The sequence below is a fragment of the Cydia pomonella genome, chromosome 1, assembly GCF_033807575.1.
Source record: "Cydia pomonella isolate Wapato2018A chromosome 1, ilCydPomo1, whole genome shotgun sequence".
Taxonomy (NCBI): domain Eukaryota; kingdom Metazoa; phylum Arthropoda; class Insecta; order Lepidoptera; family Tortricidae; genus Cydia; species Cydia pomonella.
In genome coordinates this window covers 31,041,141-31,156,243 of record NC_084703.1, presented here as the reverse complement: position 1 = coordinate 31,156,243, position 115,103 = coordinate 31,041,141, and the positions used below count along the sequence as shown (strand labels likewise).

General features: G+C 37.7%; 1 protein-coding gene across 1 annotated transcript; it reads right to left on the bottom strand.

Annotated features, from left to right (window-relative positions):
- Window positions 1–16,200: 16,200 nt before the first annotated feature.
- LOC133519371 (division abnormally delayed protein) lies at window positions 16,201–114,879 on the bottom strand. The gene is made up of 9 exons (XM_061853428.1): window positions 114,564–114,879; window positions 62,091–62,234; window positions 50,061–50,401; window positions 49,517–49,728; window positions 48,468–48,636; window positions 28,934–29,184; window positions 27,798–27,924; window positions 18,098–18,272; window positions 16,201–18,018 (listed from the first exon to the last, which is right to left on the bottom strand). The coding sequence occupies exons 1-9, from the start codon at window positions 114,694–114,696 to the stop codon at window positions 17,852–17,854; spliced, it is 1,719 nt and encodes a 572-aa protein (XP_061709412.1). The 5' UTR covers window positions 114,697–114,879; the 3' UTR covers window positions 16,201–17,851.
- Window positions 114,880–115,103: the final 224 nt, after the last annotated feature.

Sequence of the window (115,103 nt, the reverse complement as noted above, 5' to 3'; positions counted from 1 at the left end):
CAATGGCGGATTGGGTATACGGGGCTCACGAGACGTGAGCCTTCCTGCCTTCCTTGCGTCGGCGGCTGGGGTTGTAGATCTTGTCACTTAAAATTTTACCGTTAGATGGTGCCAAGGTCATAATAGGTACCCTATGCCGCCGATGCTTTGTCGGCTTAGAAGGCTTTTAACTCTGATGCACCTGTACCCGAAAAACCTTGCCGCCAGCGTTTATGGGACGATGTCTTGGTAAGGAGGCTATTCGATAGTCTTATAAATGCCGCTTCTGGTGGTGACAGAGCCAGGCTAATCACTGCCTCCAAGCCTGAATCTGGGGCCTGGCTACACGCTCTTCCCTCGCCAAACTTAGGCACCTTACTACACAACGACTCGATGCGGGTGGCCGCTGCTCTCCGCCTGGGTTCTGATGTATGCCAACCAATGCATCTGCGGTTCCAATGTGGAGAGCAACGGCCACCATGCCTTGAGCTGCTGCCGCTGCGCGGGAAGGTTCCCACGGCACCATGCTCTTAATGACATCATTAGGAGGGCCTTAATATCAGCAAATGTCCCTTGTATGCTGGAGCCGCCGGGCCTCCGCCGATCGGGCGGCAAAAGGCCTGACGGCTTGACCCTGGTGCCGTTGGAAAAGGGTAAGTGCTTACTATGGGACGCCACATGCGTCAGTACTTTTGCCGCCTCGCATCTTAGCCGCACTATGCGGTCGGCAGGAGCGGCTGCTGAGCACGCGGCGTCCCTTAAAAAAGATAAATACTCGGCGCTGAGCGGTTATTTATTCGTTCCTCTCGCTGTGGAGATTTAGGGGTGCTGGTGCGCTGAGGGTAAGCCCTTCCCCCGGGATCTGGGTCGTCGCCTGCAAGAATGGGGCTTTGACCCCGCTCTGGGTTTTTCCTGATGCAAATCGCGATCCAACGCGGCAATGCAGCGAGCGTGATGGGCACCTTTGCATCGGGGGCGGGCCCGGTAGCCAATAGGTAGGTAGTTATTTTAAACATATTTAGTTTATATTTATATTTAAGTTCTGATATATTTAGGTTTAGTTTTTAATTAGTTTTATGTTTAGATATATTTTAGTATGTATTTTCATTAATTAATAGGCATGTTTTTATGATTTCATTACAAATTTGAAAATTTCAGATGTTTATAGTTACCAAATTTCATAGTTCTAGGTTAACGAAAAGTAGCGTCAACTTAGTTCCAAAGAAAAATTGCCCGCCGCCCTAATTATCATTTGGAACTAAAGCAACTTAGTTCGACGCACATTACAGAAGGTAGTGTTTGGACTCGTGTAACTTGTGAAATGTTTTAACTAGGGCTATTATTTTGATGTCAAGTTTTAATTGATATCCTGTACTATCATGTAATAATAAAAAATGTCAACGACCTCGTTTTCGAAAAACAGATAAAATGTAAAAAAAAAGTAAATTTTTGAAGACAATTTTTATCTTTGTTATCAATTCTCGAGTAATTTTGGAAAATTCTCTGTGGCATTTATGCTTCAAATTTATGCCCCCCTAATTCATAAGCTATCGAATGATTATTATTTTGTTAATGTGCGATAGGTAGATGGACAGATAATGGTACATTAATCGAGTGCAGTAGTGTTTGGTACCATAAAACTTTGAAAGGATGCATATTTAAAATGGTTGAGAAAAAACATAGGTATGGGGGGTGATTTGTCGATAAAATCCATCGTACTATACGTGGTTAACGGCTCGCCTATAGGGTAAAGGCACCAGTGCTCAGCCATGCACCAGTGGTCAGCCTTTCTTGTTTATTTTTGTAAATATCAAAGTTGTTCAGATTTTCATGCCAAAAGTAGGTGATATTATAGACTGATAAAGTATGAATTGAAATGTAACTTAAAAATTATTTTAAAAGAATTATCTAGCATAAACTACAACACTATTACTTCAAAGAAGTGCTGTCTTCTGACATGAAGGGATATGTGATATGCGCCATTTCTTTTGGAGCGTCACAACGTAATTTGATCAGACGTTAGCAGCCGAATTGTGATATTTTTTTTAAAGAATGTTCACTGCTTTACATAATTAATACTTAATTTATCTGGAAAAATTAAAAACGAGTACAAATCCAAATTAAAGTAACATTTTTAAGCCTCCCCTGGCCGACTACTGGGTTTGAGGCAGTAATTTTAAAAAGGTCGTAAACCCAGAAGTCAGCCGAGGGAGGCTGAGCATAGGTTTTAAATTTTTTTTATATTTTCAAATGCAATGTAAGTCCTTAAATCAAGCACCTTTAAATTTATACATTATTATGACTTTATTTGATTGAAATAAATCAAATACTCAGTAGTCATCCTGTGGCTGACCACTGGACACTGATATCACGGAACTCAGAACCCAATAGTCAGCCGTTAAAATGGGATGGCTGGACACTGGGTACTTAAAGGCTGTGTATTGGTAGACAGGGGGCTGATTACTGGCAAAAAGGCCCTTGCATTATATTTAATGAAATATTTCCAAAAGCTAAATTAAATTACGTTTTATTATTTATAAAAATTAAACTTTATTAAATTATTGAAGAGTAAAAACATTCATATTTTTATTGGTCAATTAGTGGGCAAATGGGACGTTCTTGAACATAGAAATTTCGTAAAAAGGCTGACTACTGGTACCTTTACTCTACGTGGACAAACACACTATTATAAATATATAGAAAACACCTATGACTCAGGAACAAATATCTGTACTTACATATGACACGAATAAATGCCCTTACCAGGATTTGAACCCCGCACCATCGGCTTCATAGGCAGGGTCACTACCAACTAGGCCAGACCGGTCGTCATATGGTTTTAATTTACACTCGATACCTCCACGCGTTTGCGAGATAAAGGATCTTGACAGACAAATGGACGAACGGACGCGGACGGACAGACAAACGAAGCTGGACACATCACGTGTTACGAGTACACACGTGTTTTTATTTTACTTATCGCAAGAGGTTTTTTAATTCTCGAGGCGTCTAGTTTTTTTCTGTTTGACAAAGGGCAATTTTCTCGAGATTTCTCGCCTCGAGAATTCTCGAGCAGAAACCCTATATGTTCTATGTTAACTTAAGAAAAAAATCTATCGCCTAGCAAAAACTAGTTTTCAATAAAAAAAATATCTAAACAATTATCCAAAACTAGTTTTCACTGAGGCGTTGCGGAAAACTAGTTTTCACTAGGTAAAGCGCGTTTTCAGGTTAAATGGGTATTTAGGGTGAAATAGATATTTACATGATTTGATATATTTAAAATTAACCATATCTATGCCCTTCGTTTCTTTTTTCGATTTTTTAATGACTTAGTATAAAAATTTGGAGCAAAATACATTTTTCATACAAAATTTTGAATGATCTCCATACTTAATTCAACAAAAATTTTAACAATTTTCAAACGTAGTTTTAATTAGAAGATAGTTTTTTATCTCTTTTGCTTAGTTTTGTGCGTGGGACGGCAAAAAGTACATGTGAGAAGTACATTGAACGATTTGCGGAAATGACTGTGTAATTGAGATTATCGGCGCGGCGCGGCGAGAACCGGTCCGCGTCGGCGTCGGCGCAGCGTCTCTTCTCTTGCGCATTCATTTAAGACTAGCTATTATATGACCAGGGCTACGACGGTCGGCTCTTTATCATTTTGTCACTATGCCTGTCACGTTCTAACAAGTATGTAAGTGCGAAAGTGACGGGCATAGTGACAGGTGATAATACATGGAAACATGCTGCCACCGACACCACCACATATCATATCCCTATCATGATCCTTATTCATAAGTATAGTAGGTACATATAACTACACAAATTCACAATAAAATATTGAATCCGAACTAACCTCTTAATTTTTCATCTCATAAGAACCCAGTTCGTCCAAGATTGTTTGATCCTGAGGCCCCCACTAAGAAACGGTTTAATAATTGCTCTAGTTAACAATATACAATTATTTTCCCCTATGACTTCGTTGATAGGTTTAGGGTTTCATATCCGAAGCGCGACAAACAAAACCCTTTTTAATAAATAAGCCTCCGTTTTTGTCTAATAGTAGGATGTATTAAATGATGAACAGAACATGTTGTAACAGCAAATTAATAAAAATGATGACAGCTCGGTCCCCTACAGGTCCCCTGTATGTCGACGGGTTGGTAGGTACCTATCTCGTGAACCATAATATAATATTTTCATTTTCTGAAAGTGGGTCAAAAATGTTGCAAGGTAATATTTTTAAGTATAGGTTAAAGAAATGGCTGATTGAGAAAGTGTACTACAATCTTAAAGAATTTTTTGACGATGCAATGTGGCGACAAAATGTAAATAATTAGTTAATGTAGTGTATATTTACTTTATAAGTAGTTTTAAGAATTATATTGTATGTTCGCAAAGGGCAGCTGTTGATACCATTTTTTGTACAGATCATCTATATGTATACCTACACAGTGGACAATAAAAACTTTCTTATTCTTATTCTTATTCTTATTCTTGTTCTACAAGGTGTGCAGAAAGTGATACGTTTCTACATTAGGGCATTTTCCATTCCAAGTACTAAGTAATTTTTATACGTTAAGCAATTCAAATTTGATTTTAAATAGATTTGCTGGACAGTTTCAATTCTGATATTTCACTCACCATTCAGTAAATAACGATACTTTTACCTAAATTGTTAATTGAAAGTACCCTTAAAAAGTACTAAAGTACTGTATAAGTTTAATCTTAGTCATGTTTTTTTAATATATATGTATTATACTTTTCTCGTATTCTAAATGAAAAGTAGAGTGTTTAGCTCTCGGTCTGTGTCTCGTACTCAGTGGTGGCGGCGGGGCAAGACGAAAATTTGGTGTGGGCATGGTACATTTAGCGAGGCCCTCTAGTGGCGCAAAAAATAATTTTGAAATGTTTGCGTTGCGTCCAAGTTATACATATTTGCCGCGCAGGACCGAGCACTTGATCAGAGGCTCTACAGCTAACAGTAAAATTCACAATTTGCGGGCATCTTTCTCAGTCACTCTAATTACGCCTTAATTGGAGTAAAAGAGAAAGATGTCCGCAATTTGCGAACTTCGGAATTTCGCGGTAGGCCCTCAGGGTAGAGCGAGAACGTGATTTGGCGCCCTTGGTTGAAGTTTTTTTACCCAAAATCCATCCACATCCAGAATATGAGAGCATCAACATCATGCACAACAATCCAAAAGGAGTACCTGTACGTCGTCGTTTTACGAAGAAAAGACGATTTTTTTGTATAATTTCAAAAACGGATTAATTGATCATGTTCCTTCCCTAATGTTGAAATTTTTTTGTTTAGTTTTCATACCCATGGTTCTGAGAGAAGAGGTAGGGAAACAGTTTATTTTGAGGCATGAAGACAGAGGTAGAAATAGAACCTAAGGCCAAGTGTAGGAATGTGGCTGAAGGCTGATCTCCTCATAGGGTTGAATGCTTAAAGCTTTCCTGCAGGTCGCGTACATACGAGGCCTTAAGACAAGTTTTGGTAGAGCTGAGATCAGACAAGAACCAATCGCTGTTTTAAAAAACTATATAGCAGGTGGCCCGGAACGCCAGATCGGAGCTTCCGTTTGAGACCCAAGGCTGGGCTTGCGAGAGAAAAACTAATTGCACAAATGCCATGTTGAAGTGAGACCGAAGGCCGAGCTTCGCATAAGGCCGAAGGTTCAAGGCATCCGATTCCATGTAAGCTTTACATGGAATCGGACGCCTTGAGCCTTGCTTGCTTGAAAACAGAGTTGCAGGAGTGCTCTCCTGAGCTCTGCTAAGCTTGGAATTTTATAGGGTCAATCTTGTGCGCACTTGCTAGTATACTTCGGTCTTCAAGGGGCCTCGAACTCGACCTTCAGGCCTTTTTCTTTTTATAACTCTTATGAAAAAGGTCGTTATGATCGCAAATTTGCAGTAACTCGGCTTTCGGCCTTGGTATGTGTATTTCGTGATTATGGTCCTACGTGGAACGCGCCCTTCGCTTCTTAGGGCCTCGAAGCTCCTTCATCACGATTGCGCTCTTTTTGCTCACACAAGGCGCACCTCGTTTAGACATGCCGCGCCTTCGGCTTTACGAGTATAAGGATCTCATCTTTTATCTTTTGCGTAGACAAAAATCTTGCCTTCAGGTCTTTGCCTCGTCAGATCCTTGACACTTAGCTTGCGTCGCGTTCGAATTTAATCTTCGTGCAGCTCGGCCTTCGGCTTCGCAACAATATGAAAGAATCCCCATCATCGCGCCCCAGCAACAGCACACAATTTTTGCATTTTATACATCGTGGCGTTGTGGTGAAACGTTTCATTTCACCTTTTAGACAAATAAGCATTATTCTGTTGTCTATAGCTCTTACAGGTCGGTTCTTCTCAGATCGTAGTCTATATGGATTTATAAGAGCTGAAATCACCCCAGCTACGCCATTGCCCACGTATTTGCGAGCCAGCACCCCACGCGCTCTTTTTTATAAATCTCTTTCACATTTACCATTTTTGCGCCCACTCGCTCGCTCTATCCTAGGACCGGCCGCCCTGTGAATTTGAGGCGCGTGGCCCCGCGGACCGCGAAGCCGTAGGCGGTGGCCCACGTCGCCCACGCCTAGCACCGCCTCTGCTCGGACTATTAGTGCTCTCACTGCGTTCGAGCGCCAGACCCCGCCAAACTAACTCGACAGAAATAGGTGCCTTTCATCCCTTGGTTAACAATCTACTATAGACAAACAGTTGGAATTTTAACTGAGCTGAGTTTATACCTAAATTATTGTATTTTTTGTTTGTCTAAGTTTATTCACTGATAATTCTAAAGACAAATACTACCTACATAACAAGAAATAATTTACATATAACGTTTAAGTGTGAGTCAGTGAAAAGGAAAAACTAAAATGTAGAAAAAAAATGACAGTACGTAACCCTAGAAGCCGATTCGTACTTTGCTAGATTTTTTCTGATTAAATAAGCTAATTAATTAAATAAAGCTTTTGACGAAACACTTCAATGCTGTACAACGTACCGTAAGTACCTACATAAGGAAGGTGCAGCCGTGCATGCCTGCATGGTCAGTTTAAAATACTTAATGGCTAAACTCTTCTGGATTAATTAATAGGTATAATTATATTTTTACAATATTGTTCCACTGTAGAATTTTAATTCTGGTAAGTACTTGCTAATTTGCTATCCTATCACTCATAAATATATAAGAAGTAAGATCAATCAACCGTTGACTAATAATGATCGTGTTATTAAAGTTCTAAAATGTCAGTAAAGATCATAAATATTAAAGGGACGTAGTAATACATCATAGATATAGTAGTCGTTAATGTTCCTGGATTAACTCGTGTTAAAAAATTATGCAAGAAAAATCCGTAGCCATAGCGTAGGTAAGTAAGAATCCAGTGGACCGATCAGTGCTATGTCATTTTAGGAGGCATCTCGAACATTAGTAGATCACTGGTCCGAGCGAGTTGGAAATCGAAATCTGAGACTGCAGAAGGCCTTATAAGTTTAATTCGTGGGTCAATAATTTCTTTATTACTGGTTTGATCATGAAAATATTGTTGACTGAGAATAAGAATGGCCTCTTAATATACATAGATGCATAGTCAAAATAAATAAAAACGGTCAAGTGCAAGCTCGTTTTACTCGCGCTCCGAGAGTTCCATACAAACTTTTAATTGTCTTGTGTTACTGATAAAATAAATAAATTATATTTATAAAGGCGAAATTTTTTTGATCAGATGTACCTATACTAAGTATAATTGACTACAGCGCCTACTATAGGCAAATTGTCTAACTAATTTGCACGATGTAATGCACGTATGTTGGTTTTTCGAGAATAATTCTCTATCATGTGAACCGATTTCAAAAATTATCCTTTTATTTAAAAAAGCGGCCAAGTGCGAGTCGGACTCGCGCATGAAGGGATCCGTACCATTTATGATGTATTAAAAAAAAACTTCTTACTAGATCTCGTTCAACATTTTACCACTTTGGACACACATTTTACCACTTTGGAAGTGTCTCTCGCGCAAACTATTCAGTTTAGAAAAAAATGGTATTAGAAACCTCAATATCATTTTTGAAGACCTATCCGTAGATACCCCATACGTATGGGTTTAATGAAAAAAAAAATTATTTTAATTTTATGACTTATTAAAAAAACTACTTACTAGATCTCCTTCAAACCAATTTTCGGTGGAAGTTTGCATGGTAATGTATATCATATATTTTTTTACATTTTTCATTGTTATTTTAGAAGTTACAGGGGGGGGGGGGACACACATTTTTTACTTTGGAAGTGTCTCTCGCGCAAACTATTCAGTTTAGAAAAAAATGATATTAGGAACCTAAATATCATTTTTGAAGACCTACGTATGAGTTTGATGAAAAAAAAATTTTTTTTTAATTTTATGACGTATTAAAAAAAACTACTCACTAGATCTCGTTCAAACCAATTTTCGGTGGAAGTTTGCATGACAATGCATATCATATTTTTTTTTAGTTTTTTCATTCTGTTATTTTAGAAGTTAGGGGGGGGGGGGGGGGGACACATTTTAGCATTTTGGAAGTGTCTCTCGCGAAAGTATTCATTTTAGAAAAAAATGATATTAGAAACCTCAATATTATTTTTGAAGACCTATCCATAGATACCCCACACGTATGGGTTTGATGAAAAAAGATTTTTTGAGTTTCAGTTCTAAGTATGGGGAACCCCCAAAATTTATTGTTTTTTTTTCTATCTTTGTGTGAAAATCTTAATGCGGTTCATAGAATACATCCACTTACTAAGTTTGAACAGTAGAGCTCTTATAGTTTCGGAAAAAAGTGGCTGTGACATAATCGGACAGACAGACGGACATGACGAATCTATAAGGGTTCCGTTTTTTGCCATTTGGCCACGGAACCCTAAAAAGGTGTCTTTAATGTAATTTCATAGCATTTGCACTGTAATAAACACATGTATAGTTAGTTAAATTTGTAAACTGAATCTGAATCATTTCCGATGTTTTTACTTAATTAAAAAAAAGTTACCAAGATAGAGGTCTGGTTATATTTTTCCTGTAAAATGTATAGTAATGTTAATATTATGTAAAAATTTCTTATTTTTTTTCGGTAAACTTCGGAGATAACGGTATTTTGTTTACATTTTCCTCTATAAATCAATTTTTTCACTATTAAAAATTAATAGAAAATTGTTTTGGAATAAGCAATTTGAGTTCTTTGAAATGATACCCCACTTGACCTAGTCGCTAGACTATGAAATTTTGCCCCCTCTTCATATTGGACATTTCCCATAGTTATACAAAATAAAATAACAAAATAATACTTTCAATGTGTCTGGGTTAACGTTGTTCATAACTATTCCAAATTTCAAATCGATAACTTAGTGGTTCTTTAGATATTTAGCGTTGTGACAGACGGACGGACAGAGTCACACCGTCGTCAAATGGTCGCCATCTACAATTTCTTAATTTTTATATCTGAGGCTCTGAAAGTAGTCATAATTGCAAATGAAACCGCCGAAAAAAACGGAACATTGTTCATAATCAAGTTTAACTTATAATATCGAAAGGTCCGTGCTTTTAGTATATGTCCCTTTATTTAGCTTGCCCTTACGAGGTTAAGTAGCAGTACCTATACGATGAATAAGTAGGATATACCTACTCCGAAAGATCAAATAATTTTGGAACTCTGAGCCGATACTTACTCGACTGTTTTTTGCGTTCTCGATTCGAATCATCTCGCTGCCTGGACGGACTCTTCCACTGGTGACTGGCGATAACACCCAAAAGAAATAAAATGTCATACTAGATGTAAGCGGGCATTATCCTGAAGCATTTATATAGAAGTAAAATAGCGTAAGAAACGCAATTTAATTTTACTTTTGAATAATAATAATGAATGACCCACTTTATTTTAACCATAGTGTTCATTTATTTAGAAATAGATTCTGCATCCAAGTTTTGTTCCATAGTCCATAGATATCTTTTCTTTACCCTAACACATGAATATATTATACCATTGTGGCCGGGAAGGTTAATACTTGAGTAAATTAATATTTGTGCTGATTTGCAATATTCAACAATATTGAACTTGTTATAGCTGACAAAGTTAAATTAATATACTTACCTAACAAAGTATAGGCAAGCGAAGCTTCCCCTCTGTGGTCGTGATTTCACTTGAAAACTTTCGAAGTTGGAGTCTGATTGCGAAACTTGCTTACTGACATAGATTGTATTTCATTTAAGTAAGGTTTGTGCTGTACAATAAATTACCTAGTTGCCAGAGGTCCAATAATAAATATTTACCAAGCAGTGCTAAAGTTGATGTTAGAGCCGAGTGTTTAAGTACAGTAAGCGGAGGATTTCATAAAATATGTAAAAAAATCTAGCTACGCCTTCGGCTCCGGCTCACATTGTAACTCACGCCACTCGCCTTTTTTGACCCTTCTTATACAACTGTTGCATAAAATACTATTATAAGGTTTCATATCCTAGGACGAACGATCATTTAACAATTCTTACATCGATAAACAGTTGCGTATGGCACCCATAATTTATTCTGACAGACTCACGAAGGCTTATGTACCAAGTGACTTAGAAATTAAAATGAACAAAAAAAACATATTCACTTTTACGCATAAATAATTACGATTTGACTACTACTCGTATTGACTACGGAGACCTATCAGCTATCACCTAATTGCATACATAATAAAGGAAACGGAAACGACAGGACTCGTAGGTAGTAGAACCTACTTACATACCTACGTTAGGCCGCAATTAGACTATCATAGAAATACCTATGATCATATAAATAAGTAGGAGGCATTGAAATGTGAACAATGTATTATGGTGTAACAATGATCATGATCATGATAATAAGGAACATTACTGCAATGTTCTGCCGCCAGAGTGCAGCACTAGCACAAACCGTGAACCATAGAGTAATTTATACATACTATGCATTGTGTCGTAAACAGTTTTTTAACATGTTTTCACATATTATTTGTTACGAATAAATCAAGGATGTTTACTGTTTGTGCTCTTTTCGTTATATTCCCTATTGTAGGATTATATATGATTATTTCTATGATAGACTAATTGCGACCTTAGATTCAAAAATCGCCTTAACTGATACCTAACTGACCGAGCGAGCGTGAAGCTCCATTATCAGCTTGGGCAAAAATGCTTGGTATTTCACACCGGTTTTTCTTTTCCACAGCTGGCTTAGCCGACGTGCCAATCGTTAACGCTCCGTAGCGAACGAAAGGCAACTGTCACTGTCGCACTAATATGGAAGAGTTTCAGATTCAGATTCAGATCATTTATTGGTAAAAAATACAATGTTTTTACACGTCATACAATTTGGCTGGTACATAGCAGATTCCATGATTAATAATGGTGATTTTATATGAAATAATTCTACAGTAGGTGTAGGTAGGTATATAACATAATTCCTGTCATTAATTTTTTTAAATTTATAAATTAAGTATATTAATTTTTAAGTCAATATATACTATTTATAACTACATTTTATTTTCTCAATAGGTTTTTTATGTAACTAAAATTCCGAACTTTCTCGTAGTATAAATTCATTAACATTATATTTAACATGCTTGTTCAGTGAGCAAGCTCTTTAATTTTTTTGTGATAATTGCGTCGCTGGTGGAATTTTTAATATTGATTGGAATATTGTTATACAATTTGGGCCCGAGGACACCGAGAGAAGCGCGAGCCTTGGCCAGTCGTCGTGGCGGGGGCGCAGGAGATTTTTTGCGCGACACTTTTCGCTTCTGAAGCCTTACACCGAGTGCAGATTAGCTCTCACATATTTGCAAGCCATTAAAATGTATACACTGGGCAGAGTCAAGATTTTATAACGTCTGAAAAGATCCCTTGCGGGGTGATCAGCTGGTTCACGTGCGATGATTCGCAATACTCGTTCACGAACTTTACGGCTATCAAAGTCACAAGCCAGAAATCGATCGGGAATATTGAAATCGTCAAGTAGAGGCGTATAGTGTAGCGCGCACCGTGCGGTGGGTGCCTATGCCTACAAATAACAATCTTGCCGCTAATGACGGGCAATTAACGCGTTCGTGCTCCACGCGATACGTTTCACGAAGCATTTCAATGTGTTTCATGGATACCATTCGGTATCAGACTAAAGTTCAACATAAGTTCCGATATCAATCAATTTCCAACGAGTGATGATATCACTTTGTAATATTCTTACTGCACTGTAAAGTACCTACTTTTTATGTTAAATTTCTTAATTTACTATGTCAGTGGATGTTAATGGAATAAAAAAATACAATAATTTGCCTAAAAGTATTAACTCGTTGGATGGAGTTCAATTTAAACGTAGGTTAAAAGATTGGCTGCTGTATAAATGTTATTACGATTTAAATTAGTTTATTTTTGTAATTTAGACCAGCTAGTTTTAGTAAAATGCGTATTTTAAAATAACACGGTGATGGGCGCCGAATTTGACACCCACGGCAATAGGCGCCTTTACCTTAACGTGTTTTGGCATCATTTTCCAAGGCACGGTTTACGTAGGTGTTAGTGCCTCGAATGCAGTACCGTAGTCATTATAAATAATGAACATAAAAGTGAGGCGAAACAATAGATCGCATCAGCGGTGGGTGGCGCCGCGCGGCGCTCCGGGCCGCGCTGTGCGGCTCCGGCGCCCGCGCCCCCGCCCGGCCTGGTACTTGCAATGCGACCTCTGCGCCAGCCTGGGGTCACATTCCCAAACAACTTATACCGACTTTGTGATGTCTACAATATACAATACTTCCGTTTTCTGGGCTCTGTTTGGCAACTCCCTTCCCAAGAATTGGCGTAGGCAAGGCACTAGTTTTTACGAAAAATATACAATAAGTTTTATCACAAATGTGACCGTTGATAATCGTTGTCCCTCTCAGTGTGACATTGCTGTTCTCTAACAAGAAACAAACAACATTTTAACAGATATTTGTAGGAGTTTTTAGTATTTAGTATTTATTTCTTGCAAACCATGGTACATATTTAGTTCTTATACATATCATATGGTATCACATGGGACCCTGAATAAGGTATAGCAAATATCAGATATTCTAACTCTCTTAAATATCTGAAAATACTTAATATTATTATTAAATAGTACAATCTTTAAACAGCTTAAACTAATAACATTAGATTATACTTAACGAGATAGTAGGTATGAGTATTATATATGTATGTGCATTACGTGACAGTGTGCCATATGGGTCTGAAAGTTACGATTTTTTCTCTTCTATCAATTCTGCTATTGAATAGTATGCTTTTTTTATTAAATGATGCTTCAACTTTGTTTCAAATAAATGGTAATTTTCCTCTAATTTAATGAAACTAGGGATATTGTTGTAAATTTGTATGGAAGTGTAGTATGGGCCTTTTTTGAAAATATCAACTTTTGGTTCCGGTAGAATTAAATCAAATTTACGGCGGGGTTTTTTATTGAATTTGAACAAGTCGATATTTTTACGAACAAAAGTAGCGGATTCTAAAATGCAAATGGACGTAAACGTTAAAACTCCTAATCTAATAAAATGTGGTTTGCAGCTACTTGTCTGTTTAATATTGACTATTATTCGGATGCACTTTTTCTGCATGACAAAGGCATCATGTGCATCAGTACTATGTCCCCACAATAAAACACCATAGCGTAATAATGAATGCGCATAACCGTAGTACGCTGTAAGCGCACATGTTTCGTTTGTGTTAGATTTCAGTACGCTTAAGGCAAAAACAAATGATGAAAGTTTGTTTTTGAGTACTTACTGCTACGTGCCTTTTCCAATCTAGGTGAGTGTCCATGGTGATGCCTAAAAGCGAGAAATTCGATACTTCTTCAATATTTAATTGTTTTGCTATATTACTTGTCTATGGCGCGTTTTTGGTGCGGTCTGAACTGCATAATTTTAGTTTTTTTGCTATTAATTTCAAGGTTGTGATCTTTTAACCAGCTGACCATTTTGATGTGTTTCTGTTATATGTTTGAAGGCGTCGTTACTCGTGGGGCTTTTGAAAAGGAGTGAAACATCATCGGCAAACATTAAACACTTGTGCTCTGTAATTCGTGGTAGATCGTTGATGTATATTACGAAAAGAACACAACCGAGCACACTGCCCTGAGGAATTGAATTGTTAATAGATATGACATTCGATTTGTATGTTTGTAACTGACGCATTTCATCACTGTAATATTCTATTTGGACATACTGTTTTCTGTTATTTAAATATGATTTTAACCAATTAAGGGCCGGACCGCGAATACCAATGTTGTAGAGTTTTTGAAGTAAGATGGGATGTGATACCCTATCATATGCCTTAGACATATCTAGTAACAATCCAACCCCACAGGTTTTATCTCGTAAATGCTCCAATACTGTTTGAATGTAGTTATAAACTGCAAGTATGGTTGAACTGTGTTTTCGAAAGCCAAACTGGTTTTTATGTATGAGTTGAAATTTTTCTATGTAGTTATATATACGGTTCGCAACACATTTTTCAAATATTTTTGATACAGTGGGAAGTACTGCGATGGGTCGGTATTGGCTGGTATTGTTTTTTTCTCCCGTTTTTTTATATATAGGTCTTATTTTAGCGATTTTAAGTCTGTTAGTTTGTTAAGTATTGTTTAGTTAAGGGGATAATACTTATAATTATAACACTAGCTTTTGCACGCGACTTTGTACGCGTGGATTTGTATGTTGGTTGTTATATATTCTACATGAGCAATTCATGAAACCGATGCTGCCAAAAATACAGGGGTACGGGGGACTCGGTGAGCGAGCCCCGTGGTCTGATAGGTTCGTTCAAAGCCAGTGGGCCTCAGAGAAGAATATCTACGTCGCTATTGATGTGACGCGATAATTAAAGATATTGTCAATCACGGTAAATAATGTAATAATATGCAAGCATATTTTGAAAATTAGTTTGCCCCTAGAGAGGCGAAACACGTGTCGAGTTTTATACTTTTGGTGGTGGTTTGTTATATTTCTTTGCGTAGTATTTGCGGTAAAAGGCTGGGAACATTAATTGCATGTAAAAATACGCAAGTAAATATAACTGGTTGACGAGCTCGTTATATTTTCGCGTATTAGCAAAGTAATATTTGTTTTAATGAAAATGGATTTTCGCAAAGTAACGTCTGATTCAATTCATTATTTAAATCAATTATAAATTCTTAAAGCGCGATTACCCTATCACTCGATGTTATACTAATCTAAGTTACAATTAATTATCTTTGACAAGTGATAAGGCACTTTTTTCATATATATATATATATATATATATATATATATATGAAAAAAGTGACACATGTATGTCAGTTATAAGCAACCAAAGATAATCATCTCATAATCCTTGCGTTATCCTGGCTTAATGCCATGACTAAAACTAGCTTAGAGTCCAATGAGCAACCTAATCTCAGAGTAACATTTGCACTGTCTGGGCTGTCAAAATCGCTGCCAACTTATCATGGTCTGGCTCCGGCTCTCAAAATCCAGTAGTTGCCACCAACTCAGTTTAGTTCGGTTTGGTGGTAACTACTGAGAATTATTTTTCCAGTAGTACCACTGGTAACGACTTGGTTGTAACTAGTGGGAATAACCCGGGCTCGAGGGTGACACCGGCTGGCACCGCGCGCCTCCTAACTCTGTGAGCTACTCGTATAGCCTCAGCTAACCACGCCTATTTTCTGCTTTTAACGCTTTTTGTTCTGTGCTTAAATATTATGGTATCTAGACGTGTAGCCTGCCCCTCCGTCCCGATGTCCTTTTAATAGGGATGTTGACTGTCTGCAGTTATTTTTAGACACAATTTAAGATAAGGTACCATAATTATCATTACCACTTTCGGCACTTTCTTTAATAAGGGCTAGCTATAATAAGAAGGGAACGTGTCCAACAAGAGGCTTGAGTAACACTAAAATAAGAAATGATGTAAGTAAATATAAAAAAAGTTGTAGAGGCTTGGAAGTAGGGAGTGCTTCCGGTACTGATTTTCTGTACAAATACAGAATCGGAACCGGGAATTCCTGGTTCTCGCTATAAAAATTAGTACAGGGAGCACTCCTTACTTGGAAGTGTCTAGTTCAATTTCCATTTATTTGTTCACATTTCTCGGAGCCAGCCTGTAAAAAAGCTGCAATGGTGGGTTGGTTGTATTAAATAAAATTAAACCATGCGTGGTACAATATTTATTTTAATATTTATTCAGATTTAACAGCAAGATGTCTTCTTTTTTGATCACTATCATCATTCCAACAATACATATATTTACAATTTGTTTGAGTTAATTTCCGACAGAGTCCGAAGCCTGAGTCGGGCTGTCGGGGACCGGAAATAATAAGTTTAGTATGGTACGAACTGCACCGCTCGCTGAATATAGGCATAACATGAATATTCCTGTCGCCTCAAACGACACTTTAACAATATATATTTCACGTGCCAATTCTGGTCCTCTCATTCTACGCCTCCATATAATCTACAACACATTTACAAAAACTCCAGCGCACCATTACATGGTGTCTGAATGTATATAATACCTACATAGGTACATACATACGTTTTATTATGAATAATATGATGTTATATAAATATTTTTACTTTTAGACATGTAGAATATTTAGTAGGTACGATGACGACCTTACGAGTCACAACTCACAACAGAGGGCAAGTGCAAGCGCTAGTGTCGGAGTACCGGCGTATATTGCGGTTTGTATTTTTATTGACTTCTAATAAGAGAAGGATAGCTCTTAAATTGTATTCTCATTTAAGTTAAAATTCGTCTTCGACTTAGACAACTGCAGCTCTACCTTAATATGAATCAAAGGGTATTTGTAAACATTACACATTGCTGCACCGGCAGCCGTTTTCGGCTTTGACAAACTAGCACCTTGATCTCTGATACCATTAGTGGTGCGCATAGGCGTCGCCAAGTGGGGGCAGCCCGCGGGCCCGCCGGCTCCTGCCCCCCGCCCTGTCTCCTGCTGTGCAAGTGTACTCATACACTACTGTAGGTACACCGCTATAACATTTGCCACAGTCAACCTTGGGACCAATTTACAATTTATAAATAACTTAACGCGCATGCATTAAATCTTATCGACTTAACTAAATCAGTATCACATAAAATATTATTACATTAAATTATGACTTAATTAGTGTTATAAATAATAATATCCGTAATTTTAATATGGCAACAAAATATGTTTACTAGCTAAGCACCTAGACCGTCAGAGTTTTAGGTATTTACATCTGTACATTAAACCCTTAATAATTCTATCACTTTTTCTAATCGTTATACGTTCTTCTTTTATATATTTATAAATTTATTGCCAATCAGCTAGTACAATTCAACAGTGAATTAGTGGCTACGACAGCAAATACCACATGACATTTTGAACACGTTAAATGCAAAAAAATGTAAAATGTTTCATTTCATAAATGTACTCGTATCTAATAGGTAGGTATAGATTATATTTACAAAAACGATTATTGATAAAATATTGATATGCATTTGACAATTGCAGGCCATTAAAATCTATCGCGTAGGTAAGTAAATGCATAACTCGTACGATGTAAAATGACAATTCTATCACCAGTTTTTATAAAGAAGAGCAAACACACTGTCAATATTTCTGGAGCTAACTACTGTCAGACAGTATTTCTGTATATAAAGTTCTTAGGAATCCGCTAAAGTATCACCGAATAAACGGTACGAAAAACTTGGAGTCTTAAATTTTTCACACTACGATTATTACGCAAGGCTTTTTACCTAATCGTGATTTCACACTAAATGATATGGGAATTCTGTTAGGTGGTCCAGACTCCTCAGGGGTGGAAGTGTCGCGACGGAATCTCGAGCGGCGAGGCCGTGGCGTAGGAGAGCAGCACTAGCAGCGCCAGCGCCAGCAGCGGCGTCGCGCACGCGCGCCCCGCCCCGCCCGGCGTCGGCGGCGGCTGTGCTCGCGGCTCTTCGCCCCCGTCCGGTCGGCTCCCTGTTCACAAAATATTATATCTCAATTGAAAGAGAACGACAAGAAGGATCACTGGCTCAGTAAAGAAAAGGTAACTAACCGACGGCGACGTGTCCGGAGCCCTCCTCGCCGGAACCTTCGGCGTCGAGCGCAGCGTCGTCGTAGGCGTAGCTGCGGCCCGAGCCTGAGCCCTCCTCGCCCGCCTCGCCCGCTTCGTCGCCCTGCATGAACGCCTCGGCGGCTGGCGCGCTGCTCCACGTGCTGCTCGCCAGCAGCTGCGCACATTAAAAACTTTATCGATTGCTCTCAGAACCGCCGACTGACACATTAAAGCCCCGTGAGTTCAGCTTCTTCTCTCACTCCCACGGAGCGTAAGCGTGAGCGAAATGGCGGTGCGGGCCTGGGGTCGCGGATATCAGTGTTGGCCGAACGTTAATTAGAATTGACCATTAACCATTACAAATTGAACCGTAACTGTAATCGTCCTTTACAGTTTACGGTTCAAATTGTAATGGTTAATGGTCAATTCTAATTAACGTTCGGCCAACACTGACGGATATCATGTTTTTGAATTTACATAATTTGCAACTTTTAACAAAACAAAATAAAGTCTGTTTAAAAGAACCTCACGTGTATTTTTTATGGTGAACGAAACTAAAAAAAAAATATATACCACATACTTTTTCTCGTTTTTGTTAAACGTAAATCTTGACTTGGCATTTCAAAATAGCAAGTCTAAACAAGATTTAGGTACTCTATACAATACTATTTATCTTAAAATAGAGACGAATGAAAAAATAAAAAAAATACACGTGAGGTTATGTGGGGGAAGCGACATGCAGGTTCTGCCATGAGTCAGAGGAGACTGCAATGCACATTCTCTGCTCCTGTGGACCACTAATGTCGTAATGTCAAAAAGAAGTACCCACCTAGGGCGGCACGTATTGCAACCCTATGAGGTACAGAACATTACGGCCCAAAGAATCTGGAATTTCCTGTATTCAACGGGCATCAGTAATGAACTTTAAAGGGCTGTCACAATAGACCAATGCCTGGTCGACGTGGCATTCAAAGGCCCACAAACTACAATAATAATAATAATATGTGGGGGAAGGGGGGTTCGCCAAGAAGGGGGGTCAAAAATAGCCGAAAAAACCTCGCGTGATTTGTGCATAAAGCCCAAATTAGAAAGCAACAAAAGATACGACGCCTCGCGCGAATCTTGCGACGGATGACTTGGCGCTTGCATGGATTTGCACTCTGAAAGTATACTTTTGTTTCAAATTTTGCATATCAAATCCCCCGGCTATATTTTATACTGAAATTATACTGTTTTAGTGTGCATTTTTTTTCTCGTATCAACTTAAACCTTTTACATTTTTGCTTAGAGTCTGCCCTCGCAAATATAGTTCAATGTCCGAGCAAAGCTTTCCAATTCCAAGGCATTTGGCCTGACTCTAAACGGTTAATTTTTTTATATAAAACTCCAATGCTACGTTAACCCCCGCTTAAATAAATACTTATAAAAATATAAATGCAGTCAATACGTATTATTTACATTTTAAACTACAAGTTGTGTTATGAATACCGGTTCTAAGTAATTGCAGCTATTTGTGTGAGTAATAATTGTAGACGTCAAATCATTATAATTGGATATGTGACAATTGGATATAGGAATTTATCATAGCAGCATCCTTAAGAAACGAGTAAGAACGATGTCGAGGTTACGAGTTTGCGGTAGGTAGTTGTTTAACGAAAAGATAAATGTTATGATGATAGTTGCTTTATAAGCTGTATTCTAACTGCTGTATCTATAATATAATATAATGTAAAAACGGTAATATAATGTTACACAAAGTATAAAATAAATAATGTTAAAATCCCCGTTCATAGAAAGATTCTTCTTTCTATGATCTGAGGTTAGAATGCACTCGATCGCAACGACGCCATAAAATGCACTGATTTGTATAGGTATAGTACGACCGCCAAAGTACACTGCGTCGCGGGTGCCGTGCGGCCGCTAGGTGTTCGGTGCACATGAACTCAACTGTTTATGGTTTCTTACTTAACTTTAATTGCCTACTCGCAGTCATCGTACATCGGTCATATCTTACTTATTGTATTTTTTGTATGTTATTTGGAGTTCTTGAAGGAATGTGAAACTATGTTTTGCAAGCAAAAAAAAAGTTGTGCTACCTGCGTAATTTGCATAAAACTGCAAAAATTTCGGACTCTTTTCAGTTTTTGAAGTATTATTATAAAACTGAATTTTTCGTCAAAACTTGCTTTAAAGTGTTTAAAGTACAATAAATTTTGAAAAAATAAGTTCTATACAGCGCCGTATCTCAAATAGTTCTTGATATATGAGGCTTAAAAAAAGGGTATTTCATTCTTTTTAATGGAATTTTTCGTGTTGTATATATCGGCACAACCGCTTATGCTATGAGATATATATTACAATGAATAAAGTCGTAGCAAATTTAATCGCCTTTCATTTAAGTGCAAGAAAGGGTTAGTAAGTCCTGTAGTTCTCTTGTTATCGTAAAAAAATATTGGTATAATGGGGTAGGCAACTAAATTAGTTACAGTACATTAAATGTATTGTCAAAATCCCTACAAAAGCAGTACCTGCCATCGTCGAGAGCGCAATCTACGATTAGCTTTTACCAGCCTTCCCCGATAGCAGCAGAGCGCTGTTAGAGATCAACCATTTTTAAAATTCCACTTCCCTCTTAGCACGTCATTACTTACGTTCATATTTACGTCGGCATTGTCCGAAACGAATTGCATAAATACTTCCTTTTCTATTTTTTGTGTAGATTCTTGTCGAAGAATAACAGAAATGTTGACACGCAATGCCTCACTATAACTGTAGTAAAATCCTATCGCTGCACAAAGGTTTACCAGGTGTTTTGATTATGACACATACACATACACCTATGCTAGTCTTTAATGCTGAGACGAAAGAGGCTGAACTCAATGCATGCGCTATTGCGACACATTTCTTTTTCCACATATCGATAGATTGGCGTTTATGTTTCAGTATGATGGTTTCAAGTAGCAGTTGTATCAGGAACGGCAGAATCAATCTTTCAAGAAATCATCAGATGGAGGATATTCCTCGTTATCATAAGGAGCCGAGTGAATATCTTACAAAATGATCTCGGCTGCTAATTTGACCACCTTTAACCGCTGTTTCGCGGATAAGCAAAGCATTATTATTGATTTAAATGCCTATAGAACAAACGTAAAACTAAAGTGGGCAAGGGGGGTAATTCTGATTTACTAATTAGTAATGGTTTGAATCACTAAAGGGCACCAATAAGCGCGAGCGAGATAGCTAATGAGACGACTTCCAGTGCGTTTCGTTGCCGCCTCACTAATCAGCGTGAGCTATCAGCAAGGTATCAAAAAAAGATCAACATCGTAACGAATTGTTAAATCAGAACCATCTCGGTCTCATGGATTATATATGGCTACGACCCTACGACCAAATAGTGTGTCCGAAAAACAAGCTAACAGATTGTATCTTGATCCAACTGTAGTCGGTTGCCCAACTGTAGTTGGTTGAGTACCGCCGACTTAATCCTGCTCATTTGTTTACTTTTAATCTCCTATCACAACATTATGACACGACATTAACCTTCTCTTTAGCATAAATTACAAATGCCTTCCATGGCATCTCCATCCGTTAATTTTACAGTATTACAGTATTTATGTAATCGTCAAATCGTGCCACCAACATGAAAGAAGAAGAAATCCTCTTCTGTTCCTAGTCATTGTCATAATAAATATATTTTTATCTTACTAAATTTAAACGTTTTCATTCGTTTTTTGTTCTGTTCAACTTCATACCAGGCATCCGTCGCCTGTTCCTCATCTGAAACGCACAGCGCGTGCTGTATTTAGGCGTTTTTTTTTATTTTACCGGATCCGGTGATTTTTACCGGATCCGGTAGCTCCTGAAAAGTGCCGGATCCGGCCGGATTACCGGATCCGCCGGACCGGATTGCAATCCCTAGCTCGGCTGTTATCGAGGAAGGCCGGTAAAAGCTAATCGTAGATTGCGCTCTCGACGATGGTACTGCTTTTGTAGTGATTTTGACAATGCCTTAAAATATATTAGAAAAAATCTTAAATCCGTGTATAATACGTTATAATTTTAGGCAGCTCTCAACTCATTTCTCGGATTGACTTTCCTAACTTACCTTTCTTAGTGTTGGATGGTATTCCCTGTTCCATTATCGAGCCAGGTAAAAAATCTGTGTCATATTAGATCTAATATGACTCTAATTTTTTGGGACCGCACACTGTCTTGGGTACCACAGATAAGTGAGATCGGTACGAAGATGTTTGCTTCTCTGAGGTCACTTCGGCTTCGTAACTTCTTGTCACTCGCTACCAGAATTACGCTTGCTCAATCTCTTCTTCTCCCTATATGTATTGGATTATGCCGATATAAGCTATTACAGGCCGCGTAGCCAACATTACAATCGTAAACGCTCCGTAGCGTATCGTAGTCATCTCTCTCTATCACTCTTCTTTATTAGTGCGACTGTGACAGTTGGATTTCGTTCGCCATGGAGCGCGAACGATAGGCACGTTGGTTACGCGGGCAGGGGACCACCTAAATAAACTTGAGCGCCTTCAAAACGTAACGAACGTTATGTGGTTTATATTCGGCTTAAGCAAATATGACCATTTCTCTAAATTTCGTATGCAGCTCAAACGGCTCCCTATTCGCCATTCTCATACTCTTTTCAGCCCCACTACCCCTCTATATCTTAAAGAGCGTTTCAACTATCTTTCTTCTGACCGGTGTGCGGAGAAACATCTCCTTGCTCCACCATCTTCTTCATCAACATGTTATAACAACTCTTACTTTTGGTGCTGTTTGGTTGTGGAATGCTTTGCCATTAGACATTAGACGTACTAAATCCCTTCCCAATTTCAAAAACCTTTTAGTAACTCATTACTTTTCGCTGCCTTTATTTATGATTGTATAATATGTGTATATATCTTATACCTTTAAACGAGCAATTTTTGTCTATATATATATATATATATATTTCTAAGGACCAATTTTACGTCCAACTCCATGAAACAGTGCGCGGTGTAAAATCTTCCGATCGCCTGTACATCCTAGGCGATTTTAACGCTAGAATCGGTCAAGACCGTGATGCGTGGCTCAACTGTATTGGTGAACATGGTATCGGTAAACAAAACGAAAATGGTCAGCGTCTGCTAGAGTTTTGTTCTAGAAACCTACTGTGCGTCACCAATACATATTTTAAAGGCAAAGTATCTCGTAAAGTTTCATGGAAACACCCTCGCTCGGGTCATTGGCATCAGCTGGATATGATCATCACCAGAAAGAAAGACCTACGCGAAACACTCCACACCAGAACCTTTCACAGTGCAGAATGTGACACCGATCACTCCATGGTGGTTGCGCGCGTTGCTTTCACACAGAAAAAAATCCATTCGTCCAGAGCTCCTGGTAAGTAGAAAGTTAATGTTCTGAATACCAGGAATGACGAGATGGTCAGTGAATTTGGGGAGTTAGTAAAAGGCGCGCAATCAACCTGGACTGAGAATGAAGAAGTAGATGACATGTGAAGGAACGTCAGAACGGTACTAACGGACACTGCCTGCTCAGTTTTCGGTTACCAGGAAACTAAGACCCAGGATTGGTTCGCTGAAAACTCAGAGTATTTAAAACCTCTTCTTAACTCCAAGCGTGAAGCTGCAATGAAACACCGCATGAAGCCCACTCTTAAAACAAGGGAAGACCTTAAACACGCCACGTCAACGCTACAGCGTAACGCACGACACTTTGCAAATGTGTACTGGACGAATATGTGCATAAATATTCAGAAGTGCGCTGACGTCGGTAACTTTAGCGGTGTTTACTCGGGTATCAAGCAGGTTCTGGGTCCTGTGCCTAAAAAAACAGCCCCTCTTAAAGAAGTGGACGGTACTATCATAACTGATAGCTTTCGTCAACTCGGACGATGGGTGGAACATTACACCCAACTCTATTCGAACCCAATTGATATTGACTCAGAGGCCTTAGTACACACGCCAAAACTTGCAACTTGGGTTGAACTAGATGCGCCACCTTCTATAGAGGAATTTCATAAGGCTGTGAAGCAGTTGAAGCGCGGAAAGAGTCCTGGTAGTGATGGTACTCAAGCAGACATCATAAAGCTGGAGTGTGTGGGCCCAATTCTGCACTGTCTGTTGTTGAAATGCTGGGAGAAAGGAATGTTCCCACAGGATATGCGTGATGCTAACATCATTACGCTGTACAAAGGGAAGGGAGACCGCGGCGATTGCAACAATTACCGGGGCATTTCCCTCCTTAGTATTGTGGGCAAGTTATTCGGTCGGGTAGTTCTTTCAAGGCTACAGCAACTTGCCAATCGCGTATATCCCGAAAGTCAGTGTGGATTCCGTGCCCAGCGTTCTACAGCGGATATGATCTTTACACTTCGGCAGATTCAAGAAAAGTGTAGAGAGCAGAGAACACCCCTTGTTGTTGCGTTCGTTGACCTGAATAAGGCCTTCGACACCGTCAGCAGGGAAGGGCTTTACTCCGTACTAGAACACATTGGATGCCCACCAAAACTACTGTGTCTTGTGAAGTCGTTTCACGAGGGTATGCAAGGTGCAGTGGTGTTCGACGGTACCGTGTCTGACCCATTCTTTATGCGTCGAGGTGTTCGGCAAGGCTGCGTACTGGCACCTACCTTGTTTGGTATATTCTTCTCGCTACTGCTAAAAACTGCGTTCGGTGACGACCAACAGGGTATCCATCTTCATACGAGAGCTGACGGAAAACTTTACAATGTATCACTACTTAAGTCTAAGCAAAAACGAGACGATTTATTCGTTGACAGTTTGCTGTTTGCCGACGACGCAGCCTTCATCGCCAGATCGCAGCTTGAGCTTCAGACCATTATGGACAAGTTTTCACGTGCCTGCGCTATATTCTCTATGTCTATAAATCCCCGGAAAACTGTTGTGCTGGCTCAAGGGTGTGCGGAAATACCGACAATCCTATTGGACGGCGCCCCGCTCGAGTCAGTCGACAAGTTTTGCTACCTCGGGTCGACGGTGGCTAACAATCTCTTACCGGATGCAGAAATCGACGTTCGGATCGGTAAAGCGGCGACGATGTTTGGGAAGTTGAGTGCAAGAGTATGGCAAAATAAACATCTCACCAGGAAAACTAAGATGGTTGTTTATCAAACGTGCATCCTGAGCATACTCTTGTACGGGGCTGAGACCTGGACATCGTATGCCAAGCACGAACGTCGTCTTAACGCCTTCCACATGCGCTGCATCCGAAACATTTTGGGCATACACTGGAGGGATAGGGTCACGAACGAGGGGGTGCTTGAGCTTGCTCAGCTGCCCAGCCTCTTTGCGCTGCTAAAACAAAGACGCTTACGTTGGCTGGGGCATGTGCATCGAATGCAACCTTCTCGTTTGCCGCGACGTGTTTTGCTTGGCGCCATTGCTGATGCCAAGAGAAGCGTCGGTCGGCCAATGCTACGACATAAGGATTGCGCCAAGCGAGACATGCACGCCTTTAACATCCCGGTTCACAAATGGGAAGAGCTTGCCGAGGACAGAGTCAAGTGGCGCAAACTGATATTCGACGGACGTAAAATTCACGACGACGCTTGGTTTAAGACACTCGCAAGTAAGCGGGCCAAGCGTCATCAGCCTGACACCTGTTCGGCAGGGGCAAACTACACCTGCCAGGCTTGTGGGCGTGTTTGCCGCTCCCGTATTGGCTTACACAGCCATGAAAAACGTTGTCGCCCTGCCTGACACTGCTTGTATAGTCTGTAATAGACTCGAAGGCCAATGATGATATATATTTCTGTGATCTCGGAAACTGCTCTAACGATTTCGCTGAAATTTGGTATATGGGGGTTTTTGGGGGTATACAATCGATCTAGATTAGTCTTATGTTTGGGAAAACGCGTGTTTTCGAGATTTCATGCGTTTTTCTTTCAACGCAGAATATGGTCGCTAATTTCGTGTTGCCGGCCACTGTCCGTCTGGTCCAGCGGGTTAAGACGCGGACGGCTAGAAACGAGTGTTACGGGTTCGAATCTCGCCCAGTGACTAACTTTTTTTTTATATGTTCAAGTTTATATATAATATTTTTATTTTTATTGTTTTAGACAAGTTTAATTTAGTAAAAAAATGTAGTTAAGATAATCACCTATACACCACCATATTACATTAAATAGTTATAACCGAGCAAAGCTCGGTCGCCCAGGTACTGTATATTTATTAATTATATTAGTATATTATATAATAGATACCTAGCTATTATATTAAGGTATATAATTATATGCGTCTTCAGTTTGTTGAATTATATGTGTGTTCAATGTTGTAAGTTCTTAGTTTCCTGCTACCGAAAGGTTACCCTGGAAGAGATGGCTTTTTAGCGATAAGACCGCCTGTTGTTACCTAGCTTTTAACTGCATTTCATTGTCTGTGTATTTTTAACCGCATAGTGCATAATAAAGAATATTTACTTACTTTACTTACATTAGTTGCCTTTGGCTACAACTTTATTCATTGCAATATAGCTCATATCCTAAGCAGTTGTGCCGATATCTGTCTTTTAAAATATAGGCCAAACGAAAATTTCATTAAAAAGTAAAAAAAAAAAGCCGTTTTGAAAAGCCTCATAATCTCAAAAAATGTTAGACATACGGCGCTGTAAATGGACTTAAATTGGGTACTTGACACATGTTGAATATTATAACAAAATTTAGTTAAATGGATAGAAAATGAGCCATCCATTATAAAAAAGGAATTTGAAAATTATATTGAGATTATAAAAAAATAAAAGGCGCCGAAGTCTAAAAAAAAAAATGTTTTTTTTGTCTTTCAAAAATAAAAAAGAAAATGGTACCATTCGATTCCTTACATTTTATTGAAAAATAAATTTTTTTTGCTCGCAAAACATAGTTTCACATTTCTCCAAGGACTCCAAATAACATATACAAAATACAGCTTTACAACACGCATTGTATTATTATTGTAAAATTTGACCGATGTAGTAACGAACTTTGATTTTTCCCTAGAAACGACATGATGTAAACAGAAGGTAGGTGAGTACGAGTACACCCGCAACAAGCGTTTGCTTGAGCTCGGATGTCATCAATTATTTCCATAATTGGAGAGTAAATTCTTCAATTTAGTTTCTTTCTGTTTTGTTCTCAAACTAGGTTTAGGGAGTTGGTAAGAATAATAAAGGTACCTACCAAAAATATCACGATTTTGGCAAGGTATTTATATATTGTACATGAACTTGTGAAATGTTAGACATTACCAAGAATAGATATGTAAATTAGATACGTTTTTTCACCGATAGGTATTAAATGCAACAGGTTGTCTGGAAGAGTTCGCTCTTTCGCGATAAGACCGCCCGTTGTCTAAGTCTGTTGTCTGTTGTGTAGTTTAAGTTATATGCTTAATTTATATGTCATGTTTCTTTTGATATTGGTGAGCAAAAAGAATATTTGTGTTGTAAGTATTGTATTTAACAGTCAAATTGTTCTATACTCGTAATTATAGATTTATACCTAAATATGCGCATAGAAAGACGAACTAACATAATGAATAACTTAGGGTAAAGTTGAGTTGGGTACGTACTTGATCGTTACAGCAATCTATGACATGCGATAATTTCTTTGGAAAGTACACCAATATGAAGATTGAAAAGGCAAGCGTCCTAAGCGCAATGTACAAAATAAGCGTAAAATTACCTGTCTGGCCTGCCGCAGTTGGTCGCCAATCGCCACCACCTTCGGGTCCTGCGGAACGGCGCCTTCGACTTCAGGGTTGTATTTCTGGTCGCTCAATGAAGAGCTCGCCACAAGGGGTTTTTCGTACCTGGATAAAAGGTGTAAATATTTAACGGTAATGGACCACGTCAATCTCTTTACCGCGTTCTCAATTTAACTAGTAAGAGGTACATTATAGAATACCTACAGTACAGCCTTTGAAAGAAATGTTGCTTTTCCAATGAGTTTCTCGGAAATTAATTACAGTACCAAGTACCTACTTGACATTATTTACATACTAGAAATACATAACCGGCAAAAATTGGCACAAGGAAGAAAGGTCGTATAGATTCAGCCCAATAAAAGCTTATGAGGACTCGGAAATTATTTCATTAATGCGCGGTTTATTGCATTGCAGATAAATAGGAGTCAATTTCGGATGCACTATTGTAATGAAAGGCATATTGTACCTAATCAACGACATATTATTCTTGATATAGTTAATGGTTATATGGTATATTGACACTGTCTAATCTACACTACCATAATTATGACATAATCTTAAACACGTTTGCTCTAACTAATGACATGACAACATTATTTCTAGGCCTGAACAGAAATAAAGGCAACTAGAAAAGTGGGTTAGGTCAGGTTAAAACTGCGAACCCACACAAACGAATATCTAGCAAAAAGTGGGTTAGGTTAGATTAGAACTGCGACCCCGCAAAAAATAAATAAATTTATGATAGTATAAACTATTACGTTTTATTAAAATATATTATAACAAAATCCATTATGCAATGTGTCTTTATACAAATAGAAATAAAAAAGGCATTATATCCATTATGGTTTAGTTTAAATAAAAATATAACAAAAGCAACGTATATTAAAAATGCACTATAAAATGTAATGATATATCCAATGTCATTATGGCAAGTGTATGATAGTTTAATTAAAATAAATAAAAAGTTCAAGTATTGTTTAATCGTAGTTTAATCACTTTATCCACGGTGTTGCAACATGATGTTTTTTCTAGTCTCTACATTTATTAGCCCCAATCTACCTAGTAGCTTTCATAAAAACGAAATGGAAATGAAAACTTAGGCAGGGATACTTACGTTCCAACTGTGTTTCCGTTCCAGCAGTGATCGTTGTCGTCATGGGCGAAGTCGGGTTCGTCGCATAAGTAGTCGGGCAGCGCCGAGAAGATTCTCTTGCTGGCGGCGAGCGAGGCGGCGAACTGAAGCAACTCGGCGTCGGGCGGCGGCGCACGCAACGCCTCGCGTCGCGGCGCGCCCACTGGTGCCACGCCCGCGCCGCCTGCGCCGCCACCCGCCGTCGTGTCAGGGGATCCACACTCCAGCCGCACCTGATCAACATGCTCCCATTAGTACTAACGTAACGAATGCGGCAATATTCAGAAGAGTATAGTTTATGTTTAAATTATACGTGAATTATGTATGTTATGATTATGAACTATAATTAGTCACTAAAGTCGATCAACTTGTTATAGATAGAGGATATACAAGAGGAAATATTTTACCTTATCCTTTTTGAAGGTGGTTTTATTTTTTAAAGTTTAATTTTAGATGTCGTCCGTGTATGTGTATCTAATGTATGTGGGTGGGTATATTTGTAACGTGTGACTGTAGCGTCAAAACTTTATTAGTTACTGAGCTAATTTTCAAGAACTAACAATAAGTAGAAGTTACTCTGTCTTTCAGGCGGAGCTCCTTGCGATCATTCACATGCTTGAATGGTCTTCCATGAATCAAATAAACAGATAATTTATACTTTCTTACAGCAAATCTAGGCTCATGGAATTAAGCAATATAAACCGCCACAACCACTTTGCTTTTCGCATCCACAAAAGGCTCCATCGGGGCAAGCAAAAGGGCTTTTCAGCACAAGCCACTTGACTATTCCCAAACACCTGTCAGTCTAATAAAATTACAAAACAAAGAGCTTTCCAAGCAGGCCTCTCAGTACAGTCATTATATGTTCTTGGATTTTTTTTCGTAGGTCCCTCGGGGGAGGGGGGGGGGGGGGGGTGTGTCACTGGGAGTGTAAATTCAAAAAGTAGACCGAATCAGGCTCCTGTGTATATACGAAACATGATTTTTTTTCCCAAAAACCGGTTTTTCTTGAATAACTCAGCCATTATTGATTTTACAGTAAAACCGTAAAAAAAAAATTTTAGGAAATTTGATTCTCTAAAAGTTTGGTCCTCACAATTTTTCTTCTAAGATTGATATTTTGGAAATTAAACCTGAAAAACGCCACAAATATTATCATTATCTCCTATGTTCCACGTTTTACAGCATGAAATGGGTAATTAATTAAGTTGTAATTAAGTAATGGGTAATTAATTAATTAAGTTTAATTTGCAAAATATCGATTTTGGGGGAAAAGGTGGGAACCAAAATTGTTCAGAATTTGATTCTCTACAACTTTGTTTCTCTTCATTCATGCTGTAAAACGTGGAACATAGGAGATAATGATAATATTTTGAATTTGTCGCGTTTTTCAGGTTTAATTTCCAAAATATCGATCCTAGAAGAAAAATTGTGAGAACCAAACTTGTAGAAAATCAAATTTCCTAAATTTTTGTCCTCACGGTTTTACTGTACTGTAATCAAAAATGACCAAGTTCTTCAAGAAAAACCGTTTTTAGGGTTCCGTAGCCAAATGGCAAAAAACGGAACCCTTATAGATTCGTCATGTCCGTCTGTCTGTCCGATTATGTCACCGCCACTTTTTTCCGAAACTATAAGAGCTATACTGTTCAAACTTGGTAAGTAGATGTATTCTATGAACCGCATTAGGATGTTTACACAAAAAAAAAAAAAATTTTTGGGGGTTCCCCATACTTAGAACTGAAACTCAAAAAATCTTTTTTCATCAAACCCATACGTGGGGTATCTATGGATAGGTCTTCAAAAATGATATTTAGGTTCCTAATATCATTTTTTTCTAAACTGAATAGTTTGCGCGAGAGACACTTCCAAAGTGAAAAAATGTGTCCCCCCCCACCCTGTAACTTCTAAAATAACAGAATGAAAAATCTAAAAAAATATATATGATATACATTACCATGCAAACTTCCACCGAAAATTGGTTTGAACGAGATCTAGTAAGTAGTTTTTTTTAATACGTCATAAATGGTACGGAACCCTTCATGGGCGAGTCCGACTCGCACTTGGCCGCTTCTCGAATATACACAGGAGCCAGATTCAGTCTACTTTAAAAAAAACAAGAACTGGTTATTCACGGGTAAGGTCGGTGTTTGGATATAATGACTGTACTATCTATAAATTTCTACAATAATCCCAACAGCTGTCAAAACATAATCACTAGGATCCCTACATGCTCGTACTCAGACCTCAAGAATTTTCTTAGTAAAATCAAACTCTCCCTTGCTATAGCCTAGTTCCTTACGACTCACAGCTTCCATAAAGAATACTTGCACCGCTCCGTTAAGCCTGTACCTGTAGTAGACTGTCCCTAATTTCAAATTACAAGACTAAATCACACACTATGCCGCTTTAACCTCCGCATCGATCAATTTAATGTTATTGATTATTGATGTTATAAATAGTCTAATACTAAAACTTTTCCATCACACTTGCTCAAAACGATGTTTTTTTTCCACCGATTTTTAGCTCATAATCCTAGATATTAAACACGCGTCCTTTTTAGTATATTATAACACTCGCGCTTTTTCATTATATTATCCTACTGATTTAGGAAGGTAACTGAAAATTAGGAAGGTAAATGCATGGAAACGGAACCTTCTTAATTTGGTCGAGTAATACATTTTTTTTACCAACTATAGGTTTCAAATGTTGGTTCAAAGATTAAATTATCTCGTAAATTACATTAATGAATAAAGTAATAAACTAAACATTTTTTTTTCTTTTTTTATACTACGTTGGTGGCAAACAAGCATACGGCCCGCCTGGTGGTAAGCAGTTTCCGTAGCCTATGTACGCCTGCAACTCCACAGGAGTTACATGCGCGTTGCCGACCCTAAACCCCCCTCCCTCTCGAGCTCTGGCAACCTTACTCACCGGCAGGAACACAACACTATGAGTAGGGTCTAGTGTTATTTGGCTGCGGTTTTCCGTAAGATGGAGGTATTTCCCCAGTTGGGCTCTGCTCTAGATCTGGAATGACATCCGCTGTGCTGTGCCCTACCACACAAAGCGGGATGACATTCACAATGCCCATACCTCTCTTTTGGACGTGTTTAAGGACGTACCCGGGTCCGTAATTTTTATCGATTTGATCTCCATTCGTCGAATAGAAATACGAAAATATTAGCTTTTTTTTTTAATTGTCTGTTTGGCGATTTCGTTCGCGTTTTTTGTCTGAATCAACGACTCTGAGAGTTTTGGTTTCAAAATACAGAGTACCTACTTTAAAAAAAACTCTTAAGGTAATAAATGTTATATGTATTAGGTACCTATGTGATTGACTTAGTTATGATGACCAAATATTCACATTTACCCAAGTACATTAAAGTAGGAATACCTAGTGGATATAAATAAATACGCAAATTACGCAATGATATCTCCGACACCTGAAACATGCGCGGACTAAATTATCAGCTCATTCCGCGTAGGGCACTTGCTATAAGTAGCTGGAGCGGCGAGTGGCGAGTGAGCGCGGCACGCGGCACGTGTGAACGGCCGCTGCGCCGCGCACGCGCACGTAAATAAACCACGCTGCCCGCTGCCCCGCTCCAGCGCCACCGAATAAAACTACTTGTCACGAGCCGGTAATGCACTAATTAAAAAAAAAAGGTTATAATTCGAAATTATTTAGGTAACTACAAGTAGTTTAGTTTGTTAACCAAGGTATGAAAGACCATTTCCGACGAGGCGCCAATATAGTTCGAGTCACTTTTCATTTGGAACAAGGTAAGTAAAATACGAGTACATATATGTGTATTTCACAAAACATACTTAAGTACTCGTATAAATTAATACTATAGTACTACTAGAGTATTTTTTGAGGATATTTTTAATTAAAAATTTAAGTAAAAGGATATATACCGCGTGGAACAGAATCAAGAACTTTTACAAAAACGGGGTATGGTTCACCCTAAGAGCTTTATTTTTTACCAATAAACTATGTTAATATTCTTTACCGTTTACGATATAAATCTTGTTAAACTTTAGTGCAAAAATCCGCCTGTTTCAACCCTAGCAAGTTGAGCGGGCAATGACCTCATGAAAATAAGTTCAATGACCTTTAGTATCAAAAATAAAAAAATGACAATTACATGTCACTGCAAAATAAATGACATATTGCCTATACATGTGTAGGAATTGACAGGACGAGATTGCCGATTATGAATAATAAACAAAAAGGTTAAACCAACCAAATTTTGCAATTATAGTTTGGCAAGGAAGTAACTCATTTCAACTAAAGACAAACAAAATCATACTGTCTCTTTATTTTCTAGTACCATCATTCTAAAAAAAGATATGTTGTTTAGAATGATGGTATTTTTTTAGTTCTTATTAATTACTAACATTTGCCGGTACAGACGGACTGCAACTCACCTGCAACTTGTATGGAAACTGCATGCCGACTGCACTCCAATTGCAACGTCGACGTGCAGTTCCCATACAAGTTGCAGTCGAGTTGCAGTCCGTCTGTACCGGCCCTTATACTTGCTACTTAATTTTTGTTACAATTTTATAATTTATTGACAAGTTAATCTAATGTTTAAATTGTAAAATATCTTCGTCAAGAATATTTAAAAGAGTAACAAAGCTATCATGTAGCGACGAACCTTTTTAAGACTTAATAATACTGGCCAGTTTTTTGCTTGACGATTGATTGAATACAGTTGACGTTGTCATTGGCAAAATATCTGATATGGTATTAAAAATATCTCAAAACGCCTCAATTGAATGCTAGAGGTTATTTAAATTTGCTTTTTTTGTACGCGGAGTGCAATTAGCCTGCGAAGCCTTACGCCAGTACCGAAACAGGTACCCACCACCCCATCCAACAGGGCATATGACAATTTTGCGTACTATTGATCGTGTTACCAACAATAGGAACATCGTACCACGAACAAGGCAGGACGACCAACGTGGACGCGTTGTGCAGCATGCTGTGCGATTTGAAGAGAGGGTACTGCGATACTTCGATCAAAATCCAAGAGCAAGTTCGAGACAGGTGGGCCGACATTTTGAAACGAATCATACAAAAATACTACGAATATAAAAACGTGCCGGCCGTCACCCGTACAAAATTCAAAAGGTTCAGGCTTTGCTTCCTAGAGACTGTCCTGTCCGGGAAGCATATTGTCGGTGGCCTTTGGAAAGGTTGGCGGACGATGGAGAGTTTCTCAAACGCGTAATTTGGACCGACGAAAGTTTGTTCACACGAAGTGGAATCGGCGTAACGAGCATGTCTATGCTGAAGAAAACCCGTTCGAATATCGTTATACAGGACACCAATATCGTTGGTCAGTGAACGTTTGGGCGGCAATTCACGGAAATACCATTATAGGGCCTGTGTTTTTACCACCAACTCTCAATAGAGTGGGATACATGAACCTCTTAGATACGGAGCTTTATGATTATCTCGAAGATTTGCCATTGGCCGAAAGACAACTTATCTGGTACCAACAAGATGGAGCACCAGCTGATTCCACAGATGAAGTGCGACGTAAACTAACTGAACTTTTCGGGCGTCAGTGGATTGGTCCACGCCGTTGGCCACCTAGGTCTCCGGACCTAACGCCGCTCGATTTCTTTCTTTGGGGTACTTTAAAAGACATGATGTACAAAGAAGTGTGTAACACCGCAGAAGAGATGAAGCATAGGCTTACGGTCGCCTTTGAAATTCTCCGCAGGAGAAATATCCGCACCCAAATTTTGTCGCAAGTACACCGACATACGCGAGCACGAGCAGCAGCTTGCATAATCACTAATCAGACATGGCGGTACTTTTGAACATCGCATGTAAATTGTGTAAAATTGTTTTAGGTAAGTGAATGACATGTGTCATGTGCAAATGTAAATAGTAACTTTATAGCGGCAGGGTTGTCACCTATAATAAAACGTTTAATTGTTAATGTCTTTTTGTTTTACTTAACCTACCTTTAAAATGATAATAATTTGAATCAAAATTAATTAGATAACACTATACTTTCAGCAAATACCATAGTTAAATGCCACCCTGTATAAATATGAGAATGGAAATTAATCACCTATTCTAATACGTTTGATCGCGCGTTTTCATGAGTATAATTCGCGCGAACTTGCGTTAATCGCGTAGTTGCGTTGTATAAGGATGACCCCTTAGCCTCCTAGGCTAATCGATTGTATGACTTCCATCTCAGATGGGCTGAATCGCTTCCTAGACAATTTCCTAGAAACAAACACAAAAAATGTCAACACTCTCCAAATAAAACATCCTATGGATTCAATGTCTCATCATGTGTTTTAATCGGAAATCGGAAAAACGTAACCTGATTGAAGAGAATGCTTGAAAAGATCTGGAGGAGCTTATAGAATAGACAAACATATTTAATAAAAAATATTTGTTAAATATCCGGCCCTTAATCGAATAATTCGGTCCAACGGCCGAATAGTTCGGCACGAACATTGGAAAACTTGCCGCATATCGAATAAGTACCTACCGAATATTCGGCCCCCCTTTACTTCTATCTAACCCTGGCTACATGCAACCAAGGGGCCGTTGATATTACTTATGTCTTATGTCGTACATACATGTAAGCTGGACAACGTTCAAAACGGATTTCTGTACTTAATTCTTTTTTTTCATGATAGAGGAGGCAAACGAGCAGACGGATCACCTGATGGTAAGCGATTACCGCCGCCCATGGACACCTGCAACACCAGAGGGGTTGTTAGTCATTCGTACCGAATAATCAACCCTTTACCATTACGTCGCAGAAACGTTTATGTATCAAGTCCTTAGTTTTTTTATACCACGGCGGTGGCAAACAAGCATACGGCTCACCTGATGGTGAGCAGTCACCTTAGCCAATAGACGCCTGCAACACCAGAGGTATTACATGCAGAAAGCTCATTCCACAGCCCAAGCGTTCGCGGGAGCCGTTGGCATCATGACAAACAATTGTTCAGAGCATAGCCCATTGTACAAGTGGTAGAACACACACAAGAAGGCAAAGTCTCTCCTTAGACTTAAAGGTTCAATTCCGCTTGTGAGTTTGGAATCGTCGACGATTCGTACAGCGCGCCTTTGGACTGAGTCGAATGGTCCAAGCTGGCATGCAGGTGCTCCTGCCCAAAGGTGACAGCAATATGTACTCCATATGGGGTCTGACTTGCGATTTATATAGCAGCAGTCTTTGCCCCGGAGTAAAGTATCGCCTCGCTTTATTGAGCATACCGAATTTTTTGGATGCCAGCGCAGCCTTTCCTTCCTTCCTTAGGTGGCTATGGAATTGGACGTCACTGGAAATGTCGACACCGAGGATCCCAATACTCCCTGACATGGTAAGGACTGAGCCTTGGAACTGTGGGAGTTGGAACTTGGAGTTTGTTTGAAATGCACGATTACCGTACTCGAATTATTAAATGAATACATATGCGATGGATGGATAGTATATTTATATTGTCAATAACTAGGCGGTACGATCGGCATCTTTGCACGCCCACGCTGACAGGTCGCGTCGGCGCTAGCAGCCTTGACTCACGATGCCAGATAATTTATACTTTCTTACAGCAAATCTAGGCTCATGGAATTAAGCAATATAAACCGCCACAACCACTTTGCTTTTCGCATCCACAAAAGGCTCCATCGGAGCAAGCAAAAGGGCATTGCCATCAGATTTGATGGAAAGAAGCAGCAGATGCTGCTGTTAAAGCAGCAACGTCAACGCAGCTGGACTGTTTCAATGCTTCATTTCATACACAATAAACCACACCTAATAGCGGTATCTTGACAGAAAATACATAAAAATGTTCCTGGTATTTATGGTATGCAATGCACAAAACAATGGAAATGTAATGACATTCAAGGTCCTTTCGATGTTACTCGGAGACGCCACAGGAGACCAAAGAACTGGCAGTTTCCTCGCTCAATATATCAGCCTAAGAATTCAGCGAAGAAATGTTGCCAGGTCTATCCTCTCTTAGCCGCCTTGTAGGTGAAAGCTAGGCTAGGCGTAGGCGGTGAGGGCGCCGGTCGCTGCGCCGGCGCCGCGCTCGCTGCTCGACCAGATCACATTCACCTTTCAGTTCGGATCGAGTTCAACGCGTGATTTGTGTCACTGACCTTTCCTCTTCTACGCGCTGGTTCTGAGTATTTACTCTGACACTCTGCACTTTGGCAAGGTTTACACGGTGAGAAAATATGGAAAAATTGCGAGGGAAATAATAAAAACACCGATATCCTTTTCCCATACAAACTGTTCCTACCCGTCAAACATTTGATTCGTCCCGCCGGTGCCGTAGACTCGAGTACCCTCAAATTAAATAACGTATTTAAATAAAGATTACGAATGGACAACTTATATCTATAATATTCGGATTATCGCGTAGGTATTTGGATTTTAAATACAAATAATAATGACAATAAAACGTTTCACTTTGACAAAGGATTGTCATTGTTGGTTGTCGAACTTTATGGGTGCGTTCAGTAATGGAATATGGTAATAATTTATTAGAGACCATAACTATAAATAGAGTCTGTGCGGAAAGGGAAGAGTCGTGGAATGTATGGACCCCAATACATTCTACGACTTATCTTTCCGAACAGACTATAGAACGAAATCTTATACCTTTAAACGAGCAATTCTTGTATATATATTTATATATATATATTTCTGTGATCTCGGAAACGGCTCTAACGATTTCGGTGAAATTTGGTATATGGGGGTTTTTGGGGGTATACAATCTATCTAGATTATTCTTATGTTTGGGAAAACGCGTGTTTTCGAGTTTTCATGCGTTTTTCTTTCGACGCAGAATATGGTCGCTAATTTCGTGTTACCGGCCACTGTCCGTCTGGTCCAGCGGGTTAAGACGCGGACTGCTAAACGAGTGTTACGGGTTCGAATCTCGCCCGGTGACTAACTTTTGTTTTTTTTTATATGTTCAAGTTTATATATAATTTTTTATTTTTTTTTTGTTTTAGACAAGTTTAATTTAGTAAAAATATGTAGTTAAGATTATCACCTATACACCACCATATTACAATAAATAGTTATAACCGAGCAAAGCTCGGTCGCCCAGGTACTTAGAGTAAAACCTAGCTATGTTAGTAGCGATTTTGATAGCCCAGACGGGGCACGTGTTATTTGAAACGTCAAACTTCTATGAAATTATGACGTGTAAGTACTAAACACTTGCACCGTCTGGGCTATCGAAATCACTGCCGACTTACATATCTTGGTCTGACTCTAAAAACTTAATGAAATATTAAAAAATTTAATGATTTTGTGACTCCATATCATTATCCAAATGTATATGTTCTGATGAAGATGAAAGTCGATACCTGAGGACCTGAGAGGCCCTTCATTAGGAATGGGAGGTTAAATTGGAATAAACGGCCGCCACCTTAAATTTTTGCATTTCTGCTATCAAGATGAAAATCGATATCTTAAGATCCGACAGGCCTTTTATAACGAATATGAGGCCAACACAAAAAAAAAACAGCCGCGATCTTGAATTTTTGCAATTTTACTCAAAATAAGAAGAAAATCGATATCTGAATTTCCGAGAATATTAAGAACCGTAAAACCACCCAACTCTAGTCCAAAGCTCCCAACTATGGTCCACAAATAAACTCAATTTTTCTCGTTCAGGTGTGTATTCTACTATATTTTTGTAGTTCTTCTAGCGACGACCGGTTTGGCCTAGTGGGTAGTGACCCTGCCTACGAAGCTGATGGTCCCGGGTTCAAATCCTGGTAAGGGCATTTATTCGTGTGATGAGCATGGATATTTGTTCCTGAGTCATGGGTGTTTTCTATGTATTTAAGTATTTATAAATATTTATATATTATATATATCGTTGTCTAAGTACCCTCAACACAAGCCTTATTGAGCTTACTGTGGGACTTAGTCAATTTGTGTAATATTGTCCTATAATATTTATTTATTTATTTATTATTTATTATTATTTATTTAGTTCTAAGGCAAGGATGTTTATAAATGGAAGGTAAAACTAGGAGTAAACCAAAAGGAAACATTGGTATAGATACTTAATTTCCTTTCGAACTTGTGGACTATAGTTGCAGTATTGGACTATAGTTGTGTAGGTTTACGGAATCTGAGGCCAAAATGAAAGAAAACACGAAAGCCATCTTGAATTTCCGTATTTTTGCTCTGATAAAGATAAAAATCGATATCTGAGTCAGCCTTTTTCTATACATAAGTATAGAAGTTTTTTTTAAAGGTAGGTAGGTAGGTTTAAAAACAAATGTTAAAACTTTACTTTTAACCCGATAACAGTAAGTAATTTTGACTAAGTACCAGATGCTAGCTTTGGTCTGAAAATGCTGATGTGTGACCAGGATTACATTGAAGATATTAGCAATTACCTTGTTAGGTACCTACCTACTGGCAGATACATGAGTACATAACATTGAATTTACGCTTATGCATAGAATTTATGCTTCGATAACATACCTAACACATTATGAAAATAAAATGAAGTCCAATTATCTACCGACTGAGCTATCCGGGCTTATATATAATACCTACATATATAGGCAAGTCATTTATTTCTAGCCATCTCCATAATTAAGAGATATCACGGTTCGAGCTGACATACCTAGAATGGTTTAGGAGTTCAAATAACAATAACCCTTTTAACCGAACTCTTCTTGTACAGTCAAGGTATTATCCTTAATTACACTTGCCATCATACTTGAAACAAAAACACATCTGTATACTAAAAATTACGGTTAGAAATCGAATAAATAAGAAAGGAAAGGTTAAAGTCAAACGGTTTAAGGGTTAAATATCGACACGGAAAAAGTGCCAAATATGTGTAGGTACACATTTTTCTGGAACTTTGGTCGTATCGATATTTAATACTTCGACTGTACAGACAGGTACTTGAGCTTCCTTCCTTTGCTTCTAGCTAACATTTAATCAATATTCATCGACCTAGGAATCATGCTGATAATAATAATGTACGTAAGTAGGTAAATTACTTTTCACGTCAGCAGCTAGAACAAGGGTAATTTGCTGCTTAAAAACAGTGAGCAAAATCGCATTTTGCTCACCGAGTGAGACAAAATAACATTCAAGTGACCTTTAGATTCGAATGTCATTTCAACGTGCGGGGCCTAATACAAGTTCGAAATATTTGGATTCTATTATCTTTATCCCTTTCACGTCATTAGCAAAAAGAAAGAGACAAAAAAGTGCATACGTAATTCAACGGTATATTGACGGTTTGTAATAGACCCCCGAAATAAGTCAGACCGCATCGTGCCAAAACACCCTACGAGTCTTCATTCGTAATAATTAATTAATGAAATAAAAGTTTAAAATTTAATAAAAAAACCATATTTTACGTATTTTATTATACAATCAAAACAATGAACTTATACAAATTTACGCAATTGTTACGCAGTAAATAATTCTACTTAACTACTTTTAACGATCTCTACTATAGTTGACAAATAGTAGTATCCGCAATTCGGACCGGATCTTACAGTGTTTTTTTTTTACAAAAAAAAGTTGTCGATTGAACTGTCAATTGATGTTCGTTAATTCATTATTTTCGTATCATTATTTTCGTATCTTATTGAAATTTCTTTCGTTTTGTTTTATTACGATAATTAAAGTTAATTGTTAGAATACCTTCAGAAATCATGAGTGAAATAGTGATCCGTCCGTCTGGATTACATTTTTTCAGGTTGTATTTTTTGATGGCTGACTGACGTGAAAAATTTTGTGTACTACACGAGATCAAAGTTATTTACATCTCGTGCGCTTTTGAGTCCCTTACTACGCTCAAGATTCTAAATATTATAGAATCTTTCGCTTGCACGGGACTCAAAACAAGCACTCGAAGAAATATCAAACTTTGCTCTCTTGTTGTACAAATAACTATTGTTTTATATTATTATAGTCTCAACGTTGCTATTGCTACCTCCTTGATGTTCATGTTTTACGACGGTTGTACCTACGCCATAATACGACGACGACGACAGCAATACGAATAAGCTGGAGGGTTTACGAGCATTTCTATTGGTATAAACTGAGAAGCTGATTTCCATACAAAACGGCTGAACAAACATCAATGAAATTTGGTGCACAAATAATTTATAACTAGGAAAAGGATATAGCTAGGACACATAACTTGGGTGCGATGAGGGTTACAATAGAGATAAGGACACATGTTGAATTTCATAAAAATAAAAAATTAAACTGGTTAAGTAGATACTTAATGAGTAATGTTTCACAATAAATTGGGCACTTAAAAAAATAATATCTAGGAAACCGAGTTTTGCTCGGAAAACATATAAAAACTCAGAAATGCGAGTTTTTCCAGAGATAATACCTAGCTAGATCGATTTTTCGGCCCCGAAAACCTCCATATAGAAAATTTCATCGAAATCGTTAGAGCCATTTCCGAGATCCCCGAAATATATATATATATATATATATATATATATATATATATATATATATATATAAATATACAAGAATTGCGCGTTTAAAGGTATAAGATATGGAAATGATAAAAAAGTACAAGACCTCAAAGTTACAAAATTTAAGTATTGTATGACTCAAATAGAAAAAAATGGTATCGTTCGATTGCTTACACTTTATGCAAAAAAAATGATTTTACAGCAACTACATTATTACACTTCCTACATAAATGCAATATTTCACCGACAAAATCGCAAATTCTTGTTTTCCATACTTCAAGAAGGCTTCAACGTCACGATCAAGTACCCTTTAGTAAGGGGCGTTTAATACATAGAGTACGTCTTTGACTGCCATTTGTGACTTTAGTATTGCTTTAATGCAGTGGGTCCTATACAGACATTTGATCCTCAGAACAAACCTGATCGACTGATACTATTAATAAAAACTTGTCATCTAGTCCATTCAGTGTAATAAAGGGGACCAGTTGACATTTAACGACTTAACTACATTTATACGCATAAAATGTCGCGTGCATCTGCCTCTGCTTATAAATAATAGGTAGGTACATAGTGGTAAACGAATAAAACTATTGTGAAACACTACATATTTTTTATCTGCACTTAGTTTTAAGCGTAGCATTATAGAAGCACCTAGTGGTGTATAGCCCCCTGTAACTTCCCCTACCTACACCCCAATCTACCCCATTTATTAAACCCCGGACCTAATAAAATAAGGAACCTAATCGTTATCAATCCCACCTTTAAAATTACCCCTAAAATTTACCCCAACAATAATTTTACCTTAACAATTATTTGGCCAAGTGATCGTCTAGTTAAAGGTTAGGACCCCTCGAAGTGAACCGCGGCACCCCAGATTCTTTAATGAGTAACAACTAAATCTTGGACTCTGATTCTACCTGATTAAGTATTACCTAGACGTTAAGACTCGGAAATTTACTATACTAAATAATTTATTATGTTGAGAAGAAATAATCGATAGAATGTTATGTTAAGATTTAACCTTCAGCAAAATACCGTAAGACTAAGTTATTCCAAACCCATTTCTATATTAAATATAACACCTTATAAGTGGAATGGAAAAATAAAACAATCGACAAGGTATGAGTAGTGTCGTGGTAAAAGATATAGGCTCCGCCCACATGCACAAGGTCGTAGACGACGGACGTAGCCTTAAGTTACAGAAACTAAATGATTTTGATGTAATGTAAGATTTATTTTTATTAATTCATTAGAAAGATATTTAGTTATTGCAGCATATATGATTATATAAATATAAAAATATTTTTGGTAAAATCCTGCTACTCCTATTAAGTCTTCGGGGTAACATTGAAGCAGCACTCCTGGGTTAAGCCCATTTACACACTTATAATAAGATAAAATATTATTACCTATCAATCCTATTATCTTCTAAACGAGGTGTGAATGGATCACACGTGCTGCCTCTAATGTTAGATGCAGGTCTGAAGACTCTTACTCCGATCAGCAATATCAATCGGGCCACCTAATCCTATCTTATTAGCCAGACGGGCTATGACCAACGCTTCGCAACCCTATGCAAACCTAGGGGCTGACGAAGAGAAGCGATAAGTATTCGTCAGGCACCATTTACTTATCTTTTTATGTCCAAAAGCTAAGGCTACTAAGCCATTATCCCAGTCCCCATAGCTAAAAGTAGGCTGAATTCCTAGGCCTTTTAAATGTATAAACGAAGTACAAGATTAACTCATTACTGTACTTTATGAGATCGAATTATCAAGGTGAGTATTATTCCACTCAAAGATTCCAATGGACTGCGCTCGCCTGCCAAAGGGTCTCTAAAACAAACCATTCTTTTATCCCAGAATAGTCTGTGTTCCTAAACCCAACTTGATATTTAAGGATTGAATATATAAATACCTTAGGACCTGATCGTAATACTCAGTACTTCGTCTCTACACCAAAAACCCAGAAAAGAAAATAAATACATATATGTTACAGATAACCCTCAACTTTCCACTCAGAGTAACAGTCTGGAAGATTTAGGTAATTAAAACCCATTACCAGTATTTCACTAATATTATCATTAGTACACGTTATAAAACCATAGCTTCACGTCATTAGAACCTTTTGAAAGATATATATATATACACCAACCAATCGAATTTCTAGATCAAACCTAAGAGAGACCCTATAACAGTGTGTGTGACTCTACCCTATTCCTACCCTTAGACCCTAATCTAGTATGTCCAGAACACAGATCGTACTTACCATTGATCTAGTGATTTGGAACATACACAAGTGTATCCCTAAGTCTAAGCTGTAAGCATTCGGCCGACAAAACCGAGGTATAGCAATCCCTAGTGTCTGTGTGATTGGCCCCCTCCTCATCGCCACGTAGGCACGGTGGATGAGAATAGACCGCCCTAGCATGTCTATAGGTAATCAGCACACTAGCACACACACCCGTACCAGTCACATGGGATACCCTGCCATGACTAAAACTTTATCTGTGTTTGTTACCAATCATGACAGAAGCTCTCCCGTGACCAGCACTAGCATGAGCCAGAGCACCGAAATATATATAAATATATTTAATACGAGACCTAGCCTCAATTACTGCAGACTTCAGTGAGCCGAGATTACTCTCAATGGCACGCACGTGATGCCCTCACATTCATCTAACAGCTGGACTTTGAGACTAAGGAGAGTATGCTCGCCTCTTATGTTGGTAAAGAAGAGACGCCAAGTCCTCTCAACTTGGAGCAAAAGACTTCTAAACAGCTGCAGTTTGTCACCGTTAGGGAGCAGCTGATTAGATGGACAAACTGTTAGTCCAAACAGTGATCTGGCTTTATAAAATAACAAACTAACCTCATAGAAAGGTAATAAAATAACAAAATTAGATTTTACTAACAAAAACTCACAATATAGTAACACAGATAAGGAAGCAAAGAATCTCCACCATAGCCTAAGCTTAGCTTTACGACAACATTGTCCCCGCAATGCCAAACATAGACACAATTTACAAGTTTAAATTTACCAGGATAATTCCCAGCAAACACAAACAAATAGAAGGAATAGTAGAGAAACTTTACTTACTCAAAGCCAGAGATACCGCCAGTCCGATGGTTAAAGAATGAATGCCCCTCCTCCGTACTTTACGGCCCTTTTATATACTTTAGTAGCGACATAACAGCGACATAACGGCGACATAACGGCGACTAGCGACATAATAGCGACATAACAGCGACATATTGGCGACTAGCGACATAATAGCGACATATTGGCGACATAATAGCGACATAACGGCGACATAACAGCGACATAATAGCGACATATCGGCGACATAATAGCGACATAACGGCGACTTAATAGCGACATAACGGCGACATAATAGCGACATAACGGCGACATAGTAGCGACATAACGGCGACATAGTAGCGACATAACGGCGACGTAGTAGCGACATAATAGCGACATAACGGCGACATAGTAGCGACATAACGGCGACATAATAGCGACATAACGGCGACATAGTAGCGACACAACGGCGACATAGTAGCGACACAACGGCGACATAATAGCGACATAACGGCGACATAATGGCGACATAATGGCGACATAGTAGCGACACAACGGCGACATAGTAGCGACACAACGGCGACATAATAGCGACATAACGGCGACATAATGGCGACATAACGGCGACATAGTAGCGACATAATAGCGACATAACGGCGACATAACGGCGACATAACGGCGACATAGTAGCGACATAACGGCGACATAGTAGTGACATAACGGCGACATAATAGCGACATAACGGCGACATAGTAGCGACACAACGGCGACATAGTAGCGACACAACGGCGACATAATGGCGACATAATAGCGACATAATAGCGACATAACGGCGACATAACGGCTTTTACGCACACAACTACAGTATTCGCTTAGTAGTCAGTTTAAGTAGACCAAAAAAATGATAAAATGAAACGTTTCAAAACCTATCAAGCATGAATATGCCAACATTATTATTTAACTTCAGGTATTATAGTTTTGTTTTCTGAAAATAACGTCTGTATTGTAATATTTTACGTTTATTATTAAGTTAGTAACTCAATGTTCTTTATTACACCAATAATTATGCATTTATTCTAGGTTAACTTCAATTGATTATTATCATTCTTCGCAGCATTTAAAAAAAAAAAAATGAAAATTCACTAAGTGTTATGTATTTAATCGAAATCACAAGTGGTAAAATACGGAAACGTGTCCTTCAAGTTGTAATTGTTAGAATACGGAGTGAAATCATGACTGAAAGATGCAAACGAAGAGTACTGTAGTTTTTCATTATTTTCTATGTGTTTTAATATAAAACCAAGGCCAATATTACGAAATAGGCATATGGCTAGTCACACCCCGATGCTTTGTTATACGTTATACACACAGATTCAGATTTCAGGCAGCATTGTGGAGGAGTAAGCAAACATGTAGTTGAGTCGTAACTTGTGGCCGCCGTACAGATGCCGCAGGTGCTCAATGCTCTTGAGTGGAAACGCAAACTACTTATGCTGTTGCGTGCCGCAGCTACTACTACCATCTGTATTTGTTAGGGGAGATGTCATACAATATTTATTGACGCAGAGCGCATCTTCTTCAAGCTTGTGTTAGGGTAAAACCTTTATTGGTAAAGTTTTGTTCAGGTCGATTTTAATCACTGTTTTACGCGAGCGTCTTATTACGTCTGGGAGTTGTATATAAGACATATGACCAAAACCGATTACAACTTAAGTTTATATAATAGCATTTGTTTCGGTGAAGCTCTTAACTTCCAAAAAATGAAAGATAGCATACCTAAGTATAAGTAATAGTAGATTGTGTCACGAGGGAGCAAAATTATATTTATTTTATTTTATTTATATTTACGGCGAGTGCATCACTGCATACATTGAATCCTGGACGAAGCGAAAGATTCTACACGGTGTTTTGTTTATCTCCGTCAACTTCGGGGTATGGGCCCAAAATAAAAAATCAAACTGTAGGTCCGTTCTCGCCGTTTTTGAAAATACATACCTAAAGTTGCCCGACTCACTAGGGTTGCTTCTGTATTAATTTCGAATTTTAAAAAGGAGTAGTTAATATAAGTTTACAGACATACATACATCGATTCGGTTATACATACATCTTATCATGTTTACATTCCTTAGAGACTTACGTAGCGGCGGGGACGTCAAGTGAGCAACGCGCGCACAGCCCGACTAAGCTCTGCCCGAGAGTGCCTGAGAATGTAAGGTCTATGTGCGTAAATGTCACGTCTTTGTGCGTGCGGCGAAAATGGCACTTTGTACTGAGCGGACTCTGCTCCGGCGCGCGCCGCCGCTATTTACTTTGTGGTATGAGTAAGTACATTTAAGGAAACTGAATCATCATCATCTGAAGACTTACTGCCGCAGGTAGGCCTTAGCCTATTTTTTATACTACTTCGGTGGCAAAAAAGCATACGGCCCGCCTGATGGTAAGCAGTCTCCTAAGCCTATGGACGCCTGCAACTCCAGAGGAGTTCCATGCGCGTTGCCGACCCTAACACTCCGCACCCTCGTTGAGCTCTGGCAACCCTACTCCAGTTCGAGCTATTCGTGGCTTTCCTTCTACAACTTGTCACTTCTAAGGTCCTGATATCCTGGGTATACATCTACACCGTCCAACCATCTGATCTTAGGCCACCACCCAACCACCAATTAAGGGAACTGAATTGAACTTATTATATATATGTATATATATACATATACATATATATATATATATATATATATATATATGTATATGTATATATATACATATATATATATATATATATATATATATATAAAATTATTATTAAGCGTTGTTGTAACACGGAAATTATATTTAAATGTAACTATAACATATCAATGATATTTCGAATATTGATCGTATAATCCGATGTAAACGTAGGGGCATTATCAGATAAAAATAAATGATTAATTATTTAATCTCCAACATGGAGTCAATTAGAATACCGGTACCGGTTTCTATGAGAAAGTGAATAATTTTAAGCTATTGAATGCACCCTTCAAATTAACGGACTTTAAAAAAACACGGTGTATAATAGAATCCAGAGAGTAGCTAGGGATTCTAAAATATAATTCTGAGCATAGTGAGGGATTCAATTGTTAACGCCCATGATGGAAATAATTTTGATAGGATTAATTTGAAGGAATAACTTGACTTACAGACCTACCTAACAATTAATTACCTCGTAACGTAACTCACCGAGGCCGGAAAACATCAACATTTTTGTTTCCATCCATCGCATAAGTAAGAAATGATTCTTAAAATTGTGTGCGCTGGCGTCGATTGCCAAATAAGATGGAACGATAGCCCTTTGGCCATTAAACTTTTAAAAGTACTTATATGTTTGTGGCAGGGACCAAGTGGGCGAGGCGCCCACGCTTCTCTCGCTGTAACATATGACCCCAGACCGGGCAGATTTGACTTTACGATTATGATTGAACGCCACGCGTCAGAATCACATCATGAACATCCGAAGAGAGATCATGCGCGTACACTACCCTACGTGCCATCTGGCACTGCCAGATGCCTAGTTTCAGGGCGCTAACACTCTCATCTCATCGCGTGTTGGTAACGTGCATGGTGCACAGTGCACACCCGGTCGGACATCGACACAGCATGGCGCGGCAAAACGGCGGCTATCAATCGGATTGAAAGTTTTCTAGCACTGCGTTCTTTCCTTGATCTAAGTACTACTTATTAGTAGTACCGTGGCACTTAGTACCTATATTAAAATACATACGAATAGTTAATAAATAATGTTGTAAATGAATCTGAGCGGCGGAATGGCAGCGCACCGAGTGTGATGATTGGCTCTTTAGATTTTGTTAGTTACTACTTACAGTCGGCGGAGGTATCTCGCGCTATATACATAAGATGAATGTGTTCGGGTTGGGCGTGTGTAGTAACGCCGGTAGTGAGTACGGTGCTAACCTTCTTCTCGAGTTGCACTTTGTTTTCGAGCGCGTGCATGACGGCGCGCGACACCCGCTCGTCGAGCGCGCGCAGCGCGGCGTCGGCGTCGGCGCGCGCCAGCGCCTCCACGCCCTCCACATAGCTGGTCCAAGCGCCTGCCAGCTCCGCCACCGGCGCTCCCACACATCTGCAACACATCTTTACATTATTTACTGTTTTTTTTTCACTTGTTTATTTTATATTCAATTATTTAACCTTTTAATAATTTTAATTATTCTTATGGTTCTATAGTTAACGTTTAGGTATACTTTCCGCACCACTTGGATTAGCCATGTGAATATATATTTTAAGCACATATATTTTTAATACCGCGCACACTTACTAAGTTTTGCATATTACAGGTGAGTGACGTAAGTAAGGAACTTCTATGCTTTTAGGTATATCGGTACAAAGTATTTCTGTTTCCTGCATTAAACGTGCAATTGAAATAGGTATCTTACATTTAATACGAATTCCTTCAGTTTACTTCAGACGATCCGAGAAGCCTTTGTAAGTCTCTGCGGGAAGTTCTTAACTCAAGCTAAGAGCTTAATTAGCACAGTTTCAAGCTCGCTCAGTCGGCTATTGAAATATTATAATTAATAAAGCATTACTCCGCAGGCAAGACTACTAGACTCTTATTAAAAAAACTAAATCAGATTAGCCTCCTATATAGTTACACATATTATTTTAAAATTGAGCTTAAATGTGATTAATGTGATTGTGATTGTGTGTAGTTATGAAAGTACCTATTATACTAATTTATTTGCAGGCACAGATAAAATGGTGACATTAACATTTTACTGAATATAGTTAATTGAATTATAAAATATATTTATTAATATTATTAGTAATTACTGTCCAGAAAATCACAAATTGATTGCAGTCTGCAGATGCAATAAGTTTTACTCAATCGATTCAATCTTTCGGCTTTCGTCTATTCGCCTCGGCAGCAACTTTTCGCCATGCGCATGTGTTCAATCAATACATTAAGAATAGTAAAGTATGGCGGTGCACAGTTATCCTACCCTCTCACGACGTTGAGGCAATAGTGCCGGCAGGGCAGCGCGTCGAGACCCCGGCAACGCGCGCAGCCCGCGGCGCGTAGCAGGCGCACGGCACACGCACTGCTTGCGCGCGCCATCGCTTGCTCCGCCGCCGCCAGAGCGCTTGCGCCCGCGCCCAGCGCCACGAGAAGGGCCCGCGCGCCCTCCATAGACTTGGACAGCGTCATACCCAACTGTCACACAAAATAGTTATTTACGATACAAGTGCAGAAAATAGGAAATTCGCAACGAGTGGTGATAAATTAAAACACGACCGAAGGGAGTGTTTTAAATCGACACGAGTTGCGAATTTATCTATTCGCACGTGTATCGTACAACGTTTTACAGTACATATAGCTCTTTAAAGTTTCGACATATGCACGGAAAGTGCTCATTCCCGCACACGTGCGGAAAAGTAGCACCATATGTACTGTAAAATATATTTTAATTTCCTGTTTAACTTGAAATTAAGTAGTTTGTATAAGAACAATATGCATTCTTATATAACGATAAAAGCCACGCTCACCTGTCGCGGAACGTCTCCAAAAGGCTGCACGGCATCATACGCGTCTTTGAGACACATTTCGTGCTGAACAGTGAATTGCTTGGTATCCAGTTTGAGTATGTTGTGGTATGCCAAGGGAAAAAGTTCACGAAAGAACTTGTCTGTAGCAACGGCGAGGTCCCTGGGCGGTTCGGTGACTAGCGCGTCGAGCAGGTCGTTCGCGGGGGGCCGCAGCGCCGCACGCACGTCGCCGTACAGCGCGCTCAGCGGACTGTGCGCGCGCGCCCCTTGTGCGCGGTACACTTGCGCTAACAACACCGCAGTTTTGTTTTGCGACTGATGTGACAGCGCCGTTAGGTGCTCTGTATAACAAAAAAAAGCTATTTATTACCATAAATCATTACCCGAAACACTTCTAAACTAAGTAGCAGCTCCAAATTTTATATTAAAGGAAAAAATTGAAAAAGTTACGCTTCCGGCAGGACTTGAACCCGCAACCTCGTCAATAGGGGTAGGCTTCCGTAGCTCAATTGGTTAAGAGCAACGCGCGGATTGCGTAGGTTGTGGGTTCAAGTCCAGCCGGAAGCGTAACTTTTTCCATTTTTTCCTTTAATATAAAATTTGGAGTATCGCTCGCAGACGTATCTGCTTGTTAATAAAATTACTTAAGTAACAGCTTACAAAATATACACCTTCGTTCCAAGTGTCGTTTTAAAATATATCCTATAGTTTCCGAGTACCTATGATGAAACTATTAAGGTTCCGTTTTTGCCATTGTGGCTATGGAACCATAAAAAGAATACTTCAAGACAGATAACTTAAGTTTTTACTGGCTAGTTAAAATCAACATGTAAGCAAGCGAACAGATATTTTTTTTATTGATTACTTGAAGAATTTGGTGAAAAAAGAGTTCGCTTTTAATCACTGCGTAACATAGGGGTATATGTATACAGGTACATCGTAATTATCGTTTACAGTACATATGGGGCTACTTTATAGCACTAGTGCGAGAAGTAGCATATTACGTTACTGTGTCCAACATTTAAAGGGCCATATGTACTGTAAAACGTTGTACGATACATGTGCGAATAGGTAATTCGCAACTCGTGTCGATTTAAAACACTCCCTTCGGTCGTGTTTTAATTTATCGCCACTCGTTTCGAATTTCCTATTTTTCGCACTTGTATCGTAATGTACTATTTTCTTAAGGTCAGGTGGGGTAAGAGAAACATACTTTACTTGTTGTTAAATATAAAACGATTTTATTCAGTTCCAAAGCATATTTTCGTTTTTTTTATTAAGTGGTTCATAATGGTGTAATATTAAGCTTCCTTATTTTGGGGTAGGAGAAATTGTTTTTATTTCTCACCAATCTTTAACGATGGCGGAATAACTCGAAGAACAAGACTTTAAGGATAATTTTGTTAGTCCAAAATATTACTTACAGCATTGAAATAGGATCTAGTTTTCCTACCAGAGGTGAAATTACCAAAATTGGAGCAAGTGAAACATATAGGTTGCAGTCACTCAGACGTTTACAACAGTTGGTAGCGTTTTTTTTAAAATAAATAAAAATGTAGTTCTTATTTAGAAATATGTTATGACAGAATATATAACAAACGATTGACTTTGCAAATCATGGTAAAGGTAAATAATGAACGCAATTATTATTGTGACAATGACACTGTTTTTTTTTACACTCTACAAATTTACAGATATAAACAAACTATCGGTAGACGATTAGTTAATAATTCTTCCGGATCCGTCTCGGGCCACGGCGTTTCTTTCTATAGAAAGCATCACGTGACCTCCGGAGGCTATGGGTCACTTTCTATACAAGAAAACACCGTGACGGACCCGGAACGGAGACTGAATGTAGGATTGTGAATCATCCTTAAATGTTACATATTCTCAGAAGCTTTTTAAATAACGCTTTACGGTACATATTGAATTATAACATTAAATAATGTACCGTTATTTAAAAAAGCTGTATCAAAAGACAATTTGTAAATAATTTGTCCCCGACGACCAATAACTGGTAAATCTTTAAATTAATGTTCCTATTTATTATGAGTTACTTACGCAAGAATGTGGTTCTAGGGTCCATGACAGATAAGATACCTATTTAAACTAGAATTAAGTAAGGCACAAACAGAGTTGTTACAGCTACGCGGGTTAATCGAAATAGCGGGCAAGTAAACATGGGGTTACGGGAGGACGGTGGCAGCGGCGGCGACGCGAGCACCTGTCGCGGGATCACGCTGGCCCGGGCCCGCATTCCTCGCCACTGATATACTCGGCTAATAAACCCCGGGAATGCTCTTAACACACTATGTCCTTCAACATTATTAATTTAAGCGAAATGGTAGGCAGGTACCTATACTTCATTAAATCCCTAAAGTAAACTTGTAATCCACTCCACTACGCTGCCACTGCCATGTCTCGCGCAACTTCGTTAAGTTACATGAGTTACGGATAATTAGTCTAAATCGTCTTTAAAACCGTTAATTATATATCGTTATGTATTTACTATTTAGATTTAAACTATTACAACAGCCAAAGCATCAGCAATCAGAATATTTCTTTTATAATGAATTTGATTTCTTTTAATTACAAAAGCAAATCACTGTTCTGAGATATTTTTATCCGACTGCGTCAGAAGGAGCGTAATGTTTTTCGAGCGTATGTATGTATGATAATTTCTTTGGCACGCCCTACACAGGCCACGCGGCTGGACAATTTTTAATGTAATGACATACTTAGGTCATATATATTTTTTAAATTGTGCCTTCAAATGAAAAAAATCATTTCAAAAATATACGTAAGTAACTGAAACGAAAAATTCTGAAATAAAATTATTATTAAAAAACAAAAAACCCGAATGCTTAAAAAATATCTGAAAAGGAAAAAACAAGTATTAAACTATGCCGTTTAAATTCGGTTAAGCCATACCAAATTTCATCTAAATCGGTTTAGCGGTTTAAGAGTGAAGAGGTAACAGACACTGACAGACACTTTCGCTTCAGGTATGTATATTATTATTTTATAGTAGAGAATTGATAGAGTCAGACCAAGCTAACACCGCAGCGATTTTGATAGCACAGACTGTGCGAGTGGTATTCAGACGTCATAATTTCATAGAAGTTTGTTTAAGAAATAGGTGATGTGAAAAGAATGTGACACAATAATTATTAATATTACTTATTATAAAAACAAAAAACCCAACTGCTGAATAATAATAAATGAACTGAAAATGGAAAACAAGTATCACCTATATGAAATTCGATTGAGTAATGTATAATTTACCATGGTGCATACCATTTCAGGTGCTGCAGGCGTGGTATGGACAAACAATACTTTGTTACCTACTGGCACAGAAAGATCTACTAAAACTACGTCTTTCACCGCCCGCAACATTTGACATAGTCAGCAATTTTATTTCTATAACGACACAAAGTAATTACCAGTACCGACATAGGTAGGTACTGTAAAAGAGATATTACGGTATATCTGAGGTGGGAATGTAAACGCTTGAAGTAGATTTCTTATTTTATATATATTCTATTTTTTCACGTCAGCAGCTTTAACAAGGGTAATTTGCTGCTTAAAAATCGCATTTTGCTCACTGAGAGGGACAAAATAACATTGCGTTGGGGGGCCTAATACAAGTTCGAAATATTTGGATTCTATTGTCTTTGTCCATTTCACGTCATTAGCAAAAAGAAAGAGTCAATAAAAGTGCATACGTAATACAAACGGCATATTGGCAGTTTATAATAGACCTCCGAAATAAGTCAGACCGCATCGTTCCAAAACACCCTACGAGTTTTCAATTACGATAATTAATTAAGTAATGAAATAAAAGTTTCAAATTTAATAAAAACACATATTTTACGCATTTTATTATACAATCAAAACAATGAACTTATATAAATTTACAGTACATATGGTGCTACTTTAACGCACTAGTGCGAAAATTAGCATATTACGTTATTGTCGAACATTTAAAGGGCCATATGTACTGTAAAACGTTGTACGATACATGTGCGAATAGGTAATTCGCAACTCGTGTCGATTTAAAACACTCCCTTCGGTCGTGTTTTAATTTATCGCCACTCGTTTCGAATTTCCTATTTTTCGCACTTGTATCGTAATGTACTATTACATAATTCTACTTAACTACTTTTAACGATCTCTACTATAGTTGACAAATAATAGTATCCGGAATTCGGACCGTATCTTACAAAGTTTTTTTTTTTACAAAAAAAAGTTGTCGATTTAACTGTCAATTGATGTTCGTAAGTATATCATTATTTTCGTGTTATTTTATTGAAATTTCTTTCGATTTGTTTTTTTGCGGTAATGAAAGTTAATTGTTAGAATACCTTCATTTTTGATGGCTGACTGACGTGAAAAATTTAGTGTACTACATGAGATCAAAGTTATTTACATCTCGTGCGCTATTGAGTCCCTTACTATGCTCAAGATTTTCGCTTGCACGGGACTCAAAACAAGCACTCGAATAAATATCAAACTTTGCTCTCTTATTGTAGGGTCAGCATCAATAGTAGCGGATGAAACAACGCGCCAAAAGTATCTGATATTCCGGATAACTTTTCCAAATATTGAAAAATCTCTAAAATTTACTATCAAAAGTATATCTTTTAACGTCTTAATTGTTCTACATAGAGAACCACCACATTTTGTTGAGCTGTTACAGAATGGTAGATACTTTTGAAACCTTGTTTGATCCGCTACTTTTGATGCTGACTGTACAAATAACTATTTTCTTCGACAACGAATTACAGCAATATCGACTAACTCAATGCTTGCCATTTTCAGAATGAAATCGCCTGCAGATCTTTATTCCTTCAGCAGGGCGATACTTCTGAATTCAAATAATCATTGCCAGTTATCTATCACGAGACTGTGAAAGTTTCCAACCTTCATAGTAGACACATAACATAGGTACTTTATTATTAAATTATGTTCTTAGCCAAAAACTGAATTATTATCTTTTAAACAAAAAAAATTCAAAACCACAATATCATCATTTATTATATTTTGTCGAGAATAGTAACCTAATTTCACCTAATTTACGTAAGTACGTGAAATTAGGTAACTTATTCTGAAAAAAATAATTTAAAAACGCAAAAACTATTGGTTATTATAATTTTTTTAATGCATTTATCATTGGGCCCAAACTGTATATGGGTTATATTTAACAAATAAAGTATGAGCAGTATATCGTTTCAAAAACCAAAAGAGATTTCAGTTTCAATTTAAATTAAATCAAATTAAAACATGTTTCTATGAGGATTTCATTTGAAATAGGTTTTATGGTAATGTAACACTTAATTAAATACACGTATTGATTCAGTTGTATAGGTAATCAAAATACAAAAAAATGTTCGCACACTAGGTAGGTCCATCGTATACATAATTGTAGCCTGGAACAATGTCTTCTTTGAATAAATATGAAGTGTTACTTACTGTATAATGTTACAAAATGAAAATAAATCTTAAATTATAATACCCTTAGTAAATGAAAACTATATGAATAAAACCAACAGAAGATATCAAATAATAATAACTTTATGGAGTTAAACAAGAATTTATGAATAAGTGTCATTTTTAAGCCCGAAGCCGAAGGCGAGGGATTTATAAACACGAGTTCGTAATTCTTGTACCGTATCCATGGCATACACAATATTTTTCATCACACTTGTGAGGAAAACACTAAATTTTAAGTGAAATAATTTTAAAATACAATCACATCCATTGAGGTATTATGTAGTAATAGAGAACACCACTGGAAGAAAATGCTTCCACACCGCAATGAAGTGCCGGCACTTCACTGCTTTTAGTACGTCTCCGACTACTGGCGAGATGCCACGCATGTGTCACAAATTAAAAAAAAAACAATTAAAATTAAAAATACCATTGTGCGTTATGAAAATGTATTCTAATAATATCAAGAAACATAATAAAAGCAATATATTAACAATCCACTGCGAAAAATCTCTTTTTTTAAGCTCATTTAGATTATTTTGAAACGTCACTTTAAACACTTGCGGTGGTACGCCATTTTATTTGGCGCATATCTACCTACCATTCTGTAACAGCTTAACAAAAAGTGATGTCTTTAATATGGAACAACTAAGACTGTACAAGATATATTTTTGAACGCGCATTTTAGAAAATTATCTACATTTGGAAAAGTTATACGGAATATCAGATACTCATCCGCTCATATCTGATTGTTTCATCCGCTACTTTTGATGCTGACTGTACAAGAGACAGTGTTTGCAGGAAGGCCTGCTCGGTTACAATCATTAATCAGTCAACATCGATGTGGTTTAATTTATCACTCACGCCAGTCGTAAATTGACTCCTGGATTCGTAACACTACAGACCAAACGACTGAACGGGATCACTTCATTATTCTGAATTACATTTTATAATACCTTCCTAAAATTACTTTGGACTGTGAAATGTTAGAATCCCTATTAATTAAAAATTATAATAACAATTTAATTTTAATCCCAGTGTCTCGCTTGGCGTGAGTAGGCACAGTACTGTATAGGTAAACTGAAATGAAACATATCCTAAATTTTAAACATAAAAATGAAAAAACATGATATCCGGGATCCCAGGGCCTGCACAGCCATCTCACACATTTTCGACATTTCACATCGTTTTCATATAGACGATAGGAGATCGCAGGGCAGGTGGGGGAGCGGGCGCTCATGCCGGGGAGCCGGGCGGGTGGCGGGCGCGCAGGGTTGCCATTACAATGCTTGCAAAGTTGTTTTAATTATTAAGTAGCTTGTAAGTAATGCTGAGTGGCCTAAGTAAGGTACGAGATTGAAATGATTGATTATATCACAATTGTATACAACTAAACCTAAACAAATAAATAATATTATAGGTTCGTAAGTATCTACTGAAAAATAAGCTTGTTGATGGCTTTTGTTTTATCCACTAGTTTTTTGACATCTTGACCGCGGCGATACGCACATCAAATTCATTGTAGTTCACTGATGCGTTTCGTAATAAAGTCACAGTTTGGTAAACGAAGTTAAAATAACACCATTAAAGTCGACGAGTAGAAAAAGTTTTAAGCGGAATATCAATTTAACATATTTTTATTTATTTAAACATTACCATGACCTTACTTAAGTAGGTAATCCCGTTAAGTATTTATGATTAATACCAACAAATTACGATTAATTATTCTAGAAAACTTTATCTCGAAACAGGGTACACGAATTCTCGAACTTAGGAGCTGAGCTGAATTTCATCACGAAATGGGAGCCAAATAAGAAGTTCACGAATAAATTAATATATAATACATTTTATCTATAACTCTACAGCATTATTTATTAAATAACTATCAAAGAATTAATGTAACTTACTGAAAAGCTTTCAAGGTATTATCATGCTTAGTAATATTTAAAAAAAATACGAATTGTTATAAGCCTTAACATGCCGAAACAGGACCCTTTACCTTACAGACAAAATATGCAGTTTTTTGTGTCGTGCTAGTCGTGATTTTAAATATAGAGATTTGGACATTGATGTTTTTAATAGTTCCATTCCTTCAGTGAGCGAAAACTATGGATTCTATTTTGACGCTCTTTGATCCTATTTTCTTTTATTTTCACAAGTTTGCAATTTTTCCGAGTGCTTAAGTATTTACGTAACTTTTATTTTTACTGTTCGTATTGTTAGCACTTGCTGTATAACCGAGTTAAGCTTTGAGTTGTATCAAATTGTGCTTTTTTTCAAACTGTATATTTCGTGACAGCATTGTGTGAAATTGCACGCAATATATATAGTATAGTTACCTAAATCTGCATATTTTTTTCTAGCTATTGGTACTCCTAAAAATAAATAATAGCATTTTATACAATCGTGATATAATAGAGGGCTTTTCAGTCAAGTACCGTGTTTAAGCAACAAAGCTTGCTGAGTTGCTTAAGTGAGGTACGAGATTGAAAAGCTTGATTATATCACGATTGTATACAATACTTTTTCTACGAGTCAACAAGAATAATACTTTAAACTAATTAAATATTATATGTATACAAATCAAAAGTATACGGCAATTTAAGATACGCGAGCAGCCGCGATACCCATCGTACGCGTCCCGGCCTCCGGGACCCGGCGGGGTGGTCAACGACACCTTCTCGTAACTCATGAGGCCCTGGTCCTGGTACTTGCTCCATGCTAAATTCAATTTTTAGACAGTTTTTTTTTTCTCAATTTTGGCCACCGTAGCCTATGGAGACTAACAAGCAACGGTAAGCGGTTTTGAGCTATCGTTTTGTTTCCTCCTCTTGACCGCGGCGAGCTGTGATTGATCAATTTCATTAAGAATAGTTGACTAAACCGTTTCGAAATGAATATTATAGTTGAGTTGGGAGCCCATACATGAAAAGTACCCAATTACAGTTTAGTATACGAAATCTTAATTCAACCATTATAGTCGACGAGTAGAAATATAAATATTTTGCTTTAAATACTAGACTTTTTCAGTGGCATCATCCAAAGGCTGAAATTATCATACTTTTGCGTACGATAATGCTTATCGGGACGTACATCATACCGAAGCCAAAATTACCGTACATGTACAATAATTATCGACCGCCCGGCAACCCTGCGGGCGCGAGACCTCCAGACGCCCTTCGCCGCGCCGCGGCGGAGCCGCTCAGTCTCTCCGACTCGGCGTCAGCCCCACTCTCACAACACGGGGCTTGTTGTCTAGTGTTATTTAGTGACAGCTGTTGCAATATATAGGTATGTCACAAACTGTACAACGAAGAGAAAAAAAACCACTGACCTCTATAATTGACAACCGACGATTTCAAATTCCTATAAAGCTCATGTGGTTTGTACACGACGTAGGACGTAGGCTTACGAGTTCTTAGTGCTAGATTAAATGACACTAGGAAATCAATATAAATATGGTAGATTTAGTGATTGATAGATTAAGGTAGGTACCTCCATGTTAGGTACCTATTAGTTACACATTTCGAGGTACTCGAGACGAGATCAATAAGTCAGTCAAGATCAGTACAGTAAGTGGTTAATAAATAAGTAAGTACATAGGAAACTTCGCAAGCAACACGACTTGTAAAGCCAGGGAGCCCATGGACAGACTAGGCGACAAATGACCCGCGACACAATTCAAGCTTTTTCTTTATGATTATATATGCGTTCTTTTGCACCCTTGCTTTAAGAACTACTACACCAAACTATCCCCCACAATGGTCTAATTGACACTGATCACAACTACGGCGCAAGAATTATGGGTATGACTTCATGTCGTAAGTTTAGTACCTATATTGTTACGTTACGTATGTCACAGCCACTTTCGCGGCCTAAATTTATTTTAAATTTGGCACACAGGTGAAAAAAGCGACCCAAAAAAGACATGAAATTTAAACTTGTCGGTCATTGTTGCGAGGGAAATTAGAAAATTTAAGAAAATTATTTTTGCTAACTATATCGTGTGACATATTCAATAAAAGGACTTATTGTTAGGATTTCATTTCAGTAATTCAAGAAAATAGGCGAATATTTACCACAATATCCCACTCCTTTAGCTTGTAACAATTAAGGGATCGTCATGTATGGAACCTGATTAGTGATTAACTACCTAGGTTTCCGGACAAAACCGAATTTCTGTTCTTAGACGGTGGAAAGTATTATAAGTTCTAAAGATGTAGGATTCAAACCAGTTTTTTCTGGGCCTTTCGGAGCCTTGACCCGTTACACTCTTACAGCTAATTCTTTCACGTAAGTACTTAAAAGTTAAGGTATGTATACGTGTAGAACTTCAGAGCTCTGTTCGCCACTTCGCTTTGTTTTGTAGGTGTATGGAACGCTCGACGGACACTCCATTCAACGTATCAATGAGTCTTCAACAACCCTAATCACATGCACAAAGCAAGTGAGATCCATTGTCAGGGATTCCATTAATTATGCATAGAACATTAACATGAGTACTATTTGGAAATACGTTAAACATGACAAGGGGCAAGGTAAATTATTTTAGTGGAGTAATTAGCGGCGAGTTGAGTCGACGTGGCGGGCCCGCGGCCTCGCGGACTCAATGCCGACAAGTGTGCCTCTCCCCATGTACCCTCTCGTCTCCGAGGATGGCGGGGTTCGGAGTGCTCTTCATTGTACTTGTTAGCTTAGAACAGAGGTCAACGCTCCTATACTCTGCATTGTCTCTAAATTATATACAGATGATTACTATATTACTTTTATGTCAATTTTGTGTATTCTCAAAACTTATGAACAGACAACATATAAGGTCAATTAACTACACCCAACACCATGTGATACCATGTGATAAGTCGCCTTATTAGTAGCAACTTTAATGTGGGTACATACCTACCATGTTTTGCAAAGTAAGTAATGATGATTCTATTCCATTCGATTTTATAAACTATAAAATACTCCTCAAAACTTGTATTTCGTGGATAGTAAATAATAATTTATACTGGCTAAAGGATGACTCACGCAAGAACGAACGGGTCTCCGTAACTCTGGGCCCGGGTTGAGGTGTCAGTTATCTATAGGAAGCATCACGTCATCACCGACTACCCTACATATAACACGATGTGTTGGAATCGCGGTAGCCTCGGGGCCCAGACCGTTCTAGCGTGAGTCATTCTTAAGTAGGTGTAACTAATTTAACCTAACTTCTTATATATTATTTTAGTATTTAGTTAAAATCGCATAGCACATTAGTAATAAATCTTAAAATAAAAACATAAACAAACCTTCGCGCTATTATTCAATCGCTTAGCAGGGATAAGTAAGTACCACGTACGTGGTGGTATTTGGCTGTAAGTACGTCTTGTAAGTTATTTGATTATTTTCCGATGTTTTAATCTATGTTGGTGCCTAATTATATTTTAAATTCAAATTAAATATATATGTTTATACATTTTAATTAAGTACGCAGCCTTCTGGGCGCACTGCCCATCGGCAGCGATTGGACGTTTTTAGGGTTCCGTACAAAAAAGGCCTATCACATCGCTGAATACCTATCAGAAGAACTACTTATTTACTTATAAAGCCTTTATTTTATACTTGTTTACATATAAGTCGTTTTTTTATAGCCCGGTGGTGTCCCACTGTCGGGCGAAGGCCTCTCCCCGTGATCTCCACAGCTCCTGCTGTTGTGCTATTTCTAGTTTAAGTATAAGTAGTTTATTTTTATCAATTTGTCTAGTCTCATATAATATGTAAATAAATTCACTCCCATGCAATAACTATTGTCGTATCTCAGCGTGTGAGCGACCCATCAATGGCGCTGCTGCTAGCAGCGATTCATGGCGCCTCCGCCAGATCTTTACAATCTGTCTGATGATTAATGCGGAATACATATGTATTTCTGATTAATTGTAGGTACAGTGTCAAACTATTATGTATAAACTAGTTTGATATAAAAAAACGAGCTACATCAACACGAATGCACATAACATACGTTCCGAAAGCCCTCATTTAGTCCACGTGACAACCTCCGTTGTCATTATTACCTATTAGTTGACAGCTGCTCCAGATGTTAAACAACTGTAACCTCTCGTTAACGCTCCGCAGCGTAGCGTAAATTAGTCATCGTTCTATATCACTCTTCAATATTGGTGCGACAGTGACAGTTGCGTTTCGGTCGCTACGGTGCGTTAACGATTGCCACGTTGGCTACGCGCCCAGGTCGTACACTGCTTGTTGCATTAATGATAGGCATTCCAGCACTTGCATTTGACTTTTTCCATGTGACTATCTGTATTTTACTTTATACATATATATTTTGTATTTGTACAACTGTAATTAGTCTAATTATTCGGTGTATTGGCATATGCTGTGATGCCGTGTAAATAAAATAATTGAAATGCTGTTGTTTTCCCACTTCGCTTACGACGTCAACCGAAGACCATAGACAATAACTAGGTAATCAATTTTCATAACGTTGTACCTATTATTTATAAATAGGTTAAGAGTGTAGGGACACGAGTGACAGTTACGCACCTTGCAGCGTAGTTCGCGTGGAGAGCAGCAGCGTGGCGATGGGGCGCGTGGCGGCGGCGGATCGCGTGACCGCTGCGCGCCGCAGCGCGTCTCGCAGCCGCGCTTCCTGGCCCCGCCCGCAGCACTGCCCGTCGCACACCACTCCTGCAACAACCGACAATAACACATTGTTTCATCTTTCATACTAAATAAAATCAAAATTCACTAAAAAATAATTTATGTCAAGGGTACAAAGCGGTATACTCTACGGAGAAGCTAACCCTGCACAGACTTTGCAATGACAAAGTGGGGAGTGTTAACCCTAAGCGTTAAATGTATATGAAAATATGCGGCTTATTTAGGCAGTTTTATTTCGCGTTTAAAAACCATAAATCTTTATTTCAGACCAAGGCATATTTTGATATAACGCGCTTAAAAACATTGATTATATGGTTTTTAAAAAACCTTTATTTCTATTTATTTATTTAATCGAATGGCATAAAAAAATCACAAATAAGTCGAAAATATATCAGGTATGTCACAAGTTTATATCCAAGGTTTTCATCCATTGAGCTGCGTCAGGAGTAAGTGAGAACAGGTCATCCGGGCTTCCGGGTTAGGCTCTGAGGGAGCACTGTACCATGTGTTGGACAGTTTGAGATTCAGCGCCACAATCGCATCTGGGCGAGTCGATCCATCCACAAAGATGTTTAAAATGTGCGGTACGGCCGAACCCTGTCCGCAATCTGTTAAGCTTACACCATTCATGTCGCGGGACCCTTCACTTTCACGCCGGGTGAGATTAGGCTACTAACAGATCGGTCTGTCTTTGACTCCCAGTCAGAGTCCAGATTCTATTCAGGCCTTAGCCAGCTTACAAGGTGGGTGACGTGATTTGAGTCCAGAGACATGTCAGTCGCTTCGCTTGACAGACAGATGACGTGTGCGAAAGGGAAGCCATGACGTATATGAACAAGCCATAAGTGCGAAAGAGGCAGACTACATATGAGAAAACGTAACCAATTTTGAGTTCGAAGGCGGCCGAGGCGGCCAAGATCATATTGCCGTATTTTTAACGTGAAAAATATAAGCGAATCAAAAAGAAAAATATATATTAAGTAATTTAGTGACGATGGTGTCATGTTGTGTGCCGGGTTGTAGTGTTTCAGGGCCAAAAACCCAGGAAAATACTCATTTCACAGGTAATTATGATATTCCTAGCGAAATTTTCGTAACGATATTTTATCAAATTAACAGCATAAAAAGTGTAAAAAACAAATTATAACAGTTCATTATAAGTTTTTCTTCAATTGTGTGTTAATATTTCATCATATTAGTTAATAATTTAGAATATTTTGTGTAAAAACCTAAACTGTTACTTTACGCTAGGGCTTGACAAAATGTTCATATGACTGTATCGATAACTTGTCGGTATATTAGTAGGTATGGAATTAGTTGTTCACAAGACATCATTAAGATATTACCTTTATAACCGACTTAAAATAATAACGATTGTTATAATACCTTTTTTGAACGTGTACATGTTTAGCGATAAATTTAAACTTCACTTTCCAACACAGTACTTACATTTTAACCACTTTTCCACGGCTTTGCGGCCAACACAAGGAAACACAAGACAGCGTATACTTGTACGCAGCGTATACACATCCAACCCAAGTTGTCAGCAGGAAAAGGCGCGAAATTCAAATTTTCTTTGGTAAGTTAACTCTTTGCGAACACATTTTCAAACAATTTCAACTTTATCATTTTCAACTTTTTCAAACACATTTGAAAAAGTAGTCGATATAGCAGTTAAACAACGATAGATTATTAATATGTTGTAACATGACATCACTATTTTTGTTCGCACATAGACAATTTACGCACACACTTGCATTTCATTTTTGGTCACACTTTCCAAGTTTGACAGTCGTTCTATACTATCCTATTTCTATGTTTGAGTCGATGGTGATAACTGGGGTTAAGGAACTCTTGGCGCCCGGGGAGGTCCATTCTAGTTATAAGTTTCTGGGTTTCCCTTAAAAGTGTAAGTTTATTTCTATATAAACTTTGAACAATCGACTTCCTAAAATTAATGAAATAAAAGAAAAAAATCTCTTTATATCAGTTTAAAAAAAGGTTTCAAATAAATTAGAATTGACCATCTTCTCCAGGGTGTGACGACCATAACGTTACAGGCAAGACATGGTGATAAGTTAGGTAACTGTTCAGTTTAGTATATTTTTGTTTTTTATTTATTTATTACACAAGTGCGTTTACTTCTCTAGGGTAATTCCGGGGTAGATGCCCATAAGGGCGAGATGGTCCATCGAGATATTTCATGATTCCGATGATTAGATGTCGCTAGGTTTTTGTTTAGTAGATACGCTTCATATCACACTTGGGAGCAAGGATTGACCAAAATTTTGATGAAAAAAAAAGAAAAACTACCTACCTATGTAAAATCCTTGCTGACTAGTGAAAATATATTTTAGTGTCCATATTGTACATAGTGGTAATACTAATGACTTAAAATAATGGAATTATTTAATTATGTTAAAAACTATACGCTTGTAGTTTTGTTCTAACCTAATGAGGAAGTTCAACTTTTTTCGATTATAGGCTTAATCAAATTGATCATCTCTCCCAAACAAAATATCCAAAGAGGGACACAGTGAAGGTGTGTCTATCACGTTTATGGTATTCCGAAGTTTATTGGAGAGCAGTAACGATGTCTCCATGCATGCTAACGAATAAAAAAAGAAATAAGCGGCCAAGTGCGAGTCGGACTCGCCCATGAAGGGTTCCGTACCATTTATGACGTATAAAAAAAAAACTACTTACTAGATCTCGTTCAAACCAATTTTCGGTGGAAGTTTGCATGGTAATGTATATCATATATTTTTTTTAGTTTTATCATTCTGTTATTTTAGAAGTTACAGGGGGGGGGGGGGGGCACATTTGGGTTCTACTTACTAGATCTCGTTCAAACCAATTTTTGGTGGAAGTTTGCATGGTAATGTACATCATATATATTTTTTAGTGTTACACATTTTACCACTTTGGAAGTGTCTCTGGCGCAAACTGTTCAGTTTAGAAAAAAAAAAATTTGAAACCTCAATATCATTTTTAAAGACCTATTCATAGATACCCCCCACGTATAGGTTTGATGAAAAAAAAAATCAGTTCTAAGTATGGGGAACCCCCAAAATTTATTATTATTTTTTCTATTTTTGTGTGAAAATCTTAATGCGGTTCATAGAATACATCTACTTACCAATTTTGAACAGTATAGTTCTTATAGTTTCGGAAAAAAGTGGCTGAGACATAAACGGACAGACAGGCGGACATGACGAATCTATAAGGGTTCCGTTTTTTGCCATTTGGCTACGGAACCCTAAAAAGAGTTCATTGAGAAAAATAATTATTGCGGATTTGGGACAAAATATCGCCACTCTTCTCATCCAAGGTTGGTTTAAAACGACGCATTGTAACTTTGGCGTCAGGTTTCAACTCTCTTAATAACAAGGTAACTTGATGAAACAGGTACAGAGGTAGGTTGACACACATCTATACTATATGAATTTAAACAATAAATAGCAATCTACTGTCAGTAAAATATTTTCCTCGGTAACCACAGCTCAGTTTAGAATGAATTTTTAAATTTCGTCTTTGAACTGTAGGTCTAAGATGGTCGGCTCTTTATCATTTATCACGATGCCTGTCACGTTCTAACAAGTATGTAAGCGCGAAAGTGACGGGCATAGTGACAAGTGATAAAAATGGAACCATGCTGCCACCGCTGGTTGTAATTTAAAAAAATAAAAAGAATGGTTACATCAATCAATATTTTTGTCGAGTAAACTAGTTGTTTTGTTAGTGACTGAAATATTATGAAATACACGTATTTTCCAATAAGCTTTTAATTGGTAACCAGTGTAAAATTGAAAAATATAATTTCAACAGTCTGGTATGAATGAACAGCCTCTAATAAAAAATAATACTATGTATGATGAAGTTGGTTAGAATAGAACGATGAACCATTTTTTTCTCGGGAATCATACTTCTAGCCAAGTACATGGCCACTTTATTAATGTATTCCATTCCTAATGTGGCCATGCAATTTTACAGCTCGCTGCTTACTTGTATATTAATTAATTAATTATTATTAATATTATAAATGCGTGAGTAAGTGACTCTGTCTGTCTGTACGTTGCCTCTTCACGCTTAAACAGTGAACCGGAGTGAAGACAGTTTGAGGCCGGAGGAAAGACAGGATAGTTTTTATCAATCATGATCTCACGCAGACGAAGTCACGGGCAGAAGCTATTGTTACATAAATTTAATACAAATTATGTAGGTTGGTGAAGAACCTACCTAAATATATTTTTTAAAGTGGGTGCAATCACATAATTATTATTTAAAAATATGAATATAAAGGCCCGTATTTTAGCTGAAAAGCGGAGGTATACCTAATCTATTAGTTTTGGCAGAGCTAGGCATCGGTAGCGGATGACCGCGCCGGCACGCCTTGCGAGTTCAAGGTTGCATCGGAGTTGGTGGGACAACCCAATAATAAACACTACAAATATCTTGTGCCAAACTGGACGTGCAATATCAATAACAAAATGCGAAACGTGCGATCGCATTGACTCTGGTCGAACACCGCAGTACTTAAACAGAGCGGGACAGGACAACGGGCTATCCGATATTTTTTTCAAAGTAGGTACGAGTGTCGCTAAGGCGTGGAGTGACGCTGACGCGCCTGAACAATGAACTGAGGCCGCGTCTCGGCGCCCTCGGTCGACCGACATCTACAGACGCACCTCGTGAGCTCTGCAATAAGAGGCCATAAATATTGCAAATGAAATCACAATAGCCGTATTTTTAATTTAATTATTTAAATGAACTACACTTTAGGCGTACACTCGTACAGGCATACGAGTAGGTATTCGCTGCCAGTGTTGGCCGAAAGTTAATTAGAATTGAAAATATAGAAAATTAATTGAACCGTAAACTGTAACCGTCCGATACGGTTTACGGATCATTTGTAATTGTTAATTTTCAAACCAACACTGTTCGCTGTAACGTTATCCCGTTTTCCCGGCATCATGAAGGAGATATCTAAATATGACTCGCAACTGACATTACTCTAGACGAACTGCGCCAATCAAAGCTCCACTAGTGCAGATCATTCTCACATTTAAGGGAACCGGTCTTGCTTGCATACAAGTAGGACTTGGGATGGCCGTCCGTCGCGTCGGATTGTCACAGTACTAACTATACTGACAACACTTTCCGAAATCGAACAATGGGAAGCCACCTTAAGACCGATACTATGCACAAGCATTAAGCGAAGTACAAGTGGTAGCCTGGCCATTAATGTACAATTCCTACTAATCGGATCTAAGATGGTCGTGCCGTGCTTTTACCGTCTGTCTTCGTGGCTGTCACTTATTGTGCGTTGTCCTTGTGCGAACGAAAAACACATGTCCCGCAAATGTCAGATGTAGATAGACAGGCAGACGTAAATAGTTATTTTAAACTCACCAGCATGTAAACGCTCTCTTTACTGTTTCTAAAACTAATAATAAAGTTACATTTTATCTACAAGAGTGGCAAAGTAAGCTGATGCAAATTTTGAGTTATTTCCTCATTTAGTCGGTAGCAAACCCTGGTACCTTGCCGTGCTCAGGTATCATTAAGCCAGTCACAGATGGAGCGATAATATATATTGATATACCGTAAGATACCGACATATATATTATAGTTAAGGTCCGACCGAGAACGCTTTTTCAATGCAATTCAATGGAATTCTCGGCCGAGACAGAGACCGAGACCGAGAAAAAAAAAAAACAAAAAAAAAATGGAAAAAAAGACGAATTTTGCACTAAAAATGTTTTTATAATGGAAGTTCGTCGATTTATCGGAAAAGAGATATCACAATCAATTCGTAGCGCTATTAAATAGTATGTATAGGGTTTCGTAGCCAAAATGGCAAAAATGGAACCCTTATAGTTTCGTCATGTCCTTATGTCTGTCGGTCTGTGAGTATGTCACAGCCATTTTACTCGAAAACTATACGATATATTTTATAACCAATTTTGGAACGTGGGTGTAGATGCATTATGTACGTCGCTTCTTAGTTTAGAAAAAAAAAATGTATAATATATTTTCAAATATATACTCCATAATAAAAGTAACCAAAAGATAAAAAAAATCATGTGGCTCATCATTAGACAGGTCTTTAAAAATACATAAAGGTTGCTAAAAACGTTTTTTTGATTAAGTAAATACTTTTGGAAAAAATCGCTACAAAATAAATTTGTATGATCCCCTCTAACTTTTAAACCGGGAGGGCAAAACCATTTAAAAATACCTAAATAATAAAGCTTAACAAGTAAAAAAAAATTAAGGAATATCATTATGAATATGGTCGGCTAAGCCATTTAAGAGTTATAAAAAAAACTGATCTTATTAAAACGACGAAAGTGCCACTAACATACGCCCTTTTGCTTGTACGGCTTTTTCGTATTGTATGAAGGTACGAAACCTCCCGTGGTCGTAAGCGTGGTCCGACACGCACTTGGCCGGTTTTTTCAGATGTGCACAAAAAGAGGTACAATAACAATTATCAAAATAAAGAGTTCTATATTGTAACCTAAAATATCCGCCACAGGTGTCGTTTTGTACTTATTTACCTGTTGCTTTGATTTTTCCCGTTAACACAAATATATTTTGTATCAAAATATCCAGTGTCATCTTCCACTCACAACAAGTTAATCTAAGTTACATCCCGATAACAATACAGCGTGTATTTTTGATACTAACACATAATCAAAGGGCAGTTAGTTTAGGCTGTAATTAACACACTTTCATAGGTTTTATAAAATTTGGACGACTTTTATTTTTTCATACAAAATAATTCAGCAAGCAATGTATCACTACTTTGTTTTAACTCAAAACGTCTCATTAATGACGCGACGTCACAACTGTCACAAGTGATCATGATGTAGGAAATACATTGCCGCTCGAAAAAAATGCAAAAATTAATTATGCTCTGGTAGTGAAGACTAAACTAAAAAAAACTTTCAGAATTCTTTATAGCACTAAATCCTACGTCTAGTTTAAGTTTGAGGTTATATCAAAAATACACACTGTATACACTCATTTATTCATCAGTAACAACAACCACAAAACGAAAAGACACAATTACTTGCAACCGCGCCTATCCGATTCCAACACTTAGTATTTGATAAGTAATTGGCATATTTTTTTTATTTTATATATTAAAATGTGGGTACGAAACCAATCAAAATCACAAAAAACGTCACACCAACCGGGCGATGCAACCAACGGGTGGCTTAGACTTCGGCGCTCGTGCGCGGAAAATTGAAATTCACCAATGATAAACTCATTGCCTAGTCTCGGTCTCGGCAAGAATCTCGGCCCATTTTGGCCGAGAGCCGAGACCGAGATCTCGGCTCGATTTTTGGCCGAGAATGCCGAGACCGAGACCGAGATCTCGGTCGGACCTTAATTATAGTACCTATAGCTAAGCACCACACATGCCAAAGATACTAAAATACATATATATCGCTGTCTGTTTAGCACCTACATTGAGCTATATATCGCAAGGTATCTTAAGATGCCGTTACAGACGGTGCGATAATACATATACCAAAAGATATCTTATAACAAAGCAGCTTACGTACCATTTGACAGAGTCGATATCTTATAGCAAGGCATCTTAAGATCAACACAAGCCTTATTAAGCTTACTGTGGGACTTAGTCGTTTTTTGTAATACTTAATGACCTATAATATTTAATTATTTATTTAAGATACCTTACTGCTGCATCCTCATTGATGTGCGTCAATCAAAATTGTTCGGCCATACGTACATGCAACTCGGTAAAATATACCGACTCAGTAAAGTAGTTTGAACCCCTTGTTATTCCCTTTATATACGTCCTTGGCGTGTGTGGTGCTTAACTATACTATAAAATATCTGTCGGTATCTTACGGTAGGTATATTAATATATATTATCGCTCCGACTGCGACGGGCTTTATTAGCACAAGGAGTTATACAACAACTTTGCCCTCTTGTAAAACAAATAAGTATTTGTTTTATGGCTCCTCTTCACGATGGCCCAGCGCTGGCCCAGCGAGATGGCCATGCGATGGCTGACACGCCACTACACGATGGCGACATTCAGTTGCGATCTATTCGTTTTCCAAGATGGACGTGGAAGCATTAGCCGCTGCAGCAATTTATTTATACGCGACGTACCAACCTTTTCTTAATCTGCACAATAATAAAGTAATTAAAATGAAATGACGTAGAAGATTATGGTGGATGTTATCTATCCATCGCAATAAATAAATAAATAAACTACTTATTATAGGACAGTATTACACAAATTGACTAAGTCCCACGGAAAGCTCAATAGGGCTTGTGTTGTGGGTACTTAGACAACGATATACATATTATATACATATATATAAATACTTAAATACATATGTAGAAGACATCCATGACTCCGGAACGAATATCCATGCTCATCACACGAATAAATGCCCTTACCAGGATTTGAACCCGGGACCATCGGCATCATAGGCAGGGTCACTACCCACTAGGCCAGACAGGTTGTCAACTGAGTCAATTTAGATTTGTGCAATAAACTCTTCAAAGCTTTGAAACCCTACTAAAAATAATTATTTGTCGCTTCCTTAATGTGCCGCTGTGTAGGTATATATTGTGCATATATATAATTTATGTATGTACATATCTTTAGATATGGAGGTATCTAATATTTATTTCTTTTATTATTGGTATATTTATTTATTTAAATTGTGAATGTACTGTATATACAATAAGTAATTTTCCTAATCCTCTAATTAATTCGTGCACTATTTGTTATAAAAACTTTTTTTTTAATATCCTGCTACCTTATTTCTATAGTTTTGGTCTTTATGTTTGGGGTTCCATGTTACGCTTTCACCCCGATATAACTCTAAAAACTTTATTATTTCGTGATGCGGCAACATACTCGTCATTTTTAATCAAAATAATACACAGCACGAACGTCCACACTCGACCACGTTCGAGCACGCACTGTGGGATGGGCCACGTGTAGATGCGGACAGCCATCCCTGGTCCACTGCCTTTGATGTGCGGACGAAAAACCGACACCGCGGCCATCCCATCGCCATCCCGCGCGCCATAAGCCATGCGACACCACTACCCTCTCTACACGCTGGCCCAGCTTAGTGGGCCACTATGATGGTCCATCGTGTAGAGGAGCCATTACAAGAGGGCAAAGTTGTCATTTGAAAATACTAATTTAAAAACATTATAAATCACTAACAAAGAAGATTTAGCATATGCGCAAAGTATAGATATACCTATGAATGATATAATGATAGTTTTGGAGACTCTTTGGTTATGGATTAGTCTGCAGCTTCTAGTGAGTATTGTATTCTTTGCTGCAGCATCAGGATTGTGGCATTTAAATTCCAAATTTACTTGTTACGTCAATAAATGGCAATCAAGAAAGTCGTTTAAGCCTAGTTCGGAAAACGTTAGTAATTTAATCGATTGGCGAGTATTACATGTCTAAACACCAAAAATGTAGTCGAGTTTAGCCGAGTAGATCCATAGATGCCTTCAACTCTAATGCTGATACCTACCTATACTCATTCATACTGATTAACTCATTAAGTTAAATTCTAGTAGTGATTTATTTCTCTATTTTATGTGTAAAGGTTTGGAAATTATCGATTGTAAAATAAATTTTCTTTATCACTCGGATAACAACGTCTATGAGATGATGATGGGCGGCAGCCTGCAGCGCACCCTTGGGTAGAATCCAACGAATCCAGGTCTGCGAGAGCGCGAGCGGACGGTGCCGTGGCAAGCTGTGTAAATTCTATTTAAATTGAAAATGTTACCACTTACTGTATAGAAGCTTAAAGCTCGGAGTCTTACTTAAATGATAATTTAAAAGATCAGTGATCTCTTTCGTTGAGAAAAAATGGGATTAACTATCTAAAAATATCATCTCGACGTTAGATTACCATTTCTACTCTCATATTTATACCTATTTGATCTTTGAACTCCAATCGTTTTCTGCCATCGACGCCCGGAAAAAGATTGCTGCAATGGTGGCACCGGGTCGACGGCGGCGCCTACGCAGTCTACGCGCGCGTAGGCCCGCAACCGCACTGGCCTTATGAATATTCCTCATCTTTGTCTCTAAACTGCTATAAATTTAAAATAGAACATCGACAGCATCCGCCATTAATTCTTTTTACGATTTTTAAATGATGTCGCGATAAACGGGTTGGCATAGGTATTTGCATTTGAGTTTAGGTAGACATAGATACAATAAACACCAGCTACCGTTATTCTAACGGTGGACAAAGATTATAACATTAGTTACAATAAAATATTATATATTATTCATACTAATATTATAAGTGTGTCTGTCTGTCTGTGTTTTACCTCTTCAGGCTTAAACCGCTGAACCGATTTCGTTGAAATTTGGTATAGTGTAGATTTTATTCCAGAAATCAACCTTAAAGGGGGTGAAAAGGGGGGGTGGTAGTTTGTATTGTATGGGGAATCAATAACAGCAGATTTAGATCACATCTGGTTTGGAGATAGTTCGAGTCCTGGGGAAGGACATAGGATAGGTTTTAATCCAGAAATCGTTTAGCTTAATCGTTAAATGTTTTAACTATAGGTGGTTATTATGTATGCAACCAACGTAAGCTATATCTGAGCGAACGTAATAACAGTTATGCTGTTGGCTGTTGCTTACTTCTAAGCTTTAGTGTAAGTATGATTTTACCCATGGCAATGTTATAAACACTAAGTTGTTAAAAAGTTTATAATGAGCGCCTATAGCTCACTAAACTGTATTAATTTATTGTTATTACTGTCTAGGATGGAAATGTACACTAGATTAAGTAATTACATTGTACTAAATTATGTTAAATAAAGAACTCATACAAAAAAAAAGCAGAAATCAACCCTAGAGGGTGTGGAAAAGAGGGGGGGGGGGGGGCGTATGCGACCTAATTATTGCTCTTTTTTATACCGACTATTGCCGATTCCGCGTCGACAGGTGTGAAGAGACCCTAAGGTAGTGAAAAGGGGGCCGTCAGGCTTTTACTAAGTTTTAAAAACATGTTACTGCAGTTTTATATGCGATAAACTTTCGCAAATCCATTCTTAAGTGCAGTTAGAGACGGTTCTAATAGGCATTTGTTTTATTTCTGGTACATATTTCAAATGTAATATTTTTAAATCGCGGTTACTACTTACTACTTTTTTTGTTATTATTACTTGGACATTGTGAAACAGACCCTATTCTCATTTGACTTTTCCTAAGAAATAAAGAATGTTCATACATTTTTGACAATTTAGGCATCCTTTAAAGGAATAAAAAAGGGTTGGAGGTTTCTATGGGGATCAATAAAAAATAAGTTGGGTAAAAGATAAGCTACCAAATTTTTTTCACGCAGACGAAGTCGCGGGCAAGGACTACTATTTAATGCATATAATATAAATATCTAAAATAAAAACAATCGACCGGTATTCCACTTCACCCAGAGTTGTAAACCAAAAGCAAATGCAGGAGTTAATAGATACTAAAAATACCTTAACCATTATGGCAAATATTTAAAAAGTTCTCTCAATATCTTCAGGATTATTGATATTTATACCAATATAATCATCAGACATGATTTCAATAGAATCACTCTAATATACCTATAATTATATCAATGGTTTATTTTTCTTGTATATTTTTACTGAGGTGTGCCAATAAAGAGTATTCTATCTATCTATCTATCTCTTTAAAAAAAGCTAAAGTGCAGATGTGATGTGTTACAATTAAAACAAGCCCAGGAGCTAGGTTCAAGGAATTTAAGGCCTAGAGGCTAACGGCGCTAGAGGCATTCATATTGGTTGCCGCTGTGACTATACGCGATGATGGCTCAGAAATCAAATTACTTGACTATAACTTATCCACTGGTGTGACGGGGCTACCAAATGGCTAACATGAGGCTGGTTTTGTGTCGAGTGGCGATAGAGTGGCTGACTACTTTTATATAATTTGAGAGTCTTATTACATAACAGATGTCTGCAGTGAAAGAATTTAAATAGTTAGGGTCGATAATCAGCAACGATGGTAAAATTGATAGAGACGTAACCCATAAAACCACAGTAGGCTGGATGAAGTGGAGACAGTTGACCGGTGTTATGTGTGATAACAGAATGCCTTTAAAAATAAAGGGTAAATTATATAAAACCGCAGTACGACCCGCCTTACTTTATGGAACCGAATGCTGGGCATCAACAACTATACACACACAACACGTTCAAAAACTATATACAACAGAGATGCGCATACTTCGCTGGTCAGCTGGAGTCACCCGGAAAGATAGGATCCGTAACGAATACGTGAGAGGCAGTTTTAAAATCGCTCCTATTGAAGAAAAGCTGAAGGAAAAGCGATTACGCTGGTACGGTCACGTGCTCAGACGGTCTTCAGATCACATGGTACGAGTAGCATTGGATCTACCAACGACGAAACGAGACCGTGGAAGACGTCCTGCTACTTGGCTGACAACGGTCCAGAATTACCTGAAAAACACAAATATTGTCGCCGGAACTGCAACAAATCGTCCTGTGTGGAGAAAGAGGACAAGGAGAGCCGACCCCAGATAATGGGAAAAGGCTTAGGTTGAAGAAGAAGAAGAAGAGAGTCTTATTTAAGTTTAGGTTAGGTTACTGTTCGGATGGACCAGCAGCATTAACGTGGATGGACGATTTCACTGTCAATCTCCTTGATACATTGCGTTACTGTCTCTGTCGCATTGCTGTCGCGATTAGAACGTTCAATCCGTCACGCAATTCATCAAGGAAATTAACAGTGATATCGTCTGTTAGAGTAGGTACAAGCATTCCAGCAGAAATGGTGGAAGGTTACGCCTGCTCAGTAATCTTGCGCACACCGCTCGCATGCCGCTTCACCGCGGAGGCCATTGCGAAATTGCAATGCGGCACCAGCTCGACCGCCACCCATTTGCATTCCATTTACTCGTACTGCTTCGAGATTGGCATTTAAGTTTTCAAGATCTCTGCATAATTGCTGTACAGTAAAACCTGCTTACCAAGATTCTGAAGAGATAAAACGTGCACTTCCATATTGTGAAACACTAATTTCTATTACATAAAACCAGTGAGCCCCAACATAGGAAGATTAGCAACTTACGCTCACCGAATCGTGCAAATTTGTACAATTACGACTCAGATATACAGCGCCACTACTTTATTAGTTTTATTACTATGCCAATTCGTTTCCTAATTCTTTAAATTGACTTAAACTGCCCTGCAACTATTTATTTAGGTACATAACACGTAACGTATATCATAAAATATAACGGAACACAACAACCAGTCAGTAATAAACTAATTTTATTATACCAATTATCTCTGGATATATCGATAAATTTGTCACAGTAGCCCATCCGCCCACACGCCGAACTTTAAATACGAAAGCTGTGCAACATTCTACCGCGGCGCGGGTCACGTGGCGCCGTCGCGTGGTCGGTACTGGGCACGGGCATTACGGGCAATGGGCACAGGCAAGTGCGGTTTGGCCGGCTTGCGGCAAACAGCAAGCGGCAAGGTATAGCTCTTGATGTGATCGTGTCCTGCTCCTGCCAACCCCACCCCGTGTCCCAATGACGGTTTATGGTTTCTGGTACGACAATTGGTCTAATCTAATTAACGTAATACCTATAAGTATTGGTTACATACAGTAAGTATCTAATAGAATCGTACAAAAGATAGATGAAAAAATTACAAAATGGTTACAGGCCTCCAGGGTACCCGACAAATGAAAACTCAGGAAACGTGTTTTCTCTTGAAAACAAAATGCTCGAAAATGCAAATATGATGGATGTAAGTGGGTTTAACGAGGTTTTTATTTTAAGGCATTAAAGCTTCACTACTCCTAAGGCTGAATCCCAAAAAATATTGATACTTTTACAACTGAATAGAGGTTACTTCACATTTTATAATATACATATTGCAATATGCCCATATTCTAAGTATGTAGAAAACAATATACTACAAGATCTACTACAATCAAAAATCTATTTGCAAATGTACATCTACTTATAGTGGTTAGTTTTCGATAATGTGCGTATTAAAACGGGTTGAATTTTAGCCAAATCGGAAAAAAATAATATTGGAACTGTTTATTTCTATTTAAAAAACTAATCAGTAGGTACATGTTTTAAGGTACTTACGCGTAGCTTAATCTATATTTAAGATTCTTATCCAAGACGAATAGGTTTTAATTTAAAAAAGGTATTAATTACATGTTTAATATTTAATATTATAGAGTTAAAGTTTAAATTCCAACAAAGCTTTCTTGGTTATATATTTGATCTTATGTGGCTTAGCCTCTATATTGCTAGGAAAACTATTTAGGACATTTGGTAAGAAGTCATACCATACTCTTTGTCCAGATATATTAATACTCCTTGGAAGGGTGAATTTTTTACGGTCCCAAGTGCCCGGAGGTTATTAGGTCTATTAAACCTATTTAGTTATCCTATGTTATTAGGGCTTGCAATCCGAGGTCCGGAATCTCGGACAAATTTTCCGATATTACAATTCCGGAATTGAGACCACTGAATATCGAAAATTCCGGAATTGAATTGAAGTACTTTAATTCGATTTAATTACGTTTTCTACTGAAAATCGTTAAGAAACTACACTATGCTGGTATTATCAGCCGTAGCTGACAAAAGTCTGAAGTTTAGCAGCATGCATTAACATGCCGTATTAACCATCGTTTTTTTTTTACTTTTGATACTCGTCTTGCTTAGACTTCGTTTTTATAACATTAGGAAGAATGTGAGCAATATTGAGACGTATTTTTATTGAACAACACGTTGGAAAAAAAGTCAATATGTAACAATTATAAATCATATACGATCATTTACATTAATAAGTATTACATAAGTAAAAGTTACTTATTTTCAAAATGCGTTTTTCAATAAAAATACACGTCAAGATTAGATTGTTTACCTTTCTACTAATGCTAAAAACGAAGTATATAGCAAAGCCATACATTTTTACTTGACCAGAATTCTATCTACGCGAAACTTTTGAATTAAAATTAATAAACATTTGGATATTTTATCCACAATTCAGAAAGAAGTTTCCTTAATGAAAGATTTCGAATCCTGTAGCAGCACAAATTATATTGTGAAATCAAACTTGAAAGGAGTAACGTTTAAGTATGTTTTGCATTAAGTCTACGAGCCATTACAGTTATTATTTTACACTTCATAAAAATCAATCAGGCTTTCTTTTTCTCATCAGGCTGTAATGAAGCGCTAATAAAATTATTTTAATAATTTAGCCCATTTGGTTTAATCTTAGTTAGTTAGTTAGTTAGTGCTTCTGGGCATTTTCCGCAACTCGACAACCATTGTGCCTATTTTGCGTGAAACGAGGTAGCGCTACTCTAACCACCCCAGCTCCTCCACGAAGCCTAGCAAAGTTTTCAGGTTGCTAATTGCCTCTCCTAGTGTGCACGGATTCCCTAGGTATTTGTTCCTGTATACTTCTACCTGTTTGGTTTAATCTTATTAGGGCTTGTGTTTTGGGCACTAGTCGGCAATGCACAAAGGTAATAGGTATAGCTGAATACAGCACAACAACCGTAACTCAGGAAAAAAAATAATCGTTAAGAGTATTAACATAATAAATGCTCTTACCGAGATCGGAACCCTAGGACCTTCATATTCGTAAACAGAGCCACTACCTACTAGGCTACGCAGCCGTTATATATAGATAATATATAATAATAGGTATCAAATGGTTTCCTAGCATTCGTAGTTTCCCCAAATAAATACGCCGTATCATTGAAGTGAATAAAAGTGAACATAGTAATAAAATGTTAAAATATGAAATGCTAAGGCGGCACTACTCAATTTGTTGACATTACTCGATTAATAATACTTCAAATTAATTTCCATTGTAACAATACTTTCTTTAATAAACGTAAAGTATCAGAATTTCACATTTTTTGTTGTTGTTTATTAAAAAATCCAATAAAAATATGGTGAACCCCAATTCCGGAACCAGTTCCGGAATTCCGGAATTGGGACCCAATATCAAAAATCAGTTCCGGAATTGAAAACCGTCCGATATTGCAAGCCCTATATGTTATGTCTATATTCCAATATCACTTGCTAATTTGGCTTTATTAATCACATTCATTTATTTCATTATTCTACACTGCCGAAATAGCTTATCATACCTAGTTATGTTTATATGTACTAGTATTTTGTTTTAAGAGGTACAATGATTTTAGCATCCTTAACTGTATAAATGTGTTAAGGTAAGTTTTACATGTTCTTCGATGGATATACCATAATTTATCACTGAGTTGGACATGGCCATATACACCGTGGGCCAATTTACTCGACAAATTTTACAGGTGTATTCTTGACCGCATTTAGAGACTAAAATGTCATACAAAGTTTCTTCAAATCGATATTACTTAAAACACAAAACAAACGTTAAGAGTTTTTGCACACTATCAAATGAAATATGTAGGGACTGTAAAACTGATTCATCTGTCATCTAAAAACATTGTATATTTTTTTATCAAGGTTTGGTTCGTTAGCTGAGGTGGAAGACGACCGGAACGATCTCTACAGGTATACCTACCATCAGGGATCAGCCTCTTTTAAATTAAGCAATCCAGTAAGCAGTCGTGTAATACAGTAAAGCATCAGTGGCAAGTGTCACCTTAATATCAATAAAAAAACCGGCCAAGTGCGAGTCGGACTCGCACAGGAAGGGTTCCGTACCATTATCTATAAAAACGGTCACCCATCCAAGTACTGACCCCGCCCGACGTTGCTTAACTTCGGTGATTGGATGAGAACCTCGAGATTAGAAAGAAATATTTATTTTATTCTGTTTTTAGTACCTATTTGTTGTTATAGCGGCAACAGAAATACATAATCTGTATAAATTTCAACTAGCTAACTATCACGGTTCATGAGATACAGCCTGGTGACAGACGGACGGACGGACAGCGGAGTCTCAGTAATAGGGTCCCGTTTGACCCTTTGGGTACGGAACACTAAAAACTTTGGTAAACTTTTTTTTAGACACACTACTTTATCACAGCACGTAACTCATTTTTTTCCTTAGTTCGACTTGTGGCACAAAATAATTTACGACCGTGAAATGGCGGGAGTAAATAACTTAAAAATAATTGTCAAATAATACGACATAACACCTTAAAAACCCTAATAACCTTAACCTTAAAACCTTAGTTTTATTTTAAGGTGACACCTTAAAATAAAACTATGCGTAAAGAGGTTTTGTCAATTCTAATAATTCACCCTCGTCGTACTTAACCTCAGTTTGGAGCCAGGCGCCCTTAAAAATCATTTTCTTGTGTGGATGGGTAGTAATTCAGCGGCTTCATCGATCGGGAGCACTACGCCGCCGCTACGAGCGGCTACGGCGCTACGCCACGCCATTATTTATGTAACACGAGTCGCGGCACAATCACTGGCCCGTCCGTGATGACGTAACGTCTCGTGGAGGTACCTACTCGATGTACCTACTTCCCATTGGGCCAAATACTTTTCGCCAAATTTCACTTCTCAACAAACTTATCACATTAGTTTCACTTACCAAATGCATCTTTAGCAAATTTACACTTAGCATTTAATGTATTTGGTCAAATTCTCATTTGGCATCGCTTTACTTTGTCAAATTTAATAGAGACAAATACTTATTAGCAAACTTTTGTTATTGGCTAATATTATTTTACAAAAAAATGTTTGATCATATCGTTACTTCCCAAAATTTTAAACTAAATAACACAAAAGTTACGGCCAGAAATCCAGTTTCTGACCTAAAATTGTTCAACTTTGATGCCAAATATCTCAAAGACAGTGAACTTTGAAGTAAATATGGGATACTATATCTCTTAAAGCCGTTGCTGTTAATACGATAAGCTACAAAAATCATTAGAAAACTAAGGGATTCACATCGAAGATCATTGGCACACGGGAGCCCCTTAAAGCATATCATTTGTTCTAACAAGTGACATCACATAATTATTTGGTGCATAATGAGTGCATGACATAAATGGGTTAGTTTAGGTTGGAACTGCGACTCCGCACAAACGAATAACTGGGTCAAAATTTTGTTCGTTGTCTTGTTTTATGTCCCCAAAAAAGGTGACGTAATGCAGCTTTTTGTATGAGATGAAATTTAGTTTACTTATATACTTTTACAAGTAAAATATAATGTATAGCCAGAAAGACATACAATAATTACTCAACTTTTTTATTTATCTGATAGAAGAAAAATACAAGCGTGACAGAGTATTTAGAAACACAAAAGGAGGGTTAGGTTAGGTAGAATAAAAAACCTCGCAAAAATGTGGTTTAGGTTAGGTTTGACCTGCGGCCCCCGCATAATCAAAAACCTTGAAAGAATATAGGTTAGGTTGGGTTAGGTAAGGATGATAATCTGTACTTAGCTATATGGCCTGCGTACTACTTGTTATAAAAAATATGTAAAACTTTACGTTATCATTACATTAAATATGACAAACACTTGATAAAATTATATAAAATATTACGTTATACATAAATATAATATATCAAATGTTATTATAAAAGATGTCTATATCCTACTTAAAAAAATATATTTATTGTAATATTATATCAATGACAGGCATTATATCAATGACAGTTTAGATGAAATCACAATATAATCAAAGAAAAGTATAATAAAAATTATATTATAATATATAATATTACTTATATCAAATAGCATAAAAACAAATGTACTTATGATATATTTTTTATAATTATATTAAGCATTACACACACATTAAAAACATGTGTAAAGTGTTTAAAACGCGGTGCTCACCTTACTTAATTCAATTTCCCTAACTAGCATCCTCTCTAGCAGGGGGGTGACACTAGCAATATAAGTAGTTAAAGTTAGTAAAGATGGTAGCGATTTCTGTTACTTCATTCCTGCCAACCTACTTTTGCGTAAAGTTGACTTCCGATTATGTAAACTACATCACTAGATGTCACTACAAATGGATATAATTTTAAGTCATGAATACAATATTAAGAAGGTTGTACATATATATACCTCGTTTGTCAAGACCATTCTTATAACCGTTGTTACCCGTAGTGATTATATGCTCTTTGTTGTTACCTAGCAATTGTTTGCAGTCAATAAAAAAAAAGGCGTAAACAGATTTAAGAGCTTATTTGTTCCCTATTAATTTTAAAGTGATGGCTGAGTAATAATTTAGCAGGCATAAACTCGAGTAAATTCAAATAGGGAAAGTAGACTCCTAATGTTACAAAACCTGGAGGATCAATATATTTTTAATAGTGTACAAGGTAATGCAGATGCCGGGAGGTTTAGGTAATCTCAAAGGTAAGAAAAGGTACCATATGCAGAAATTCGTGCGATATGATTCCGCGAAAGAAATCTGAACCGAACTAGAGCGCATCTACGAGTATGAGGTAGGTACGTACGTAGACAAGACATACGACCTGTGCCTGAAATTCATCAGCTATAAGAAAGACCCGAATCACGACATTTATACTCATGTGTCAATTTTTAAGAATATCTGGAGCGAACTGCTTACAGAGCTACAGAGCTAGACGAAATTACCCCAAATTCTCAATTCAATGTGCATGATCCTATACACTTGACCTCCGGAATATCTTGTATTGTCCAGTTAGCTGTTAGTCAAAGAAAGTTGAGAACCTGGCAAGTCAATTCTGCGAACACGAAAGAGTACAGTCAGACTGAGATACAAGTCACAGAAGACGAGGCTAATGCAACTTTGTGCACAAAGATGAACAAGGCTAAAAAGAAGAACAATTCCAAAGAGATTAGGAGCTGGAAGTACTTACACCTTCTCTATTACTATCTTGTATACCAAACTGAAAGCAATAATAGTACATTATGATACAAGTGTGCTAAGTTGGTAAGCTACCAACACGTTTTCCAAGAAAGACTGGGCGTTTTTGCTGATTTTCCATTGAACAAAAGTTTCATGTCGCCAATTATTTTCACCCGATTTTGATAGTAAAAGGCTATCGTTCTCGGCTCTTGCCTCTAATAGTATTACTGGTAGCGTCAATTTTATGTGTTCTTCATTTTCAATGCTTGAAAATGACATTTTCATCAATACATATATTAACTAATAAAAACATGCAAAACTATTCCAATTTTATCACACATACAGAAAATGGCTGGCGCGCAACGCAAGGCAAAGGCGCGAACGAAATCGACAAACAGCCAATTAAAAAATGTTAAAAAAGCGGCCAAGTGCGAGTCGGACTCGCGCATGAAGGGTTCCGTACCATTTAAGACGTATTTAAAAAAAAATCTACTTACTAGATCTTGTTCAATATTTTACCACTTTGGACACACATTTTACCACTTTGGAAGTGTCTCTCGCGCAAACTATTCAGTTTAGAAAAAAATGATATTAGGAACCTAAATATCATTTTTCAAGACCTATCCATCGATACCCCACACGTATGGGTATGATGAAAAAAAGTTTTTTTTTTAAATTTTATGACGTATTAAAAAAAACTACTCACTAGATCTCGTTCAAACCAATTTTCGGTGGAAGATTGCATGGTAATGTATATCATATATTATTTTTAGATTTTTCATTCTGTTATTTTAGAAGTTACAGGGGTGGGGGGGGACACATTTTTTCGCTTTAGAAGTGTCTCTCGCGCAAACTATTCAGTTTAGAAAAAAATGATATTAGGAACCTAAATATCATTCTCGAAGACCTATCCATAGATACCCCACACGTATGGGTATGATGAAAAAAATTTTTTTTTTAATTTTATGACGTATTAAAAAAAAATACTCACTAGATCTCGTTCAAACCAATTTTCGGTGGAAGTTTGCATGGTAATGTATATCATATATTTTTTTTAGATTTTTCATTCTGTTGTTTTAGAAGTTACAGGGGGGGGGGGGGGGGGAGGACACACATTTTTTCACTTTGGAAGTGTCTCTCGCGCAAACTATTCAGTTTAGAAAAAAATTATATTAGAAACCTAAATATCATTTTTGAAGACCTATCCATAGATACCCCACACGTATGGGTTAGATGTTTTTTTTTTAAATTTTATGACGTATTAAAAAAAAACTACTTACTAGATCTCGTTCAAACCAATTTTCGGTGGAAGTTTGCATGACAATGTATATTCATATATTTTTTATAGTTTTTTCATTCTGTTATTTTAGAAGTTACGGGGGGGGGACACACATTTTACCACTTTGGAAGTGTCTCTCGCGCAAATTATTCATTTTAGAAAAAAAATGATATTAGAAACCTCAATATCATTTTTGAAGACCTATCCATAGATACCCCACACGTATGGGTGTGATGAAAAAAGATTTTTTGAGTTTCAAATCTAAGTATGGGGAACCCCCAAAATTTATTGTTTTTTTTTCTATTTTTGTGTGAACATCATAATGCGGTTCATAGAATACATCCACTTACTAAGTTTGAACAGTATAGCTCTTATAGTTTCGGAAAAAAGTGGCTGTGACATAATCGGACAGACAGACGGATATGACGAATCTATAAGGGTTCCGTTTTTGCCATTTGGCTACGGAACCCTAAAAAGCTAATATTTCCGTTTTTCTACTCGACGGATGGAGATCAAATCGATAAAATGTTATGTTTTTTCATTAATGAAATTTACGGGATAATTTAATCTATAAATTATGTTTGGTGCGTTAAAACCTCTTTGAACTAACATTTGAAACACCTAATAGTTGGTTAAAAAAAACGAAAAGTTGGTTGCTAAATGAAATTTGACGAAACATAATTCGGCAAAACGGCAGTACACCTTGGATAAGTATGATAAAATAATTACCTACATAAGTACATACTAAACACATGCAAATAAAAATGGTTCGCCAAAATGTATGTGATCGCATAACTTCCGAAAGACTGGACCGATTTGGCTAATTTTAGTATTGAAATATTCGTGGAAGTTCAGGGAAGGTTTAAACTGAGAAAATATGGAAACATTACGAGGGTAATAGTAAAAACTACGATATTATTTACCCATACAAACCATTCCTACCACTGACTCACATGTACCATCAGGACAATTTATGAATGATTTAATTCATAACTTGTCCATGAACTTTTGAACCCTACTGTACAAGACAGGCTATCGAGAACAAATTGATCCGCCATTTTCCGCGTTTGACGTCTGTCACTAACCTAAAGAATAAGCGTAGCTAGCCATAAGCGAAACGGTTATGACAACTGTTTATTCCAATGTTAACCTAAGATTCATAATAAAGGGCCTCTCGGACCCTTAGATATTAATATTCACAGAAATTCAAGACCGCCATCTAGAAATATTATAATAAAGAGACATTTTAAAATCAAGGCCTAATTTCCACAGTCAAGGTCACGATCCTTAATTGCGGTGGCGCAGTAGACTTAAACAGATGTCATAAAATCGTAAAATTGACAATATTAGTTATGAAATTTGAAAATTCTGAATCGTCGCAATTCTAGAGCGCCTTGAAACTCGCTTCTCCCAGGTCATTGACATTCACATTCACACGAATTCATACCTGCCGCCTGGCCATAAGCCAGTGGGACGTATACTAATGAGAATACAACTGCTAACTAAAAATATCCGTAGGCATTCGAATGGTTTTAAGCAACATTAAGGTGTCCGGTGTAAAGCACCTGCATTTCATACTTAGGTCATACTGAAAGATTTTATAATCTCAAAAACTGTAGTAGATTTGTAATATTTTATTTTATTCTTCATGTGGCACAACGTACAAATTTTCTTTACGATATGTATGAAAATCTTCTGTATGAAAATTTGGCCCTCAGTGATTTTGTAAGGAACTTTTAGGGTATATATATTATTTAGATTCATGTTGTCTTACGTATAGGTACGTAGGATTTTTTTACTTGGCTCATTTGGATACCTCTAGTTGTTGAAACAATATCTGGATGCGCTGTAGTATATGAATAACTCACAAATGTATCGAATTAACGACAACTGGTTAATAATGATTCACATAATAATTTTAACCAGAAGTTATTTAAATAAATATCAAGTGTACACTTTACAATAGGCGTGTCTTGTAATTGTAGACTTTATTTAGCGTCATACTCAATAAAAATCGACTGATCAGCTGCTATACAACCTGTTTACGTGTGCTACTTAAGTATGCATTTAAAGCATTTAACCAAATTAGCATAATATAGCTCCAGATGCTTGTTTCCATAATGCAAAAGGAGAAAATAAGTAAACAAACTGATACTGTCGGTGAAATTTGTCGTAAAGAGTTAAAAGAGCTCAAAGGTACAAAAAGTCCAGAGTCCAAAGAATCGAAAGAGTCCGAAGAGTCCGAAGAGTCCGAAGAGTCCAAAGAGTCCAAAGAGTCCAAAGAGTTCGAAGAGTCCAAAGAGTCTGTGGAGTTGTCTGAATCTGCTGACATGCAATTTTTTTGTAGCTATCTTATTATTATTAAGCACACAGAAACTAAATTTATGGAAAAACCTACCACAAATAAATGACAAGAACCAGGCTTCATTATAAGATAATATTCAAAGCCTGATTTATACATGTTGTCGACTGAGGGCCTATTAAATGTCGTATAAATTTCTAACAAGAACATATTTCAATTTTCAAACTCCCAGCATTCCTGAAACACACATCACACCAAAATAAATAGTTCCTCAAAACATGTATAAAGAGTTATATTTTCAATCAATTAAAGTTTTATTTCACTGCGCCTCATTCTAAGTGGCTCATTATAAGACATTTCAATATTGCCCACGTATAAAATGTTCATAAATGCAGGTCAAACTAGGGCTTGCAATATCGGACGGTTTCCAATTCCGGAACTGATTTTCGATATTGGGTCCCAATTCCGGAATTCCGGAATTCCGGAATTGGGGTTCACCATATTTAAAAAAAAAATTAAAAATGTGAAATTCTGATACTTTACGTTTATCGAAGAAAGTATTGTTTAAATAAAAATTAATTTGAACTATTATTAATCTAGAAATATCAATAAATTGAGTAGTGCCGTCTTTACACCTCATATTTTAGCACCTTATTACTATGGTCACTTTTATTCACTTCAACGATACGGTGTATTTATTTGGGGAAACTACGGATGCTAGCAAACCATTTGATGCCTAAATTTATGTTATACATATATGAATATAACGTCTGCGTAGCCTAGTAGTGGTTCTGTTTACGAAGATGAAGGTTCTTTTTTTTTAGTTTATTGCATATCACATTACAAGCATGGATGGAATGGAACATATAGGTATACATGTGACACCCTGTAAGGGCACGGCAGTATAAGAGGGCTACAAGTAGGTAATTAAAGGGGATTATGAGGTTCTGGGGTTCCGATCTCGGTAAGACTGTCTGTTAATGCTGAGACTTGAGACTTTTGTCAGCGACGACTAATAACGCCAGCATAGTGTAGTTTCTTAACGATTTTCGATTAATTAAAGTACATAAATCCAATTTCGGAATTTTCGATATTCAGTGTATTTTAGATATTTCGATATTGGTCCGAGATCTCTGATTCCCCTAGGTCAAACCTTTTCGTTTTATATACGTACGAATTTTTAATAGTGTATTTAATATTTAATCTCATGCCTTCTTATGCTAGTAATATTGTCCTTGTCAGGAGTCGCAGCAAGGCAGACAGTGTGGCGATGGCGGCGGCGCCCAGTGGAGGGCATTCCTACGGCGTTCTAAATTGGTCGCGAAGTTGACGACGCAGCTGCATGCGAAATTAGCTTGCCAGCGCCACGCTCGCCAGCCGCAGGCCCTCTTGCCGACACATTAAAATACATTATTTTGAGCGCGTTACAGCACCTACACGTGCTTCTGTCGTATGATTGACGAAACTTCACAAATTACCGCTCATGCTGTGATTATTTGGTTATTAGCACCAGCTTCACACTCTACTTGAAATTTCGAGAGCGGTTGCCAAGCGGCAACTTGTCTTGTATTGGCGCAAACGGCGACGCTTTATTTGAACGTTGAACATCGAGCAAAAAAGACGAAAGTACGCTGATTTGCAAAAGAACAACAAGAGCGCGAACCGCGGGCGATCAGTAAAGAAACGGGTTTAGTCCGTGAGAATAAACGGTAATATACCTACGTGATGTAGAACTTGGTCAAATTCGTATAAGTATATACTTCGAGTTAAAGTTAGTTCCCATACTAAATATTATAAATGCGACAGTTTGTCTTGTTTGTCTGTCTGTCTGTCTGTCAGTTACCTCTTAACGCTTAAACTGCTAAATTGGTTTAGTATAAATTTGGAATATAGATAGTTTGAGTCCCAGCCCCAGGGAAAGACGTAGGATAGTTTTCATCATCCCTTAAGAGGGTAAAATGCGGGGTGGAAGTAAGATATTTGAGATAATTGGGATGCGGGCGCTATAGTTTTCTCTCAAATTAACAAGTTTGTATGGGGAATCAATAAAAAGCAGATTGTTTAAAACTGAGCTACCCAAATTACTAATTCCACGCAGACGAAGTCGCGGGCAAAAGCTAGTACTATAATATAGGCGACGTGACTTCGGATACCTTCATAATTTCTAACAGTGTTTTCGTTTGGCAAGCCATATCCATGCCATATTAAGAGGCTGTCAACACCCAATGTCCTTGAAATTGATGTTACTTAAACAGTTTTTTAAGAAAGACTATTTGTTTTAGTCAAGTAAGAAAAATATATGTTCATATTAATTATATTTCAAAGACCGTAGTTGTACTCGATACATGATTGAACGAAATCGGCTCGATAGAAAATAATTGCAAAGATTGGTCTTAAAATCACAATTAAAAAATTGAAAAAGTACGTACCTATCAAATAGAGAGGAACAAAATTATTAGTCGGGAAGCTAAATTTTTTAAAGCTCTCCTTGAGTGATGTTACAGTTTGGGATTGCCTCACGGACACCAGGATTTCGTTCCACAACTAAACGCCGTGGACAGTAAATGACTTTTTATATGCGCGTGTCTTATTAGATGGCATTGTGAGAGAAAAATCGGTGCTAGATCGCAACCGATGACCACTACCAGCAGTCAAAAATCTAAATCTTTCGGAAAGGTAAGGTGGCGAACCACGATTGAATAATACGTTGAAAAGCAATGACAGGACATACACATCTCTTCGACGACGAATCAGAAGCCAGGCCAGCTGAGTTCAGAGCTGGATACGTGATCAGCAGGCCCAAAATGTATCTGATACAAATGTGTTGCAATTGCTCCAGTTTATCAAGTCCAACAAAGCAATATCGCCGTAATCGAATAAGGGAAGTAATAGCGAACAAGCAAGGGTTATTTTAGTTTTTTATATTAATTTTGCATACGCCAAAGTGAGTGAAAAGACGCAAAGAGTTTATTACTGATGTCAGAAACATGAGGTGACCAGGACAAGGTTTGGTCCATGATGATACCTAAGTTCTTAACTAAAGAGGAAAATGGAATAATCGTTCCATAAAAAGTACTTTGGGTACCACCACCTCCGACAATTTGGATACAAAGTAAGGACTACCAATGACAATCGCTTGCGAATTTGCGATTTCTTAGCGAGTACTTTCAAGCCAAAATTATACGCCCAGCAACGAATAAACTAAAGTTGCAACTGATCTTATTAACCAAAGAGGGAAAATCATTTATGCTAAGTTCGTGTTCTTCTCTCAATCTCTCTGTGCGTAAGCGTGAGCGTGAGATGGAAGTGCGTGCCCGGGAGCACGGATATGTTTTTACTTTTATACGTTTAAATAGAAAACAGAAATTGATACGTTTCCTTAAACATGATATTTCCGATTTTTAGTAGCAATATTAATATTTTTTGCTTTTGTGGATAATTTGTTACATATTTTTAAAGTGCATTATTATTATTAACCTATATTCGTGATTTTTTTCTATCGAGCAAAAGTCTCACTCAGGATTCGAATCGATACTGTTCGAAGCTTAAAAATTGCTATTTCAATTTATGGCAGCAATTTTGAGCCCTCTTCTTGTGTTATGTGCATCGGCTATTAAAAACAAAATTTCACAAAAAAAAATGTTTGAGTTAGACAAAACTAGTTTCTACCAAGGAAGGCAAAAGACTGAAATATCCCAGTTAAAACTAGTTTTCACCATGGCTGGTACGGCTCACTTTGAGAAGACTAGTTTTAACTAGCGAAAACCCGTTTTCACTGTGGCGACACGGAAAACTAGTTTTTGCGGTAACATATTCAATATATGCATAGCTGAATTATCACGTAAAAAAGGCAGTCATAGACATGCTGATCTATACTTTTTGAAATCATAATTATGTGCAGTCGTCGAAATGTCAGTAGGTGGTACTGTAGGTATTGAATAAACTACTCGTATGTTTGTGTCAGCTTGGTCAAAGGATAATATTGAATATATGCACAGAAACATAATCGTTTCTACTTATGATTACGCACGTCTCGCGTCTATTCACTGTCCTCGTTCCACAAATCGTTATATTAACTAAACGTCATCTCATGTTACGGGTTTAAAGTTCATAACATAACGCAGCATTTAAAACGGCATACCTTGCTACTTACTGCTTAATTTCGCAAAAATAGGCCTATAAGCACTTATTTACCCAATTTTGGGCTTGTATTATTCTTACTCACTTTTAAATCTAACCGTTCTACATGTGTAATTCGTCGAATTAGGCACCTACTACCTATCTACTTAGGAACTTATGTATAATTTAGTTTATTAGCCTTAAACACTATTATCTATCATTTAGTTAACAGACGCAGCACACAACACAACTCATTTCCGTATAGCAGTTAAGGTACCATTAAACACCTAAGTATTATTTGAAGTGGTGCAACTGCGTAGGAGCATAGAGTCGGTTTGATTCGTCATTTATTTTCCACCAAGGACATGTACTACTTACCTAAAGGATCAGGTATGAAAATGAGTCTTTGACGGGCAGCAGACCGGGTCTGCTGACGACCAAGCTACACCACTTTAGCCGTACATTTTTTTTAATCCATCACTAAGTAAAAGTAACAGGAATAATTGTCTAATTCGTATATTAAAACGTGTGCATGGTAGAATATTATTTACGAATAAGTATTAGCTCTGTTTTCAGGTACACTCTGTGTACTTTATTCACATTCATCAAGCCTGTTAAACAATTGCTAGTTCCGAGAATGCGCTGCGATGTCATTTTGATGCAATCACTAATCACTGTTTTTCCTGTCCGCTGTCATTTTTAGGGTTCCGTAGTCAACAAGGAACCCTTATAGTTTCGCTATGTTCGTCTGTCTGTCCGTCCGCGGCTTTGTTTTCGCTTTAATCCTATGAAGTGTTCATAAACATTTTTGATAAGGAGAATATTTTGTTGCACAAATGGCAGAAATATATTTTCTTGCGAAATAAAGAAACAGCTTGCTGTATTATTAAGTACCATTAATCATTGATAAGTTAGGTTCGGTTAGAACTGCTAACAGAAAACAGGGCTAAGTTAGGTTAGAACCCTGACCCCAACAAAAATGAACTGCGTTATAGTACCGAAAGTAGGTTACAAACTGTTAGAGTAAATTATTTTTCCAAGATGAAATAAACATCCATATGCTGTATGATATTTTCATGCTTGGGAAGAGTAAGTTATGCCAAACGATACATTTGACTAAATAAGACTTGGTAAAATAAAATATGTAAGTGAAAGTAATTATTTGTTAAACAATAACTTGCCAAAAAAGAGTATTACTTACTATAAAGTTATTTAGACAAATGATACTGAGTAAAATAGTTTGCGATGTGATACTTTGGGAAAAGTTGTTTGCCCAATCATATGCAAGCATGACGTTTTAAAATGATAATGTAACTTCGATTGTATGGGAGCGGCTTTATGGTAACGGGTTCGTGTGGCTCTTAATAACTATCTGACGTAAGGCGCGGCGCTTTGTATGGGCTTAAATGATTCCAAATTTAATGATGTAATTTCATCGTAACCAAAGAAATAATGTCCAAAAATAGCCCAAATAGTGCCCAAAGTATGGGCATTATTTTTTATGTAAACAACTTGCCGAATACCGAATATTCGGCCTATCTCTAGTATGTATGGAACCGAAATTAAATAATGTTAGAGTCGAAAAGGTGAGTCAGGCGTTAGTATAGTTTCTAGACTAATGTGCTAGGGCTAATGAATTAATGAAAGAAAATATTTTCAGGCAACTAGTGGCCCATAAATACCTTAAAACTAACATTCATACTCGTATTATAACAATATACTTTAAAACTAAACACTTTAGATCACATCTAAATTGTGTGATGCGACCTGAGCTGTGGGCATGTATGTAGATACACTAGACACATACCTTTGCAATAGCTTGCAATAGTTTATTTACTAAGAGCTTTAACTAAACAAAAGCTTCAAGTAGAGTAGATCATTTACGACTTAAGCAGTTTGGCATCAAACAAATTATTTTAACTTGTCTAAGATTTTGGTACCCACCGAACCATATAAATGATGGTTGTATTTGAATATCGGATAAAATGGAAGCCAGCTATTATCCGGGTGATCGGCCGTAGTCGAGGTGTAAGACAGTTTTCCCGCTATCAATTTCAATCAGTGTCGGCCGACAAACGGTTTCGGACGCGGTCAGTCCCACGATCGCGGCGCGTTCAAACGTACCCACAGCTCCGTTTATAAACCTGACACGTGTTGATAGATATTGCATGTATTTGGTTCGATTGATCTGTGTGCCATGAATGACAGTTACTGACCCATGGCTGGAATGAAAACAACTTTAAGGTAGAGCAGGAAGCTATTAAAATTAGTAAACATAAGAAAATTCCTGTGCAAAATAACTGGACACTTGTGCGCCCGAAACGGAAAGAAGACGACTGTTTTTAAGTACTACGTGGAACTACTACCAATGGTACCTACTTATTACGAATTTAATGAAACCTAGCTAACATTAAAAACTAATACAACCCCTAAATGACTTATTATTTGATTATATATACAGGACAGTATTGCCTAATTGTTTCTGTAAATAATTTATCGTTCCACAACTAAACTAATTTCAATAGCAGGTAGGGTGAAGTGTCCTAATATTACCAAAGTGTTTTTCTGACTTTAACCGCGAGTAAAGTCGTTGTATTCAATCACATAACTTAATTAAATTTAAACACGGCAGTTTATTTTTATGATTTATTTTATTAAGTGAGGACGAAATGCTCTAATATCAGCCACTTTCACCTTATATCAGCCACGAAAATGGGCTCGAAAAATAAGAAGGGGTTTAAAAATAGTAAATTACTTGTGATTCACTCGTAGAGCGGGCCCGCTGGCTTTTCTATAATCTTCTGGTCTACTTTCTCACAAATTAAGTCTGTCACTGTCCAAGTGTCCAGTTACTACAAAATATGTAGAATACAGAAAGCAGAAAGTCCAAAGGGACTGATATTTTAACTTTAAATGAAATTAACGCGAAGGCACGTCGCATCGACCGTGATAAGTCATTGCCAGGGCTGATATTTGAATTCCCTTTTAAAAATACCGATGCTATAATATCAAGCAGGGCGGCTGATATTAGATTTCAACCCTAAAACCTATGCTCTAACTCCAGCCTATCTAAACACGACAGATGCAAATAGATACCTACATATTGTGCATTTGAGCCGCATTGCGCCGCCGGCGGCCGGCAGGCCCGCGCGGGGGCTCGCGCTCGCGGCGCGCGGCGCTCGGCAGTCGACATCATACTGCAAACTACAGTAACCTCGAGCTGCTTCCGAAATGTCTCATGCATTACTCAATTTACAAATGTGGATTGGCAAAAATGAACAAGCTCTACGGATAGGTACTTTGCTATATTGGGTATATATTACAAACTAGTATAGCCACTTTTTCCCAGAATATCTTTATTTCCCATCCATCAATCATCGCCGCGCCCACCGTTACCTACGGACGTAATACATGCGCGGTAATAACCTAACAATATACATGAAGAGCTATATACATATACACTGACAGTTTACTTTTCGGTATTGGCAATCAAGCAGAGTCATACCATAAATAACCGCTATAAGCTACAGGTATTACCTGCAGAGCATTATTGCCTGCGGATAGCGTCGTTTTTAGGGTTCCATAGCCAAAATATACATATCAAATACGGCATGTAGTCGGTCCGTCTGTCCGTCCGTATGTAGGTATGATTACTCTGTAATGAATAGTTTAGAGGATAGTGGAGGACCACTTCTCCATACTTACGTAGTCCCCATTTTTCTCTGTGGATATTGAAATAGATACAGTATTTTTACACAGTTTATTGTCCATAGCTATAGATTGATTTTTTTGATTTATTAGTTATTATAAAAGTTAGGAGCTAAAAACCAATTCCAGACTTATAAATTATTAAATGCTTGTAGGTAATTCTGGTACGTAATAATAATATATTTTTTAATCTAATGAAGGGGCATAGCTATGATTAATATGCAATTATTCACATTGTGTACAAAACAATTTAATTTTCTGTAACGTATTACCATTTCATTCTCTGGATATTAATCCAGAGAGGAAAATGGGGATTACGTTTGTATGTAGAAGCGGTCCCCTTTTCTCTTAAGTATCTAGTTTATAAGCCATTACACAATTAGTTTGGTCATATCTGAAACGATATTTATCTTACCCCCGTCTGCTTCTCCATAGAACCGTAGTCCTCATCTTACTCTCGGGATATTGACATTAAGGAAAATATTTTTACATAATTTGATATAGTTAACATAGCTATACCCCTACATTTGCCTTTCTTCGATTGTTTACATATTGTAAATGCTCCGAACTCTTATAATCCAATCATGATAATTTACGAAAAAAAAAAACGTAACGTAGCTGTGGTTGATAAACTCGTATCTACAACAAATTGTGTCAATATATTTTCAATAATGTTAATATCCAGAGAGGAAAATGAGGACTACGTTTGTATGAAAAGGCGATATCGCGCGGGTCCTCCACTTTCGTCTTAAATAATATAAAAGAACTGCAAAATCACATGATATGAAAAATAGCAATATGAACCTTACTGAATAAGTAATCAAAGAATCCTTTTGTTCCGAGGGTTCAAGGGAGGTTTCAATAAACAAGGTGAGGCATACAAGACTCACCTTAATTTGAAATGATATATTTTTTAAAATCATCAGGCTAGTATGTAAAGCTAACGAAATGTATGTTTCTAATTTAATTAAGTTTTTTTATATACTTATTGAACACCAGCAGGATTAAGGCAAAAAAATGCAAATTTTGACAGTGATAACAGATTTTAATTATTTCCAGCAATTAATTGTTTTGATTTTGATTGTTTTTGTTTTATTATACAAATTACAATATTGTTATTTGTATAAATCTAAAGCTGAAAACAAAATTAAATCTTCATTAGTTAAAGCTTTTTTAAGATAAACTTTTAACGATTTTTTTCTTATTTTATTTTCACTTAATGTACATTTCTGGGCTTTATTGAACTCAAGACGTTTTAAAGAATCAATAAGTCGAATAACATTGAAACACTACCTACCATTACGTACATTTTCACCACACCAACTGGTAAAGGCCCCCTTGATTGTTCAAAAACTAATGAGAAAGTTGCATTTTATCCACATGTGGGGCAAAGTAATCAGATGCAAAATTTGAGTTGTTTTCATAAATTAACTGGTAGTATTGACTTTTAAATGATGATTTTGAGTGATTATTTTTATTACGTTGACTTGGATTTGATTCGGTTTGTTTTTTTTTTTGGTGTTTCATAGTTAGTATTTTCCTCGCATTGGTGTGGTGAAAATTTTTGTGTTTCACTCGGAGGCAAAGTTTGTTTAACCCTCGTGCCTTGAAACCCTCGCAACGCTCTGGATTCCACTTTTCATGATGGGATCCATGAGGAATTGAGGGAACTCCTAATTTTTTAAAGGCACGTGTATGGCGATTTGGGTGTTTTCTTAAGCAAATCGAGCATTTTTTCTCAAAAACCATCAATTTAAGGAAATGGATCTGATGATTATGATTTTTTGATGATATTGATGATGATATTTTTAATGTAGTATGTTCTCTGACTATTTATTTTATTTTACTCCGACACCCGTGGTCCGATTTGAGTAATTCTCTTTTTGTTTGAAAGAAGTTACCTCCAAGAGGGTCTTACAATATTTTTGGTTCTGATCTGATGATGGAATCCACGAGGAATTGAGGGAACGCCTCAATTTTTAAAGGCACATGTATGGTGATTCCACTGTATTCTTAAGCAACTCAAGCATTTCCTCTCGAAAACTACCAATTTGATGTATTGCAACTGTATTAACTGACGTGTTTGTAACTTACTTTCTATACATCTCGCTCGCACTAATAGGGTGCCAGTACGAGTGAGATGCATAGAAAGTAAGGTACGCTAGCGAATATGTCAGTGTCAAACTCGTGGTGAGGCTACTTACTGATTATGAAGACCACGGGCGATATGTGGAACTTCCCTCTTATAATTGGGTGTATTATGATTTTTGATGTAGGTAGTGTTGGAAATAAGGAGTAAGGGTGGAGGTTTGTGAGGTAGACGGGGGTCTGAGGTTGGGGGTTGAGGGGTTGGGGCTTGACTCAGGGTTTGAGAGTTTACGGGGTTGATGGGGCGGTGAGTTGATTGGTCGGGGACTAAGGGCTTGGAAGTTAAGAAATTGGGGGGTAGGAGATGAGTGGTCGGGGGTCGGAGGTCGAGGAATTGGGGGTTAGGATTAGGAGTTAAATGGTCTGGGGTTGAGGGGTCGGGGAATGGCAGTTGAAGGTTTGGTGGTTCAGGGTCAAGGGTTTCAGTGATCAGGGGTGGATGTGCTGTGAGGTTGAGTGATCGGACGGTTGAGGATTTGGGTCATTGGCGGGGTGGAGGATAGATTTGGAGCAAGTAGCGGCAGGATTGATTTCCCAGACGGACTCGAAGAAAATATTGATTATTTATTGAAGTTAACGAACTTAGTGTAAAATATGATTATGATTCATTCATGCGTCACGCGTCACTCATAAGCTCTTAACAATATAACTAAAAATGGTAAAATAAAAACTTTTTACAAAAAAAATTAAACCGACTTCAAAAAGTATAAAATAAAATATTATCCTTTTTAGGGTTCCGTACCCAAAGCGTCAAACGGGATTACTGGGACTTCGCTGTCCGTCCGTCTGTCACCAGGCTGTATCTCATGAACCGTAATAGCTAGACAGTTGAAATTTTTACAGATGATGTATTTCTGTTGCCGCTATAACAACAAGTACTAAAAACAAAATAAAATAAATATTTAAGGGGGGCTCCCATACAACAAACATATTTTTTTGCTGTTTTTATAAATAATGGTAAGGAACCCTTCGTACGCGAGTCCGACTCGCACTTGCCCGGTTTTTACGTATATGTGTTACCAACTGATATGTTTAAAGTCGTTGCCAAGCCAAATATTAACAATACCGGTGAAAAATAATCAGCTTTATGTCTATAAATCATACTACAACTGTAGTAACAGGATATAAAGTGGAATTAATTCTATCTGTCTCTCTGTTACCTTTATATTTGGCTGGACATTTGAATTGATTTAGGTAAAATTTGACATGAAGGTAAAAAGTTTGAGCCTTGAAGAAGGTCCTTGAATTGTTTTATATTTTGAAATGAAGTTCCCTGGATAAGGGACTGGAAATAACTCACTCTCAATTCCACACTTGCGTGCTATGGACAGTTCGAAAATTAGTAAAAATAGCTCTTTAATAATTGCGACGCCAAATAAACGCATTGGATTTATGCTCATATAATGCTTCTTAGCGCAGTCCGTACAAACATGGTATGGACTGCGCTAAGAAGGTTCGACCGTGTGTTCTTAAGTACCTACCTACAGAAAGTATATGTTCATTGCTGTGATGTAAGGCAATTCAACGTTTTGTACATACTTATGTAGCCGCATCCTTATTGAATCGCACCAAAATCATGGTATACTTCAACATTTGGCTTGGTACCGACTTCAAACATATCAGTTGGTAACGCATATATTTAAAAAAGCGGCCAAGTGCGAGTCGGACTCGCCCATGAAGGGTTCCGTACCATTTATGACGTACCGTAAAACCACCCAACTATAGTCCAATACTGCAACTATGGTCCACAAGTTCAAAAGGAAATTAAGTATCTATACCAATGTTCCTTGTGGTTTACTCCTAGTTTTACCTTCCATTTATAAACATACTTTGCCTTAGAACTACAAAAATATAGTAAAATACACACCTGAACGAGAAAAATTGAGTTTTTGGACCATAAAAAAGAATTTGTGGACCATAGTTGGGAGCTTTGGACTATAGATGGGTGGTTTTACGGTATTAAAAAAAACTACTTACTAGATCTCGTTCAAACCAATTTTCGGTGGAAGTTTGCATGGTAATGTATATCATATATTTTTTTTAGTTTTATCATTCTGTTATTTTAGAAGTTACAGGGGGGGGGACACATTTTTCCACTTTGGAAGTGTCTCTCGCGCAAACTATTCAGATTCGAAAAAAATGATATTAGAAACCTAAATATCATTTTTAAAGACCTATCCATAGACACCCCACACGTATGGGTTTGATGAAAAAAGATTTTTTGAGTTTCAGTTCTATGGGGAAACCCCAAAATTTATTGTTTTTTTTTCTATTTTTGTGTAAAAATCTTAATGCGGTTCATAGAATACATCTACTTACCAAGTTTGAACAGTATAGCTCTTATAGTTTTGGAAAAAAGTGGCTGTGACATAATCGGACAGACAGACGGACATGACGAATCTATAAGGGTTCCGTTTTTTGCCATTTGGATACGGAACCCTAAAAAGGATAATATTTTATTTTATCCCCTTTGAAGTCGGTTTACTTTTTATGTAAGTAATAAGTTTTTTTGAATGCTGGGCCTTGTTACCCGCCGCGCCTTATATGCCTCATGTACCTTATATATTATTTTGAAACGAACACTAGGTATTTATAACATCCCGCGAATGAACAACGCGGCCTTTGGCTCGTATGGTGATCATATAATATTATGAAGCTTTAGAGGCACTCTTTTATCCTAATTATAATTAGCAAAATATAAAATGCATTTGTTCTAGGCATCCTCTCCGCATCGCTCGTCGTTGCAATCGGTTCCTAGTTTAGAAATAAATGTGGCATGGCAAAGGAAATTTGCAACCTTGTGAACAGTTCCGCAGCGCAGGGCGGCCGAGCACCTGAGTGCGGCGCGGCTGCCGGCTGCAGATAATGCAAATTTTAATGAGGCGTCGCCGCCGAGATGCGTGGAACTTGCCGCTGATCTCGTTGCCGCGGACTTATCTCTGAATTCTCTGATGCATGCTACTTCGCTCGACAGCTACAATGCACTCCTGTTCCGACCTACTCCTACCAGCCTACTTCGTGCATAGCTACACATTACTGTTGCCTTGATCCAATATTAGTTACTTTAACAACCGCCAAAACGAGCAAAGCGAAGCGCAAGGGTACTACTACCTACCTTTTCTCGAAGCGCTTCGTCGGTTTTTTGAACTTTCGTAACTTTGGGTTTGAATTATACCAGATAAACAAAATTCTCGGGATATAATCAATAGTGGACTTATTAAGCACAAAAAATTCAATTACATAGCTCTCTATTAATATCTAAAACTTTGGATTTTATTAATATCTAAAAAAACCGATTACGTCACTGAGACACTGACTCACTCACTCACTGATGATCATCAAAACCCTTAGGGTACTTCCCAAAGTCCTAGGAAGCTGAAATTTGTTATGTAGGATAGTATTAGTACACAAACAAACAAAAAATCAAAAACTAGTAGGTAATTTTCTGCCCCTAAGGGGGTGAAAAGGAGGGGTGGAATTTTGTATGGGGAAACAAGTACCGCCGAATCGATTTAGTTAGTAGAAATTTGGTATGTAGATAGATTTTGTTATGGGGAAGGGTGTAAAATAGTTCTCATTCCCAAAATCACCCCGTAAAGGTGAAAAGGGGGGCGGAAAAGGGCTTTAGTGAAAAAACGGGGTTAAAGTTTGTATGAGGAATCAGTAAAAAAAAAACAGATTGTATAAAAGAGATATGTATTTCAGGATTTTTAATAATAAATCTACCTTTAAATTAGGGGATGAAAATTTGTCTTAAGCGACTTACAAAAAGAAGTGAAATACCATCAAAACATTTTCATGTAAAATGTTGCCAAGACGAAACCATAACGCTTGCACTGCCAAAAAGTTATCAGGTCTCTTGTCCAAGCTTCTAACTCTACAAGCTCTAACTTCACAAACTCTACACCTTAGTCAAAATATGTGGCTTGGCCGTTTCGTTACCACAAGAAGTATTGAATAATAAAAAAAAGGCCAAGTGCGAATCGGACTCGCACAGTAAGGGTTCCGTACCATTATCTATAAAAACGGTAACCCATCCAAGTACTGTCTCCGCCCGACGTTGCTTAACTTCGGTGATTGGATGAGAACCTCGAGATTAGAAATAAATATTTATTTTATTCTGTTTTTATAGGATTTGTTGTTATAGCGGCAACAGAAATACATAATCTGTAGAAATTTCAACTGGCTAACTATCACGGTTCATGAGACTGGTGTCAGACGGACGGACGGACGGACGGACAGCGGAGTCTCAGTAATACCTATAGGGTCCCGTTTGACCCTTTGGGTACGGAACCCTAAAAATGATGAATAATGAATATATTTTTCACCTTACGCCCATGTGACGGTACTGACGGTAGCGAAACTGCCAAGCCATATATTTTGACTGAGGTATAGAGTTCGTGAAGTTAGGGCTTATAGAGTTAAAAGCTTGGCTCTACAAGAGATCTGATAACTTTTTGGCAGTGCGAGCCTTATGGTATCGTCTTAGCAACATTTAACATGAAAATGTTTTTCATGGGACAAATATGTCCCATGAAAATGTTTTTCATGGGACAAATATGTCACAATCAAGCCAATATACTGACGAATTCTTTCAACATTTCGTTAAAACTGTTACTGTACGTTTCTGTTTCCGATGTGACCTGCCAGTCAAATTATAAATTCACCGTTACTCAAAGTTAGTCAAATTATAAGCCCGTTTATCACAACATGTAACGACGCTAAAACGACGGGCTTATTGGGGCAGGGCAACGGATTTAGAGCGGCGAGTGCTCTCACAAACATTTGAAATATAACAAACTTATTTGAATACACGAATGTACCTGTACCTATCTGCTCAGGCACGCTATTCTCACGTATGTACGTGTACTACCAATGTATTATAATCTTTTAAGATACTACAGTTTTTCACTATCGCGAATATTGGCCCTCTGTCAATACCTTGCAAAATGAGTGACGGATTGAACGTTCTATTCGCAGCAGTAATGCAAATCTGAACGTCACTCATTTCATCATGTCAGTGCCGGCGCCCGCAGCACTCAGCAGTAACGCCGCGACAGGAATGCAGCCGTAGTTGCCATCCGAATGTCACCTTACATCTTATCTTAACTACTACTACTCTGCACTTTCATCCGTGTGATTATAAACAGCTTTTCACGACTATTGTGGAGAAATGTAGTAATTACTTTTCTATACTTCCTTCTATTTGTATTTTTTATTATCTATATTTAACGATGGATTGATCTAATTCATGCTTATGTTGACTACGTTTGACTTATTAGGTAGTAGGAGTACGCACGTAACAATGACCGCACATATGGTCTTCTTTAGCCGATGACGTAACTGGCACTGTTAATATATTAATACACGTCTACGTATTATTTTAACAGGCAAGTGCGAATCAAGTCAACTATTAGCCTGTATATCACGCATTTTTCTTCAATTAAAACGTTGTCAACATTTTACTCTAAGTTATGTTAAATACATGTACATTATTCAATACAATAGGTAGAACACATTGTCTACTACTCATGTAAGATAAGCAATGAGACAAAGAACATTGGAAATCTTTAAGTGAAAATGTACCTGGGTAATTCGTATTCTTATGCTTTTTAATGACTTGTAAGAATAGCAAAATTAGTGAAGTCTATAATATCAATTTACTTAGTAAATTTCCTCATACTGCTGAGGGCCTCCCATTACTGCGCTGAAGGTCCACCGCTAATAAGCACTTCGTTCGTCTTTCGTCTATTTAGGGCTTTAATATGCAAGAGCGATAAAGAGGCAGATAACAAAATTCCTATATCCGATATTTGCGGTATGCCCTCTGCTCCGGCCCCGCGTCGTCTGACATGTATCCTGAGTGCCCGTAGTCCTGTACCGACTGCAACATGCCGTCTTCTTAACGAATCCATCAGACTGTTTAACAGACATTTGTTCGAATCAGATCTAACCGAGCAAAAGCAATGTCAAACCTAATACAGGATGCATTAGTGTGGAATAATGATATGAATTTTAATGGCTTGCTATATGCTAAGCCGAGGATGTACCTAGAGTAGGTAGACAGACTCTTAGTAACTTAGCATTATATATCAGTAGATTCTTGATTGTTTTTTATGTAGGTAGTAACTAAGATTTTATATTAAAAATAGATAGGTTATGTGAATCATTAATTTTATCTTTCCCACTCAGCAAGGTGTTTCCACGACTCATAAAGTTATAAATCAATACCCATAGTAAATGACCATAGTAGGTACATACTCGTATTATCAAATTGACAAATTGTTGGATCTATTCAATTTTACCAAATTGTCTGTGACATGGAAATGGATCACTTCCTGGGGCAACGCACCGGCTATTACCGCTGATCTCTTGTAGGTAACCTTATAAGAGTTATAAGTAGTGGATATGTTCGCTCTACGGTGACAGTCAAGCGGCCCTTTAGGCAGTGTACCTAACCTAATCCGCAGCGGCATATGCATTCTGCGAGTGCGAGCTACATACCGAATATCTGTCCCCTACTAATCTTTAGTTAAGTAGGTCACCAATATATTATATTCCTCCTAGCTACCAAACTGTTTTGTGTTTCTCGGGAAACTATGTTTTGTCAAATTCTATTCAAAAGATTACGACGGCTGGCTACCACCTCCGAGAAATGTGCAAAAAATTTAATAATATAATTGTTTAAAAGTTAAGTGCTAAGGCTCCTAGCGTTAAGCTGGCATGACAGTAAAGGAAGCGCTTTATGACAGGTGCGACGGGAGTGCGGGGGAAGCCGGGCAGGTACGCACGTGCAGGTACATTAGGGTCGTTTGTTTCCGACTATTAAAACGGGGTGTATTGTTTAAAGAGACGAAAATGTAAGTAAACGTAAAGGAGGCATTAAACTTTTATAACAAAATGTCGTTTCTCATAATCTTCATCCTACACGGTATGGAAACCTATAATAATAAGTACTACTTATAAGATATATGATTAAGGCATAGGGATGTGACGACCCCATCGGCCGCTGTTTTTACCAGTGCAATCAGTCAACGCAGGGTAGCTTGTGCCGAGCTGTTGGAAAGTAGCGACCCCACGTACCCCAGTGCTCCTGGGGAGTTCTGTCACTCGAAGGAGAGTGGGTGCTACAGGATTCTCTGCTTGGCCTTGGCCGGCAGGCCAGGGTGGAGTCGTTAGAGCTATATGCTCCTGTATTTAAGTAAGTAGGACCTATTATCGACTCCAGTTCTCTACCTTTATCATTTAATAAATATTTTTTCCTGTAGATATGTATCTTTTATATCTCCTAATATTTATTTATTGATGTGGTGCGCATTATCTGATTTATCTAGTATTTTTAATAAGCTACAATGATGTTCAGTGGGTTTTACTCCAAAAAATAGCGCCATAGGAAATAAATCAATTCTATCGTTACTAAGAGGCGAATCTAGGAAATAACAATGAAAATCAGAACTGGAACCGAAGTATGTAAAAAGTTAATAGCTAGTAAATTCAGTGCAACTTGAAGTCAATTTGTACATAGTAAACAGTGTAATTAAAGGATAATTATGTATATGTATGTAGATATTAGTTATCGATTGAGTGAATAAGTCGGTGTGATGTCGGTGGATGGTGGCTGAGTCACGTCACGCCGGTAACCAGACTCGGGAAGCCCCAGGCGCGGAGCACCGCTTCGTAGCGGACCCCAACCCGAGACTCACACCAGCATTAAATTCTCAACCTTATAATATACATATTAAATACTTTATAAAAAACCGGCCAAGAGCATGTCGGGCCACGCTCAGTGTAGGGTTCCGTAGTTACTCTTCCGTCACAATAAGCTAAACTGGAGCTTAAAGTATAGTAAATTGTTAACCAAGGGATGAAACGCTACCTTTCACCTGAGTTAAACAAATAGGCAAATTTGCATAATCAGTCCTAATTAAAATAAGGCTTTTTACTATGAAGGGAAAACTTTTTGCGATAACTCAAAAACAGCTAAACTGATCATGTCCGCTATAGTTTTCATTTAATGTCTTTCTTAAGTTCTACTTCCACAATTTTTTTCATATTTTTTGGACCTGTGGTTCAAAAGTTAAAGGGGGGGGGGACACATTTTTTTTTCTTTCGGAGCGATTATCTCCGAATATATTCACTTTATCAAAAAATATTTCTTGAAAACCCCTATTAGTTTTGAAAGACCTTTCCAACGATACCCCACACTCTAGGGTTGAAGCGAAAAAAAAATTTCACCCCCACTTTACGTGTAGGGGAGGAACCCAAAAAAAATTAAATTTTTAGATTTTATTGTACGACTTTGTCGGCTTTATTGATTTATATATCCAATATCCATGCCAAATTTCAGCTTTCTAGCACTAACGACCACGGAGCAAAGCCTCGGACAGACAGACAGACAGACAGACAGACAGACAGACGGACATGGCGAAACTATAAGGGTTCCGTTTTATGCCATTTGGCTACGGAACCCTAAAAACAGATATGGACTTTTAAATGAAATTTAAATTTGATAAAGGTCATATTTTAAGTAGTAGGTAATTACTTGTCACTGCATGTACGTACTCGTACATTCAACGAGAGTACTTAATTAAAATGGGCAATTGACTACCTAGTTTAGAACAGTGGAGAAGAAACGCGTGCATTGAACGGGGAATCGCGAGTGTAACACGGCGATAACCCCTCGGGAGCGGCCAGTAAATGTCTGGACTACGAGAATAATTAGCTCGGCGCCTTATCGCTGTTAATTAATACCGCGGGCCGCGGCCAACCGGTGGCACTCAGCCGCTGCAAACGGCTTTCTTTGTATCTATGCCAATACTGCAATATCACTTTATCGCTTTAAAACGTCAATTTAGGACAAATGGTCTGTTATTCGGGTTATTCTCACTAGTTACCACCAAGTGGTAACTACTGGAAAAAAAATTCCCACCTTTTACCACTGGTAACTACTGGGAAAAAAAACCCCACTAGTTACCACCAACTTGGTTTGGTGGTAACTACTGGGATTTTTTCCCAGTAGTCACCACTGGTAAAAGGTGGGATTTTTTTTCCCCAGTAGTTACCACCAAAATTTGGTTAGCATTCAATACTAATAAAAACAGTATAAATATAGAGTTCCTTTATCAATAATTAATTAAACGTCGAATTAATTATAAGCTAATTAGTTATTCGTTTCATTCTAAGTCGATTACTGTTTCAATAAATTGCCTTAAAAAGTGATAAAAAAATCGGTCTTTGACTGATTTGTTAGTTTATAAGTTGGTGGTAACTAGTGGGAATTTTCTAGTGGGAATAATCCTGTTATGCATAACCAACTTCCAAATTCAAAAAGGAGGAGGTTCACACACGCACGGGAAATCTGACACCTTAATTTTTAAACCAACTAGTGTACTTAAAAATATTTTTTAATGATACGAGTATGTCTGGTCTGGCATGGGACCGTGAGGAACTGAAGCTGAAGGAATTTATCAAACCTTATTTGTATTGTATACACCATATACACAGCGTTTTTTTAAACTCCGTTAATTTTGGGTTATGACTAAATACATTTAAAGAAACTGAATGGCGTAGATCAGTTTTTTCTTGGACTAATAATTCTGCGGACGGAGTATCGGTAAAACACAACGAGTATTCCATCATCCACCAATTTCCTAGTATTTACCCGTGACACACAGACATTGACAGTTATCTCTATGCCCTCATCCACCAATTTGCCGTCAGTCGGATCGACATGTCATTTGAGTAAATTGGTGGAAGAAAAATATAAAATACTTATGCCGACATGCGTGGTCAAGTGTTGTAAGAATTATACAGATCGGACGAAAAAAAGAGATGGGATAACTTTTCATTAGTCTTTCGTCTCGCCATCTCGTTTTTGGCCTGCCTCTGCCTCGGGTGATCTGTGATCACCCGTTATGTACTTATAGAAGATTATTTAGATAAATGGATAAATTATTGATTGCGAATTTCAAAATAAGTCCGTATGGTAATTTCCCGAAAAAAATGAGATTAAAGATACTTTTATGACTAATATTTGATAGTAAACCTTTGTTATTTATATTATATTTTTGTTCAAAATCAGATATCTCTAATGTCTTTTAACAATTGATTTCATCTAATGTTAAATATTATGATTTTATAAGTGTTTGCACGTGGTGCATGTAATTTGAGTCCGTAGATATGGTGCGCATGTGTTAAGACTTATAAAAGCATATATCTACGTAGATATTAATTTAGTCTATATTTGATTAAAAAATATTTCAGGATATTTATACTTTTTCGATCATAATTTATCATATTTTCCGATCTGCAACATATTTTTATGTTTAAAACTTATGGTTTAAAGATATGTTTCAAGTTATATGTATAAATTAAAAAAAAAACGAACTGATATCATCCCGATGCTAAATATTATTATTTTAAATAATGTTTGTACAAAGTAATTATGCAACATTACGCATTTACTGTCAAACATAAAGCAGTGCATTTTTTTTTATAATTTTTACGTCAGGGAGAATATGTTTTACGTGGTATCACTCGTCTACACGCACACTTTAAAACCATCCGCCATTCCAGTGTCACAGTTTGTCATAACTGTCATAAGTCAAATTACCTCTGATAATATGTTTACTCTTGAGTTTTTTATCTTTCGTAAATAGTACATTATGAGACAAGTGTGCTAAGTTACACACGAGGCGATATTATGCGCGCGAGCTGTAAGCGAGCGCGCAATAAGAAAGCCGATGTGGGTAATGACCAATGCACACGCGTTTCATACGACGTTTTTCAACACACTTGCGAGGAAAAAACTTATTAATTAGATTTTTTTGTCAAAACAGCAAAAGTACAGTTTTCATAATGGTGGCTTACAGTTTTAACATCGAATAATTTCACCAAAGCGTGCTGGGCTTGTAGGCACTTATTCGTCAGTTCATTGAAATAAGCTACCAACACGTTTTCCAAGAAACACTGGACGTGTTTGCTAATTTTCCATTGAATAAAAGTTTCATATTCCGCCAATTATTTTTCACCCGATTTTGATGGTAAAAGGCTATCGTTCTCGGCTCTTGCCTCTATTAGTATTACTGGCAGCGTCAAATTTTATGTGTTCTTCATTTCCAATGCTTGAAAATGACATTTTTTATTTTCGACAATATATAAACTAAAAACATGCAAAACTATTCCAATTTTATGACAAATACGGAAAATGGCTGGAGCGTTATTATTTTTACGCACGATTTTAATGCGCGCGCAAGGCAAAGGCGCGAACGAAATCGACAAACAGCCAATTTTAAAAATGTAAAAAAGCTAATATTTTCGTATTTCTATTCGACGGATGGAGATCAAATCGATAAAATGTTATGTTTATTCATTAATGTGATTTACGAGATAATTTAATCCACAAATTATGTTTGGTGTGAAAAACCTCTTTTAACTAACATTTGAACTAATAGTTTATTTAAAAAAATATATATTACTCGACCAAATTAAGAAGGTTCCGTTTCCATGCATATTATTAGCAATCAGTTACCTTCTTAACTCAGTCGGATAATATAATGAAGAGCAACAAGGGTTATAATATACTGAAAAAGCACGCGTGTTTAATATCTAGGTTTATGAGCCAAAAATCGGTGGAATAAAAACGTCGTTTTGAGCAAGTGTGTTGAAAAAGTAATTAATAGCATTGTTGTTACACGGACAATATATATAAATCCACCAAACAATTGAAAACTATGACATATCAATGAAATTTCAAATATCGTTCGTCCGAGATAGTACCTGCGTTTAGTAGCAAATGTATAAAGTCATACCACAGAATAACTAATAGTACTACCGTACAGAAAGTTCACTCCTTCACAAAAGTCAGATTTAGGTATAAAATTATACCTATACTCGCCGCCTGCAAGCAAAATTGAAACTTATAACCGCGCACGAACCGTGAATCTTCTTTGCGCGCCGCAGTTTTATGACCCAGCTGTGAGTGCCGGCACAGGGTTGTCACTTGACAAGTTTTTGTACCTATACCTACTAATTATTTTTAAGGTAAATAATTTTGTAGGAATTACAAACGTTGATTCTGTAAACATAAAATTTTTATCCGGAGATAGTATGTCTGATTCTCATCTCACGGAAATATATGTCGGTCAGTTCCTAATATTGTTTCTGGGCAACCAATATTCAATAAATTAAGGATGTCTATTTTAACTTTTACTAAGTAAGGACTCCGGGAACTAAAGAAGAAATGCGAACCGATCGGGCGCCGCCGCCTTTACGCTTGCTTCCAAGACGACGCGCCATAATCATAGTCTAGTTAAGTTAGTTTATTGGACCGATGGGCGTTTAACTGAGATAAAATACAAATAGGTACAAAAATCAAATGTGTTTATTACAACATTATCTTTGAATTGTTTTACTTTTAAGTATTATTTGATTGATTTATCTCAAATTTAAAAGTTCGATTATTAAATCTCAGAGTTGAAAATATACAATCTTAATAAATATTCCGCAGGGAAACACGAATATGGCAATTACCTACGTAAATGAATCTCTTGCAGTAATTGAAATATTTCACTTCGAGGATTTCCGTGTAAATGGTGCTTAAAATTGTGTGTAAATGCAATCCCTAATTTTTGAACATACTCATTTATTTCCTGAGAAGGCACTCGGTGGCAAAATTTGTTCAACCTCTCGTGCTTCGAGGCCCTCACACGCTCAAAATTCCACTATTTGAACCACTCGCTACGCTCGTGGATCAATTTTGAAATCTTTCGCTGCCTCGGGTCCTTATATAATAACAAGAAGTTAAACAACAACTTTGCCCCCTTGTATAATAAATAACTATTTAACCACACCTATGCGAGGAAACTACAATTTGTTTTAATTGCAACAATTTTTATTACATGTAATAAATATTAATTATATGTAATATTTATTATTCAAAATAATCGTTTAAGTATTATTAGTCTATCCAAGAAGCTAATTAACGCGTGAACAACAAATCAAAATCTAATTACGTTAACTCTCTAGAGGATAAAATGCAACTTTACTCACTGTTTTTAAAGGGTAAAATCAGCCTGTACGAGCGGGTGTGGTGAAAAATATGTTTTGTTGTGTGAATGTCGAAATTGTTGAAAAGAAAGTACGATTCGCGAAAAGGTCACTAGCTCTTAGACTATATCAATCATCAACCTACTTGACGACGTAATTATAGGTAGGTACCTTCTTGTTTAACATTTTGTGATACATTGTTGTTGATATATGTGTCTACCTATAAAAATTCTTAGAAGTAGGTATTTACCTAGTCTAAGCTTAGGAATGCATAATTCATTTTAATTTGCTCTAAAGCGCTTTAGTTTTATGCAAATAAAACAAATCAAAATGTTATCGAATTTGATTAATGAGTATTTATGTTATGGTTTAAAGTTTAAATTCATCAAAATGACTTAACTTTCAATATCGTCCAGAATTTAAAAAAATGTTATATCTGCTTCCTTGTTCTTCCGTTTATTCAGACATCAGTAAACAGAACAATATCTTTTATACGGATTAGATCGAGATTTAGGTTTCAAATCCATTGCGTATTTTCTAATTTGCGCGAGCGCCACCTGACACGACTATCGTGATCGTGCGAGCCGAGTGGCAGCCCGCTGCTATACGCCTGCCCGGGAGGCGCGCCGGCCAAATATACCTAAACTGCGTAGTGACACCCAAACACTACACACTAATCAATATGTAAACAGGTCCTAAGGCAAGTGTACACGCTCGTAGGGGCCTTATCAGATAAAATAAACCATTAATTCTCTCTAAAATGGAGTGAATTAGAATACCGATTTCTTTGAGAAAGTTACTTAATTTAAGCCCAGGAATGCACCCTTGAAATTAACGAACTTTAAAAAACCACCGTGTATGTAGGTATGTTAAAGCGCCATTTGGTGAATTGGAACTACCGATACCAGAAGTTTGGTGTACGTGATTGATGTGAAGTGGTACCGAACATGAAGACCAAACAATTTAGGTAATGGTCAACGGAAATCCGGAATAAGATGATGTGGGTACCTATACTAGCCGTGTTTGTGCTAATTGTATGATGATAGATTATATTTTTAGAAGTCAAGTAATAGGTACGAGAAAGATTCACTTCAACTAGGTAGCGGACTTAGTTTAAAAAAAATCATAAATATTTATGTTTTGATAGATTTAAGCCTATCTGCCGTTAGACACGGTGGCTATGTTTTTTTATGTATATATATATATATATAGGACATTATTACACAAATTGGCTAAGTCCCACAGATAAGCTCAATAAGGCTTGTGTTGAGGGTACTTAGACAACGATATATATAATATATACTTAAATATGTATAAATTCTTAAATACATAGAAAACATCCATGACTCAGGAACAAATATCCATGCTCATCACACGAATAAATGCCCTGACCAGGATTTGAACCCGAGACCATCAGCTTCGTAGGCAGGGTCACTACCCACTAGGCCAAACCGGCCGTCGTTTGTTCAACGTGATGGTTGTTGTAACCAAAACTTGTGCTGCTGTTTTTACCAAGTTATGTTAACTATTCAGAAACTACCAAATAAGTATAATTCAAGTGGCCATTACAGAGTTGGCTCCTTCATGTCACTTCTCCTCTATAGCCTAATTTTCTATCTACAGAACAGATCTTTGAAGTGTTTGTATGAGTCGTATGAGTCATGATATTTAAGATCAACTACCTCTATTATATCTATTATTATTAACATCCATATTGATATATCGCAACACGAAATAACAACGTAAATATTGAATAATTTTGGAATGTTAATTGGACATTTTGAGTCAGCATGAAGACGTCACGCGCGGCGAAGAATGAACTCGAACGAGCGCTGTACCTGCGAGCGGCGGCGCAGCGCAGGTACCGGTCGCGGACCCACAATGGCATTCCGGCCATCCGAAATGAATCAAAATTCATTGCAGCAGCTCTCGCGCCATGCTCGCGCCGTTGTCCGTCAGGATTATATACTACCTCTGCCAAATATACTTTAATGTTCTCACGTGCTAAAAAATCATAAAGCGATTAAAGTAGCTCCATACATAGGCGCTCGAGTAATGTAATAGCTACTCAGACGTGTATTGTGCGGACGACCGCCGAGCCTTCCTCCTGCGGGGACTGGTTTCGTAGGTGGATCGCGAGTGCGACCTCCCGCACCGGCGGGAACAATGAAAGTGAGAGAGGGCAGGAATGCGGCGGGCGGGGGGCTGTTCCCGGTTCCCAGGCGAGGAATGCAAGCACGACCAACAAAGCCTACGCGCCGCCATTCACCCCTCGCGCCGCCGCCTCGCCCGCTGCCGCCTCGTAGCGGTACCGTGTACCGTGCCCGAAACTACAACTTCATTTTTACCGACTTTCCTCTAAGTAGCTTTCAAGCGACTCGGAAGGGATAGGTCTCAAAAATTCATCATTGCATACGTCCGCTGCTGCTCTACTTGCGACTTGACACCTAATAATTAACCTAACTCCCTAAAGCCAAAAGATAATTTCTCAAATCAATTATTACAAGTTGCCTATATTAATGTTTTTTCGTGTCGTAATCAACACTCGTAATAGGTATTACGATTGTATGAGATCTCTACCTTACATTATCAATACACAAGCTGATTCATCAACTACTATATTAGAATTAAATGTCAGTATTACTCTACGACTTAAATAACCACAAAAAAATTACATCAACTTCGTTGACGAAATTTTTAGCGATTATGCTAAGAATGTAAGTTGCAAATAGGTTTACAAGAGCTCGCTTTAAAATCTCTAAAGCCCCACTCAGACTTCGCGGAGAGAACATATAGCGACGTTGACGTATTACTCGGATTATTCGACAATTTGTTTCTCGCCAAGATGGCGGAACAACATCAGCTGATCGAGTTTAACTGACAGTTACCTAAGGCATCATACGTGTTGTAGCTATTTTTCCATATATAGCCGCTTAGCATAATATCTCAATATAATAAATTGTATATCTCTTGCCACAGGTGAGCGAAAATACTCGTAGTGTGTAAAGTCTGGCAAGTTCGCGCTTCGCGTCACGCGGAACTAGGCGCGAAGGCGTGAACAATCTGCGTAATCGACGCTGCACTCACGTTTGCGGCTTCGCTTCGTCATTCGCTCACGAGTGTGGTTGTAGAGGGCCCTTAATAACATTTAAGTATGTCAACAGATTTGTTTGTTTGCTTTTATCCGAAACAAATAAACACCCCCGGAATAGAAAACGGAACAGACGTCAGCGTACGGAAGTAGAGCGGAACACGGACGACCGCGCTGCAACCCGACTCCTGCGCGCCGCCGCCGGCCAGCGGGCGCGACCCGCACGGCAGGTCAACCTTGTAAACCACACGCGCGCATTACCTCATCTCATGAGTACCTGTCCACCCACCTCACAACATGTGTCCTAGCCAATACACTGCCTGCTATGTACAAAGTAAAAGCCAACCCAAAACACCTCTGGGTAAAGTTTTCACTGATTTTATATTACTCACTTTTTAGGATTTTGTACTTATACCTAAAGGACGACACACTGAACCCTACTTACTAAAGGTGACATTTAGATTACTACTGCAGCAGCATTACTGCTTCGGCGTTAACGCTCAGCGGTAATTGTTGACAGTGGCGGTTACCGCACTGGTTACCGCATTACTGTCACGATCAGAAAGTTCTATCCGAAATTGCCAGTGACAGTTTCAGCGTCCAGCTCCGGCAGTCCGGCACTACCACCGCTGCAGTACCTAAAGGTTGAGTAAGATCCAGAATACAACTGTTAACAGTTACAATGACTTTAAAGTCATTGTTATTATGGGCGCGAAAAATTTTTTTCCAAACCGCTGAAATTATTTTTCTTGTGTTCCAAGTTGTAATAAGTTGTTTGAAAAAATATTTTGAACCCCATTTTAACTCTCTTGAAGGAATGAATTTTCAATAACATTGAAATTTATTATTTTTTATAAAGTAAAAAGTAATAAAATTAAGTAAGTCTCACACTAAAAAAGTCATTATTTTTTAAAAGACGTAAGTGCTGCGAAAATTGCCTTTTTGTTTGTTTTGTCCATTTATTCTTTCTGATTAATTAATTAATGATCTTATTAATATCTGACGGGCGGGCAACTAACGTCGAGAACTCTACTCTTGCACTAAGCATGGTCCGCCATGCTTTTGGCCTATTATTATTTCTAACTGTAAAATAGGAGCATCTAAGTAGGATGGTACTCCATCATCACTCTCAACGAAATGATTGATATTTTTGTTGTAAACACTACTTAATAAACGTAAGTATAACTCTCTACGTTCTCGTCAGAAAAAGGGAACATCTGACACAATCGAATAGTACTTAGGTACCCATATGTATAGGACTTGTACCCAGGCGTCGGTCTAAAAGACGTAACAGCATCAGAGTGTGTAGCCAACATGCCATTCGTTTACGCTCCGTGGCGAACGAAACGCAACTGTCACTGTCGCACTAATATGGAAAAGTGATAGAGAGGTTAGAGAGACACAAAGCGTTTCGTTGTCGTATCGACGAGATTGTCACATTGGCAGCACCCAGTTAAGGATAGTCTAGCTCTAGCATATGTCTGACTCTAGAGTCTAGGCACTCGGCAGCGTGCCGTGCCAGGTTCGAAAAAGGTCATGAGGCACTACAGTGAGCGCAGTGTGTAAATACATTTATAAGATCCCCTTCTTATCTATTTTTCCTCAATTAAATATGCGCGCGGCGCGGCGCGACGCGACGGCCCCCGGCATTTGCGTTCGCAACGAGATCGCTCACGTAGGACACTTCCATAGGTATCAAAGGATTGATTCATCCGCGCCGCGCCGCAGCTCGCTGCTTCGCTTTCGCGAATTATACGCTCATGTACGCCGCTGCGTGAGCAGTATAACTATTCCCAAAAACAAAGTATGTAGTTGGTAACCTAAAATCGGACCAAGCTAATTCTGCAGACTTTGGGGTGACAAAGGAGTACCTATCACCATAAACGTCTAATTTAATTCTTATAAAAATATGACTTACATTACATTGGAACCTCCACACTACATCATTTCCAAGTCAGCTCAAAGTTAATTTAGAAGAGCTCTATAGGTACCTACAGATTTTTTTAAAGCTCTACGTACCATGAAATTTAAATTTCAGGACTCGGCAGATTAGGGCTTGTGCATAACCGAAAGTGTATTTTTTAAATTTTTTATTAGACCTAATTTTTAGATTTATAGTAAGTATTGTATGTAGTAAATCTTGTTTATTTTTCTATTTTCGTTAAGTCTATATTTTCGTTTATATGTTTTTATATTTTCGTAAAATAGAGTCGCTATTCAGAGTGCGAAGTGAACATTCATGTTTAACGAAACCGAGGAAAAGTATCTACTACTAGTAAATATCTACCCAAGTGGTAGATATTTTTTCTTAGTTTCGTTCACTGTAGAGAAATATACGTGAGGTCTCCTTATAACCCCCCTCCGCCCCCTATCGACCCTTGCGTGATTTGTGCATAAGCCCATAGGAAATAGTACATACCTGCTTACAAACACGCAAATAAAATATCTCTTATGTGGAGATAAATAAACCCCTAGGATTGGGGTATATGTATAGGTTATTGATATAGGTACTACATTACCTACATACGACAAGAAAACTCATACGAACATCCTTTACTGAAGTAAAATAGGTAAGTGGGTAACTATTGTGTGAGTACAAACCATTCAATAGGTATAAGTAATAGTAGAAATACCTATTTAATATAGGCAACTACGTAGGTACAATTGTATTATTAAAATTTTACAAAATGTGATGATGCCTCACGGCGATAAATTTAAATAGTTACGAGTAAATCAAATTTATAGCCACTCGACTGGGTGGTACGTAAATAAGGTGTTTATATACAATCCGCACCTGGTCCATCGCTATCATCAGCTGATACATTATGCCTCAGGAAGAACTCCTCCGAGAGGGCGCAGGGAGCGGCCGCCGCGGCGATGGCCCGGGCCCCCGCCAGCGCCACCAGGACCAGCACTAAGCACCTCATGTTCACACTCACACTATATCCTATCGAGAACGATACGTTTTAATTGGTGGTGTGAGTACGCGTTCGCGGTGTAGTCGATTGCGCGCAGATTGCGTGCGCCCGCATTGGAGCGCCGTCCCGGACTGACATTAGGCTGGAGCGCCACGGCGGCGGGCCGGCGGGGCGACGACACGAGTGCTCATGCTCGCCTGAGTCGCCTGCTCGCGTGCGGCGGCGACCCGCGAGCGCACAGCACACCTCTCCTCGAGTTCAGCGCAAAGTCGCAAACACGCACATATCGCAATGCTGGGCACAGACTTCCGAACAACACGATTTTTCCATCGAAAGCCCATCACAGACGGAGCGATAATATATATTACAGTACAAATTTAAGGTCCTACTTTCCCGCACGCGTGCGGGAATGAGCA

What these genes read in the sequence shown, in the direction of transcription:
- LOC133519371 (XM_061853428.1), bottom strand. Translation starts at nt 114,696, where the DNA reads ATGAGGTGCTTAGTGCTGGTCCTGGTGGCGCTGGCGGGGGCCCGGGCC. An exon ending in CACGCGAACTACGCTGCAAG is followed by an intron (nt 50,402 to 62,090) that starts GTGCGTAACTGT and finishes TTTGTTATACAG; the next exon opens with AGCACCTAACGGCGCTGTCA. An exon ending in CTCCGGACACGTCGCCGTCG is followed by an intron (nt 18,019 to 18,097) that starts GTTAGTTACCTT and finishes TTTTGTGAACAG; the next exon opens with GGAGCCGACCGGACGGGGGC.